The sequence below is a fragment of the Panthera pardus genome, unplaced genomic scaffold (genome assembly GCF_024362965.1).
Source record: "Panthera pardus isolate Hobbes unplaced genomic scaffold, ASM2436296v1 HiC_scaffold_13, whole genome shotgun sequence".
In the NCBI taxonomy this organism is placed as follows: Eukaryota; Metazoa; Chordata; class Mammalia; order Carnivora; family Felidae; genus Panthera; species Panthera pardus.
Window position 1 is genome coordinate 35,531,802 of NW_026526688.1, and position 117,051 is coordinate 35,648,852.

Genomic DNA, 117,051 nt, shown 5'->3' on the forward strand with positions numbered 1-117,051 from the left:
AGCCCACAGCAGGCACCATGAAATGCAAGCTGAGAGGCTCACGCTGCGGGTGGAACTAAAGCATTGGCCATGGGAGCTCCCTGTGGGTCTGAGGCTCGGGCTTTCTTCCTCCTGGCCCTTGGATAGCCTTCCTGCACACCCTCCTTTGTCCTTGCTTTCCTCGACATCTGGGCTGTCTGATCCCTGAAGGACTTCCGTGCCAAGTCAGGATCTGCCCTCTGCTCTCACTCACCCTGCCAGGTGCTGCCACCTGCTGGTCCTCAGCTTGCCAAGCTGGAGGAAGCATATAAAAGCGCCCAGGATGAGGCCGAGCACCAGTCCCTTGTTAGGTGCCTGGTCTCCTGCGAGCCTGCCCTCCAGCCCCAACCCCACCATTCCATTTGTGTTTCTCCTATCTGCAGGCGTCTGCTGCTCCCTCCCACTTGGCCTTGACAGAACTATAGGTTGTCAGAAGTGGTAGGAACTTGAGGAATCACCAGTGACAGGTGATGTACCACCGCGGGGAAGAACATAAGGCTCAGGGCCAGGTTGCTCGGGTCAGAATTCCATTTCCCTACTTACCAGCTGTGCTCTGTGTTGATCACAGTAATAGTACCTACTTCATAGGGTTGTTGTAAACAACTAAAACAGAACCACTCACTCACATCGTGAGAGCTCAATTATTAGCTCATAATAAAAACAATAACAACAACAACAAAATAATAAAGTAGAATGCACCTCCTTAGTCACCCAAAGCAGACATTGCTAATCAATCACAGAACTTCCCCGCCAATGGCAGACTCCCCAGAAGCCTCAGTATGGCACTCCAGGCAGCCAGTAACCAGCAATTGGAGCTGGCAAGTGGGATGGCACCCATTTGCCATCCCAGATCTAACCTGGACTCTTTATATTACAGTCAAGAAAGATGAGACGCCCCCCAAGGGGGGAAGAGACTCCCTCAAGCTACGTGGAGACAGAGCCAGGGTCAAGACAGTTATTCCTGGTCCTGACTGCTTAGCTAGTGCAGCCTCTGACTTGACACTTTACCATGACCTTTGAGCCATTGAGGTGTGCTTCCCACCACTGGAAACTCTTACCCTCATAGCTTCCATCTTCCTCCACCCTTGCTCCTCTCCCATGTCCTTGGCCCATGGCTGCCCAAGGAACTCTCGTTCTGAGGCATCTCGCTGAGCAGATACAGAGCCAAGTGGGTAGTGAAAACATATAGAAACCTGAGGGTCTCAGTCATTAATTTATGCTGCAGGAGACTCCTGGGCACCAAAGACTTTGGGGCTGCAAGGGGGCTCAGCCCACCAATTTAGCCCCTTACCAGTCAGCCCCTTGAGTCTCAGCCCTTATGTTGTGATGAAACCCCTAACGGCCCGGCTCCAGTTCTGGAATCCTTGCTCTTAGCTAATTAGAGGCTGGCGTGGTGAGATAATCAGAGAGTCAGGCCTAGACCTCTGTGTGCGGAGGGCATATACGACAAGCCCAGAGAGGAGGGTCAGTGGGGGCGGGGGGGGGGCTGCTTACCAATTTCTGAGTGAAATGCTCCAAGAAGTAAGGGGTGTGGTGGCACAGCTGGTTCTCTGGCTGCTTTCCCTCTGGTGCACAACTTTGTCTGCCCAGGCAGATCTTTGCCACCTGAATACTCTTTGAACTTCAGGCTCAGACTCTGGGGGAGGAAGCCGTGTTCACCAGGCTTGCAGCCAGAAGCATCCACTTCTACCCAAGATCCTCCACTCTCAGCTTCCACATAGACACTGAATTTGCTCCTTTTCCACCCCTCCCCTGAAGGGGCAGGATCAGCCTGCGTGGTGCCGCTCTTTGGTTCTGAAGAAGGACATAGCTCCCACCCTTGGGTCTGGAGACCCTGCAGCTGAGTTTTCTAGGGCAGTGGGAGGTGTTTGTGCTTCCTGCTGTTCAGCTGCCCAGGGATCAATGCCACATGGCAAGTCATGCTCATGGAGGGAAGCTTGTGGGTCCACAGGGCAGCAGGGGACCTGGCCATCCATCCTCAGCGTGGCACACCTCATTCAGGCTGAGCAAATGAGCCACAGATGAGAAGTCAGAGCAGGGGCACTTTCCAGACAGACTCCTAGGAGGCCAGCATCCTTTCCAGTACCCTCCGAGGTCCTGCAGGCCACATTAAATAGCAGGGATTGGAGGTAAGCAACCCTAGCTTGGCCACAAGCTGAATCCTTCCCTTCCAGAAGATTCATGTTTGGCTTCCTCCCAAGATGTCACAGATTCCTCAGAGCTGCTCACTTCTCTCAGCTTGCTTCTCTGTGCAGGCCCCACCCCACAGGCTTTCCCCATTTTCCTATTTCCTGAGGGCTTCTTCAGTCAACAAGACAGTCAATTTAAAACCTCAGAGTGTTGGCAACTTAGGTGATATCCAACCACTCATCTTCTAGACAAGGGGGTCAAGGCCCAGAGAGAGGATGTGATTTCCTGAGGTCAGTCCTAGTGTCAAAGACGGAACTAGAACCCAGGGCTCCTTCAGACTCTTAATCCAGAACTCATCATTCTTGTCCCATAGGATGTGTCTCCTACCCACAGCCTTGAAACAGACTTCCCTTGGGACATGGTGGTTGCCTAGGCTAATACTTTTAGAAATTATTTAACACTCTGGGACAATAACTAAGGGATACAGAGTGTGGGAAAAGGAAGAAGCAGGTGGGAGAGCCATCTGCAGGTGTTAGAATGTCAGATGGTTCCTAAACCACAGCATCCACCACACCTTGTACACAGCAGCAGGGACTGTCCCTCCCTTTGCCCACTCTGTGCCCTGGCTGCCTTTTGGTGACTTCCCCTCATCTTTATTCTTCAAGCCTTCTCTAGTGCTCATTTTGGCCTGTTTCCTGAGGAAGAACATGGTGATGAAGCCGATCTGTGTAACACACTTGGCTGGAAAACCTCTGTTGAGTCAAACTCTAGACCCTCAAAGATGGAAACAGGAAACACAAATGAGAGACTGTCTCTTGTGGACGATCCTCTGAGCCCCCTACTCCTCCTGACCTGGGAAGTCAGGACAAGTAACACATGTCTTCTGTTCAATGACTTAGCTGCTCTCCAAATGACCCTAAAACACTTAAGATCCATTTGAAGGAAGAGAATTCTCAGAGAGAAGGCCCTTGTGGGCCCAGCAGTTAACCTGTACAGGCCTCACTGCCTGCTCCTCTCTTCTAACGCAGAGAGGTTCTTAGGGGTGAGGAGGCCAACATGGCCCTGGACCCCAGGCAGCTTCTGAGGCACTAAGGACCTGAATTCTGACTTTGGGAGACCCAAAGTGAGCCGTTTACCTGGAACTCAGTCCCCTTCTCAGCTAAGACGGGTTTGCTCTGCCTGGACCCTCTCCAGCCCTCATCTAGGATTAACCTACCTAGCCTGATTAGCCTTCAGGACTTGAATTACACATTGGTGTCTCCTAGAAGCCTTCACTAAAACCCATGGGCAGCTTGCAGGAGCCCCTTATAGGCAGCCACAGTGCCCTGTCCTTTTCCAACCTATGTTATTACTTAGTTGCCAGTTACTTCTCTCTCTAGGTAAGTAGCTCTGGGAGAGAATAAGGGCAGGATCCTTACTTCTTTTTCATGGTTGTATCTTTTAGGTTAACACAGTGCCTGGCACATTGCAGGAGCTCAGTGAATATTTGTTAAATGACCAAGTAAAAAGAATGGGACCATTCACATCATCTGGGTTCTGTAGAGGGGAGAAGAGGGAAAGACTGGGAGACATGGAGCAATCCTTACTCTTTTTTTCTCTTTTGTTGGTTAAAGCTACAGAACATTTCCAACCTGAAAAGCACCTGTTTATATTCAGAGCCCTATGCCATCTCACAGAAGGGAATAGATCCATTTGTTTCTTTGTTTGTAACAGGTAAGGCATGTGCAGGGTACAAAATTTCAAAGATATTAAAGACCATACAGTGAATGTAAGTCTCCCCAGACTTCAGATGACCCCATGGCTCCTTCTCCCATCAACAAATACTGCTACTGTCTCTGGATTAGAAATCTCTTTACAGACAGAAAAACTGAGGCAATAACAAGGTTAAGAGGCACGTGTAGTAAGCGAATGAGAATTTTACAAGCCAGTGTCTCAGGCAGAAAACGCACCCGGGGGTTCCCACGCCGCCGGCACAGGCTGAACCCCAAGCCCCGTGAGGCAATACCCCAGGTCGCGGGCTGGGGCAAGTGCGCGGGACGCCCGCCGCCGCGGAAGGGTTAACTCCCCGAGCCCCGCCCACCCCCGCCTCTTCCGGGCACAGTGGGCGGGGTTCACGTCACTTCCTGGAGACTGGCTGAATCCGGAAGTGATCCCTGAGGACCCTGTAGCGGCCGAGGACCCCGGCAGCAGGGCCAGGTTCAGGACCATGAGCTGGTGAGTGAGGCCGGGACAGCACAGCCGCTGGAGCCCCAGGCCCGCCGTGCGCCTTGCCCGCGCCCACCTGAGTCCCTTCGCCCCCGCTGCCTGCCTTGCCCACACGGACCCTCCACCCAGGGTCGTTCGAGGGCCCTTCCTCCGGTGCTTTCCCGGAGGCTCCGTCTGTCGGCAGGACTCACCGGGATATGGGGCGGGGAATCTCCTTGGCCTGGAATCCTGCGTCTGTTTCCTGACTCTTTCTCTTCCAAGCTCGTCCCGTCTTTTCCCAGCTGCTTGAAGTGAGGAACTTTCCTGTCTCCTCCTCTTGTAAATATCCGCTGAGGTGGAGTAAATGCCTTCTTTCTCCCTGTGGGCATCTTTTCACCGCTCCCGCGGCCCCAGAGCTGTAGCCCTCACTGGCAGTCTGGGCCCAATTCACTGATCAAAAAGCCACTCGCTTTCAGATGACTAGCCTTTGCACCACTTGACAGTCTTCAAAGGACAAAACTTGCTTCTCTTTTGGAAAGGTCCAGAATTGAACACCCACACCCACACTCCCAGTGTGGGATTGGACTAGTTTTAATCATTTCCAGGGCCATTACCCACTCACTGCTTTCTCTTGAAAATAGCGGTTGGTAAGCTTAAACATTATGGGGACTAGCAGGCCATGAGAAAAGACGCTAGGAGTCTCAGAGATGTAGAGTCACGACTCCAGAGTTGGAAGGTACGTTGCTATATGTGCTAGGTTCATGGTAGATACTTCATAATATTTAATGGTTGATTTATTTTGTAAGACTCAGTTTGCCCAAAGGGCCTTACCTTCAGGCCCAAGGACCTGCATATCCATAATGCGAAACCTCAGAGGATCCAGCCGTAGTTTGCTTGTCTGAATACATTGACCCCACCCCCCCGGGGATGTACAAGATGAATCAAACCTTTTGGAATCCAAGATCCATTAGCATCGGGAACATGTTTGCCACTCTGTCCTCATAGTCTAGCTGTTTCTTTTCACAAAGTAAATGTGTGATAACTAGTCATGAATGAATGAAGATAGTAGAGTATCCTTCAGGAAGGCTCTTAACGGGCTCACATTTGACCATTAGTGGAGACTAAGCTCTGGCGACAAGCAGCTAATGTCAGTCAGTGTTCAGGACAATTCTGCAATACAAAATTTAAACCATTTCTGTCCCCTCCTCCCTCCTGTTTCTTAGACAAAGATTGATGGACAAACGTTAGACAGTTGGTGCCTGCACACGAGGGCAGCCTGGAGCAGTGCCCTAATAAGCCCCGGTAGGAACTGCTCCTTTTCCCTCCACCTTAGCTCCAGGAGGCCGATACGGGGCTAGAGCCTTGAAAGTTAGCTAACTTTCCCATCTTGTTATAACCTAGTTAACAATGGGCAAAGTAGCAATCCTTCAGTTCCCTTTCCTAGAGGAATTACTTCCTTAAAATGTCAGCCTGGGTCTCCCAGCCTTGTGATACAGATGTCCTCTTGCCTGCTGCACCTTGAATCGTTGGAGTTCTCTTGCTTAATTTTTCAAGGTAAGAAAGCAGGAAGTTCAGATGTTTTATATTGCTTACATTGGCATTTACAAATTTGAAAATAAGTTGACCTTTTCTTCACAAATCGGGAGGAGAACAGAGCCCAGACCAGAGTAGAATATTCTCTTGGTGATCTGAGGCATGCTGTTCCCACCCATCTTGAAGAAGCTTTTTTCTGAAAAAGTAGTAGCCTATTTCCTGAGGTCTGTCAGGCTGCAGAGAATTGAAATTGACAACTAACTGTTCAGCAAAAGCTGCGATTTTTATCCTGTAGAATTAACTTATTAGTACATGTGCAGCTTGGCACCTCTTTGGACTGAGGGTCAGAACCAAAAGGGCGGCTTTGTCCCTCAAAGCTGAGATTCCTTTTTCTTCTTCTTTAGAGGGCGACTACGTCATCTCTTACGTGGACCCTGACCCTATCTCCCTGAGAGGGGAACAGCACCGGCGCCTGGGCACACAATCATACTCAGTTCCTGGCTCAATGGCTGGCAAAGGGACCAGGGCTGGGTCCTTCTGATTCACTCCTGGAGTGGTTTTCCTGCTCCCAGAATGAATCCATCCATTCATCCAAGACTGGAATTCTCAGTGGGGGAAGAGACCAGAGTGACGTAGAGCCATCATGGGAGGCTGATGCCCAAGGTCGAGTTCACCAAGCACATGGGGTATGCCAAGCCATCATTGAATAAGGCCTAGGGGCACTCAGCCCCTGGTCCCCAGAGGGTAACCATTGTTCTGGGCTAGGCCAGGCTTTCAAAATGTCACAGTGAGAAATGTCCAATATTGATGCCCTTTGCACACTGTGGATTTTGCATCAAGAGTAAGAGGTCTTTGTTCCCCGCTTCCTCTGTGCATGCAGCCCGCCCACCCCGTTTGTTTTGTGGGTACCTGCTGCCTTCCTGTTCATCTACCCATGCATTCACCCACTGACCACCCACGTGTCTTTAAGCCAGGCTGTCCAGTGGTGTGCCCTGCGAGGAAGGAGGCATTTTATGTTCATATGTCAGATCACTGATTCACCATTTGGGCTTAAGTCAGGTGCTTCCCTCTCCTCTCCTTCTGCTGGTCTCCTCTCTCTTCTTATGTGTATGTGTCTTTATTATTGTATGGAGGGAGAATTCAACAGAATTAAGAAGAATCTGGCTTATTTACCTGGCTTCGCTGTCATCAGGGGTTATAGCCTTCCCTGGAACCACATGCCTTGATGCTTTTTGGGTTCAAGGTCAAGGAAAAAAGTAGTCCTGGAGGAAATCTTCCTATACTAGGGATCCAGAGGTTTGACTCAGAATGAAGGAAATTAGAGTCAGTGCAGATATAGAGGGCTGAGTTCAGGTTCTGGTTCCCTCCTTCACAGTGTGGCCTGGTCAGGCATTTAACCTTCCTCGGTCTTGTTTTCTCCACCTCTGACATGGAATGGATAATCCAAGCTGACGCTGCCACCCAAGCCTGTTGTGAAAAAAATGGAGACTATGCAAATATGATTGTTTTCTGACTCTTCTGGGCTCTTCTACCTCTGTCTGCCCCTTAAATATTGGTATTCCTTGGGACCTGTCCCCCCCATGTTCTCACCCTATATGCCCTCCCCATCATCTTCAGGATAAAGGCCTGACTCTGGGCCGTAACTTATAAGGCCTTTCTGGATCTGGCTGTCCACATTACTCCTGTGTCTCAGCTTTCCCCGGCCTCTCGTGCCTCTGCCCCTCTATATGCATTGTTCCTCTGCTGCAATGCCCTTTGCTCCCACCCCTCGCCGCCTCATCCACCAGGCCAAGGTGCACTCATTCTTCCAGAATAACGGCAGGCTTTGCCTCTTCTGAGGGTCTCCCCTGAACAGCCCCCCACACCCCACTAAACTGAGCCGGGTCCCCTTGCTCTGACCCTCATTAGCATCTGGACTTGAATCGTTGGTTTACTTGTCAGTGACCCCCTAGTCTGCAAGTTACTGAGAAAGGGACTGTGGCTTGGTCATCACTATATCCCTAGTAGTATTCCCAGCAATCAGTGCATGTTTACTGAATGTATGAATGAGCACTTTTTTTTCCATTATCTGGCTTGCCTCAGCTCAGGAAAAGTTTTCAGATAAAAATGTGCAGAACCTATAAGCCACTTCCTCAAATGAAGAGCCTCTAAGCGTGCTGTTGTTAAATCAAAGAGGGAAGAAGTGGCCTCAGCGCCTCCCTGAGGCTGTCTCTGATTGTTCTCTCCTCTCTCCTCTCCACCCCCTCCCCAAACTATCCTCTTCCGAACTTGCATAGAACTCCTGTAGCACTTCCACATCCTTCCAGGGACCAAAAACGTGTTCCTCTCCCACACAGACTCCATGGCGGCAGGATCTACAAGTTCTTCACGTTTGTGTATGCGCACTGTTTGCACATAGTAAGTACCTAGTCAGTAATTGTTAAATGAAGTTAATGGACTACAAAGGAAAGAAGGTAAACTGCTGGGTTAGTCTGAACCATCCATTCTGTTTCAAACATGTTCTCAGTGGAATCTCTTTTCCCTCTAGTATTACTCTTGCTATCATGCATTCGTATAGTGCTTTCACCTTTTCAAGTTACCTTCCCATCCATTATCTGATTTCGTCCCCACATCTACCCTTGGCAGTATGTAGTTCGGGTCTTATTATCTCCCTTTGACAAGTTATTAGAATTCACTCACGGAGTACCTGGGAGAGCTAGAACTAAAATCTGAGTATTCTCTGTGCTTGAAAAGTGGAAGACCATTCCCAAGCTGATTGGGTCCCAAAGGACGCTATTTTACTTTGCTGGTCTGTATGAACACTACCAGGTTGGTAGTGAATTACAGGAAGTTGTCAGTTTTCACATGTAAAGTGAAGAGGAAGTCCTGTGTCCTGCAGACCTCCAGGTGTTCTGGACCATGTCAGCTTTGTGGTACTCTGAGGCCTCCCCGCCTTGGGTGGCCCTCCCACTCACTTCGGACAGGCCAGACTCCCCCCAGGCTTTTTCTTCTATACAGAGCATGGTCATGCCCAGAAGGCAGGGACCCCCTGGAAGAGCCTGTGAGACCCTGTATTTGACGTTGCTTTGGGCACAAATGTAAAACATCTCACTCTTGTTCCAGCTGTTTGTAATGAGAGGGGAAGGGGCTCTTTCCAGATTTGGGAGTAGTTGGAAAGAGGCAAGTATGTTGAATCCCACAGCTTCTTCATCAAGGATGTTTTCTTCTGTGTTACACTCTTGACGTACATGTGTTGAAGTGGCTTTGGAGTTGGCAGTTAAGCTGTTGCTTCCCCAAACCCACTATTTTGGTAGTTAGTCCATTAAACAGGACCCAGTATAACATGTTGCACACAGATAATGCTCAATAAAATTTTTGTTGATTTAATGCTCATTGAACATTTATAATGTACTAGGGCCTGTGCTGATACTTAATACTGGTGGACAGTCAGAAGGCTGTAAGAATCGATACTTATCTTCAGCCAGTGTCTGGAAAGTGCCCGGGATTCATAGGAATGACAGCCAATAAATGTTGGTGTGGCATCGTCAAGAAAGATTTCAGAGGATGTGATTTGTTACAGTGGGGGGCGAGGGGTCCACATTAGAAGAATAGTGTGGAAAAGGTGTGTGGAGACGGAATGCATCAAGAGTATTTGGGGTGGATGGTCAGGAGACCAGCTTGGGTTTAGCAAGTAGTGATTTGGGTAGAGGCTTCGTTGATGGCGGTTGGGGCCCCACTGTCAGTACTCTGAGTGCCATGCTGAGGGACTGACATTGAGCTTAAGCTTTTGAAATTTGAAGGTTTTGAGCAAGGAAGTGGCATGGGGAAATCAGTGAGTTAATCAGATTAATTTGGCAACAGTCTGTACTTCAGGCCAGAGGAAGAATGGAGCCAGGGGGCTAACTTGGACAGTGGCTTCCAAAACTTTTTGACCACAACTTGCAGTTAGAAATACCTTTGAGGGGCTCCTGGGTGGCTCAGTCAGTTAAGCGTCAACTCTTGCTCAGGTCTTGATCTCAAGGTCGTGAATTCAAGCCCCATGTTAGGCTCTGCGCTGGGCATGAAGCCTAAAAAAAAAAAAAAAAAGGAGAAGAAAGGAAAGAAAAAAACCTTCATTATTGCAGCACACAAAAACATTTATACTTCAAATAAAAGTTTCACATGGTATATGTGTGATGCATTCCTATATTTTCTATTATGTTCTATTTCATTTTTAAAGAATGATGCATTTCAATTGATCCCATGTCTAATTTGGACCCGGTGTGTTGTGGGCAAACACACTGGAATAACGTATAGCAGTTTACATGATTGATGAGTGATCCCATTTAGAAACACACTGATCTAGGTGTTTATTACAAATATTCAGGCTATAAGCTAATAGCTATGACTCCGTGTTGTTGGTTTACTTAGTTGTTTTTCGTGGGTTATAATAAGAAATACGGAAGGGGCAACTATGAAGAGCACCAGCAATGTACTTTATAAGAACTTAATCCATAGATGTGAAAAACGTCATCACTTTATAGAAAAGAAAACCCAAATGGACAAAAGCCTATACCAAGATGTTGGTTTCTTAGTAATCAGGGAAAAGCAGATTAAAGTAACAATGAGATGCCATTTCACAGCCATCTGGCTGGCAAAAATTTTAAAGTCTGGCAATGCCAAGTATCTAAGGATGAGAATCAGGGGGAGCTCCCATCCACTGGCATCGGGTGCAGGGTGGCGTAGAGCGTGGAGGTAAAAATTGACACAATACAATCACTTTGGAGATTTCTACAGTCACCCAGAGAAACCTGAGCTCTCCTGCAGCAGGTGAGTGCAGGGGAGTATTAGTTGCTTCATTGTTCATAGATGTCCAGCCTATGTGTGCTGTCTTTACATAATGAAACACGTAGTCAAAATGAATGAAGTGCAGCTATATCTATCAACACGGACAAATCTCAGAAATAGAATGCTGGTCATAAAAAGTTAGTTTCAAAGTAATACATTCAATATTGTGCTATTTTTATAAAGTTCAGACCTATAAAACCATACTGTATTGTGCTCACGGATTTAAACAAATGTAGTGAAAGGGTGAGAATAATACATACTAAATTCAGGGTCGTGGTGACCGCTAAGGTCATGAGGAGAGACAAGGAAATGGAATCAGACTGTAACACTCAGGGAGCATCAACAGTATCTGAGCTGTTACGTTGCTTAAAGAATAAGATTTGAGGGGCGCCTGGGTGGCGCAGTCGGTTAAGCGTCCGACTTCAGCCAGGTCACGATCTCGCGGTCCGTGAGTTCAAGCCCCGCGTCAGGCTCTGGGCTGATGGCTCGGAGCCTGGAGCCTGTTTCCGATTCTGTGTCTCCCTCTCTCTCTGCCCCTCCCCCGTTCATGCTCTGTCTCTCTCTGTCCCAAAAATAAATAAAAAATGTTGAAAAAGAAAAAAAAAAAAAAAAGAATAAGATTTGAAGCAAGTGTGGCTCAGTATTGTAAATGCGGTAACAGTAGGTGAATACAGGAGTATTTATTATGTATTCTAACTTTCTGAGTGTTGGCAATATTTTATAATACTCTCTGTTAACTTTTGTCATGCCTAGCCTGACTGCCATCACGACTAGAGCTGACCTCACCGCTCATAGCAAGGGAATTATTGCCTCCTACGGCCGGTAGGTGAGGATGTCCCAAGACAGTGGGCCTAGGAGCGAGTTTCCGAGTTTCCATCTCAGCCCTCCTCCTCCTCCTCCTCCTCCTCCTCCTCCTCCTCCTCCTCCTCTTCCTCCTCTTCCTCCTCCTCCTCTTCCTCCTCCTCTTCCTCCTCTTCCTCCTCCTCTTCCTCCTCTTCCTCCTCCTCTTCCTCCGTTCTGCTTCCAAACCTTCAGCAGATAAGAGAAAAGGTAGACTGAAAGCTCTTTGTACAATCCTTCGTTGGTAAGAGACAGAAGTGAACATGAGATTAGAGCTCGTGCCTCAGAAGCTAAACAACTGGCCTGGCACTTCGCAGTCTGTGGGCATCTGAGCCACCGTGGCCCCATCAGCATGGAAAGCAGGCCCCTGAGGCTTGTCTCCGGCTTGTGGATTAACCAGGAGAAGACTTTCACCTCGCAATGCCTTCTGTTTCCCTTTTATAACATGGAGAACCCATTTTCTAAAGAGCTACAAAATAAACAAACAACCTCCCTCCCTGAATTGCCTTCTTTCCTCCCTTTTCTTGACCTTTAGATGCTCCATCAGCCTCCAGACTTCAGTCACAGATCCTTTTACTACTTGGGAGGAAGTCCCCATTCATTGTTGGCAAATGGATTCACTTGGGGGGCCTGGCAGTGGCTGATTGCCCCCCAAACAGAAAAGAATTGTTTCAGGTTTCCTAACCATACTTACCTCTGTGTAACTGAGTGTGAGCCACTCCCTCAGGCCTCAGTTTGATCTTCATCATCAAAATATCACCACCACTGCCTTTACTGCCAGTATTTACAGGCTGCTGACCTACGACAGGATCTGTTTTGAGCACTAAACTCATTTGGCCTTCACGGCGACCCCACATGATAGCTATGTTATTGTCCCAGTCTATAGACAGGGAAACTGAGAGACAGAAAGGTTAGGTAACTTGTCCGAAGCCTCACAGCTGGCGGCTGGCAGAGCAAGGACTTAAAGCCAAGCAGTGTGGCTCCAGAGCACGCCCCCCTATCCAGCGCACTGTCTCTTGTGAGGAGTACAGGAGTGGACCGCTTTAGATGAGCGGATGTTTCTGAAGTACCCAGCCCAAACCAGCAATAGTAGATGCTCCATAAATGGTCACTTTAATTGGATGATTTCTGTGATCTCACGTTCTGTGAGATCACACTGACCATTCTGTGATTCATTCTGTCTAAACTTCTCAGAGGTCAGCGTGGGGAACAGTGGAGAAGAAGGGATCACAGCTGAGCTGGGGGACTGTTCTAGTCCAAGTGACAAGTCAGCCAAGTCACAGAGTCATGCCTTTTATTTTTAAACACACACATACCTCCTCGGACTGGTGGCGAATAGGGTAGTGTGTGTTGCTCTGGTTTTAGATGTGGCTAATTTCGAGGAAGGACTGCGGTGGGGGGTGAGAGGGGGCGCTGTGGTCAGAGGTGCTGGAAATGGGTATTTTGCAGCTCAGTTCATTTCCCCTTGTGATGGGGTCTCTCACGTCCTTGCTCAGGCTGAACTTCGTGTGGCCGGTTGGCATCATGGCCAGCTGGCCCTGCAGAGGGGATGACACCCAGCAAGCAGCTGTTCTGCCGGAGCCGGCTGCCTCTCCAGAAGCCCTGTCCGGCACCCAGCTCTCTGTTCTCTCTCCCAGTGTCAAGGTGGTGATAGCCTTGGTGGGGCCTCAGACCAGGGAAGGCAGTGACCCAAGGACAGGGTAACAGAAGGGCCGGGACGGGGGAGGGGCTTGTCCTTCCAGCCTTCAGAAGCTGCTGCCTCTCGCCCACCTTCCTGCTCTTGCCGAGACAGTGACTCAGGCCCAGACCACTCCCCGGGGAGCCAGGATTTCAGCCACTATCAGCTGCCGCCTACTCTTTGCTCAGCCCTCCCTCCGTTCTCACCTCCCTCACCTCCTCCCTGCCCCCAAAACTGTGATCCATCAGAAAGTGTGGGGTGGCATAGACTGAATCATTTCAGGGTTCTTGCCACCCCCAAGCCAGGCCGAGGCTTATTCACATTCAGCAGAAATGAATTCCAGAGGCCAAGGTGAAGACCAGGGAAGAATGTGTAGGTTTCAGCTTCTTTCCACTCATCTTTGTAATGGAAGCAGAGGACTCTCCAAAGAAGGCGGGGCTAAGGGATCTGCTGGGGTGACCAGGGGATCCCCACCCAACTGCCATCTGGGCCTGCCTCTTGTCTCAGCCTCTGCAGCAGAGGGGGTGGGGAAGCAAAAGATTGAGAAACCTAGCAAATTGAAAATGCAAAAGAGCTGTTTTTGTAAATAGACATTACACAAGAGCAGGAGCTTTTTTGGAAAGGTTTTACTGAGACAGACAGAATTAGCCAACTGGCATCGTGCTGCTAATAGAGATATTTACTGTTTGAAAAAGTGTATTTGTAGCTTTGGAGAACATCCTGTTGACTTTTCTTTATTGTGAAAGTAAATCTTTCCCCCTTTCCCTCTGTATACATAGAACTTTTTTTCTGTTTTGAGGTGGGGCATGTTGGAGGTTGGAGGAGAGTACGCTTGAGAGAACTGCTCTCTGCATTTTGTTGCTCAGACCAAAATATCCCTGCTCCTGCCCTCCGGTGCTCATATTTACGGAATGGCAAGTAGAACCAAGTAAGGAATCCTACTCCAGAGGCTGGGAGCTCAGAGCCCTCTTGATTTCTTCCAGGGCAGAGACATCCTGTGGGGAGCAGGCCCTGTCTTCTCTCCGGACCTCTGCTTACCCACCCCATGCCAAGGGGAGAGCCTAAGGAAAGCTGTGAGGAGGAGGGGAACTGAGGTCCCGAGGCCCAGTGAGCCTTCCCGGGTCCTGGAGGACTGTCAGCCTCGATCCACCACCCCAGTTGGGCCGAGGAGCCACTGCGATGCTGTTGCTCTTGCCACACGCCTTCCAGAGCAGCTGTCTGTCCCGAAGAAGTCCCTAGAGCCACAGGGGGAGATCAGGGAGGCAGTGGCAAGAAGAGGCAGAAGAGCTGCTTGAAGGGTGGCTGTTTTGCTCTTTCTACTCGCTTTCCCGTCGCCACCTTTGACTGCTTCAGTGGTGGTGGGGCACCTGCCCCAGTTTTCTGGCCCTTCCTCCGACAGAGGGGAGCATATCGACCATTTGGCAGCCTTGGAATAAGCCCAGGAGACTCTTCTCCCTTCATATTTCCTCTTAAGCTCTTTGAAATGTTGGTTTTCCCTAAACCCACACTCTGATAACATCACCTGGCTTTACTGTGGACGCCAAAGGCCACCTCCGTTTCCTCGGTCTCCATGAGTACACTTTCCCCTTTCTAGCTTTTGTTTGAGTTGGATAAGGACTGGGAGACCCAAAGACAGTGATATTACCTTTATTTGTTCTTTCTAAAGCCTTATCTGAGAGTAACTTTTTTCAGGAAACTTAAATTAGAGTATGGTATTATATAGGGCCCTTGGGGCCATGTACTTGTTTATTTGTTGAATCATTTATCCAGTGTTTACTGTGTGCGCAAAACTAGACCATGAGCTCCATGAGATCATAGAATGAGTTCGTCTTGTTCATCCTGATATTGCTAGAACCTAGCAGAGTTCTAGGCATAAAGGAGGCCCTCGATAAATATTTACCGAACATCCATTCAACGAAAGGTTGAAAATAACACTGTACCTTGTACGGTACTTACGGGAGTTGCAAAGAACCGTAACATTCAGTCCCTGCACTTGAGGGGCTTATGTGGCATAATCAGAAAGCAAGATGCATACACAGCAAAGCTAGTTAACCTGACCCTTTACCAAGCAGAGTTTTCTTCAGTAAGGAAGCAGTGGCTCGGTCTTAGGAAATACATTCACACAGTTCATCACAGTACTGGGTCAAAGAGAGCAAACTGGTCATCTAAATGTATGCTGAAAAAGGCACTGTGATATAATTTAAAAATCCAATCTTTGTGTCTTTTAGGAAACTAGGAACAAAAAGATATTTCCTTGCTATTAGAAGACTTTCTGAATGGAACCAGTAGCCTTCTTCCTATTTAATAGTGAAAGATCAGATTCGAACCATTCTTACTAAAGTCAGAAACATTTTTCTCCAATTTCTGGCCAATGCTATAACACACAAGACAAGAAGTGGGTATGAAACATTGAGAAAGAAAAGGGAAATTTTATCATTATTTTCAAGTGATATGACTTGGCTATTTAGAAAATCTAATTCTGGGGGTTTTTTCCTACCTGAGTTTCTCAGGCTGTATAGCTTAAGTATATAGGTGTGATGAATGGTTTCAGGGTAAATATTTAATACCCAATGGCTTTCCTGTGTACCAGGACAATAAAATGAGAAAGAGAATTCCATTTGCAGTACAACCAAAAATTAAAAATCTCGTGGAATGTACCTAAGACCTGTGTAGGGCTAAAAATTTCACATGTAAGTGTTACTTTGGGATCTTGGTATTAAACAAAATAAAAGTAGAGGACCTATATGGAAAAACTCTTAAGACTAAAAGACCTAATAAAAAGACTTGAATAAATGGAAAGAAATGTTATGGCCCTGAATGAGCAAATGTAGTATTTGTAAAAATGTAAGATCTTCAGAAGTTAATCTATAAATATAATGCATTTTCAGTAATAAGTATCTTGATTTTGGAGGGGGGTGCACCACCTATGATTTTGAGGTTCATCTTAAAAAGTAACACAGGGGAGGGGCGCCTGGATGGCTCTGTCGGTTGAGCTTCTGACTTCGGCTCAGGTCACGATCTCATGGTTTGTAAGTTTGAGCCCCGCGTCGGGCTCTGTGACAGCTCAGAGCCTGGAGCCTGCTTCGGATTCTGTGTCCCACTCTCTCTGCCCCCTCCCCCACTTGTGTTCTGTTTCTGTCTCTCAAAAATAAATAAATAAATGTAAAAAAAAGTTAAAAAAAAAAAAAGTAACACAGGGGCACCTGGGTGGCTCAGGAGGTTGAGCATCCAACTCTTGATTTTGGCTTAGGTCATGATCTTGCAGTTTATGAGATTGAACCCCATGTCGGGCTCTGCACAGAGCCCTCTTGGGATTCTGTGTCTCCCTCTCTCTCCACCCCTCCCCCCCAAATAAATAAACTTATAAATAAATATTAAGACAAATTAAAATAGCCAGTAAATTACCTGAAAATGAAATGTAATGAGAAGAGATCTGTTTGTCTAGAAATTAAGAGCTGTTATAACCCTAAATAATTAAATCTGTGTTACTGGCCAAAGAGTAGACAGGTCTGTGGTATGGAATAGAAGTATTTAACCCTAATAAAATGATTTTTCAAAGATAGTTTATTTTTTAGATTATGTTAAAATAACTAAACAACTGACTGGCCAACATTCAAACTCTAAATGGAGTGATGATTTAAATATAAAAAATAAACCACTAAAATTCATATGAAAATGCAAGGGACACAGAGTAGCCAAAACAGTCTTGACCAAGTTGGAAAGCTCAATACTTCTCAATCTTGAAACTTACAACAAAAGTCCAATAATTAGGACATTGTGGTACTAGCATAGACACGTAGATCAATGGCATAGAATTAAGAGTCCAGAAATAAACCTTTACATTTATGGTCAGTTGATTTTTTTTTTACAAAGATGCCAGGACAGTTCAATGGGGAAGGGATAGTCCTTTCGACGGCGTCAGGACAGCTGGATATCCACATGCGAAAGAATAAATTAGGACCCTTACTTCACACCATATACAAAAATTAACTCAAAATTGATCAAAGACCCAAATGTAAAAGCTAAAACTATGAAATCATAAAAGGAAAACATAGGGATAAGTCTTCATGACCTTGAATTTGGCAGAGAATTCTTAGATGTAATACCAAAAGCACAAACAACAAAAAAATGGATTAGACTTCTTCAAAACCTAAAATGTTTGTGCTTCAAAGCATACCATTAAAAGAGTGAAAAAAAAACCCTCAAAAGTGAGAGAAAATATTTGCAAATCATATATCAGATTAGGCACTTGTACCCTAAATAAAGAACTCTTACAGCTCAACAATAAAAGAAGATGGGGCGCCTGGGTGGATTAGTCAGTTAAGTGTCCGACTTCGGCCCAGGTCAGGATCTAATGGTTCATGGGTTCAAGCCCCACATCAGGCTCTCTGCTGACAGCTCAGAGCCTGGAGCCTGCTTCAGATTCTTCCTCTCTCTCTCTGCCCCTCTCCCGCTCATGGTCTGTCTCTCAAAAATAAGCAAACATTAAAAAAATAATAATAATAAATTTTTAAAAAGACAACCCATTTTTAAAATAGGCAAAGGGTTTGAATAGATGTTTCTCCAAAGAAGACCTACAAATGACTGCTAAGCATATGAAAAGATGTTCAACATCATTAGTCATTACAGAAATGCCAATCACACCACAGTGAAATAGCCCCCAGAGTGGCTAAGATAAAAAAGACAATGACAAGTGTTGGTGAGGATGTGGAGGAATTGGAAACTCCATACACTACTGTGGAAATGTAAAATGCGCAGCCACTTTGGAAAAGTCTGGCAGCTCCTCAGAAGGGTAAACGGGTAAACGTGGACTTACCATATGGCCCAGCAGTTTCACTCCGAGGTATATACCCAAGAACAATGAAAACATATGTCCACACAAAAATATGTACACAAATGTTCATAGGAGCAGCATTCATAATGGCCAAAAAGTAGAAACAACCCAAGTGACCACCGCTCAGTGAACGGATAAATGGATAAGTGGATGTGTGGCTAAATGTCGTGTATCCCTGCAATGGACTATTATTCTGTGATAAAAGAGGGATGAAGGACTGATACATGCCCAAACATGGATCATCCTGGAAAACATTTTGCTGATTGAAAGAAGCCAACACAAAAAGCTACTTATTGTATAATTCCATTGATATGAAATGTCCAGAATAGGCAAATCCGTAGAGATAGTACATTACTGGTTTGCCTGTGGGCTGGAAGGAGAGGAGAAAACGGGGCATGATGCTAATAGATACAGGGTTTCTTTAGGGGTGATGAAAATGTCTTTGAAATTAGATCATGGTGATTGTTGCACAACTCTCTGAATATACCAAAAACAGCCAAATTGTACACTTGATGAACGTTATGGTGTGTGGATTATACCTCAATAAAGCTCTTATTTAAAAATTAATAAACCAGCTTCGAAGCAAAGATGACAGATTGAATACGTACATGTAATTTATCTCCCTCACAAATCCCACAAAAACACAATAAAGTGATTTTTTTTTTTTTTAAGGCATAGATCTACAAATTCAGGGAGGATAGAGACATCAACAACATTTGGGAATTGGAATGCAGTTGCATGCAGTAACTGACTTAGTTCCAGGAAAGCCAGATCCCAAACTGGCATTTAGGAAAACCACAAGCCATCATGACTTACATCACAGAATCCTCAAAGGGTCAGTAATCGGTGGCACTGGGTACTTCCAGAAGTGGGGTGAAGCCGAGCGCTCGGATCAGAAGAACTGGTTGAAAGCTGTTTCTGAGTAAGTTTAGAGCCCTGCCATCTCCTCTCCAACTTCGGTGTCCCTGGGAGACTGTCCCTGCCTCACCCTAGCAAAAGAATGAAGGGGCCCCACCCCTTGGAGAGTATGAGACAGGGAGTTCCTATACTAGGCACACAAAGGTGGATTTACTATGTAAAAACTATTTAATAAAATTTAAGCTTCAGGGCCCCTTGCTGGCATGGACCTTGTCCAAGACCCAGAAGGAACCTTAGCTGTGTGTTCACATGATCCTCTGTTTTTGCAAACATCAACAATGTGTTTATACTGCATTCAGTTAAGAAAACGTCTGCCTTCACTTCCTCCTTTTGCTACTTGATACTACCCCTCATGTCAGGCAGCTTTGGAGTAGCCTAGGCCTTTTGGGATGCGACTGGAGGGTTGAATTGGAAATATGCTGTTTTAGCTGCAGTTTGTAGACATTTTTTGAAAACTTTGATAAAACCGTGAGAAATTTCAGGTTCCTGAATTGGAAATATACAGAGGGCACCTCTTTTGGTGATCTTTAAATGTATTTAAAAACTAAGGGAAAGGGGTGCCTGGCTGGTTCAGTCAGTAGAACATGCGACTTGATCTCGGGGTTATGAATTCAAATCCCACATTGGATGTAGAGCTTAATTAAAAAAAAAAAAAGTTGTAGGTCTTTCACAGTGTTATATAGATCCATTGTATCTCAATAAAGCTGGGGAAAAATTTTTAAAGAAGAAAAAAACTAAGGGAAAAGTTGGGTAAAAAATAACACAAAACAAAAGTGACACAGGTGAGCAGTTAAATCAAGAGATATTCTGAAATCAAAGTGCAACAAAACATTTTCAAATTGTACTCAAACCTAGTCATTCATTAAGAGAATGAGATCAGGGGTTTGCCTGGGTGGCTCAGTCGGTTAAGCATCCGACTTCAGCTCAGGTCATGATCTCGCAGTCCGTGAATTCAAGCGCCGCATCAGGTTCTGTGCTAACAGCTCAGAGCCTGGAGCCTGCTTCGGATTCTGTGTCTCCCTCTCTCTCTGCCCCTCCCCTGCTTGCACTCTCTCTCTCTCTTTCTCAAAAATAAATAAACGTTTAAAAAAATTTTTTTAAGAATATTTCTTAAAAAAGAATGAGATCAGTTTTAAAGAGGAGCGATGGTTTGATAATCTAGTTAATAAAGAGGCGCAAATCATTAGAACACATTGATAAAACAATTTAAAGTTCTTAACACGAAAGATAACGAAGATGACAAAACTCATGATGGGCCCTCCGCCAGCGACATCAGGAACAGAGAAGCTGGTTACCCCCATTAATTCAGAGAGTGGTTAAGAGTAGTCATTATACAAGAAACCTTGAAATGTGTCCTGAAATCTTACAGTTTATTTATGAAGGAAACGAGATTTTCCTAAGTTTTACAGCAAAATTTTTATTATATTTATATATTACTGGTAAGCTGGAAAAAAAAGCTTTTCTGAACTGTCAATGATAGAAAACAAGTTTCAGTCAACCATACTAGAGGAAAGGCTGAATTACCTTTCTTTTCTCTACGAAAATGATGTTACCCACTCGGTGTCACATGAAGAGGCAATCATAGACTACGCAGCCAAAAAATGCAGGGAAATGAATACAGAGGTGTGTCAGGCAGACGATTAATAAAAATTTTAGGTTATTCTTGATTTTTTGATTTCATGTTATTTGTCAGCTTTTATAACTTGTAATTTATTATGTTCTTTTCTCTGTCTAAATAAACACTTTCATGCCAATTTTAATATTTTTTAATGTTTTTAAAAGATTTTATTTTTAAGTAATCTCTACATACAGCCTGGGGCCCAAACTCACGACCCTGAGATCAGGAGTCCCACGCTCCACAAACTGAGCCATCTAGGGGCCCCATCCAATTTTGATATTTGTAAATTCATTTTCTTTTTCTTTAAAAGGCATACAAAATCATATAAGCTTCGGGCCCACAAAACACAGATCCACTGTAAGCCCAGCTGAGGGCAGGACTGCCATCCTGAAGGCAGGAGGGTGAAGTGAAGAAATGCGTGGGGAGTGCCAAGACAACCCTTCCCCTCCCCCATGGCACCTGCACGCATGGCATGTGCTCGAGTGACCTCTTCTACTCACTGAGCTCTCGGAACAACTCTGCTGGGCCTTTACTCCCATGGCGAGAGACTGAAAAATTCTCTAGGAAATCTTACCTGCCCGGGAGTACAGATACTGACATCAGGGGCTCCCCACAACACTGCTCAGCCAGGTCACTGCACACAGTACGCAGACAATATCTGAGCGCTCACAGCTTCTGATCAGCTGTCTTGTCTCCAGTCCCGTATGTGAGCAGACACCCAAGATTACCACACTCCCAAGGGGAGTGTTTAGTGTGAAAAATGGAGGCAAAAGCAGAAAACAACTTGAGGGGAAACTGAGACTGAAGGAAGGCAGAAGAAACTTTTTGTAAATCTGTCTATTAAGATCATCAGAGAGAGATGGGGCGCCTGGGTGGCTCAGTCGGTTGAGCGTCCGACTTTGGCTCAGGTCATGATCTCGCGGTCTGTGAGTTCGAACCCCCCGTCAGGCTCTGTGCTGACAGCTCAGAGCCTGGAGCCTGCTTTGGATTCTGTGTCTCCCTCGCTCTCTGCCCCTCCCCCGCTCATGCCCTGTCTCTCTCTGTCTCTCAAAAATAAAGAAACATTAAAAAAGAATTTTTTTAAAGATCATCAGAGAGAGAAGCCATCCATGAAATAAAACAAGATACCATAAAAAAAAAGGACATCCTGAAAAGTAAAAAGACCTCTCAGAAATTAAAAATATGATAGCAGAAATGAAAAACTTTACAAGTATTAGAAGATACGAAATGTTGAAAAATAAAGAAACTGGAGAAGCAACCAAGGTGGGTCAGCACTGGAATTACAAGAATTTCAGAAATAAATGGGGCACCTGGGTGGCTCAGTTGGTTAAGCATCCAAGTTCGGCTCAGATCATGATCTCATTGTTCATGGGTTCCAGCCCCGCACTGGGCTCTGTGCTGACAGCTCGGAGCCTGGAGCCTGCTTCAGATTCTGTTCCTCTCTCTCTCTCTCTGTTCCTCCCATGCTTGCTCTCTCGCTCTCTCCTTCAAAATAAATAAAATTTAAAAATTTTTTAAAAATGAATTTCAGAAATGAGAAACAGAGAAAATGGGGGAAGACACGAGCCACAACAAAGTTTTTTTAAGCCCAGAACGAAAGATTACAAATTGCCAAATTGAAAGAATTTGGTGCGTATCCCAGCACAGTGAGTGCAATTAGACCCACGAGGTACATCACTGTGAAAGTTTATACCACCAGGGACAAACATGATTCAAGAAGCTTGCATGAAGAATGGGTAGGTTGCCTACAAAGGATAGAAATCGGAGTGCTTTAGACTTCACCACAATAGCACTGGGAAATGAGAAGCCAGGGAAGCAAAGTCTGTGAGATTCTGAAAGAAATGAAGTCCAACCTACATTCTATACCCAGTCAGACTAACTGGTGTGAGTCAGAGCAAAGAGGTTTTGGTTATGCAAAGTCTCAAAAGGTGATCTCACACACACTTTTACTCTGCCCAAACGAGGAGTAAACCAGCAAAGAGGAAGACCCGGATTCCAGGTGTCAGAATTCCTATAGGAGGCAGGAGAAGGGCGAGCCTGGGCCTCCAGCTCTACACCAGGGGCCGAGGCGACCCGTCCTGACCGGAGCAGCTTGGAGGCTGCCTCGAACACCGCTTCAAGAAGTGAATACCTGACACGAGTGAATGTATTAAGAGTAAATTTAGACAGTAAATACATAGAAAATTCAGCACGTGAAAGAAAAAATGACAATTTTAGGAGCAAAAGCATGCAGTGTTATTAGTTACGTATTGCTGTGTAACAAATTCCCCCACAACTTAGCGTCTCCAAACAACAGTACCAGTTTCTACAGGTCAGGAATTTGGGAGTGGCCTAGCTGCAAGGCTTGGCTCGGAACTCTGCAGCTTCTGAAGGTTTGGCTGAGGCTGAAAAATCTGCTGGCTGCCACATGCAGGAAGGACAAGAAATCACATTATTCTCCCAACAGTTTACTTATTGATCTGACCAAATCACGTAACTGCATCGAGAAGAAGAGGAGATTCGGATGTGCCTTTGTGTAACGGGTAGAAGCCTGCAAGAGCTTGGTCAGTTGGTTGGTTTCGTTAAATCTTCCCCTTGCAAAAGAAAAAGTCAGCAGCTAGTGCCTAAAACCTAACCAGAGATAGAAATAGACGCATTTTTATTTAGAGATGCCAAAAAACGTGCCAAAAAACCCAGCAGAGTCGAAAAGTGCTTGTCTTGGGCAAGTGAGATTAGGGCAGGGGGAGGGAGGGTAGGACCTCATGTTTCACTTAACAAACCTTGTTGTCCTATTAAACCATGCACACGTGTAACTTTGATAAAAGCAAACTCAGATTAATTGCACAAAAGGGAAAGGCAAACGCTAAGCCAGAAAAAAAATCCTGATAAACAGGCCAAAGGGCTAGTGGTAAAATGTAAACCATTTCAATCTTTTAAAAAATGTAAACTGTCTCAATCTGCCTCCAGGGCAATTTGGCAAATGTATCAAAGCCTTAGACATGTATATATCCTTTGACCCAGCAATTCCAATTCTAAGAACTTATCCTATGTGACTAATCCTTGATGTACACAAAGATTTAGCTATTAGTGTTTTTAATAATAGAAGAAAATTGGAAACAGTTGAAATGATCATTAGTAAGTGATGTGGATCACAAAAATAAAATAGGGATATATAATGAAATACTAGGTAGCTCTTAACAGGGCAGGCTGATGACAACCACATCTTGGCATATAGAAGCCTTTATGATATGTTTAGGTTTTTTAAGTTATATAAATATGCATATGTACACATGTCCATGTATCTACACACAGATTCAGGGTGTTACTGTTTGTGTGTGTGTGTGTGTGTGTTTCCATGTTTTCCAAGTGTTTGACACTGATCAGGTGCTATTTTTGTAGTCAAGGAAAAAAACAAGGGATTTTTTTTTTAGTTTATTTGAAAAATATGGAAAGTGCAAAGAAGAAAACAGTAATCACACTCTTACCACCCAGAATTAACCACTATTAACATTTGGCATATTTGCTTCAGATTTTTTTCTTTCTGCAAACTTTTAAAATATAATTAACACCAAAACATTAGCCTTGGTTATCTTTAGATATGAGACCGTGTGCTGTTTTGGTTTTTTCCTTCTTTTCCTTCCCTTTCTCCCTCTCTCTTTCTCTCTCTCTCTGTCTCTGACTTTGCTGTATTTCCCAAGTTTTCTCTGATGAGTATGTTTTACTTTTTAAATGGGTAAACTTCAATTAATATAAAAGGTAGGCTATTTTTCAATGCCAAATGAAGTCTTAGACATTTAGAAGAAGGTAAGCAAGGTTTTGGACTTGAGAACAGCTTTGATCAAGCTGGGAGAAGGGAAGGCATTCCATGTGGGTGTAATGGCCATGTGTCCCAGTTGCCCTGGACAGTCCAGGTTCTTTACCTGTTGTCTCAAAGACATTATCAGTGACGTTTTTGCACTCAGCCAACATGATACCTGGAACCTATCATTTGTTCAGACGGAGCCGGGTCAGCACAAGCCTCCTTCCTCCCGATAATGCTGCCCTCCTCATTCCTTGCATTTCCAGTCTTTTCAAGAATAGTGAGCCCCTTTGAAATTCCACAGTATTTTAAGGTTAGGTATTTTGATCAGATGATTTTCCTTAGTTCCTTCAAATAAACATAACAAATTCATGGCAAAGAATAGCAGAGAGAAAAGTGGATTGTTTACTCCTGGTTCAGTCGTGAACCAGCAGGATGACCCTGGGCTAGTCACTGGACCTTTCCAGATTGGTTTTCTCATCTACAAAATGAGAGGGTTGAACTGGAACAATTTCTATGGTAACTTGCAATTCTAAAAATACTGTGATTCCAAATTAAGATTTAGAGAGGCTGTGGCACCACAAATAATGGCATCTAAGTTCTTCATTTCTTTATAGCTAGTCTGTAGTACTAGACTCCAAGTTAGAATCATTGTGAAGACCACTCTGAGAATTCTGTAGAATTTCACCCTGCCCCGTGTTCCTGGAACAGAGATTCAGTTTAGAATTCAAGTTTCCATCTCCTCTGTTTTAGAGTTTAAGAAATAGCTCCAGGGGCGCCTGGGCGGCTTGGTCAGTTAAGTGCTGACTTTGGCTCAGGTCACGATCTCACAGTTCATGAGTTCAAGTCCCACGTCAGGCTCTGTGCTGACAGCTCAGAGCCTGGAGCCTGCTCGGGATTCTGTGTCTCCCTCTCTCTCTCTGCCCCTCCCTGCTCACGTTCGTCTCTCTCTCTCCCTCCCTCTCTCTCTCTCTCTCTCAAAAATAAACATTAAAAGAATTTAAAAAAGAAAGAAAGAAAAGAAAGAAAGAAAGAAAGAAAGAAAGAAAGAAAGAAAGAAAGAAAGAAAGAAAAAGCTCCAGAGAGACCGTGATTTGTTCGCATCACAAAACTAGTCAAAGGCAGAGATCAGTTTTCTGATTCCTGGTCCAAAGCTTATTATCCCACAACATGCTTCGTGCAGGCTCAATCTTCTCTCAATGCCACCAGGACCTCATTTGCACTGTCACCAAAATAGTCCTTGAGGGCAGTTGTTCACTGTTCAAAACCATTGTGTCAGTCAACTCCAATCCCTGATTTGGGGAAAAGTAACTGGGGACACGAGGAGGGGACTATGGAGCTCAGCTCCCTTAACCTCTGTTCTTTAGATTTGAGGAGGGGAAAGAGCAATTTCTCCCTTTCTCTTCTTTTCAGTTTCAGAGCTTACCTTTCCCCTGGTAATTATATAGCCACTGATTATTTGTTTACAGAAGCCACGTGAATCAGCCAGCCCCCAAAGGGTTAATGCTCCCAAATTACCGGGCTGGGTTAACAATAAACAGGATGTCCTCCAGAAATTAAATTTAAACCACTGTGACTCAGGCTGGCCCATCCTCTCGACCGGATCGTTGTCTGGGGTTATTATCGGTGGTTAATTATACCATTGGGTTTAGCAACAGTGTTGGTCAGTTTGGGCCAAGAGAAAGCAGGCTTGGGCAGAAGGGGGTGCGGAGGGAAGGGGCGGGTGCAGCGGTGGAAGCTGGAAGCGGGAGGTTTGAAAGGGAGGGACTGCAGCGTCCTGAGCACTGAGAGAAGAGTGGGAGTGGAGTCGTGCCCTGGGGACTCTCCTGCTGACTCCCTGTGCCCTGAGCTGATCCCAGGGGTGCTTCACTCACTGCTACCTTGGGGGCTCTGGGGAGCCTCTTTTTCTCCAGCAGTTGGAATGCACTGTGTTTGCTCCTAGCGGGACCACGCTTCTCAGAATTGTAGAATCAGAATTTTTCATGCCTCAAGGAAGCTTCTGAATTATCCAGTCTAACCCTGTCCTTTCACAGAGTGGGCAATGAATCCCAGGGCAGTCGTTACCTGCCAGGGGGCAGCCCGCTCCTCAGAGCGGGAGACGGTGGGGGGCAGTGGAGGGGGGCCTAGATTTAGAGGCTAGATTCTTGACCCTCCTTCTGTTATGCCAAACTGCCTTCCATTTCCAAGTGGAGAACCTGAGGTGCAGAGGGCAGACCTGGGCTAGATTCAGGTCCCTCTTTGAGTTAGCCACGTTTCACGTTGTCAGTTCTCACCAGAAATAACCCAGCCTGGCTGGGCCTTAATGCCCTGTAGTGTATCCTCTGTCTCCAGCCACGTAACAAGTCCTCTATAGAGAAGTAGCGAAGCACCTAATACAGACGATAAGTGGTTCTCATGGTGTTTTTAAACGCTTGTTTTCAAGGATGATAGCTGCCCCAGCGAGCCTGTAATTCTGACTTTGCAGCTCCTCAGGGCACAGATTTACAATGACTGTCTGTCGTGTGGTATCTCCCCTTCCCTGCCCTCACCTTTGCAACGTGTTTCAACACCTGGCTACTAGTAGGAAAGATGCTCTGGGGCAGAAGGTGGTGCCCAGGACCTCCATCCGACACTGTTCATGGGAAGATCACCCTCCAGAGCCCAGCCTGGCTGCCGACGGCCCTAGATCCACAGGGCATGTGGTTCGAGTGCCAGGAGCAGACCACTGGCTCTCATTACCCTTGAAGTCAAGTGGCCTTGACTTCATCAGTTCTTTTCAGCTACGTCCTTCCCCGTTTCTCCTAAAATCCCTCTTTGTCTCTTTCTCTCCTAGGATTCCTTTCAAGATTGGGCAGCCTAAGAAACAGATTGTCCCTAAAACAGTGAGTAACCCGATTCTTTCATTCTGAGACTCCGTCTGTCTCACATGGTCTTTGCAGAGAACCAGAGGTTTGATTCAGCACATCGTGGGGCTGGGGAAGGCAGAACCCGGGCTGCCTCATTCCCAGCCGTGTCGCTCTGGAACCTCACTTAGACTGGGGCTTGCGGAGGCCTCCTGGCCTGGGACATCTTCCTTCTGCAAATCAGGCTGGCTCGTCCCCATCCTGGGGCAGGTGGAGGAGGTGGGTGACAGGTGGGTGACAGCCCATCTCTGCAGTCTGGCGTGGCACTCTGCACTCTCCTGAGTGGGCTCCTGAAACCTAGGCCCCTGCCAAGGACATGTCCCAGGCCTTTATCTCCAGCCACCTCAGGCTGTGTGAAGACCAGGAAGCTTCTCCAGGAGGCTCCAGGTCCCTTTCTCTCCACTGCCAAAGGAATTCTTAGCCAGGACCCAGAGTCAGGAGGGCATGATTGAATCCTACCTCCTTGAGAACCCACGATTTTTATCTCTATTTTATCTCCAGAATGGGAGAGGAATCACAGATTTTTAGAAAGTTTAGAGCTGGAAGCCCTTACAGATCATCTAGTCCAACCTGATTTTCCTTACGAGAAAACCAAGGCCCACGAAGCCACCATGACTTTCTAAGGTTGTAAAAAACCTAACACTAGGGCAGCTGGGTGGCTCAATCAGTTAAGCATCCAACTCTCAAGCAGAGCTGCTTGAGCTGCTCTCTCCCTCTTCCCCTCCCCCACTCATGAGTGCTCTTAAAACAAAACAAAAAAAAAATTTTTTTTTTTTTAAACCCTAATACCGACAGAGCCAAAATTGGAACCCAAGTCGGAGTCTCTGTTCAATGCACATTCCACTGCTCTATGCTGCCTCACTCAGGCTGTGAAGGTCTGCTGAGGTTTGGGAATTCTAGTAAAGAATGGCCTCTTGAACTCCCTCACCCCCAAATCTAATCAGGCTGTTGGTTTCACCGTGGGAACCCATAACTGTACAGTATCTCTCATTGTGACAGTTCCAGCAACTGTCAGCCTGCTGGAGCCCCTGACGGTTCTCCTTGTCTTAATAACCTCGGCCCTCCTTGGCTCAGAACTCAGGACTACAGGAAAGCTCCTGCTTCATTTTGGCAGGAAGGGAAGTTCAGCACACATCTGACCAATGGCTCAGTCTTTGGAAAATCCAAAGGCAGGCCACTTAAAAGGAAATGGGCTGCGTTTCTCTTTCAAGTGAAGGCAGGCCAAGGACAGACTGAGAGTTTACCTCCCATGCAGAGGCTGACCATCTGTGGAGGCTCTCAGCTGAAGCGCAAAGAATCTGGGCGTGCAAATGTTGGGCTCTAGCCGGCTACAGGAAGTGGGAAGGTGTGGCTTTGTGTCTCCAGAGTTTAATCCAGGGCAGATCTGAAAGGGAAGTGGTTTTGAGAAGGGTCTTTTATTCCCAGCGCTCACTACCAAAAAACAAACAGGCAAACAGAAAACCCTCCCAACACCCTTACCTCTATAGAGATAGCCGTTGTTCTCTACAGAAAAGTATAGGTTAGAATTCAGTTTCTAGCTTCTTTGCCAGTTTGTTGACGGAAAGATCTCTGGGTCTTTTAATCTGAGGAGTGGCAAGGACTCCCCAGAGGAGGGACAAATGGACAATCCCAGCACCTATGGATGGCCCTACAGACAAGCCCACAGATGGGCCCGTGGCTTCCCTCTTCCCCTCCTCACGTCAGTCTTGTTTGGGATGGAACTGCGGTCCTCTGACTTCTGGAATCTGCTCCCCCAGTCAGACTGGGCACCAAGTAGTGATTAAGAAGCCAGATGTGGTAGGTTTCCTGCCTGGATTCCCACTGGCTCCGCCACATGCTGTATGTGACCTTGAGCAAGGCCCTTTACTGTCTCTGAGCGTTGGTTTCCTCCTTCATAAGTGAGGATCTTAGTACCTATGCCACTGATATAGTATGAGTCTTGTGTACATGAGGTCATGTGTATGAACCACTTAACACAGTGTCTAGCACATGATGAGCCCTCAATAAATATTAACTACCTTGTGGGAAGATAGTTGATTTGACTCTTTAGAAACCACCAAGGACTCAGCCTGTTCCAAGCAGCCGGATCCCCTACTACAAGGAAATGGTAGGCCGGGCCTTTGATCTCTCACAAGGAATCAAAGCCGACTTAGGCTTTGGAAGAGAGTTACTTGCTCCCTCAACTCCCCAGAGGCACCGAAGTATAGGGAGCGAGAGCCTGCCTCTTCAATCTCGTTCTCTGCCGCACAAGCCCCTCCAGGCCCCCATCATAGGCCGAGCCCGGGCAGCCGTCTCAGCGCCTCCGGCAGCTGCCCCCAGACAGTGGTGACGCGCTACCGTTCTTGCCCAGGCACCGTCAGAGGCGCAGATGTGGCTGCCTGCTGCCTGGAAGTCATGGCGCCCCCGTCATGGGAAGAAACGCTCACGTTATCTTCAGGGAGTTTCAGGAGGTTTTTGGCTCAAGGTACCCAACTGTCAGACACAAAGAAAGCATTATGTGTTTGCTCTCACTGTTCTTCTGCACCCAGGTTATTAACACGAGTTCCATTGTTGTCAAGGCTCTGGCGAGGGAATGGCATGTTCTCTGCAGGGGCTGGCCACTGGATGGAGGTGGAGGGACAAAAGCTTGCCCACCTCCCAGTCCGAACTCTCCGCACCCTCTGCTTACACCCCTCCTGCCCCACCACTCCCATAAGGAAGCCGGAGCATCTTGGCATGGCAAAAAGCAGCCGCTTCCCCGTCCATAACCTTCGAGGAGGGAAGAGCTCTTGGAACCCTGGGTCTCGCACACGAAGGAAAGCACACTCTTAGACTCCGAGCTAGGCAGGCATGCCACAGCGTCAGGGCAGGGGAGCATCCTGCCACACGGAGCCCCCACTTGAGGACAATCTCCACTTGCAAAGTGGAGAGCCTCTCAGCCTCACTTGATCATGTGGTAACACATGATCCACCAAAGGGAGGCTGCTTTCCGCCCCTAGCACCCCTCCAAGAGGGGGCTTCCGAGATCACCCAGTGTGCCCTCTGCCTCAGCCAGCTCTGATCCGACACGGCTTAGCTCCGGGGCTAGAGCCGGAGCCCTGCCTGCCGGTCTCCTTCACTTCACCCCGAGTGTCCGTTTGGGTGAGACCTCAGCCCACTCATTCATTTAACGAATACGGACTCCTGCTCCATGCCAGCCTGACCCTAGGCACGGGGGGTAGAGCGCTGAGCAGCACAGTCTCACCCCTCCACCTTGAGCCTTTGCAAATGCCCAGAGCAGCGGGCCGTCTGGTGCTCATTCCCCCTTCGCTAACCTCGCCGCCCGGCCTGGCCCGCCCTGACCCGCTGACAGCCGTGCACATGTGTTTGCACTTGCATTGTTGACTGGGGGCTAATCGCCTTTTTGGCAAAAGCATCAAGCATTCAGAGATGTTCAGATCTTCCGTGTTTGGCTGTTTCCCTCAAAATGGAGATACCTTGCACTAGGACTCCAGTGTGTCTCCTTATTCCCTTATCCATTATCCGAGGGGCCAGAATCCTGGTGGTGTTGCCTCGGATCTTTCCCCAAGGGAGGAGAGCGATCTTGAGAGCAACCCACACCTAGCTGCCAGAGACAGAAGGGGGACACGTTCATGAACATCTCAGGCTCTCACGTGGCCGTGAGCAGCAGCAGAAGGATCGAGCTCCACCCCGACATACTTCTCAGCTGCAGGGGTAAGACCTCAAGCGGCTCCCCAACCAGAATGTTCCAGCCCAATTGGAAACCCGCAGTCGCTCGCTCTCTGTGCAAGTCCAAGCATTCCCAGCCAGGGGGACCAGGTGCTCTCTGACATCCCACACACGCACCGGCACACTTGGGGATTGCAAAAGAGAGCGCCAGGAGCCAAGGCTGGAGCTCTCTGCGCCCGCCTCCCTCTGGGAGCACCCACTGCATGTTCTTCATCTTTAGAAAAGCTGGACTCTGACCAGGACATCCTTGACTTCGTCTTTTTGGAAAAGAATACTTTTAATATGTAAAGACTCTGCTCAGCCGTCACATCCTACAAAATAAGAGGGGTGATATGTCCAGTTAAGGGAGGCCCAGGTGTAACCCCCAGGCACAGGATTCTGGCTTAGCCCAATCAGCGTTCATCCCAGCTATCAACTGACCCCGTGCCTTGCCAAAGGGCCACAGACCAGCCTGCACCCCCAGACTTCTCTGGGCACCCCCAGCACCCCAGTGCATGGGAGAAGAACAAGGAAACCCTATCCACAGGCCAGGCACCGAGCTCTGTGCTCTACACAGACTGTTCGGTGATCCTCTAAACAAGCCAACAAGACGGACACTGCTACCCCATTTCCTTGGCAGCCATTGAAAATCTTCCCAGGGGAAGGCCGAATGGAGTTATCCCATTCCTCTAGAAAAGTACGTGAGACTCAAAATGTTAGGTAGTATTTTTAATACTGCACAGCTGGTATCAGAGTCCATCTGTCATCCGTCTCTGCTCATTCCTGTCTACCACCTTCCTCGATGGTGTTGGTGGAGAAAGGGCTGGACCGTCCCAGCGCGGGCTTGCTGGGCCCGGGCGAGGCCTCGCTACCCCAGAACAAATCTCCCGCCTGCATCGCACCAGACACTCTTCCGGCCTTTGGCTGAGACTTTGGTTCCTGCCCAGCTACACATCCCCTGGGACAGGTAGCACTTTAAGCTTTTTTCAGGAACATACGCTTTAGTGGGAGCGAAGTTTGAGCTTCCTCTTAAGAGCAGCTTTTGATGGATCATAGGAAGGTGATGATGAAAACATTGCATTCCTGGATGGAAAAACAGGGGGTCTGTTGAAAAGAGGGCAAAGACTGTAGGGTGGGGGAAACCGATGGTGAATTTTACTTCACGACTTTGTGTCAGACCCCAGGTGCTGGGGTCAGAAAGTAAAAGGAAAGACCCTGTGTTCCTGCTTCTAAATTTTACATTTCAGTTGAGGAACGTGAGGTGTGTCCATGCAAGGGCGACATGTGGTTGTGCCCCGGGACCTTAGCTAAGTAGGTTCTCCATGCCATTCTCTAGCCCCCGTCCTCCACGGGGCTGTCCATGGTTTAGGTTAGAGGTGTATTTGTTTTATCTCCCCTGCCAGGACCCACATCTGTTTATTCACCAGAGCATCTCTCTCACCTGACAGATTGCGTTGCACTTAATAGGTGCTCAATAAATGTTTGTGAGGTTATTAAATGTCATTTTAAAAAGGGGGCCGGTGCTGAACTAGGAGTCTGAATTCTAGCCTTGGTTTGCCTCTGACTAGCCCTGCGTCCTTATTAAATCACTCCCCGTCTCTGGGCTTCGTCCTCTGTGTTTATAACATGAAATAGTCGGCCTGAATAATGTTTTGCTGTTCTGTGACTGTGTTGAGTTTACCTAAATGCACATGAGTGTGGGGTCCGTGGGCTTTCAGAATGCTCCTTCATGGGGCACTGTGACGGAAGGGTGCGCTGGCAAAGAACAATGGGGCCTTGACACTTTCCACAGCTTTGGGCTCTGTGACCTTCAGCCTGCTGTGAGAGTGAGGACCAGGGTTTAGGGCTCTCACTGGAAGGCATCTCGGGGAGCAGCCAACAAGGCACCTTTCTTGGGTCGTGGCTTTAATTCATCAGCAAATACCTTTTCCCCTTTTTGGTAGAATGCTTGTTAAGAGCACAGGCCTTGGAGCCAGGCTGCCTATGTCCAGATCCTAGCCCTGCCACTCACTAGTCGTGTGAGCTAGTGCAGCATACGTCCCCTCTGTCCTAGGGAGCTCCTTGGTGCAGTGAGGGCCACAAGTACACCTGCCTCTGCAGTTGTGGGGGAGAAGCCGTTCACAGAAGCATGCGGCGAGCACCCCGTGAATGTTAGCTGCTCTTAATTGAGCGCCTCAGCCCAGAGGCTCAGCACGCCGGCCAGGGAGCTCTTGCTGCCTCTGCAGAAGGGAACCAGGACAGGCCTCGGTCCCCTCCTCTTGGCTCTCAGGTGTCATATCCCTCACAGGCCACTCTCCTGAGAGGCCATTGCCAGGGCCCTGTTTGACGGATGGAGAAATTCAGGCACTGGACGTGCAAGTGACTTTCTTGACTTCACCTGACATGCAGGTGGCAGAATTGGGATCAGGACTTACACCCATCTGATGTCAGTCTTGCTGGCATCGGGGAAATCTGGTTACTTATCAAGAATTTTAAGAGAGCCTTGCCGGTCAGTAGCAATAGTATTTGTGCTCGGTACATTCCAGCACACAGAATGCGCAGACAGGACATTTCTTGGTCCACCCTGAACCTCACAGTTGGTAAGCCCTGTGAGGAAACCAGGGCCAGGAGTAGGAGGGGACCCGCCTGCTTCCCCCCCTGCGAGTCTCAGTCACATTCACATTCCAAGCACCTCACCTGCCTCGCGATGGGAGGGTGAGGAGAGAGGGAACGCAGCCCAGCGCCTGGCTCCCTGTGGTAGAGGAACAGAGCCACAATCCGCTGCTACTTGCCTGGCTGGCCCATCTGGGAGGGGAGTCTTGTGCCCTAAATCAAACACTTAATTAATTTGGGAACACAGGGATACTGTGTCGTTAACGATCTGCTGGAGCTTGTATGAACTGGACCGTGTTGTTTTCTGCAGCTGGGGGGAGGGTGGAGAGGGAGTTTCAGTAGGCTGGCAGATTTTTTCCAGCGTGTTGTCATTTCTCCGATGATTGAGTTGTCTCTTTGGTTACAGGTGGAGAGAGATTTTGAAAGGGAGTATGGAAAACTCCAGCAGTGAGTGTCAAAGCCCAGAAGGATGGAGGCTGGGGGGAGTGGGGGGGGGCGAGGGGGGGAAGGGCAGGAGCCTTCCACCAGGTCTCAGTTCTCGCACTGCCCCTTCCGGCACCTCCATCAGTGGGCCGCTCAGCTGTCCGGGGGAGCAGAGGGCAGCTCAGTTCACAGCCTGCCAGAAATTCTCCCCCAGCTGATGGCTATGTGACAGTCGTTAACTCATAGCCTTTGGGTGCTTGGCCTCATGCAGAGCCAGTAGCAGCCCTTCAGTTGGTGGGAAAACTCCCCATGGAGCAGGGGCCCCCTCTCCTGGCAGGCCTTCCAGGGCATCAGGCTGGGCTTCACTCAGGTAGATGGGAAGGAAGGGGGCTGAAGCAAGCTGACGATGCCAGGTGCCTAAGCCTGTGCCCCTGCCTTGCAGGCTGGAGGAGCAGACCAGGAGGCTGCAGAAGGACATGAAGAAGGGCACCGATGCTGATCTGGGTAGGTGGCATAGCCCAGAGCTGGGCCGGGCCTGGCCGGGTCACGGGTGGACCTCTGCCCCTCCGTCACGTCAGGGCTGGCTCCTGTGGTCTGTGCACAGATGCTCATGTCACCGCTCATCCAGAGGACATGGATGGGTCTGAACACGACTGTCCCTGGCATCTCCAGACTACGTGTGCAGCGAGCCAAGGGTCTGATTACGGAGCCCATCTGTTATTTGTTTTGTGGATAGTTCCAGGTTCCCTGGGTGGCATCTTTATCGTTCGCCACTGCCTTTCCAGTACAGGAGAAGCTGTGACCTATTGCTTCCTTTCTTTGGTACTTCTCCAGATAGACTGCACTGTCAGAGCACAGATGAAGGGAAGGTTGCGTTTTCAGAGTGGGCAGCTTTGGAAGCTGTGGAACGTCAGGGATCCATGAAGTGGAGAGCATGGTTTTCCCCACAAGAAATCAAAATAAATGGGCGACCCCTGGGGCCCAGGGTTCCTGGCCTCTTCCGCCCCCAGTCAGAACTAGAATCTGGGCAGAGAAAGCCCTCCTGAAGCAGTCACAGTCAGTGCATCAGGGTCACCGGAAGGCCCGCCACGAGGCAGATTGTCCAGCCCACCCCCAGGCAGTGCTGAGGCAGCTGGCCCGGGGACCTCATTTTGAGAACCACTGCCCCAGACAATTGAGGGAAATCAACTGCCTGGACAAGATCTAAAATCCCATTCTGTGTTCCCAAACAAGATCATCTGTGCACCGCCAGTCCCTGTTAGGTCTTTGTCAACCCTTATATTTTGAGGTGGCATCAGGGTTCCAGAGACCCACGTGGAGTTGGAGACCCACATTCTCTTTAAGGTTCAAAGACCACCAGCCTCCCAATTGGTGCTGGGCTGGCCACACCCTCCCAGTCCCTGAGAATGGAGGCTCTATGGCCCTGCCCTGCGGCACTCACTCACTCACATAGGCCAGTGAGGACTCCCAGTGGGATTCCACACTGTTAATTGACTTCAGATGGTTCTAACAAAGACAGAGGCAGAGGCCTGAAGTGTGAGGCTTTAGGAAAGAAAAGGAAAATTGGGAAGGAAGTCTCCCCTGCCCTACCTTTTCAGGATTTTTGTCCTCAAATATTAAAAAGTAGTGGAAGAAATTTTTCAAAAACGTTTCCAGTTTTGTCCCAAGTTTCTATCCTTTAATTATACTGTGTGTGACCATTTCATGATCCAGTCCAGTTACACATGATGTTTGCTCCTAAGCCTACAAAGTCACTGCACAGATTTGAAAGAGGGTTCTTAGCTCCACTGCCTCAACATTTCTGGGAAGTATATATTTCCAGGCTTCTCCCATACGGTGCCTGTTTGCTGGGTGACTGCAGCAGGCTACCAGATTAGAGGGAGGCCCAGGACAGGGCGCTGTGTGAGCCAGTCATCCACTGTGGGCTTCTCTGCTGGCATGTGGAGGAACCTGAGTGGAGAGGGACCTGCTAGGTTTCCGTTTCTCCCACCGGAAACAGAGAAGTAGGCCCTTGGGGCCAAGGAGTAGGCGCGTGGGGCCAACGCGCTCCTCACATGGCAAGGCAGGGGCACATCTCTGGTTAACTGGAGTGGACCTCATTTCATTGATTCAAAGACATTGTTTCGCTTTTAACATCTCAGAAATCAACACACCGTAACATAATTTGCAGCATAGTTTTTCTTTCTCAATGGCTATACATTAATGGTGTGTTACCATCTTAAATTCAGTGGCATAAAGTAGTGAGGAATACATTCAAAAACGTTTCTCCTGAAACCCTTAAACTGGTACAGACACTATGGAGCAAGCATGCCCCTTCTCCAGTCTCTCTGCCTGCCCCTCTAGAATTTTTTTGTTGGTTTGTTTGCAAATAATGGAGACCCGAAAACTTGTATGGGACTGAGAACCCCAAAGCTGCCAATAGATCTCCATCCTGCCTTGGAGCTGCCCTCTGATTTCCAGGCTCCCCATATCCCCATATCCTCTGTCAAACATGGTGTAGAAACTTGTGAACAAGACTACAGCAGGGCAGTGGCCTCCATCTGTGGGGAAATGGTACCACAGAAGACCTTTAACAACATAAGCAGATACCCCAGCAGAGCCTTGTGGGGCCTGCCCACAGCTGTCTCCAGACGGATCACCAGGAGAGGAGTGGGCGGCGAGGCGGGTGCCCAGGGTCTAGTCCTGGCTCAGCACTTACAGCTGTTTGACCTTGAGGGAGTTATAACCTCTTTGGAGCCTCACCCTCCTCATCTGTAAAACGGGGCCAAAATACACTACCTGAAATGTCTCCTGCGTTGTATGAGCCCTGGATAAAACAGTGGGGGCACGGGAACCCTGCAGAGGCAGGATGGAAACCTGTCAGCAGCTTTGGAGTTTTTGGTCTAAAGTACAAGTCTCTCAGTCTCCACTACGTGCAAACAAAAGTCTACAGGGGCAGGAAGAGACTGGGAAGGGGCCGTGCTTGCTCGGTAGGGTCTGTACCAGCTCCAGAGGCTCAGGGGAAAACAAGTTTCTGAGTGTATGTCATTGAAACCAAGGGTTGCCTGGCCACACCAAATCTGGCCTCATTTTGTCAATAAAGGGGCATTGGAACAAAGCCACACCCATTCTTTAGGTACTGTCTGTGGCAGAGTTGAGTAGTTGCAGCAGAAACCATGCAGCCCACACAGCCTGCCATCTTGATTTCTAGCCTTTATGGTATGTTTGCCAGCCCTGGTGGGGCACACTCTTACTCTCGTCCGTGAGAGGTTCCCAAACCAAGCTTCATGCCCAAACCACCTGGAGAGTTTTTTAAGATACATGTTTCTGGATTACAGACTTACTGAGATAGACTCTTTAGAGCTAGAAAATAGGTATTTTTTACAGCTTCCCGCCCAAAGGATCCTGTTAAAACCCAGAGTTTGGGAAATGAAGTCATTGCCAAAGGTAAAGGTGCTCCGAAGAACTACCCAGAGCAGCCTCAGATGGTCAGGAGCAAACACCATCCAGTAAGGACCGCTGACTTTCGGCTTGTGGTACTCTGTAGCTTTTCTGGCCTATGGCCGGGATGGCGGTCAGGGTATGGCCGCTGGACTGAGGAAGGACAGGGTCCTAAGGACAAGACCTTGAAGCCTGTCCCTTCATAGGTTCACCGAGCTTTGACTTCTTACAGCCTTATCCAAATCTGCTGTGAAGATATCCTTGGACTTGCTCTCCAATCCCCTCTGCGAGCAAGACCAGGACTTCCTGAACATGGTGACAGCCCTGGACACAGCCATGAAGCGAATGGACGCCTTCAACCAGGAGAAGGTAGCTGGGGTCTTGCTCTCCCCCTTCCCGTGGCTTCTGCCTGGGTGGAGCGCCTGTGCAGAGTCCTCCCAGGGCTCGGTCTTCCGACGCCCTCAGTGCTCTGACGCCCGTGTGTCACGAGCCCCGTGAGCTCGTTCCTGGACCTGCTTCGGCACCCTGTGCTGCCCGTGACTCCCACGGAGCTCGTATCGCTCACTGTGAGACCCCGAGGGAGGCAGGGCAGCTCTGCTCACCCGGAGCCCCTCACACATTCTGTAGCTGCCCACCCAGCCTGCCCCCTGAGCACGGCTGTCAGCAGCCTGCAGACGGTGCTGGCGGGAGGAGAACAGACCTGGAACAAGAACAGTACTCCCTGGTGCCCTCGACGTCCTGGCCATCATCGTCCTCTCTGCCTCGCTCCAGCTGCGGAGTCAGGGGTGCCCCCCACCCCATCTCGTCCCCACCCAGGGCTCTCAGGACAGCCCTGACTGTCCCCTTTCTCAGGAACGTAGATCCTCCCCTTTTAGGAAGAGTCCGGCTTCCCCTTGGTCTTGATTCATTGGGTCTTTCTTTCAACAGGTGAACCAGATCCAAAAGACCGTGATTGAACCCTTAAAAAAGTGAGTAGTGGTCATCTGGGGACCACAGGCCTGAGGGAACTAGGCTGGGGGCGCTTATTGGAAAGGCAGGTCAACTGGCCGACTGGGGACCGAATATCATTTCCAGCAGCCTAGAACCCCAGACTCCCAGGGAGCTGACCAGAAACTCAACAGGGACGCTGGCGATGTGATCTGTGGCCCCAGAGCACCCGCCCTGCCCAGTGCACTCAGTGACTTGTGGTCTGCCCCAGCAGACAGCCTCTAGTCAGTGGTCACTTTGCCATCTTTCCCGTTGTTCCCGACTGAGAGCCAGAGGTCTCAGAGCTTGCTGAATGAAGCGAGCAGAGCGCTTGGCCAGCCCTCAGCGGGGATGAGCAAGGCCTTTCATCTCCCCGCCGCACCGGGAGAGCAGCTGCCTGCGGCGCCCGGCTTCGGAGATGTGGGGGTGGCTGCACATGGGGAAGGGCGCAGCAGCAGGGTCCTGCCTGGGAAGGTCCCCAAACTCGTGACCCGACAGGGTCAGAAATTCTTCTGCGAGGCTCATCTTCTCTCAGGCAGGCTCTGGGCAGCGATCAGACAGGCCTATCCCCCGGTCCCCTGAGGTGGTGGGCTGGTGGGGGGGGGGGGGGGGGCGGGGGGGGCGGGGACAGGCAGGAGCATTGCCTTGAAGCTCCAGATCACTTCTTCTGCCCCCCTAGCCTCTCCCAAACTGACTCTGACCTAGAAAGGCTCCCGCTCCAGCCCGGCAGCTGCACTTTATTACCTCTTCTGTGGTGGTCCCTGGCAGCTGCCTCACCAGGCCTGGGTAATGAGGCTCTGCTAATTACCATTAGGCCTGGATCGGGGCCCGGAGGGAGATGAAGAGAGCAGGTTTTGGTCCTCTAGCCCCTGGCTTTGAGGTTACTGAGCTCTTCACTCCCTGTTCAGGTCCAAGGGGTGGGGTTAGGGAAAGCTCTTTCTGAGCCAGGCTGTCTGGAGGCTTGGCCCACCCTCCTTCCCTGGGCCCCTTCCCCTACCCCCTGCTCGGGCCCAGGTTGCAGGGCCACACGAGGAACTGGGTGCCGAGGAGGCTGGTGGCTCAGGAGGGAGGTGGCAGCAGGGGCTCCGTGGCTGGTGGCTTTCTGACCGGGTCCCCAGGACCGAGCGTTCGCAGTTGGGTGGGAAGGACCACGGGCAGAGCAGACCCTGCCCCTGGCGTTCCAGGAGCTGCCACAGAGACACCCATGGCTGGCAGAGCTAGGCAGGGGACACCAGCTCAGAGAGCTAGGGGACTGACTCCAACCTCGATTTCACAACCAAGGAGGCGGCCTTGAAATCTGATGCCTGGCTTCTAGAGCCAAATGGAGAGAAATCCCGGCTGCTTCCCACCGCCCCAGCAGCCCACCACCTGCCAGGAAGGTGGGTGAGTGGCACAGGAGGCGGGCACCATCTCCGCAGCAGATCCGCTGACCTCTGCCTGAGCCCCCCGGGCCTGCCTGCCTACCCGGCCGGCTTCTCCATCCCGTAACCGACATGCGATCTCCCCCAACCACATAAAACCGGCACTGCCTGTTGCCGCCTCTTGCCAGGAGAGAAGCTCCCAGGGACCCCAGTACCGGAAACAGGAAACTGCAGCTTTCCTGTCCTCTGATGAAGAACATCACCACATGGCCACCCTGCCGCCCCCAGCCTCCCCCCAGGGGGCTCGGCCTCTAATCCCCCAGTCTCTGGGCTGTGTTCACATGGTCGGATGGGGATGCTTTCAATTTCCCTTTCCTGGTGGGTGGAAGATCCCGGCTGTGTGGGCACAGATTGAGGAATGGCAGGCATTCCCCACCAGGGCCGGCTGCTCCCAGCCTACCTCCCAGCCGGCCTCTTTCTCCCTCCCCCTTTCCCTCCTCCCTCTCACTGCCTCCTCACCCCACTGCTTACCCAGGGGAGGCAGTTTGGTTGAACCTTAGGACAGTCACCTGGGCAGAGCTTCAGCGAGGGTGTGGTGTAGGCCCAGCCCTGTTCTGCTTTCTCTGGAGGGCGGACACAACACAGATTTTAGGAGCTTGTGACCCAGTGTTGAAGCCATGATGGCGCTCTCAGGAAGAAAGACCAGGATGGTCCATAAATGCCGAGGGGGCGCTTTGCAGCGGAGTGGGGAAAGTGCTGGGCGGGCAGTCCCAGCTGGCCCCCAGCCAGCCCATGACCCTGGCCAGCGCCCTGCTCCTCCAAATCTGTTTCCCCATCTGTGGAAGGGGAGGCCTGAACCCAACCCCTGCAATGGCATTTAGTTGTCGTTTCTGTGCCTTTGATCCCAGCCCTGGGAATCAACCCCAGCTGACAACTGAGGGCGAGCAAAGAGACGAGTGCTCTGGGGTCAGAGGGCATCCGGAACTGCTCAGCCACCAGCATGGTGGTCGTCCCGCCTGGCACCCACAGAATGCATCCCTGGTGCTGCCCTCTTTCCTAATAGGAGGAAACCCTCCACCTGTTGCTTCCTGCCCCATTCTTGTCCGTGCCCACTCCTCCCAGGCCGCCAGCAGCATGGACAGCAGAGGCCCAGGCACTGGGGCCACCTAAGCAGGCCACTTCTAATGAGAGAATGAGGGTGGCCACTTGTGGCCTCTAGTCTGGTTGGGATCAAGAGGGTGGTGGTGGTGGTGGTGGTTTCTCAGGCCCCGTTGCACCTGCTTCCTTGAGTCACAGGCCTCTCAGCTGCTGGTCACACTCCTCCCAGGAGGGGAGAGGGGCTTGCCTAGCAACTGAGACCCCCTCAGAGCTGCCGCCTGAGGCACAAACAGTGAGGCTGGTCCCTGCCCATGGTCTTATCTGTTCAGACCTACCCGGGATAGGGGGCCTTTGTCCTGAAGGTACTACTCCCCACACCCAGTTCACACAGCAGCAAGGAGGCTCCTCTGCTGGCAGATCAGTCATTCAAGTATCGATTTGATGACTGATTTGTCTAAGGGCATGTCTTACCCACTTCTAGCCTTTCCAGTTAGGTAGTGAGCCCATTAGGTCACCCAGTCAGTTAGAAGGACTCATTTTAGTGTCCTTTCTTAGGGATAAGGCTTTTGTTTGACCAGAACCTACTGCCTGTATCTATAGCCTTGGCTGGGGAATTCAGTGCTTTGGTCAAATTTATGCTCTCTGTTCTCTGGCAGAAATCTTCATTACTCTTATGTCACGGGCACTCGTGATTTGTTGGGGCTTTTAAAAACCAAATTCATGATCATGCTTCTTTGAGAGGCAGACTTGGAAAATTGTTCTTCCTGTGGCATGTGAACTGCCTGAAGATGGCCCGGGAGCTGACGGGCACCTCCGGCCCCAGCACTGTGGAAGGGGAGGTCCCCACAGCATGTTGTCCCGGCCGCTCCTAGAGAAACCCAGTCTTCTGGCCCCGAGTGCCCCCTCTGTGCCTCTCAACCCCGAATAACCACTGTGCCACCATTTTCCTCAGTTGCGGGGCCCGACCTGCAGGGTAGATGCCTCCTGCCGCCTCCTGCCCTGCAGGCTTTGCTCGCCCCATCTCTTCCCGTCCAGTTCCAGAAAACCTGCTTGCAGGCTTGCCTTGCCTTCTCCAACACTCTAATCAAGGGAAATACAGCGTCCCTGCCTGGGATGCAGTCCTGCCCGGTGTCTGTCTCAAGACCTCATTGCTCTTCCCAGTCAAAGATGATAGTCATCACAAAGATGATGCCCACAGGGGCCAAAAGTGTCCGCTCCCACTCTTTGTGAGTGGCCCACTCCTCAGCATTTCCCTGTGGTCCTTTTTAGTCCCGGTGGGGCAACAACATGTCCTTAAGTCATTTTCCACAAACATCTGGTTCAACGGTTCAGCCATTTCAGTGGCAGAACCAGAGGGTTCCTGCTTTTCTCACGGTCAGCTGATAGAAATAGGCCAAGGCTAGGTTTCGACTGCAGTTGTCACTGCTAGTGCCACCATGAGGTGGCAGGGAGGTGCCAGAGAACTGGGATGCTTGAGCTCTCTGCTGGACAGTCACTATCCTGGTTGTGACCCTGGACAGGTCATGTCATCTCTCTGGCCTCAATTTCATTGATTGTGTTAAAGGAAGATGTTGGACAGATTATTCCCAAGAGTTTTCAGCTCTCCCATGCTCTGTGACAGGTCTCTGTCATGTGCGGGGTCATATGAGATGGGTGGGGAAGGGGCAGTGGCCATGCCAGTGGCTTCCTTGCATTCCTGCCCCTGTGGCTCACTCTGATCAGTAGAGTGACCCTTAGTCCTACTTCCTTCCTGTGGCCTTACCCCGGACGGCATTCTCAGCAGTGGGTGCTCCCCAGGGGCCACGGCCTCATCTGTCTTACCCACGTGAAATCCCCAAGACCTAGAACAGGGTCTGGCACTTAGTAGGCACTCAGTATGTATTTTTGAATGGACGCCGAGCTGCTGGGCTGCGGCTCCAAGAACAGCCTGTATCCGACTGTGCGGCAGGTTTAGCAGTGTCTTCCCGAGCCTCAACATGGCGGTGAAGCGGCGGGAGCAGGCCTTGCAGGACTACAGAAGATTGCAGGCCAAGGTGGAGAAGTACGAGGAGAAGGAGAAGACGGGGCCAGTGCTGGCCAAACTCCACCAGGTACTAAGAAGGGAGAGGGGGGTGTGGACAACGGGGCCCGTGGGTGACGTGTGGCAAGTTCCTCCTTCACCTGGGGACCAGCTTTGGGGGCTAGGAGACCAAGACACCAGATGTGATCCCCACCCCACCCCCGCCCCCAACGTACACATCGTGCCCCCAGCACACACTCTGGATAAGCTGCCAAGAGCTGTGACACCCAGTGTCTTGTCCCTCAGGCCCGAGAAGAGCTTCGGCCTGTGCGGGACGACTTTGAGGCCAAGAACAAGCAGCTCCTGGATGAGATGCCGCGGTTCTACAACAGCCGCCTGGACTACTTCCAGCCCAGCTTCGAGTCCCTGATCCGAGCACAGGTGAGGCGGCTCCCCACCCTGCCCCAAAGGACGGCAAATGCTTGCTCCCCTGGGAGATGGTCCTGGGCTCTGTAGACACCCTCGCGCCCGTCCCCGCTTCCCAACTGGGAGGGTGGCTTAGCCGTTCTCCGCCAAGTCAGCAGTGCTGCCACCCTGCCCCCGGCACTGCGTCTGCGTCTGACTCTGAGCATCTGCTGGACTTACCGCCTGGGCTCCTCCGTTGCTCTTTGGTGAATCACAGTCCCAGGATGAGACCCCTTTTTGTCGAATGGCTTTTCCCTCAAGTTCTCTCTCTCCTCTCATTGTACCACCAGTGGCAAGAAGAGAGCCACCCTCTCAACACCTCACTTTGACGGGCAGGTTCTTCTTGCCTGGTGTGCTCAGGTCCAGCACAGAGGCCTGCAGGGCAAAGGCCCACACCCCTGCTTCCCGCTCTAGTTGCTCCTCCTCGCTAGGCAGGAGACCACAGGCTCTCTTGACTTCTAGCAACCCTTGGAGGGTTCCCTACATCCTGGGGAGGGCCATGCTCAAGGCCTCTGCCTGGGTGCCAGGCCACAGGGCACCTTCCAGTGGAAAGGCAGGCCGGCCTCTGGCCAGGTGTGCATGGAGGTGCCCGGGGTAGCACCGGTGCCGGGCAACTGGAGGGTGGGAAGCAGGCTAAGGCCTCCCACCACTCGAGGGTTTGAGGACACAATGTCCAGCTGTGTGTAGCTCCTGCATAGCAACCCCCCCGCCCCCCAGCCCCGGCCATTCTTTAAACTGTTAGCAGGGATTGTTCTCCCCATTGTAAAAGAGAGGAGGTTAAGGTGCCAAACCAAGAGGTCTCTGCCATGTGGGGCCCCCGCATCAGCCTCCTGCAGGCACTCAGCATCCTGCCACCTTTCCCACCGTTCCCCAGCCGGTGACAAAGCTAAAGGCTCGGCCCCCTCCTGCCCACTTCGGTGCTTGGCCTGTGTGTCTGGCGCCCTCTAGTGGACACACTCATTCCTTGCAGTCAACAAGGTGACGAAGCTGAAAGGCCTCAGGGCACCCAAGGAAAAGCCCGATCCTTACCTGCCCAGCCTATCAGCCTTTGGAGAACACCAAAACCCATGAGGCTGCATGCCTGTGCTCAGAACCCCGAGCAGGGTTGATGTTGGAGCTGGAACTTAGTGACCATGTTTTTGGCCGCTAGGGAGAAATGAGGCAGAGCACCAACATGCACAAGTGAAGGGGGGCAGGGAGGGGGGGTTCCACACCTGCCTCCAGAGCATTCTCCTGGAGACGAGGACTTCCTTCCAGAGGCTCAGCCTAGTCTGTGGAGGAATGTGTTTAAGGAGACCCGTGCTTTCCCTCCCTGTGCCACCACCACCCCTGCTCCCGGCCCCCTGCATGCTACCCTGCCCCCTCCATTCTGTCGCTCACGGGAGGAAGCTCCAGGGTGCCCAGACCTGAGGTTAGGGGCTAGGGATGCCCCGTAGCCGGGCAGCGGGGTGGATAGGGACTGTTTACTGCCTCCTCAGCACCAGCCTCCCCCTCCTGAGGCTGTCGCTGCCATTAGTCACTGGAGAAGTGAGCATTCCTAGTGACTCAGCCTGCGCAGTGCGGCTCTGGGGCGGGGAGTGGGGGTAGGGCAGGCCATCCCCTGCCCTCTCCCGGCCCTGGTCTACGCCCCGTCCCCTCAGGGGACAGCAGCATTTGGAGACCCTCATTTAGCTCCCCTCAGCCCAGTGGAAATCTAGCTGTGGGGGTATGACAGACCCCTCCTCAGAAGCAGCTGAGCCATGGCCCTGCCACCAAACCTGCCACTCGGCCTGGCCTTCCCAGTGACAGCACTCCACTGTCTAGAGTGGAAGCAGTGTCTGAATAGAGTTTTGAGTAGTGTGGATCACTTTCACGGAAGTGTTTGCCTTTGGTCATGGAGGTGGAGACAAGGCAGTGGCCCCTGGTCTGAGCAGCCCTCAGCCATCGGAGAGTTGCTGAGGGGTCTCCCCTGTCCTCAGCACACCCCCACCCCACTGCCACAGGCCTCTCCCATCAGCCCCGGTGCCTACACACATAGGGACACGGAAACGAGCTGGTCTGCGAGCCCTGCTTTCCAGCCAAACAGCCGCAGCATGCTTAATGGTGGGACAGGTTGGGAAGGAACACGCGGCTGGGGGGCGGGGGGGGTCACCTTTCTCACCTTTACCTCTAAGACTCTCAGGGTTCTGGGGGCCAGCCACGCCCCTTCCCCATGGACAAAGGTCTAGCTTCTTGAATCACCTCGGGTCAGTGCCTGACTCCCTGGCTTCCCTTAGGACTCGAGGAGGGTCCTGCCAGTGCCCTCAGCCAGCCTCAGGCTGCACTGTCCTGTATCTCCCGGCACAGGCCCCAACGCCCCTCAGCTGCCTGGAGGGCTCCAAAGTCAGAACCCCCGCCTCCATCCATCTCACCAAGGCCCCCTTGCCCCCCCTCCTCTGCCATCCTGGCAGCAGCAGTGGACGTTCCTGAAGGGCTGGGGTCTGTGGCTTCAGTTTCCCTACTTGCCCTGCAGTTTCAGGAGATGGGCTGAGAGGAAGGGCAGTGATGGAGGGAAGAGTGGAAGCCAGCCCCCTCCACCCAGCCTGAGCGCTCTGCTTAAGAGAACAAGCAGCATGTGGGCCTCTGGGACGCGCCCAGGGGGTGCAATGCTGAGGGGGCTTTGTACCCCAGGAGCCCAGCACCTGCCAATCTCCTTCTCCATCCCTGCCTCCAGGTTGGGTACTACTCTGAAATGCAGAAGATCTTCGGAGACCTGACCCAGCAGCTTGACCAGCCTGGCCACACTGATGAGCAGCGGGAGAGGGAGAATGAGGCCAGACTGAGTGAGCTCAGAGCCCTCTCCATTGTGGCTGATGACTGAGTCCCCGCCACCGTTTCAGACTCCTGGGATACAAGTCAACCTTTCTGGTCTTAGCCCTTGTTAAGCTTAGGCTCAGGCGACAGCCAGCAAAAGGCTCTCCCCCGAGAGAAGTATGGGGACAGCAGTGGCCCCTGTTCTACCTCACCAGACCTCTGCAGTGAGCCTGGCACCAGGAGCCCCAAGCAGGCTGCTGCCTCCCCACCCATAGCAAGAACTCAGACAGGTAAGCAGCACAGAAAAACTCCAAGGGCTTTGTTTCCAAAAGAACCGTCCAAAGGGCAGCCTGGCCTAGGACCTGAGCAAGCTTCCAGCCTTCAAAGGCACAGGCTCTGTCCGCTCACCTGAGGTCTTAGCCTTGCCTGCACGGTTGTGATCTCACCTACCTCCAAAGAAAGACCCATCCTTGGGAGTCCACCCACCCTCGTTGCCTTTCCCCTTCAGACTCTTCTTTTCTGGGAGAGGCCCAAGACACTGCCTCTCCTCTAGCCCAGACTCCCAGCATGATAAAAACTGGTTTCACCCACTTCTATCCCTTAGGTCAAGTGCAGAGAAGAACCCCAAGCCTTGTAGGTTCCCTAGGAAACCAGACTCAGCTCATGTAAATAGGCTGTCAACCAACAAAATGTCACAGCCTGATTCACAGGCCTCAAAGCAAGAACAGTGGGTTTGTCTCACCTGAATATTTGCAAATTTTATTTTTTCAAGTAAAGTTTTCAATAAAATTGCCAGCTGTTACTGTGCTGTAACTGAGGAGAGAAGAGAGCCACCCCAGGTTTGTGTCAGGGTGGTGCTGCCCTCTGCTGAGCTGACAGCACCCCTGTGGCATAGTGTCTCTTGACCAGCAGGGGGCAGGACCCAGAGCACCCTGGGGCTCGTCTTCCTGCCACCCCCTGCCACCCGGCCCCACCTTCTGGAGATGCTGCACCCCCCATCCAGCAGAGGCTAGGCTGAGGACTAGGAGGAAGGGGGCAGCACAGGGAGACCTAGAAGAGGAAGAAGGTAAGAGCTATGGAGGACACTTAGCTTGTTTTTGACTTTGGTTTATTTAAAAAACAAAAAGCCAAAAAAAAAAAAAAAAAACCAACTTTATATACAAAGTCAAACTGAAACCACGGATTATGGAAAGAGGCGAGACTTCTGGGGAACAGGGAAAAAGGCTGGGCCAGAGCCAATACCACATTCTGAACACGGGGAGGTGCTGGTTTCTTCTGGCAAGTCCAGGGTGGCTGGAGCACAGTGCTCTCTGGCAGACACAGCCCAACACCAAGAGTTCGCCAGCACAGACTCCCATTTCTGCGATGGCCAAGGAAGACCCTTCCCCTAGGAACCTGCTCCTGTACCTGGCAGGACTTGTGCCATCCAGAGGAAGGGCTCTTACCCCCTGCCAGAGTCCACGTCTGTTTCCTCAGTTTATTGGCATCAGACCTTATGACATACTCGAAAGCCTTTTCCTCCCCTGTCTTATTCTAAACTGGAAGAGGACAGGAGAAAAGTCAGCACAAGACTAAAGGGCCCCAGGAAAAATCCCAAGGTGGAGGGCAAAATGACATTCGAGGGGTGCAGAAGGTGTTGGATTTAGTTGTTAAGTGGAACCAGGGTTCCTCACGCATCCGTCCCACATAGCACAGACCCCACCCTGATGGCCTGAGCTCCTCTACGGAGGCTGAGCATAGGGGTCAGCCACCCCTGCCTGTGGCTCCCAGGTCCTGCTCCAGCTTCTTTCTGGAACCAAAAGGGCTCGAACGTCAGCAGGCTCCATCGCTGACCTCACAGGAGGACAGCTCCTGCACCAGGCCCCTCAGTTGTTAGGTGCTGGCTCCTCCTTCTCTACCCAGCTGTCCGCCTAGAACGAGAATCAGGACTCAGGACTCGAGAGGAAGGGCCAAGATGGGAGGACAGCAGCACTTCCTCCCGGGAGACCAGGCTGCAGCTGCTACCAACCGATTCCCCAAGAAACCAGTAGGTGGAGAAGGCAAGGCGAGGCAAAGCCCGGCAAGGGCAGGAGGACCAATGTGCGTGCTGGCTGGCTGTCACCTGTCACCCCAACCAAGCCTCCCGAATGACGAATGACCGTCAGCCGGCTCTGCCCTTAGAGGCTCACCTTTTCCACCATCCGCTGCATCTCCAGCTGCAGGGGGGTCAGGCGCCTCCGGAACTCCTGGAGCAGTCGCTGCAGCTGGTTCTTCTGCCGCTCGGCTGTCCGCGCCGTCTCCTCGGCCTCGGCCAGCCGGCTCCGCAGCTCCTGCATTTCCGCCGCCAGTGTCTTGTTGGTTACTTCGGTGGCTGAGAAGCGGTTATGGCTCTCCTCTGGGGGGGAAACGGCAGAAAGACCGCTGCTAAGCTAAGCGCTGCCGCACAGGGCAACAGGCCCGAAGCGTAAGGAGGGACCCCTCTTAATCTCCACACCCACGGCTGCATGTCCTATGCGTGCCGGGTCCCTGCGACTTCGGGCCACTCACCCAGCTTCAGTTCCAGTGTGTGAATCTTGTTCTCCAGGTAGAGCCGTCCACTGTCCTGCTGCTCTGCGCGCTGCAACAGGTTCCCCACATTGATCAGGCTGCCGTTGTGGGACACCAGGCCTTTGTGTTCTGTGGGGGCGGCGCCCGGCTTTGCGCTTTTCCCAGAAGGAGGTAGCAGATCCAGGTTTCCTAGAAGGGGCCGAGAAAGAGATAGAAGGAAGAGTTCTCAGGAGAAAGCAGCGTGCCCCACCCATCCTCCACAGAAGGCTACAGGCACCAGGACGCACCAAAGAGCACCTCCTCAGGAAGCCCACCGTCTGTGCCCTCCTGGCGGCTGTACTGAAGGCTCCGGTACTGGCAAATGTTCTGGGTCACCACCCTGCTGACCAGCTGTTTGGCCTGCAGAAAACATACGCCCCAGACACCCACTGATGAGAAGACGCGAGCACTTGCCCCCGTTGTATGCAAGCGCCTAGAACTAGAGCTCTCTGAGCCACCCACAGGAGTCCAGTGTCTGCATGTAACGTTAGGGGAGGCCGTCTTGGAAAGGGCGGAGAGGATGTGAGAGAAGGCACCTGCTCTGCACTGAGCCGGAGCCCAAGGGTAAGCAGGATCCTCTCCAAGTCTCGCCGGTGCAAGTAGCCACACCAGTTGGCGTCAAAGAAGACAAAAGCAAGGAGACAGTCCAAAGGGAGCACGGCAGAGGGGTCCAGCTCCTTGGGCTGCAAGAGAAACGAGGATGGACAAGATTTACAAAGAGTTCTTTCAGTGGCTAAAGCACCTAGGACGTAGCTGACCTAATGACACCGGGGCACCCTTCCGCCTGGAGACAGGCCCCCAGGCTACTTTTACACACAGAGGAAGTGAGTGCGCTCCTAGATCAGATACCTCACTCAGATTCACCCAGAGGGAGATACTGAAGTGCCCTCGATCCTATGAACACCCCACTCCATGAGCCAAGAACCACATTCTGGTTTTTGTCAACCGGAATCAAATGGTAAAAGTTTCCCTCTCCCAGGAGTGAGTCAGAGACCTCGCTAATAGGCCTCACGGACTCTTGGGGGATGGAAGAGAGGCCTCACCATGTCCTGAAGAGAAGAGAACTCCATCTCCGATTGGTTTGAGGCAACCGACCGGACCTCAGAATCCTCCAGCTTGGCTCCTGCTGCAGAAAGCCTGAGATAAGCTTGGAGCAGGGACCACACGGGCCCAAATCCCACAGCCGTAACAGGAAAGCAGTCCAGCCACAGAGCCAGGAGGCCGCTGTGTGGTGCCCGCACGTACCAAACTCCTCCTCTCCATCGTCCCTCAGGAGCAGTAGTTCCGGATCAAGCGCCATCTCACAGAGGTCCTCGGATGCCTCACCCCGGGGTTTCTCTTCTTCCTCTCCCCCAGAAGATGGAGGTTTGGGCAAAAGCCCATCTTCCTTCTAGAAACAGACCCGGACGAGAACAGTCATCTCTAACTGCTAACAATTAGAACAGCCAACATTTGAGCATCAACCATGTTCAGGCACTGTGGTAAGGGGTTTGTACACACGCTCCCATTTACTGCACTTCATTACGTGGGGTTCAGAGCACACCAGGGCGGCTCCAGGGCACCCGGAGTTTTCTTTGGGAGTCAGTCACGGTCTCGTAAGAAATTATATGTGTACTTGATGGCATCAGGCAAGAAACAGACCTATGTACTTTAGAAAGGGCTAAGAAGATGCGGCGCTCTAGTTAACCATCAAGCAGCCCAAACACCTGTCCTCCCCACAGCATTAGTAACTGAGGCTTCTGTGCCACCCTGGCAGGTCAACCATGCCGCCAGGCCCGCCTCCCCTCTCCTCAGCACACCACCTCCTAGCTGCACAGCCAGGTGGGAGAGCGAGGTGCCCTGCTCCCGAGGACGTGCCAGGTGGCAAGGCACACACGGGCAGTGAGAGGAGCCCCGTGAGGCCCCCCAGCAGCGCCTGGTATGGCGCAGCACTACTGTGTGCAGCCCCAGTGCCCGTGCAGGGCAGCAGAGGTACTCACCGGTGGGGCGTCTGACTCGGCAGCTGTGCCCTCACTCTGTACCTCATCCTTGGACTCCTTGGCAGCCTCTTCCTTGACTGCTTCTTCTTCCTTAGCTGCCTCCTCTTTCTCAGGTTCAGGTGGGGCCACAACCTTTTCAGGAAGGCTCAGCAGCATCTTATAAATCCTATAGCCAAAATCCCTCTGCAGCATCTCCAGAAACAGTTCAGCCAACACCATCACCTGGTAGGAGAGTCAGCAGAGGTCCACGAGCATCAGGAAAAGGGGAATGTTCAAGCCCTGCCGTCCCAGATACCCTACTGCACGGCCCCCCCAGACTCCTACACTTACTTCAAAAGAGATCCTTTCTTTTGGCCTCCGGTCTTCCACAATACTGTGGAGGGACAGGTTTACACAGCCAGGGCGTGCCATGACAGCAGGTTCTAGAGGGGGTGGAGGGGCCTCTGGGAGATCGGTGTCCACTTCCTGCTGTGCGGTGGCCTCTGGGTTCTCTGCATTCTGTTTAGAGGCGTCTGCTGCTTGCTCTGATACATCAGCTGCCTGTTCCGTTGGCTCTGCTTCCTGTGACAAAAGCCAAGAGCAGTGACCACCTGAGCCCAGGGCTGGGCATCTACCCTGCCCCCTTATTTGTAAGGCTCACTCTTACCACGGACACCTCTTGGGGTGGGGGAGCTGCCTCTGCAGCTTTCTGCTGGCACAGGGCCTCCCACTCTTCCAAAGTAGGCATGATGGTCCAGACGTCTGGCAGGTACACCACCACAGTCTGGAGCCGCCTCGGTGGGCCCGGCTGCAGGTACTGAAACTCAGCAAAGCGCCACCTGCTCACAGCAAAAGGAAGAAGGAAGAACTGACCCATGACCTTCACAAGCAAGTGCTTCAGTCAACACTTAATGAGCACATACTGCATACGAAGCTTTGAAAATACAAAAACAAAAGAGACCAAGTCCTCAAGAAATGGTTCATCAATGGAGAGACACAAATAAGGAGACAATTACTATCCAAGGTGCTACAAGCAACAAGGACCGCTAATATGGCAGAGGGATCACATCTGATGAGCCTTGGAGGGTCAGCTGGCCCTCAACACACATACACATTCCTAGTCATGCTCATGACCAAGGTGACCGTCACTGAGGGCCAGAGGGAGGAATGAGGTAGCACTAGGACACAGAAGAGAGCTAACAAGTCAGAAAGGCACAGGAACTTGACCTCCTGAACAGTCTCCCCAATACAGAGGGCCAGCCACAGACAAGCCTGGGGCAGCCACTCACCACTTTGTGCAGGTGCTCAAGTCAATGCCGGTCTGGGCTTGCGCACAGCGGATAGCGGTGCGGACTAGCACCTGCGGGTCGCCCTTGGGGTCGAGGCCATCCAGAGAGGGAGACCATTCACCCCCAACCAGCACCGCCTCTTCTTCTTTCCGGCCCAGCAAAAACTGCAAAAATGGATCCGAGATTAAAAACACAAAACAAAAACAAAAACCCAATTACCTGGATCTCCCGTGAGGCAGCCTACACCCCTGAGAGTGAAAGCAGCAGGATGTGGTGAAGAATCCCCCACACAGGGTGGGAAGCAGGGAGGGGTGGATCTCTCTACCCATGAACGTGAACCAGCCATGTAACTTTTTCTGACAAGAAGATCCTGAGCCATACGGTCCTGGTGAAGTGAGTGGTAGTGGTATTTCAGTTCTGAGACTGCTGGTTTCTACAAGTTCACGAATAGGAGCCAAGCTGCCGAAAACCTGACAGGGCCTGGACATTATCAATGACTGCATCCTGCCTCACGGACACCAGCTCTTACCTTAATCTGCTTCAAAGGATGTTCTGGTGTCTCCCTTGGCTCAGCCATGTCATCCACAAAGAGCATGCAACAACGATACAATTCCTCCAGTCCCGGGGAAGAGAGCAGCAGTACCTGTGCAGGGGCGGCGTGAAGGACACACTCGAGAGCTTTCTCAGCCTCCGACAACGGGACAAAGCGGCAGGACCTCAGCCCACTTACCTTGGAACTATAAGCGGGATCGCTGTCTGCAGGGATGGGCTCAGCACCAGTGTCTGGAGCTGGCTCCTTCTCAGAAGATACCTGGATACGGCTTGGATGATGGAGGGAAAAGGGCTGGCTCAGAGGAAAGGCTGACAGCCAGCTCAGACACACAGCCAGAAAATCTGAGGGAACCAGGAGGCTGCGGTAGCGGCGCTGGAGTTCTAAGAAGTCACAGGTGGGGCTGCAGGAAGAAAGCAAAGATCCAGACTGGGCAAGGCTAAATTATTTTTAAAAATGGAACCATATCATGAGTTTAGGCCCCACGTCAGGCTCCATGCTGACAGTGTGGAGCCTGCTTAGGATTCTCTCTCTCCCTCTCTCTGCACCTCTCCTGCTCTCTTTCAGAATAAATAAATAAACCAAAAAAATAAAAAATAAAAAATGGAACTATAAAAGACTTGGAGGGGAAAGGGCAAAATATTTTCTAACCTGGGAAAGAAGACGTCTCTGAAAAGAAAAAGATGGAGATTTGACCACTAAAATGCTTCAACCTCTAATTGCAAAATAAAGTCGAACTGGAGAAGAAAAAACAGAAAAACATTTACAATCCATGACAGCTAAGGCTCAACTGTCTTGATATGAGGAGCCCACAAATGACTAACAGAAAGTTGACAAGTCTGAGAAAACTGACATCAACAGATACTTAACAAAAAAGAAAAGAGACTTAACAGCCTGTGAAAACATGCTCTATCTCACTTAAAATTAAAGAAATGCAAATCAGAGGATCACTTTTCACCTATGAGACTGACAAAGATCCAAACGTTTGACAAGGTACACCGGCTGCAGCAGGAGGAAACAAGTACCTCATGCCCCGCTGGCGAGAACGTAGATCGACACAGCCTCTTGGACAGAACTGGCAATATACGTCCAGTTTAAAATCAGACCTTTGAGCCAGCTACTCCAGTTCTAGGAACTGATCTCAACAGAATACTTGTGCCTGTTCACACAGATGTTTGTAGAAGAATGTTTACTACAACAATTAAAAAGTGAAAATGGAGAACTGGCTAAAAAAAGTGTCTGTCCATTCAGTGGAGTATTGTGTAGTTGCTGAAAAGAATGCAACCCCAACCTAATAAATGTTAACATGGAAGAAATTCCAAGATGTATTAAGTGAAAAAGCAAAATACCAAACAGTACATACAAGAAGCTTCTATATACATTCAAAAAGACACATTGTGTGTGGCAAATTGTTCGCAGTCACATTTGGACTGATGTGAGGAGGCTCTACATGCAGCCCTGATGCAGGGCTGATGCAGGGACCACACTGTCTTGTGAGGCAGGTGGCTCAGCATGGAGCACAGGAGAGGTCCTGCCTGGCCCCGTGGACAGGAAGCGGTGATGCCAGGTAGAGCGGGAACAGCCCTCTTTCCCTTCCACCTTGAGCAGTAGCCAGGAGGCCACCACCCCACCTCAGCTTGGGCTTAAGTGAACTTTGCTACTGGGGCAGTGGCTGGAGCCCTGCCTCTCCACCGCTGGATGGAATCTGGAATCGCTCATCTACCTGTCAGTGAGTTGCTAAGTGAGATAGGTAGGCTTGCAGGCCAGAGTCCTCATACACCGTACAGCACTTGAAAAAGGATTGAGAGGTTCCCTGGAAAACGAGTCCCAGGGCTCTTACGATCTGTAGTTTCTACTTGAATTAGAACTAGTATTGGGTACCCGAATTTGAATTGGTAAGCCTTAACGATAACCTAGCAGAAGTATTTCTGGTGATCAAATCACAGAAGTTCTATCAGGGAACCCATGTAAGTGGTGCTACGCTGGTCCAAATTTGAGACTTAGAAATTAAAAAACTGTCACATTAAAAAAACAAACAAAAAGGTCCCAAGCACATGACCCCATATACACACAGTCTCTTGCATAGACTGTATTTCATTTACACAAGAAACTGTTACCAGCTGTGAGCCTCAGCCCCCACCCCAGCCTTGCCACTCACCTGTCCACAGTATAGGGAGTGAGATGGACCCGGTAAGGAGGCAGGTCATGCCGTGGTTTCTTAGCACCCCAAGGCTCTCCACCAGCCCGCTGTTTGCGTTTCTTGGAGTCATAGTCATCGCTGGAAGTTGGCCCGTCACCGGAAGGAAGAAACCACACTGTTACATTAAGATTCAATACACACTGGCCTGACAAGGAAACAGTCTGAATCCCCAACATCAAGGAAATGGGTAAAGAAGCCATGCCAACAGCCCTATGACACATAGCTATAAAGTTATTAAAATGAGTATTTAAATATTTCTAATAGCAGAAAACCACCCATGATAAGCAAAGACTAGTACACAGTAATATGTATACAGTAGTGCCTCAACTGTGCAAAATAACCTTTTAAAAACTGAAAAGAAATAAAGTATTGGGGCACCTGGCTGGCTCAGTCCATGGAGCATATGACTCTTGATCTCAGTGTTGTAAGTTTGAGCCCCACATTGAATATAGAGATTACTTAAAAAAAAAAAATCTTAAAAAAAAAAAGTATTAACGATAAATGCCTCTGGTAAAACTTGTAATTTTATTTTTTATATTTTCTGAACTTTAAAAATTACAGTGAACATATAATTTTTTGAAATGAGCAAAGATTTTAACTGATTTCTAACATGAGACACATATATGCTACCATGCAAAGGGTTCTATAAAGCAAGTTTTATTAAGAGACCATTCTTGTAACAAACCCTTAACAATACACGTTAAAGTCAGAAAAACACTCAAACCCTTTGGTCCAGTAATTCCACTCTTGAAAATTTATCCCAAGGAAGTTAATTCAAAAGAAAAAGAGGTTATAAACAGTGGAAAAAATTCAAACCAAGAGTAAGAAAACCATATTCACATCCAGCAACACCTGAACTTTTATAGTAAACAAATACAATAATCATACAGCGGTTAAAACAATCGTGAGGATTAAAATGCAATATGGAAAAAATGTTTAATCACCTTAATCATAATGTATAAAAATAATTTGGACTCTAGGGCACCTGGGTGGCTCAGTTGGTTAAGCATCTGACTCTTGATTTTGGCTCAGGTCATATCATGGTTGCAAGACCAAGACCTGAATGGGGCTCTGCACTGACAGCATGGAGCCTGCTTGGGATTCTCTCTCTCTCTCTCTCTGTCTGCCCTGCCCCCACACTCACGCATGTGCATGTGCGCTTACTCGCGCTCTCAAAAAAAATACATAAAAGATAGTAATGTGGGCTCTAAAATTAAGACTTTTTAATTTTTTAATTAGAGTCATAAAAAGTATGTTTCCCTATAAAGACCAGAAAAGGACATAGGGAAAAAAGCAGCCGTAAATAATTTCTCTTTTCAAAATTATTTTCTAAAGGTGTTTAAGAATGATTATTACCTTTAAAGGGAAAGAGGAAATGACTCATTTTTATACTATTTTGGCTTTATACAATAGCATGTACTACTTTATACACTTCTATGATATAATACTTATTATAGTATCACTATGTTATGGATTCAATAAATAAAAATAGAAGAGGGGTGCCTGGATGGTTCAATTGGTTAAGCATCTGACTCTTGATTTTGGCTCAGGTAGTGATCTCATGGTTGTGAGATCTGGCTCCTGCTTAAGACTCTCTTTCCTCTGCCCCTCCCCACCTCTAAAAAAAAAATAGAAGAGAAAAACCTTTAGACCATTAAAAAAAATGCCAGTTTGATGAGGGGAAAACAAACTCCTGTGTCTCTAGAGAAGTAAAATCAACTCTCAGGTCTTCCTGCCCAGGTAACTGGGCTGCCTGCAGTCTATTTGCCAGAAGGCCTCTGCTCTTCCCCTCAGACCTGCCTGCATTGTTTCCCTTGTCATTATGGCCCTGAGCATCGAAGTTCATTACATTTAACACAGAGGGTTTTTTTCTTTTCTCTATCTGCCTGGCTCATTTCCCTGCTCATTAGCATCTCCATCCAAAAGCTGCCTTCTAATCTCGCCTTTACAGAATGTCAGCTTCCACATTTCTAACACAGTAATTCTGACAGCTCTCTCCAGCTCACCCACGACTGGAGTGAACTCTTTGGGAAATGCTGTCCACCCCTAGTGAAACCGGACATCCCACTGAATCCTGGAATCAATGGCCAGTTTTCTCTCCTTACTGTGAATCGTCAGGAACACATTGGAAAGCAGTACCAGTGAGAGACATCTCTGTAACCTCAGCAGGATACTGAGATGGCATATCCCGCTGGACACACCTGTCCAAAAAACCTCAGTAGTTCAGTACTGGCAGTCCAACGGAGACACTGTTACCTCCATCCCAGAACCTGAAATTTAAAATAAAACTTGGCTTCCAGCCAAAATGCTAACACAGCCTGACTCCTTTGTAAACTGCTGTTGTCCCAGAGTGACCGAACTCCTACTGCCCCCTTTCCTACTTTGCAAATTCTCTGCACTGACTAATGGTGTTATCTCCCTGCCAGTGGTAATGTCTCCTTTCTCTAGAAACCATAACACAGAAGCATTATGGCGAAAGTAATACCAACAGGCCTTACACAGGGCTTAGCATGTCCAGGACAATCAAATGCATATGACTGTACAGAAAGACTGAATTTGAACCTAAAGCAAAAAGTCAATAGCAGCCATTGATTTCCACCCAAGCTACATTATCCCTGAGGGCACTTGCTGGGATTTGGTAATAAAGCCTTTAATAAACTCACAGAATGTGACAGGTAGAAACTCCTTGGAAACTGAAGACCAGGAAAATGCACAGGGACAAGGAAGGGGTGCAGGTGTATGCAAAATATATACCAGTCACTTGAGAACAGGACAAAGTGTTTCATGTAGTGGGGACATGGTGGAGAACCATCCTCCTAGTTACAAATCATAATGACCTAGCCCAAGGGAACCACCACTAGCTTCAGCAGACTATGCCCTCTGCCTAAACTTTTTCCCTGAGTTATTCCATGCTCCTTTTAAGAGTTCACATTGGAGTTCATTCTCAGCCCTCATCACGTAATAACCTACTGGCATCTGGAGATCTTCCTTATCAGTAGAGTTCTCATTTCAAAAAAGAACCTGAATATGAGAGACCTTTCTGGAGTGACGGAAATGTTTTATATCTTAACTGGGGTGAGGGTTACATGGGATTTCCCATTTGTCAAAACTGGTTGAGATTTGTGCATTTCAACCTATATAAAATTTGCCATAAAACATTTTTTTAATTAAAAAAGGTATAAGGCAGGGAATAGATGGACATACAGATGAAAAAGAATGGAAAATATTGATACTTGTTGAGGCTGGATGGTGGGTATATGAGGGTTCATCATCTTTTTGTTTGTTTTACCTATATTTACAATTTTCCATAATAAAAAATTAAAATGAGGACCAACAGGAGAACTAAAACCAGTCTTAAGCAAACCAGTCCAGAGCTTAAGGATAAAAGCGAAACCTTTTAGAGAGAGAGTAAGGCGGAATAAGGACACAGGAGCTAGAGGGAATAGGCAGCATGCTCTCGCAGTCCCTGTAGCTCACGGATGACAGAAGATGGCCTAGGACACCTCCAAAGTCCCAGAGTCACTATGCCGGCTGCAGAGGGGCCATGAATCTATCTGCATGTTCAAGGCACAGGCCTGGGCTTCAGGGCAGAGTGCAACATACACATTCTAACACTACACTGATGCGTAGCGTATATAAACAAACACGTTTTATATCAGCAAATAAAACCTACGCTACGATGTTATGTTTTTTGGACAATTACCATTTTCTTGATAGTTTTGATTTTTTGACACCTCAATCTTAAGGACTAAAAATAAAAGAAAATTATGTATTTTAAAAATTCAATATGGTATTTTGAAAGCTGAACTACATCAAATCCCTGCTTGCTGAACCAGTTTATATAGTTCTAATATTTGCAGATACATCTCAATGCATCAGCCTGCTTCAGGGTAAAGGGCCTAGCTAGAAAGAGACATCTAGCTGCAGAAAGAAAACGTTAGCGTCAACAGGTGGCAAAGAAAGAGACACTGTTACTAGGGGCAAATAAAATATCTTCCCTGCTTAATCATTCTCTTACCTTCGGCCCTGATCCAATCGTCCATGAGGGCCCCGAGCAGGAAATCTGTTCAGGTGGCTCAGATGAAGTGTGTGGGATGTTTGGAAGAGACTCAGAGCTGCAGAGAAGAAATGGTTGGTGACTCAAAAACCCTAAATATCTGCCCAGCTTCCCTGTCCCTTTCTTCCAGTGACAGAAGTACCCACTTCCATGCTGAGAGCAAACCTGAGAGTTACAGGCCCATTCAACCAGAGTACCCTATAAAGCCAAATCCCAACATCCACGCCACTGGTACGCACGCTTCTGAGGAAAGAGCGGGGGAATCCGGTGAGGCTGGAAGATCAGCTGGGGCTGAGCTCCCAGAATCCCTTGCTTCTGGCCCAGGGCTGCCACATGTAGAAGGGGAGGTGCTGGGGATTTCAGCAGGGGCTGCAGAACAATAACCAGGAAAGTCAGGGCATCCCATGGTTGATCTGCTCACCACCTTGGAAAGATGCAGCCCCACCTCTTGACAAAAGTAAGGTTCTCGCCCAGCTTTCAGGGCACAGGGGCTTCCCTCCCTCCCCTTTCCAACGCACATGCCGAGGAAAGATGGATACCTGGTTGGAGAGCGTTTGCACCTTGACAGCATTCCAGGGCACTGCCTGGCCTGGGTTGTATGCAGCCTTCACCAGCACCTTCTCACCCAGCTGGGGCAGCCGGCCCTTCACCACACTGCCAGCACACAAGCCAGGAGACCCAGTCAGGAGAGAGACCCTGGCCAAGCCACCTTGACTGCCCCTATGAGGCCCTTCCCATCAAGATTTCTCACACCTTGCATAAAAACAGCAAAGCAATGGCTTCAGAGGGGTCCCACCAGCATGGTGACAGAACTGAACTGAATAAGCATTTCCAGAAGGGGACTAACCTCAAGCCTACCTTAGCTGAAAAAAGACCTCTTCATCCACCACCCCAAAGTAGTCATGCAAGCTGGTAACAATGCCAGTGAAGACCCGCTGCTTCTCCCCACCCTGTAAGAGAATAGTGCAGTTTGAAAGTCATAGAGAGCATCTGTCCACACTCTGCCATTAGCATCTCCTCTCCAGCCAAACCGCACCAGGCTCAGCAGAGTATTGCATCAAGGTTCACATGAAGGAGGCACGCGTGTGCAATAGTTATAATCTACTGTGGAGGAATGGGGGGAGATCACGCTGATTCTAAGGTCACCAGCTGCTTCTAGGATTTCCAGTTTTCTAATTCCCAGAAGCAGCCTAAAGATTTCCCTAGAGCCAGGACTTAGGACTCCCCAGTCAGAGGTGTCTAGTCACCTCCATCCTGGCTCAGGCCGGGAGTGTCAGGAAGGATGAACATAGCAATGCAAGAATGAAAGCACCAGGCACCCATGCATGCTGTGGTAGTCTTGAATGTTGAAACTCACTAGAAAAAATGCCCAACCTACCTGAAGGTGCCTGGCATTTTGGGACAGGTCTGTGGCCACAGGAGGAGTGAGCAAACCAGGAGGAGGACCCAGAAGAGATGTTGAAGCTGCGCCTATGTGGACAGAGAAGCAACCTCCAGGAAGTGCGCCTACCATTTTGAGCACTGGAGTCAGCTCAAAGATACGGGAGGCCCAAAGAGCAAAGTGGCTCTAACCAACTCCTCCACAGGGTTTCACTGGCCACCACTGAGCTCATCTCCTAGTTTCCTATGAAACGCTGGCAACCAATCACACTCCATCAAGGAAACCCCAAAAGCCACATTTTAAAAGACTATCTCCAAAGCACGAACTACTACCCAGTTTGAAGCCCAGCAGGAATAAAGGTGATCACCTGAGAAGTTGCGTCCCCCTGGAAGCGGGTTGATCCGCTGGCGCTTAAACTGGGACATTGGGAATGCTGTCCTCTTTCAGAGTCTTAGAAAAAACCTTTAATTGAAAAAGCAGTGTTAACAGCTTAGAGGGAAATTTTCCACCGACCCCTCCTCCCGCCCCCCACAAAAGTAACTGAGATCTTAATAAAGGTGAGGTGGGTACTGAAAATGAATGGAGATGGAGAGAACATAGAGGGGCAGGAAATGAAAAAATTACATTGTTCCAGTTTGCCTTCACAATAACTTAGTGGTGGGTGATACTGTCAAGCTATCTGAAAGAAAAGGAAACTGAAGCTCAAAGAGATTAAGAGACTTGCCCAGGGCCACACAGAACCAGTTGGTGACAAAACTGAGACTCGCACCCAGGTCTCCAACAACTTAACGCTCCTCTCACTATGCCACACCACCCGCAGATGCTTGGGGAGAGTGGGGGGATTGGAAAGAGCCCCAGTGGCATTCATTCATTCAAATACATCCGCCAAAACGCTCCACGCAAGGCCCGGAAAAATGGAGGAGGCTGGTGCTGGAGAGAAGGTGTGGGCCCTCTCCCCGGAAGCCCGGCCCGTTGTTCCCCGGACGGGCTGGTAGGAAGGTAGCCCTGTGGCTCGGCCGAACGCGAATCCGGCAGCGCGCCCGCCCGCGCTCCTGCTCCCGTGCTCCCTGGGCCTCCGCTCCCGCCTCAGCAGCCGCCGGCACCGGGCCTCCCGGGCCGGGCCGCGGCGGGGCCACCGTGGGAGGACGAAGGCGCGCGGTTTCTCCTCCTCCCGCCCGCCCCCAGGGCCGAGGCCGTTGCCAGGGAGACGGGACTTGCAGTCCGAAGGGGGGCTCGGCCCCTTCCGCGCCCCGTGCATCTTTGCTGCCCGGCCCTCGCAGCCCCTCGGCCGGGGGAGGGGCGAAGGGGCAGAGGGGCGGCGGGGGGCCCCCCAACCCACCTGCGGGCCAGGGCCGCGACACCGGGGGGACAAAGACACCCGGAACCACCACAGCCGCTGCTGCCGCCACCACCGGAAGCGCCTCTCCGGAAGCGCGACCACTGGTCGGAAGCTACCACTCTCCCGGATATGGTCCCTCCCTCCTCTCCACCGACTTCTCCCTTCCCCCACGCCGGTCTGCCATCCCGCTCCAACTGTGGAACGGAACTGCACCTTCCCCGATCGGATGCGCGTGAGGAAGCTGGGCCTCCGCGGTGTCCTCGCTTAAGTGTCCCATTAGAAAAACAGGCTTTAGAGCATTGGTTCCTTGTCCAAAGACAGCAGGAGCTGGACCCCCAAGTGGAAGAGAGCACCTATCACCCCACATCTGGCCTCATTCTGGCAGACCCCAGGGCTGCAGCCGCAAGAGAACCAACCCCTCCTGAGTAAAGGAGGAGACGCCAGGTTTAAGCCAGTGACCTTATCCCTAGCCCTGTCCTTCCACTGATAACACACACACACACACACACACACACACACACACACACACACACACACACCCCTCCTCTCCTGCCCTCTGAATATCTACAGGAGACTAAACTTTTGCTCTTTCTCAATTAGCAAACATATAGGAACCTGCCAGACTGTAGTAAAGAAACCACCACAACATTTTGGTAGACATTTATAATGTTCTCAGAAAGAGTTCCTTTAGGAGTGCCTGAGTGTCTCAGTCAGTTAAGCATCCGACTCTTGATCAGGTCATGGTTTCATGGTTTGTGGGCTGGAGCCCCACGTCAGGCTCTGCTTGGGATTCTCTCTCTCCTCTCTCTCTTTCTCTGCCCCTCACCCTGCGTGCACGTGCACTCTTGCACTCTCTGTTTCTTAAAAAAAAAAAAAAAAAAAAAAGGAAATATTTCCTTTAGTCCTCCCAGGGCTGGAAGATTAGGTCAGGAATTAGTGCCCTAATTCCCAGGAAACCTGAGACTTCAGTAAAGTGACCTGCTATAAGTCTTGCTGCTAATCACTGGCCATTTTAGTCTCCATTAGCAACCCCAGTCCTCCCTTATCCTCTGGCCTTCCCATCATCCCTCCAGCTTGGCCTCCTTCCAACACCCATACCCTCCCCCTTCCTGTTCACAAAGCACTCTGAGACAGTTTCATCTCGTTTTATCTTCATTAATAAGACTGTGAGGTAGGTAGGGCAGGTATAATTAGACCATTTGGGAGATTAAGTAGGAAGCTATGAGTGTAGAGTCAAAAGCTAGAATGAGTCTCTGGTTTCAACTCTGATGTGTTAAGGTTATTAGGGACCAAAGCAGCTAAAGGCAGACCTTGAAGCTTACTCTGCTATTTTCCATGTTGTCCCTGACCTTTCTATTCCAGGTTCAGTCTTCAGGGGCTCTGCTCCACAGGCAAGACTCAATGCAGAGGAACCCAAGATAGCACCCTTCTCTGTCTTAGGGCTGCCCACGAGGGTGTGAGGAGAAAAGCAAGATTCCAAATCAGTAACTCTCCACTGAGGAATGAAGGTGGCCATCCTTTACCTCACCCAGACCAACCCTTTGAATGCATGATTCAGAAGACATGGTTGGATCCAGCCAGTTCACAACAGTGACAGACTTGCAGAGATACACGTATCACTTTGCATAAATACACATCTGTGACATGCTAGGCCCCAATAGATCACCAGGCCAAACATGCTCCATGGACTCCTGATAAATAAGTTAGTTCACATTGTCTAGGCCCAGGGATTTCTGGCAACCAGCAAGGCGCCCAGGGGCTGCCACACCCTGGGGCCACTCAGGGAACCAGGGCTCCTCTGCCAGGCTGCCCAGAGGAGAAAGGTCCAGCCTTCTCCTCAGAGAGAAGGGTGAGCATCAGCAGCTTTTCCTGGCAGTGCCCAGAAACAGTAACAGGGCAAAGGGCGAGGAAGATGACTGCACTGCACACCCCTCCACCCAAGGTCATGTCCCTGCGCCAGGAATTCTCAGCATACAGAAAGGTTTTTGGCTCGTTGCTTCTTAACCACAAATGATGGCATAAAGGTCTTCCGGAGGGGCTGGAATGGAGGTCTTTCAGGGACACCCCTTGACTCAATCCTGTGAAAAAGGAAAGGAAGCATTAGGCTAGGAGGAGGAAACAAGGTAACAATGGCCCCAGAGTTGATGGAGCATTGCTCATCTGCCGTGGGGAGCCTGGGGATGTTGACATAGAGCTTCTTATCGCCACAGAATTATTCAGCATTATCCCCCATCATCTCCTGTGGGATCCTCTGTGTCCCAACCTTGCTCTCCCAGCAAATCCAGGAGGTGGCCTAAGGTTCAGCTGTGAGGGGTGAAGGCTTTTGCTGGGCTTGCGTGAGGGAGACTCCCCATATGCTGGTCCTGGCTCTGTCACTGACTTGCATGCATGTAGATTCAGAAAGCGACTTCCTTCCCCAGCCCAGTCCCCATCCTCCTCATCTGTAAATGGAACACTTTAACTACTTTCTGTTTCTTCCACCACCCTCACCAAGACTATCTACACCTCTCAGATTTCAAAGGGACAAAAAAAAAAAAAAAACAAACCCACAATTGGCACTACAGTCTCAGCTTCTGGCTTCATCAGGCTCCTTCCTTTGCCCTAACCTGGGCTGGGCCGCAGGACTCACCTTGGGGCAGGGCCATCAGGAGGGGCAGGGGACTCAGAGTGTTTCGAGCTTCTCCAACGGATCCGGTTGAGCAGGACCTTGACCTTGTTCCAGTGGGAGAGATCCCGCTGAGCAGAGCGTGAGGGGATCACCACAGAGTTCCTCCCCACAACATACCCCTGCCTGAGCTCCCAGAGATAGCAGTCGCCACAGCCAGGACTGCTCCAATCAGGAATTCTGTCATTTTCCCAGAGTTTCTGGCTTTCAGGGTATCTACAAACCCAAACACCCCCTACCCCCGACTCCATCCTGTATCACCTGCCTCCACACATACCCATCACCTACCTTGTGTCCCTGGGAGGATGGAAAGATATGAGCTGGCTCTGCTGAAGCCTCTAAAAGCCTGGGAGGGTTGGCACCAGGAACCCCTACCTTTAGGGGTGAAGCTGTGTTGGCCCCTTCAGAAAGAAAATCCCATTACCCAGGGCCAGAAACAGGAAGCCACCCATCAAAACCAGGACTGAGGAGGTCCGCCCGGGGTGGGGGGCCCTGGGTTGGCAAGACACACAGGGAAACACAATGGCACCTCACCTGTCTCCTGGGTCTGGCTGAGCAGTTCCTGTACCTCACTGCCTGGGGCACAAGAAGGTGGAGGCAAAGGGTCCCGGGCTGGTGGCGGTGGCCGCTGCTGCTGCTCCCCCCACTCCCCCTCCACCGCTTCAGGATCCTGTGCACAGGAGAGACGGGTACTCAAGACCTGACTAGATGGCTGAGCCTGTTCTGAAGGCAGCCCTGCTTGCAGGGCTCCCAGCCCTCCTCTGCTTCCCCCACTCACCTGCCCGACCTGCAGCTCACTCGCCCCTGGGGGCCTCTGGGTCTGCAGCTGCAAGTAGAGCTGCTGGAGCCTTGCCATTTGCTCCAGCACTAGGCACAGGTGTTCCAGATAGCGGAGACCCTGCCCTGGGAGACAGGCCCAGGCCTTAGGCCCCAGGCCCCCCACCTGTGGGACAGAGTGAGGCAAGGAAGACTTCTGAACTCAACCAGACTCCCATCCTAGGCAGCCAGCAGATGGGAACAGAGGGGCCAGGGAGAGGAGGCACACACCCCTAGCTGGCTTCCCAGTGCCCGGCCAGGCAGGCTGCCAGGCCGTCCCCCATACTGCTCACCTCCACACAGCTGGGAGTGGGCTGAGGCAACAAGCCGAGACACAAGCCATCAATTAGAGGCAAGGAATGTCCCACCCCAAAAGAGCTCCAAGGAGAAGAAGTCAGGGAGGACCCACCAGCCACCAACCCACCCCTCCATGTAAAAAGACCGTTTCCACCACACTCTTCACCCAGCCTGAGAGTTGACACTCACCACCTCTGCTCCTTCCAGACCTGCCTCTAGGTCAGTTTCTGCCTCAGCGGCCTCCTGTTCCCCTGCTCCAAAAGGGGGCATTTCACATTCAGGCTTGATAGGTGGCTTCAGGGAGTAGTGGTGTTGTGACATGCCGACAGGGGAAGTCGGGAGCTGGCGGGACCGCTCCAGCACCTGCTCCAGCTTACGGTTGGCCAGGAGCCGGCTCAGGTGGGCAGGAGGCTCCATGGCAGCAAGGGCCCGGGGATCAGGGCTCCCTGCGGGCTCAAAGTCCAGAGAGTCCTGAGGAAGACCTGGTGAGGTGGCCAGGGGGCTGTCCCCAACCACCATCTCCACTCCAGAGTCCCGAGAAGCCAGTTTGAGAAGTGGCTCCTGCCTCCTGACACCTCTCAGCTGGCCATCCCCTTTCCAGGAGTCCAGGGAGCAACCTTGAACAGCGTCCGGGATCCTTCGGTAGGTGCTGCTGACTCCAGGTACTACACAGCTGCGTGCCAGGTCCTCGCCAACCCCATCTGCAAGGACAGTCAGTATCAGGCTGGGCAGGCTGCCCTGAACACCCCCAGCATTCCTGGAAGCTGGCAAAATTCCCAGGGGAGGAGTGTCCTGGGCCAGAGGTGAAGGGAGGGGCCGGGACTGGACAGCCACGGCCCCGCCCAGATATCTCCCCATCCCTGGCTGGGAGAAGGTAGGACAAGATCCCTTCACAAATAGTCTTTGTTAAGGATCACAGACCCAGGATATGGGCAAAGCCTTGCAGGTCCTATTTATCAGCTCCTTATATGGCTACCCTCCTTTGAGGGAGTAGCTGCTTTCTTCTGGGGAGCCCTTGTGCTCTGGAGCCTAGGGTCAGCCTAAGACCTCCAGGTCATGAATGGGGAACCCCAGTCTCTTCAACTGCTCCCCACCAGGCAGCATGGCTACGACCTCCACCCCCACCCTCCAGCTTTCAGAGAGACGGGAAAGGGCACAAAGCAGGAAGCCTGGGGTCCAAACTAGCATCAGGATGCAAGATGAAGTCTCTCCTGGAGCTCCTGGGGGAGAGTAATAAAATAACAACAGCTACAACCATTGCGGCTTCTGTTCTTTTAAATGGGAAATAGTGAAGATTTTGCGGAGAGTTGGGGAGGGGGGGGAAACACACCCAACTGGAATTAGGAGGGGGTAGGAGGAGAAGCAGCGGCAGGGGTTACCCACGCGCTGGGTCCCCAACTGTAATAATGATGCACAAACTACGGCTGGAGAGGATGGAGGGCCGCCCACGTCTCACCGCCGGCCACGCAGGAGACCTGGGTGCCAGGCCAGGCCCCTTTGGCCAAGGAGGTCAGCCAGGAAGTCTACCTCGGGGACGGGTCCGCCGCCGCCGCTGGGGGGGGGCTTTCGGACCTGCCGGCCGGGGCAAGGGCTGGGCGGAGAATGATCCCGATGGGGAATTATAGAGGGAAGTGGAGCCCGAAGGGAGTGAGATGGAAGGTGGTGGCTGATTTAACGCCCAAACCCAGAGAGTCTCCAGAGTGCGAGGCGCCATCACTCAGCCCGTCCGAAGGGAGGCGGCGAGGACGGGCGCCTCCGGCGGGGTGTGCGGGCTGGGGCAGGGGACACAGACCGGGGCCCGGGCGCGGGAGTCGGCTCCAGGGCAGGAGGCCCGGGCCGGCCTGGGGGTGGGCGACTCACCCCGGCCGCCGAGCGGCTCCACGGCGAAGACGCGCCGCCGGCCCAGCATGGCCCAGTTCCCGGCCCCGACGCGGCGCCCCGGCCGCGGCCGCTGCAGCCGCCCCGCGATCCCGGCCCACGTCACCCAGCCGCTGTCGGGCGGGCGGCTTCGCACGCGCGTCCGGCCCCGGCTGGGCGCGGCCCCCGGACACTCCCCGCGGGGGCGAGGGGAAGGGGCGGGCAGTGGGGAGGGGCGCGCAGGTGTGCGGGCGGCTGGGGGTGGGCGCGCCGAGTGGGGCCGTGGGGGGCAGGGGGCGGGGGCTGGGAGCCGGGTAGCGCGGAGCGCGGGGGGGGGGGGGGGGGGGGGAGCCGGGAAAAGGCCTGGGTCCCCGGTCCTTCGGGCCCCGGGCAGTCCCACGCTCCCGCCCCCGGCCGGGGAACGGAGGCCCCCGCCTGGGGACGCTGTCTGGCTCGAGGTGCGGGTTTACCGGGCACCCCCCACCCGCGGTTCACATGCTGGTCTGTCTTCCTGCCGCCGAAACGAAGCTGGGAATGGGGGTGGAGGGTCGGTAGGGACTGGACAGCCGCGCGGAAGGAAATGGAGTCCCACGTGCTGGCTGCACGCTTGTCCCTGCACTCCCTGCTGTGTGCCTGGGGCACGTCACTCGGCCACTCGGAAACCTGACGCGATAGAAGGGGGAAATGATTCCTGTCCACGTGGAAATCCTTTCCAACAACTGCAGAGCGCCTTGTTACTAGATCTGATCCCCTCCTCTTCCCGTACCTCTCCCGCACCCGAGCACCCTAAAGCTGGGGCCTGGTACGGGGGGGGGGGGGGGGGGGGGGGGGGGAGCTTCACGATCTAGGGAAGTGAGCCAGGCGAACAGGGAAGCAGCCTGGAGGCGGTGGAAGTGTGAATACTTCCCTGTCCCCCAACCCCAACCCTCTTTTGGCCCTTGGGATTCCACCAGCCCCCACCCTTAAAGGCTCCCAGCCTGCTTTCAAGCTGGTAGCCTAGGGAGCTGCCGAAGGTGACACAGCCTGGTGACCAGAGGGCTGCTGGCCTCTAAGAAAACGTCATCCTCCTGAGGAAGGGGACAGGGCTGGAAAAATCTCAGCAGGACCCAAATCCCCTGGAGGCAGATAAAGAGACTGGTGGACGTGCAAACTTGCACCTGAGCCTCTGGGGGAGGGGCTGGAACCAGAGCCCTTGGGAGGAAGCAGCTGTTAACTGGGAGGGAGAAAACAGTCTGCCCACCCCTTCTGCTCCATGCTCCTTCATACCCTTCCTCAAATACCTTACACAGGAACCTTCGCCAGAGAGCCACAAACTGTAAGGTTCCGACTGTAGAAGATGGGGAAACTGAGGCCTATATAACCAGGTCTGAGAAAGAATGAGAGCCAAGTGCCTGAATTACCTGACATCTCTTAACACCTTGATTTTCAGGCCAAGCCCTTCTCTGCTAGCCACAGGTCGTCTGGGTGGCCTCCTCCTAACCCTGTCCTCCTAGACAGCACCCCCACCCCATTCTCTTTCCCAGATACAGACAGGGAAATGAACGCAGGGCCTGGCAGGAACTGCTTCATGCAGGTCCCACAGGATGTGTGGCACCAAACCCGGCAGGCAGTGTCATACCCCACCCCAGCCCTCCCTGGGTCGGGGAGTTGGAGGGCTGGCCTATCAGGTGGCTTCCTTCCTCCAAAGTGAGAGGGTAGGGAGGGAAAGGGAGGGAACCTTTGTCGGATCTCGCCCTGAATTTGGAGAATGTGGGGCCAGATTCCAAGCGGTCTCCCTGGTGACTCTGGGGCAAGAATGCATCTGGAACAGGAAGCCCAGCCAGCAGGAATGTGGTGTCTCAGCACAAGGCTTTGTGTGGGCTCAAAAGAACCCCCACCCCCACAACACACACCCAAGCACACTCCCTTCCGGGTGGTGGGCTCCTGCACTGCCTGACCCCCATGTAGATGTGCCTGAGCCCTCATGTGATGGGGATCCCTCGCTGGGGGCCACACCCTTCCCTCCCATCTGCCTTCTGCGGCCCTGACTGGAGCAGCCGTGTGCCCAGAGCACAGCCACACCCTCGCTGCCCACCTGATGGGTGAGCAGCTGCCCTGAGTTCCTGAGATGCATGGTGGCTGAGCAGAGTCATTCCCTAGGCTGAGGCCAGGGATGCCCAGCTGCCCCTCCACCTCCATGGGGAAGTCCCAGCTTCAGGAAGCACATTTCCTGCAAGCTCAGCACTGAGCTATGCCCTGTGGGAGGAAGGGCAAAGCCAAGAAGGCAGAGGGCAGCTCCTGCCAGAGCAGAGATGGCTGGGAGCCATGGTGACCTCCCTGTGGCCTGGAAGGCAGCTTCTGGTGATGGAGGGGCAAGAGCCCCCACCCCACACCAGAAATTCAGAATTCAGACCCCAGGTTCCTTCCCCAGCATGCACACCCCCTTACCAAGTAGGAGTCCTCGGACCAGTCACTTTCCTCCCTGTCCGCAGTTTCTTCATTTACAGAACAAGGAATACCTACCTCTGTAGGTGGGTGATTAAAGCACTCAAAAAGTTCGTGCTGTTAGAATTATCTACCTTTGTGGGGCGCCTGGGTGTCTCAGTCAGTTAAGCATCCAACTTCAGCTCAGGTCATGATCTCACAGCTCATGAGTTCGAGCCCTGAGTCGGGCTCTGTGCTGACAGCTGGGAGCCTGGAGCCTGCTTCGGATTCTGTGTCTCCCTCTCTCTCTGCCCCCTCCCACTCACGCTCTCTCTCTCTCTCTCTTTCAAAAATAAATAAACATGAAAAAATTATTTTAAAAAAAGAATTATCTACCTTTGTAACTTAGGAACTGTCACCTTCCCATCTCTAACTGAAGGTGGCTATCTTAGATGCTCTCCCTGGGAAACTCTAACTTGAATCTGTCATCATTTCTGAGGTTATTCCCCAAAATGCCAAAAAAAGTAGAGGGTACAGTACTGGATAAATTGCAGTCATATAATTAGGTGGTCTCTCAGGGAGCCCAGGGGGTTCAGTCAGTTGAGCATCCGACTTTAGTTCAGGTCATGATCTCACGGTTTGTAAGTTCCAGCCCTGCATCAGGCTCGCTGCTGTCAAGACAGAACCCACTCTGTCCCCCTCTCTCTGCCCCTCCCCCACCTGCACTCTCTCTCTTTCTCTCTCAACAATAAAGGTTAAAAAAATTAGGTGATCTCTCCCCCCGCCCTCACTGGGACACAGGGGGTGGGTGCTCACAGCTGGCTTGGGGTGGGGTTGAGGGCAGGGGTAAAAGATCAAAGACAGACCCCAACCTTCTTTGACAAATGGGTTTGACTAATAACTTCCATCTCCCAAAGAAGTTTGCCCCCAAGCTCGAGCTGGCTGTGTAGCCGCAAAGCACTCTGAAACCCTCCGACCCCTGGGAGGAGAGCTGCCTGCCACAACTAAAGAGGTGGATTTCAGCCTGAACCTGTCCAGCCTTCGAAAGGCATTCAACAACTCCCAGGCATACCCATTTCACAAGGGTCTTCATTCCCTACTTCTTCTCCTCTACTCCTCAGAACACCGCTGGCCCACCATGTTCATATTCCAGCCCACCCTTTCCAACCTGTCACTTCCCTGCTTAAAATTTTCAAAATGTTCCCTGAGCCTCAAGGTGAAGTCAAACCATTTCTTCTGGCATTCAAGGCTCCCATCTCCCTTTCCAGTCTTCTCTTGGTACCTCCTTCAGCCGCTGCCCTAAACTGAGCATTCCACCTGCACTCACCCCTGGCAGTGGATGTTTGTCTCCTCCACCTGCCCAAGTCCTGTTTGTCCTTACACACAGATGGTCTCTGCTCTGTACTCACAGGGCATAGGGCATGCCTGAATGTGCCACATCCGCTCTTAGCACTCATTGCCATGTAGCATTATTTAATTCATGCCAGCTCAGTGGCTGCCACTTGACTATTACCTTCAGGAGTAGATTTCTGTATTCTCACTGTGCCAGGACCCAACTGTTTACAGAGGGGTGAATTCCCCTTTTGCAGGCATTCTCCCCGGCCATGGGCTACATCTGACACTAGGTGGCATCAAGGAGACTATCCCATTGCGGACCAAAGTTCTGGCCCCACCCACTCCTGAACCACAGAAAGCCTTGATCTTTTCTATGAAAATAAAGGCAGCCATCCAGGCAAAAGGTGAGACAGTTAAATCAAGGTGTAAATTATATCAACAGGTGCCTGAGGAGCCAACACCAACAGTCCACCAAGATTCCTTCCCAAAAGAACCAGACAGCACAAACACCCTCTGGAGCCCAGCTTTGATCTTTTCTGTGAAAATAAAGCTGAGGCTGTGGCCCATTCCTCAGGCTAACTGGGGAACAGGGTGGGTCTGGAGCACCCATGCACCTTTCTGAAATGTCTCTGAGATGGGGGTGGTGGGTGAATAAAGCCTAAAATCTGGTAGGGGACCACTGCCCCCTGTGTCAACTCAAACATACCTGAGGGCAGGCACACCTAACACTAGTCACCCATTATTTTTGTTTCTGGGTTTTTTGTTTGTTTGTTTGTTTGTTTTTCAAATCAACTACCACTGAAGCCAGCAGGGTCTCCCAGGGAAGGGACACACAGAGCAAGCCTGGCTTGGATGTGAGGACCTTTGGGGGGTAGGTCCTTCAGGGTGGGGCTCCTCTGGTGTATGCTTCCCAGGCAAGACTAACCTGCAGCCCAGTTCAAGGTTATTGCTGGTGATTATCTTTCTCAAGTGCATGCAGACAGCCTTGGGGGAGTGCAAAAGATACTCTACATGTTGCCCCCTCTCCTCCCCACCCGGCTCATCTGGGTAGGTCAGCTGGGCTGGCAGCATTCACCCCAAGTAGAGTGAGGGGCACCGAGTGCCAGCCCAGCCAGTGCTGGTGGAGCATGAGACTGTCACTGAGCCAGGCCTGGATAGCATGGACATCCGGGCCTGCCTCCTGTTTGCTGCCCGCCCTCCGGCATTCCTCCTCTTCTCCAGGCTCCGGATGAGAAACTCATTCCTCTAAAGTACCAGAGATTATCCCAGTAAAACTGGCATCTTAATAAAAGAGTCCAGGAGGGGCACCTGGTGAGCTCAGTTGATGGAGCACGCAACTCTTAATTGTGGGGTTGTAAGTTCAAGCCCCACACAGGGTGCAGAGATTACTTAAAAATAAAATCTTTAGGGGCGCCTGGGTGGCTCAGTCGGTTAAGCGTCCAGCTTCGGCTCAGGTCATGATCTCATGGTCCGTGGGTTCGAGCCCTGCGTCGGGCTCTGTGTTGACAGCTCAGAGCCTGGAGCCTGTTTCAGATTCTGTGTCTCCCTCTTTCTCTGACCCTCCCCTGTTCATGCTCTCTCTCTGTCTCAAAAATAAATAAATGTTAAAAAAATTTTTTTAAATAAAAAAAATAAATAAAATCTTTAGAGGCACCTGGGTGGCTCAGTTCGTTAAGCATCTGACTCTTGGTTTCGGCTCAGGTCATGATCTCACAGTTGGTGGGATCGAGTCCTGCGTCGGGCTCTGCCAGTGCAGACCCTACTTGGGGATTCTCTGTCTCCCTCTCTCTGTCTCTCTGCGCCCTTTCCACTCATGCTGTCTCTGTCTCTGTCTCTTTTAAAATAAATAAACTTAAATAAATAAATAAATAAATAAATAAATAAATAAGTAAATAATGCAAGCCTCTTCATTAGAGGGTGTCATGTGGTGAAGCACCTGGTAAGGTTTGGTAAGGTTTGGGGATGTGGGGAATAAAGGGGAAAAATTGTGTCAATAAAAACTCTTTACCCAGTGGTAGACAGAGTTCATCCCCAGGGGCAGAGGCAGAGAAGAAGAGGAAAGAGCTACTTTGTTTCATCCATATATGTATATTTATAGAGTTCATATGCCAAAAAAGTTTACAGAGTGAATACCTTTAACCTCTGACCTATCCCTCTCTTTCTACATATTTATCTCTGTATCCCAACCTGCTTAATCCCTGTTGCACAAAGATATCCAATGCAGTGCCCACCTCACACTTTGGTGCACAGCCTGTTCTACAGGAGGAAGTGAGTATCTAGCAGAGGCCTGGGATGGTGAAGCTGTCCTCATCCACAGCCCATCACAGATCCCAGGCTCTAGCCTCACCCAGCCTGGAGGCAGGAGCCCCACCACCAACCACCACCCTTCCATGCCAACTTGCTATTGGCATGGTCCTGGTGCACAGGTGCCTACGCGGTCTAGGGCAGGTTGAGAACCTAGCCGGGTACTCAGGCGTGGGAGCTGAGGGCGGGGGGCGAGGAGTAGCGCTGACGGGCATGCTTCTCGCAGTACAGCTCGTCTCCGACCCAAAAGTGCCCACGCATCTTCAGGTTCAGCCCACAGTCCGCACAGGTGTAGCAACCTGGGTGGCGGTACCGCCCCTCCTGGATGCGCACAGCCTGGTTCCTGCAGGGGCAATGCAGAAGGGAGAACCATTAGCCTGGGGGAGAGGGGGGGTGGGGGAAGGCAGGGTGATAGCATGATGCTGCCATTCTCATTCCCAGGGAGCCTAGTTCCTGGCCAGTTCCAGGCCCACAGTCAGGACCTGGAAAGATCCCCAAATCTCAGACACTGGACTCCCCAAGTCTTCCTTCAGGAATCTCACTTCAATAACCCCCAACCACCACCTCCGGGACTTCTAATTTTTAAAAAAAGGGGGGCACCTGGGTGGCTCAGTTGGTTGGGCATCCCACTTTGGCTCAGGTCATGATCTTGTGGTTCATGAGTTTGAGCCCCATGTTGGGCTCTCTGCTGACAGCTCAGAGCCTGGAGCCTGCTTCAGATTCTGTGTCTCCCTCTCTCTCTGCCCCTCCCCCTCTAACGCTCTCTCTTTCTCTTCCTCTCTCTCTCAAAAATAAATAAACATTAAAAAAATATTTTTTTAAAGCTGTTTCTCCTTTACACATAGGCAAATAAACTCGTCCTGAATTTTCTGGGTTGTTAATGGAGCAGTGGTCCTCTGGGTGTGGTCCCAGGTACCGGGACCATAGCACTACATCACCTGAGGACAAGTTGGAAATGCAAATGCTGGGGCCAGAGACCTCCTGAAGAGGAAACTCTGGGGTACAGGCCAGCAGTCCCTCTAACAAGTCCTCAGGGACTGTGCAGCTGCTCTTTGAGAACCACCACATACAACACTTCCCTTGTGTCTGCACGGCAGGCATGCATAGTATCCCATTCTGGAGCTGAGACAGTAAAGCCTGCAGAGGCTAAGGGATTTACCTAAGGTGAGTCATCTGACCGTCATCATGGCATGTAAGAAATTTATGGCGGAGCGGGTGGACTTTCAGCACTTTTCCAGAGAATGTGGCTGCATTACAATGCCACCCTGTGAGGAAAAATGAACCTACCTCCGGAAAAGTCATCCTTTTTCAAAGGGGGTGAGGAAGGGGCAAGAACAAAATTTTCCAGGAGGAGGCACTGCATCTAGAGGCAGATCTCCAGAGGCCTTGAGATTGTTGCAGAGAAATCAGAAGCGTCATTTCTTACTCCTCCCAGGAGGGAGGAAGAAATCAGGGAGAAGGGGATGCGGCAGGAAGAAGCCAGCAAGACATTTTAAGAAGGCTTAAAATAACCAACATAGCCCATCACAGGTCTGCTGTGGAAACACCCCTCCAGGGTCCCTGACTGGTGTTGACTCCTCCGGGGGGCATCCCGTGCCCTGCCCCGCCCCACACCTCCCTGTCAGGGTGTGCCTGCCTCCCAGGCCGTAGACACTCACACAATGCTGGTGCTGCACTTCTCACACGTGTGGAGCTTGGGCGGGGTGGCCAGGGCCCTGGAGGTGGGCAGGGAGGACTGGGGGCTCAGCGAGCTGGGCAGGAAGGCAGGTGTGCCACCTGGGAGGGGTGGGGGCAGACACATCAGAGCTCATCCACCGGTCGCGGCACCCGGGCTGTGTTTTCCCACTCACACTCCGCTACCACGGTTCCCAGGAGACTCCTAAAAGGTGCGCTTCTATGCAGACCCCTGAAGTAACACTGGGTGTGAAGGTGAGTGGGTAATGGAGGAAGGGAGTGATCATGGCAGTTCCCTGGCTGAGGCTGAGTTGGCCCAAAAGCTAGGGCAACCTGAGGAGTGTCTGCGCGGTGCCTCCCACGTCCCGCCAAGCAGGCATGGTGATATTGATTAAAAGATGCTGATGATAGATAGTAACAGCGCCACAACACCGTTATAAAGTTTTCAAAGGGTTCTTATGGGCACAGTTGCATGTGAGCCTTGGAACAACACGAAGACGAAGCACAGATGTTACTGGGCGGGTACGTTCCCTGTTTGCAGCCAAGGGCTCCGGGACTCCAGCGGTGAAGCCACTGACCGTCTGCACTCCCCTCACCCCGGGGCCTCTCCCGGGGCCTGCCAAGGCCTCCGGGTCATGATGCACAAGGTCTGCTCCAAACCGTTTCACCCTGACCCCAGTGAACACCCCCGGAGCTAAGTGTCAGAGTTGGAGCCAGCCACCAGATACTGTGCTGGTGAGGCTGCTGATCCCGTAGTCCTGAATGTCCCATCCTCTGCCTCCCAGAAGCCACTGCCCAGGCCAGGCTTTCTCATCTCTCCCCTGGACTAGGCCGGTGCCCCCCCAACACACACAGTACAACTGCAGCACTGACCACACCTCAGGCGCTGGGTGGGCCTGCCTGTCTGCCCTCAGCCTCCACACTCTGCACATCACTGGCCCATCAGACAGGCACAGTGGATGTCTGTCGAGCAAACAACTGAATGGCTGGCAAGAGCCCATATCTCTTATGCACTTCAGCATCTGATGCACTGCCTGGCATCATTTAACCAGTCCTTCTAGGTGAGGGCACTCCTCAGCCTGGCACGTGAGGCCAGGACTTAACCTCTGAGACCACCCTCCATGCTGCCAGGCCCCCCTGTTCTCTCTCGCTCCCACACCAAAGCCCTCCAGCTGCCAACCACTGCATGCCACGGCGCTCTCTGCCACCATCTTAAGGCCCTTTGTTAAAATCTTGATCTTTCTTCAAGGATCAAGTCAAATCCATCTTCCTCTACGAAGCCCACCCTGGAGACCCAGCCCCCACAGAGCCCACCACCCACCTTTCTCATTCCCCTTTGGCACTTTCCTGACCCCAGCCAGCACCTCTGGGTCCACCCCTACAACCCCCACCAGACTGAAAGCTGCTTTAGTGCAGGGACTCCCTTGGAGCCTATTCCTATGATGAGCACTTAGGAAATATTTGTTCTGTATCATGTCCAGTCAGGGTCCAGGGGTATCCTGCAGGAATCTCCTTCCTGCACCCAAGCCCCCAAGGGGCTCACCTCTCTCTTCAGCCTCCAGAGCCTCCTGCAAGAGCCGAAAGGAGCTGGACTGTCGGGGGGCCACCCGCCCCTCACGATTTTCCTGCAGCATCTTGTAGACTTCTGAATCCTCCTCCAGAAGGCGGCTTCCCCCCTCTGAGTCCACACTGCAGGGACAGGAGCAGCCAGGAGTGAGGGTTCCTTCCCGGGTATGAGGACCAGCAAGAAGGCAGGGAAAGAGTGTCCGGGGGAAGGCATTCTGAGGGAATTCAGAGGATTCAGAGGAAAGCCAAATGGGCTTAAAGTGGCCGGGGACCTCCCCCTGCCCAAATCCCTCTCTGGAAAGCCAATCTGTCTCCTGCCCCTCCCAGGCCCTCCAGGATTCCACCCCACCCTCCGGAATCCACCGGGTACCTGAGTCTGGGACTGGAGGAGTGGGGACCCGGGGAAGGCGGCAGCACCAGCACAGCCGAGTCACCAGCCGTGGCGCGGGTGAGGCTGGCCTGTGGGACAGAGAGGCACCAGGGGAGGAGTCAGTGGCTGGAGCCTTTGGCCCGCACACCCGTCTGGGCTGCCGAGCCAAGCCCGGCTGTTCCCCAGGCCCGACACCAGAGGGCCCCCAGCTCTTGCTGACCAACAGGCCCTCAGGCGGCAAGGGCCCAATACACCAAATCCTACCCTCGGGGCACTAGGGAGTGTTCTGCTCATTCCCAGAAGGGGAGAGAGGCCAGCACCCAACTATGGAGGTGTGAAGTTTCTGCAAGCAGATTGGGCAAGGGGCAGAACAAGCAGAGAGGAAGAAAGCAGATGCTTTTGCAGTGAGAAGAAAACACAAAGGGATGGAGTGAAGGGCCCAAGGACCCGTCTTGGAGTCAGGGATGGGGCAGCACAAGGGACTTCTCTCCTACACACACTTCCTCTCCTAAGAGGGCCCCAGGGTCTGGGCTGACCAACCTCTTCTGGCTGCCCTGGGAGGTCTAATTTGCCCCGTGGAGCCTTAGGGGCCAGGCCCATTCTGGATCCACACCCCAGCAGCAGCTCCCCCTCCCCAGGTGTGTGCTATCCATCTTGGGCTCTTTTCACTTGCCATCTACCTGGAAATCTTGCCTTCAACCTCATTGTTGCTCTGCTTTCTGGCATGTACCTCTGCACCCTCCCCTACTACCCTGCCCCCTCTCCACGGCCATCCCCCACGGAAAGGGGAACCCCAGAGACAAAAAGACAGGCCACCGTGCACTAGCTGAGGGCACATTTCCCTGGAAAGCCAACTTTCTTCCATTTTAAAATTCAAAATCAAGGACAAGTTATGGGGTCAAATGACAAAACTGCATGGATTTTAAAGCTAAAAACAGAAACTGCAGAGTTTTGAGAAGAAAGCCCCAGACCCTCACTCCCCCAGCCGTCTTCCCCCAGTCTACATTCCTCCTACACTTGGTGGCCTGCGGTCAACTGACAGACGGTAAGATAATTTCCTCAGGAAGGACAGTCAGCACCAGTTACTTAAGAACGACATCCCATCTCGCTGTCCTGAGCCAGCATGTGCCCTGCACAGGGGCAGCAGCTCGCAGGGAGAAATCCGCCCAGGCTCCCTTTGTAAGCCCAGTTCTCATGCCAGCCAGAGGGGTGCTGTCTTCACATCTGCTCAGCAAGGCGTGTACCTACCCAGAGGTGGCAACTTCCAGTTTCCAGAAGGGTACTATGGAGGCTGGTGGTGTCCTGTGCCTTGGACTGAGCGCAGCCTCAGCCAACTCGAAAGCCAGCAGCAAAATCATGGCCACAGCAGACACCTCATCTATAGTCACCTCTAACCCCCTTCTTCCTTCCAGACCACTGTGCCCTGAGAGAGAGGAGCCCAACTCCCTTACTGGAGAAAGTTCTTCCCTCCCTCCCTCCTAGTCAGCCAGGGATACCTGCCTTCACAAAAGGAACCTTTCATCTCCAAGTCCAGAAAAGCTGTCCACCTGCCCAACAAGAGCTCATCTGTGGCCAACACCCCTCAACACGTGTTCTGGGGAACACAGGGATGTTAATAAGTGAGTGGCAGGTTGGGGCGGGGGGATTCCAGGAGAAATTCTATAGTTAAACAAGTTTAGACAACTAATAAAATTAAATCTATTTATCACGGGACTTCTTAGAATCTTTAAAGGTGCTAAAAGTACACAGTGACTCCCAAGAGGGAAGTGTGGGACCCCGACACTCCCACACCATCTGACCACAGCCTCACTGACAGACCAGAATGCAAACTTCATTGGATTAGGAATATCTGTTTATCCACCAACGCATCCCCAGAGCCTGGGAAGGGTGCCTGACACAAAGCAACTGCTCAATAAAAATTTGTTGAAGGAATGATCACGGTCCTTGGGGCCAAAGAAGGGAACCTGGTGCATGGGGACTGCTTATCCAAGGTTAGTTAGATGGTAGAGGTGGGACTAACCCAAGTCTCCCTGCCACCCGGCCCAGGGCTCCTGTTTACACCACATGGGTGGTCCTCAAATCTTTGGATGCATCAGATCCCTGAAGGCTCCTTAAAACACAGACTGGTCCCCCTGTCCACACTCTCACCCCTGCATCTGATTCAGTAAGTCCAGGCTGAGGCCTGGAAATTTGCATTTCTAACAGGTTCCAAGGTGTTGCTGCTGCTTTGGGACACACTCCCTGTACCACCAGCATCTCCCCTTTGCCCAAGTTTGGGACACCACAAGGAAGAAGGCCAAGATGGATGGGCCCTCTCCAGCCACGCCCTGGGCCAAGCACATTCCCAACTGGTCTCAGCCCAAAGATCTCCCAGAGAAGCCCCCCCTCACCGGGCCCAAACACGCCAGGTCTTGCTTACAAACTGCTTTCCCGTCTCCCTGGCTTATCATCCTCTAATCTAAACCCTACCCGGTCCTACCTCTGACGTCCAGCAAAATTCCTGACAAAGCCTTCTCAGGCCACCCAGCCCACATTCATCTCTCCCCTCCCAGAATGCCTCCTGCTTTTATAATTAAGACCACACTGTTTAGTACTTAATTGTTCCAAAACTGCTTTACATGTTTGTCTTATCTCCCCAACTACATTTTAAATTCTTTAAAGACAGGGATCTTATTGAATGCATTTCTATGCCCACATTGCCTGGCAGGCCACCTGGTGGGCCCATAGCAGGCCACTGGAGAGCCCCTACTGTGCAGCCCCCAGTGAAGCCCACTCCTTCCTTCTCCAGAGCCCCCAGTTTCTAATTCCCTCCCCCAGCCATCTCCAAAGACTCTGCTTTCTGGAATGCAGAATCAACTGGAGGTAGGATTCCAGCAGCTGGGCCTCATCCCTTTCACCCCAAAGGCTGGACATGCCCCCCACCAACTCTGCCCCCAGCAGCTGTGGCCCAGGACTGTTGGCCGACTCAGTCCCTCACTTCCTCACCACCCCTGCCCTTAGAGAGGAGAAATGCTAAGGGAGGTGGGGGGGTGGGGAAGGCTGTCACTAGTGCACAGTGGGATCTGGCAGGGGGGCATCCAGGGTAGAAGAGCAGGGAGAGGGGCAGACAGAGAGTAAGCCAAGTGCTACATGAGGCAGAACCACAGTCCCATTGGTGGTTCTCTGGGCTGAGTCAGACAAGGAGGAAGGGGGATGGGGTGATGGGAGTTGGGGGCAGGCATGGGGCTTGGAATGGGGAGGAATGTGTTCAAGAGATGCAGCCAGAGCCAGAGGGAACCATCCCAACAACAGCAGCAAAACTATTTCAGCCCTGGCCCAAGAGAAACACTCAGGAAGGGAGGAAGCTAGCAGAAGGGGGGAGGCGGCAAATGGGAGTACAAGAGGTAGAAGGCCACCTGGGACTGGCAGGACAGGGCCCCAGGCACAGGAAGTGTGGCCTACCACCAGACACAGTGGCCTTCTGGCTCAGGAGAGGGGCATGCTTGTTGCTAAGAGATGAGGCGCTGGTTGCCCAGGTGGGACCTGCCATCTGCAGCCCAATGTGTGCCACTGGCAACCAGCCAGGACGGGAGGATCTATCCTCCCCACCAGGTATTCTTACCGGTCGACTTCTGGGGCGGCCCCCGTAGGAAAAGCGGTCAGCAGCAGCCAATCCCGGGGAATGTGCCAGGCTCTGGAAACTGAAATGGGGGAAATGGATGGTGTGCGCGCCGGGCATCCCATCCAGCCTGCCTCAGGGAAGAGGAGGGTGCCCTCAAACTCCCCTAAACCCAGTTACTCAGCCTGAGAGGCCTGGTCCAGACCCTGTGGCCACGGTGCTCACCCCCTGGGCTCACCTGCGGCTGACAACAGTCTCTCCAGGGAGGGCCTGCGGGCTGGTGGGGGGCAAGGCAGAGAACGGGCTGCCGGGCTGGGGGCTGGAAAAGACTGGGCTGGAGCAGGAAGACCTCAGGGAGGACTGGCTGTCAGTGTGCGTCCTCACGGAGCCCTGTGGAAAGAAGGACTGAGAAGGGGGTACCCGTCCCCTACCAGCCCTGCCCCTCAGGTCTCCCCTCATTTTGGGGTGCTGGAGTTCCCCGCAGAAGGCACCATCCTACCTGGAAGCGAGTCGCCAGCCCTTCCACAGAGCTTTCCCCATTGGTCTGCTGGGGGGAAGCAGCCCGAGACCTGAGGAGAGGGTAGGGGGGGAGGCAAGTCACAGGGGTCCTAGCCCCCCACTAACGGGATAAGGGCCACAGATTGCAGCTGTTCCCACAAGATTCTCAAGACTAGTACAAGGTTCAAAACATTTGGACATCAGGCTGTCAAATTTCAACTTTGCCAAATTGAAAACAAACAACTATTGTTAACAACTACCATCATTTCTCAAAGGAATGGAAGGTTTAGCATCAGTATGTAGAATTTCAGCGAAAAGTTGAATAAATTCAATTTTAGTAAAAACTCCTCCTATTATCTCTTGTCTTTTTTTTCTTTTCTGTTTTTTAAAGTTTACTTATTTATTTATTTTGAGAGGAAGGGTGCAGGCAGGGGAGGGGCAGAGAGAGGCGGGAGAGTCCCAAGCAGGATCCATAGGCACTATCAGCTTGGAGCCTGAAGTGAGGCCCCATTCTGGGCCTTCACACGGGGCTCAGACTCATGAACTGTGAGATCCTGACCTGAGCCAAAATCAAGAATCAGACACTTAACTGACTGAGCCACCCCGGTGCCCCCTTTTTTTTTTTTTTTTTTTTTTTGAAGTAATCTCTGTGCCCAATGTGGGGTGGGGCTCAAACTTACAACCCTGAGATGAAAAGTCACATGCTCCACTGACTGAGCCAGCCCAGAGGCCTTTTTCTTTTCCTTCCTTCCTTCCTTCCTTCTTTCCTTCCTTCCTTCCTTTCTTTCTTTCTTTCTTTCTTCCTTTCTTTCTTTCCTTTTTTTTTTTTTAATTTCATACAGACTTTGTCACTGGTCAGCATCAGCTTGTAGATCAACTTTGGGGAAGATTGCTGATTTCACATAAATAATTCTTTATCTTTCACCCATAGAAAAACTGAAGCCTAGAGAAGGAAAGTGAGTTTCCTAAAGCCCAACAATGGCTGGGCCAGCTGCTCACTCTCCTCTACCCAGCCAGAGGCTATTCCCCACCAGCTTTGCTGCTGATGGCTGGAATATCTTGGGGAGGATCATTCCTGGTCCCTTCTTCTTCTTCTTTTTTTTTTTTTTTAATTAATTTATTCTTGAGTGAGAGAGAGAGAGAGAGAGAGAAGAGAGAGAGAGAGGGAGGGAGCATGTGTGCTGCATGAGGGAGGTCAAAGAGAGAGGAAGAGAGAGAGAATCCCAAGCAGGCTCCACACTGTCAGTGGAGAGCCTGATGTAGGGCTTGAACTCACCAACTGTGACATCATGATCTGAACCAAAATCAAGAGTCAGATGCTTAACCAACTGAGGCACCCAGGTGCTCCATGGTCCCTTCTAAACATTTCTCCGTGAAACAAAGGGTGGAGCCAGCCCCCCTTCCTGCAGGACCTGGAGAGCCAGGGCAACAAGTAGGCCCAGCTTTCCACCAATCACCAAGGCAGCCAGCAAGAGAAGAACCCCAGGAGACCCCCTCCAAAGCCCTTCCCACTGGAGCCTTGAACAGGAGGACATTGGAGGGCTGGTACCAGCTGAGGGTGGAGAAAGAGCCTGCCATGTCCCAATCCCACTATACCGTTCCTGGTTGTCTGGCCACTTCTAGAGAGGTCAACAAGAACCTCAGTCACCACACACACCAGCCTCAGCCTCCCCAGGGAGGGGTGTGGGATCAGAGTGAAGGGAGCTTGGGCCTTGGCTCCAGTCCAGAGCACTGCTTCCTGCCACAGAGCTCTGGGTGCTCAAGAGGCTTCCTGAGGTGGGGAAGACTAGGAGGGTTTAGGAGCAGGCCGGGCAAGGGAAAGAAGAGGCAGAGAGTCTTGACCTGCCCAACATGGAGCTGGAGGCTTGGAGGGACTCGGCCAGGCCCACTCCCTGATGGGACTGGATCCCTCTAAGAGGGACCTGAGAGGAAATGGTGGTGTCAGCAGCTCCCTGTCCCTCCCCCACCCGACTCTGCAGTCTCTTGTAGATTTTGGTCCCCTTCCCAGCTGCCATGAGGTACTACTCTCCACCCTCCTCGTCTGGGTCCCACTCCTGCAAACACTCATGAGTCTGAGTGGCATGAGGGAGTCACTAAAGGGGCCGGGACATCATGGGAGCCAGCTTCTACAGCACTGTGGGATGGTAGAGGTGAAGAGAGGGCATGGAGCCAGGGCCCAGAGAGAGCCCAGTGGGGAAGGAGGGGGGGGGCAGAGAGGCAGGAGGTATCTGACTCAAGTTCAAGGCCCGCCCAGAGGGTTCTTCTGGCTGGGGGATCTTCCAGCATTCCTTCCCTGTGACTCACTATGATGCCCCACCCCAGGGAGCCACCTGTTCCCCTCCCCAACCCAGGCTTCTGGACTGAAAACCCAAGCCCAGGAATCTGCCTTCACCAACACAGCCTGGAGAGGCAAAGGGGAAGGACAGAGGGGTTCTTTGGGGAATGAGCCTCCAAACTCCTCAACCTACTCCCCAGGACATGAACAAAGGCCATCCCCTCTTGGAGGCAGGGGCCCAGGAGACCCAGCCTAAGGCACACCTTTCCCCTCTTCAACCCACTTCATGCCCACACCCTGTGCCCTGCACACTTGGGAACCAGTCAAACCCGGGCATCCAGGTGGCTGATGCCAGCCTGCCCTGCCCATGGCTACATGCCCAGCTAGGTACAGGGACACCCCTCAGCCCACTCTGCTGCAGGTCCAGAGCCCAGACCGTCTAAAGATGAGCCAAAAGGGCCCAGGACGCCGGGCTGGGGCTAAGAACAGGGGGTGAGGGCAGCCACTGTGCAGCGGGCTGGCCGAGGGGAGGAGAATGCTGGCAGGCCCAGCAGAGGTGGAGGGCCTACCGGTCTAGCTGCAGCCTCAGGGGTGAGGGGCTCTGGCGGATCTTGCTCTGGGCCTCAGCATGAAGCATACCCTCAGCACTCTCCCCGTTGATGGCCACAATAATGTCTCCAGGCCGGAGGTCAGCAGCCTCAGCCTTGCTCCTCTCAGTTACCTGGAGGGGATGAGAAGCAAGTGGTCTGAGGCACCCCTGCTCAGACAGTGATGACATTATGTAGGGATGGAGGAGAGGGGATTTCTCTCTGTCCTGCCCAAGAAACACAGAACCTGGTTTGAACCAGACTGGCCTGTGTCCCCCTTTGTCTCTCTGCACAGCAGTGTCTGCCCAGCTTATCAGCTAATCCCCTCCAAAAGCTGGAGTGGAACCCCACCCCCCACCCCAGCACTGACACTCTAACAGGGGCCTCCAGAAGAAATGGCAGAGTTTCAGGGACTGTGCTTGGAAATACTTTTGGATAGAGAGCCCTGCCCGTGCAAATCACACCATGCAGGTGGCTGCCTGCTCACAGGCCTTCTGCATGAATGCTCCCTGGCCTGGGCCTGGGTCAAGAGGAAACTGCCAAGAACTTGGGGCTCCTGTTCTCATAACCTCCCAAAATGGCTGCCAGCAGGTATGGGGTTGGTGAGCAAGGAGAAAAGAGCAGGCCCTGTACTTGGACCAGCTCCCTTTCACTCCCTAGTAGTCTGCTCCTGAAGTGGTCACCACATCCCCACGGCAACAGAGCCCAGGAGCCTGGTCCTCCCCAGGCTAACACTCCCAGAAGCAGGCCTTCTGGCTCCAGAATTAAAAAAGAAAGGTGCCTGTGGGGACCAGGTAGACAGGGTAGACCCTAACTTTGGGGGTACCACCTTAGCTCCTGGAATTAGCCCTTACCTTGGTCACCATGATAGGCGTGTGGAAATCCCTGCCCCCAGTGATCCGGAAGCCCCAGGGCCCTGGCCCCACCACATCCACTGTTAGGGCCATATCTGAGGAAGAAGGGATGGAGACACTGTAAGGTGATGGAAGAGGTAAAAGAGAGGGGATGACAGGTCCAGGGAGCAGCCAGTCAGGGGCTGGGCGGGTGAAGGGGAGGGTAGAGGAAGTGACTAACTCCCTCCCTCCCCCCCCCCCCCCAGTTTCACTTCCCCCGCCCTGGGAAGCCGTGACTCTGAGTTCCCCCTTCACCGCCACCATCTTCAGCAAAGCAACTCCCCAAAGGCAGGCTGTTAGGGTGCCTCACAGGGGCTTTTGCCAGAGAACAGGCGGCAGGGGCTAGCAGGTGGTAGGAGATGTCATGGTTTCCTGCCTCTCCCTCTCCCCCTCCCCCACCACAAGGTTAAGTCCCACCAGTGCTGGCTTCCGGTCCCCAAAACTGACTGCACAAGGTACTTCCTCCCCACTCTGGGGGAGGGCAGCACTCTGGGAACAGGAGTGATAGCAAACAAGGGGGTGATGCCACCACAGACTCTTCAAGTAGTTGGCTGGATGGGGACTGGCCCAAGGTCTTCAGGGGGGCCTCCTGGCTGCCTGCCTGGCCCCTGGCGATGTGGTCCAGATAGGCAAGACTGGGCTTCCCACCTCCTCCAGGGGCCTGCTGCCCTCTGAACAGCCCTGGCCAGGAGGACGGGCTCATCTGCCAAGTTGGGCACACCCACCCTCTGGCAATGGCCAGCAGGTTGAGCTGATTGATGCTGCCTGCTAGCTGGGGCCACAGGCCTCCCATCCACTGCCCCCTCCGCTGGGCAAGGGAGTGTCCTTGCACACCAAGCCCTTGTAGGATTTCCTGAGCCTCTAGTTATGGAGCTGGGAGCCAACCCAGGCAGGAAGCTGCAATGCCAGCCTGGGCCACCACCCTGCCCAGCACCCACCCTGGGGCTGCCCCTGGGGAGGCCCAGTGACTGCAAGTGCTGCCAATCAACATCAAAGACACTAGGGCCACTTCCCGTGTTTAGGAACCTGGGCAGAGGACGCCCAAGCAAGAGGAGCTGTCTGCCCTCTCCCCGGTCCTTGGCTTCCCCTTTTGCTCCGGACTAGCCCCTGTCCCTGCCTAGGTACCCAGGTTGGCGCTGGCGGTTCATAGACGCTTTGGAGTCTCAGACCTTTGAGCCTGCCTGTGGACTCCGCGCCCGGGGCCCCGGGGAGGTGCCCAGCCCGTCGGCCCGGCTCTCCCAGTTCTGGCACCTTCTGTGCTCCGAGGCCAAAGTACCCACGGGCCGGGGGCTGGAGGAGGAGCGCCCGGGACCAGGAAAGCCCAGCACGCGGGGCGCACCAGCCTCTAGGGAGGCTGCAGGCCGTGGGCGGAGGAAAGAGCCGAGGCGCTGAGAGCTGCGCAGAGGGGACGCGGCGCGCAGAGCTGCGAGGTCCCCGGAGCCGGGAAGCTCGTCGGCCGTGCGGACGGTGCGCAGGTGGGCGCGCTCACCTGGCTCCCGCTCACCTGGCTCGCTCTCACTCGTCGGGCTGGGAGGCCAGGCCCGGTAGGGAAGGGAGGGGAAGGAGGGAAGGTGTGGAGACACCGCCGCTCCCGCTGCCGCCGCTGCCGCCGTCTGCCCGACTCTGGGGAGAGCCCGCCCGGGGCTCCAGGACCTGCCTCCGCCCATGTGATCCCGGAGCCGCCCCTGCCGCCGCCCCTGGCCGGGGAGGACGCCTCCTCCGCGCAGCCCAGCCCCGGCGCTGCCACCTGGCCCGCGCCCCGCGGGGGGTGTGCGCGTGGGGGGAGGGTCTCTCCCTAGAGGCCCCTGAAGGCTGCGGTCGTCGTCCCCGAGGTGCCCTTCTCCTCCCGACTGCCCCCTGAGGGTGCCGCGGAGGCGTTCCGGTGACGGGTCGCGAGCCCCACTTCACAAACAGCTGAGACTGGCGCCCCTCCCGAAACTCCCCCAGGCCGGTCGCGCCCACCCGCCTTCTAAGGGCCCCTCGAGCACCCCCACACCCGGGGCGGGGGCGGGGCTGGGCCGGCTGGGTCTGTCTGCGGTCCGTCTGGCATCGCCGCCCACTCCGGGCTCTGACACAGGCGCGGGTGCAGCCCCGACACCCACAGATCCCCAGCCGCGGCCGCCCCTCCGACCTCTTCAACTCCGTTCCCCAACGGCCGGCGCCCCGGCTAGTCGGTGGCGCAGACTGCTGGGGTTTTCGGGCTGCTCGGAGCTTCCCTGTATGAGATGCTTCTCAAGCCTGCTCCGCTCAGGGAGACCTTCCAGGCCCAAGAGATGGAGAGACTGCTGGCTGGAGGGCGCTGGGCACTCTCCCGGGCTGATGCTCTTTCCGTTCCTAGCTGCCCTCCCCTCACGCTCTCTGCTGCCCCGCCTGGGGTGGGCCAGCCCCAACAGTCACCACTGGCCCTCGCTGCCCATGTGGCCAGCCCTCTGCCAACCACCTGGAACCCAGGCTCTAGGGCTCTGGAGAGGACAGCCGAAGAAAGGCCCCAGGCACCAGCTCAGTACCATCTGGCAAATGGTTCCCCAGAGCCATACCTGGCAACCCTCACCCTGGAGACCTCGGGGCCCACCAGAGCTGGCTCTGGCATCTCCCACCGGCCTCCGGTCTGCACTGTTTCTGCCAGGCTGGTTTGTTTTCAGGGAAGCACACCTGTGGGCACAGCTGTAACTTGCCTGCTTCAGGTATGAGTCATTCCCTCCAGGTTCCCTCTGCAAGGAGTGCCCTCACCATCCTTCTCGCCAACCTATGCCCTGTGTCTCGTCCTCCTTGCACTCACAAACCCGGAGACTCTGGGTCTCCCTCCCACAGCCTCTGTCCTCTGTGTGCTTAAGCCACTCTCCCACCAACCAGTCCTGGGCCTCCTGGAATGGCCACTTTGCCTGGTACATCCGCTCTACCTCCCCGACTAGGCTGGAAGCCCTTGAGGGAGCAGGAAACTGCAGGACAGGCAAGCATAGCCTTGGGGTCACACAGACCTAGCCTCAAATGCATGATCTGCTTCTTATTGTGGGACTTTGGGTAATTTCCTCAGTTTCCCCACAGGTAAAGTGAGCATAATGCATACTTTAGCCTCCTGTTGCGTAGACTGTCCTCTCATATAAAGCTGCTGGCGTGCAGATTCCTCTTAGGGCAGGGTGGGGGGATTGGTTCACTGCTCCATTCCCAGAGCCTAGTACAGTGCCTGGCACACAGTAGGCACTCAATAAATGTTGAATGAATATTGTTTGAAATGATTGAATGGATTAATTTCCCTTCCTTCACCCCCAATTTGTGGCAGGGCCTCTGTTTTACACTTCTTTGTGCTCCTGACTTTGTACTGGTCTCTAGAAACATCTACAGGTTAATCTACAGGATTTCTGCTCTGTGGGCCATGCAGTCACAAAACTCATGACAAAGACAAAGTCGTCCGACCCAGGGACAAGATCCTGTGGAACAGAAGGGAGTACTGTCCTGCTCTAAGCAACTCTGTGGCCCTGGGCAAATCTATCAGCTCACCTCTCTAATGGCATGAGCATCCCCAGTGGCCTACAGCCCTTTCTGACTCTGACCCCACAGGTCCCCCTCACCCCTCAGGCCTGTGATCCTCCGGTGACCTCCTGCCTCACACCAGGTCAAGGCACAGAAGTAGTCATTGTACAGGCAGGTCTGTCGTGGCAGGCAGCCCAGGGGCGTAGGGTTGGCTTGCTGGGGAGGTTTCAGGGATCTATCAAAGAGGGTGTGGATTTGGTTTCTGCCCCAGGGAAAGGAAGTCACAACCCTGCTATCTTTGATGAGTGCATCAGGGAATGTGGAGAAGCTGGGACAGGGGATGAGGAACAGGCCAGTGGGTTCCTGGAGAATAATCATTTGCACAAGATGGGCTGGACCTACCAACTTAGAAGCAGATCACGGTGAGGACCAGGGTGGACAGAACAGATGGTGTGCACGTAGGTCTTGTTCTTCCAGCTGCTGTTTAACCAGTATTGGGGCCCAGGCCACACCCAGGCTATGGCCCTGTCATTCACAGGTCTCCCCCACCCCCATCCCGGCAGAGCAAGGCACCAGCACCTCTTCCCACCCACAGGCCTGGAAGACAGGATTGCCAGGAAGTATATAAAGGAGGCCCAACCTGGGGCGGCCCCAGGGAAGTCCTTGGCCTCCTGCATGACCTTTCTTCTCTGGGACAAGGACTGCCTGGGCATTTGATACACTTTGTGCAGACAGGTGGCAAGAGTCATTGGACCTGACTTCACATTCATGTGGCCCAGACAACTTAACTTCTCAGCCTCGCTCTCTTGTCCTATAAAACAGAATCATATACCTATCATTGAGACGCTTACGTCAGAGAACACACGTGTAGCACCTCATGCCCTGCTCAACTCCCAGCAGCTGCCAAGGACTGGAGTTTTCTTTCTTGGCAGAGCACCCGGCCCAGACGGTGCCACTGCTGTCGCCTAGCAGGATCCACCAGGCCCCAGGACTCTGAAACCTTGGGCGAGAAGAGTTGCTTCGGGTAAGCTGTGCCCCACCACTCCCAGCTTCCCGCAATTGATTGCTCAAAAACCCGAGCTCAAAGAAGAAAGTAAACAAACACACGAGAGCTTTGGTGTGGAACTGGAGCACACAGAAGGAAAACATTAGGAGCAGAAGAGCTAGAAATGTCATCTAGTCCAGCAACCCCATGGCCACTCCGGAATCAAAACAGCCTGCACACAAGGCCACATTCAGCTCCCATCTCTGGTTTCTCCCCACAATCAGGCCTTGCCCTGGGCCCTGTGACGTGAGTTCTCTCTCAGCATTGCTTGTCAGACTGCTGTCTGGTCCTGGGGGCTGCCCCATTCTGCCTGAGACCCCGGGGGCTGAGATCTTTAGAGACAATGATGGTGCTTTTCCAGCCTCCCCTTTCACACACACACTCAACATCCCACCTGGTTCCCAGCACAGCTGACAGCAGAGAGAATTCCCACAACACTAAGCGGGAGGAGCCCTCTCCTGCCCAGAAGGAAAAGGACTGGCAAGGTCCCTGGTATCCAGATTTATTTGACATTCTCTTTCAGAGGGGACTTGGGGGTTGGAGGAGCTGGGGAGGCTGGAGGGCAGCACACATCAGTCTTCTGGGAAAACACCTGGAATAGGCCAGTCCTCTGAGGCCCACCCCTTCCTGGGCACTACAGCAGCAGGATGGCCCACACAGCCCAAGCCCAGGGCTGGCAGCCTTTGGGAAGAGGGTGCCTTCAGGCAAGACCTCTTACCAGGCCTTGGGCACTAAGGAGGTGCTGTGTCCCTCTCCCACCTCACTCCCAATCCCAGCTGGAGGCAGGAAGGCAAAGGGGCCAGCAGGTAAGCTGGACTGAAAGAGGAGGAATCTCCTCCAGGCAGAGGTGGCCTTTGGTCTCTGTTAGGTTAGGAAGCTGGTCCTTGTTAGAAGAACCCCATGGGGGTGAAGCTGGGAGCTGGTCCCTGTTAGAGGAAATGCCATAGCAGGGCGGGGTGGGGGGCTCCAGGGTCTGGTCTCAATAAGGCCTGGAAACAGTCTCCACTTCAAAGCAGACCTCTATATTTGGGGAGTGTGGTAGGGGAGGAAATAAAAAGGCTGTTGGAGGAATGTTTGTGAGTTGTGGGTGGGAAGCAGTCCAGGGGGCTTCGAGGGGGCTCCAAAGAATGGCTGCTGGAGTTGTCTGCAGATGCCAGCAGCTCAGGTCTTGGGGAAGGGAGGGAGGGGGGATCTTCTCTCCCTCCTGTAAGTGCTACCGCTCCCCACCCCATCCTGGCTTGGCTCTGAGTTGCCACGGAGACCACCACTCAAACCGGAGCTACATAATTTCCAGGGAATGTCCCAAATTTCTGGGTCCTCCGGGAGACACCTGAAAGAGAAAAAGAGAAAAGGCATTCCCTAAACTTCTTTATTTAGTAGGAATGTGGGGGTGTGGGACCTTCTCCCTACTGGCAGCCCGCGGAACTGCATGTGGAGTCCCTGTCCCAGGGACGAAGGATTTGCTTTCCTCATTTCTGCCCCCTAGCAGGCAGCTGGGCAAAGCTACACTTCCTAAATTCAATGACTCGGAGTTTGAGTACTCTACAGTGTATAACTTTGCACACAGCACTGAATTACCCAGCCTTCCTCAGGAAAGTAAGCAGGCGGATGAATTCAGACCTTAAATCTGAGATTTAGCAGACCTTAAATATGGAGGAAACTCACTGTTCTCACCTTTATTTTTAAAAACAATTTTAAAAAATTTTTTAATGTTTATTTTTTGAGAGAGAGAGAGAGAGAGAGAGAGTGCAAGCGGGGTAAGGACAGTGAGAGAGCGAGACACAGAATCGAAACCAGGCTCCAGGCTCTGAGCTGTCAACACAGAGCCTGATGCGGGGCTCGAACTCAAAGACCACGAGATCATGACCTGAGCCGAAGTCAGACGCTTAACCGATTGAGCCACCCAGGTGCCCCTAAAAACAAACTTTTTAATGTTTATTTATTTTTGAGAGAGAGAGAGAGAGAGAGTGACAGAGAGACAGAGTGTGAGTGGGGAGGGGCAGAGAAAGAGGGAGACACAGAATCAGAGGCAGGCTCCAGGCTCCGAGCTGTCAGCACAGAGCCCGATGTGGGGCTGGAACCCACAAACCGCGAGATCATGACCTGAGCCTAAGCTGGATGCTTAACCAACCAAGCCATTCAGATGCCCCACCTTCAATTTATTTTTTTAAATGTTTATTTATTTATTTTGGGAGAGACAGAACCCCAAGCAGCCTCCACACCCAGTGCAGAGCTGGACGCGGGCCTCCATGTCACCACCATCAATGACCTGAGCCAGAATTGAGTCAGACACTTAACCCATTGAGCCACCTAGGCGTCCTTCACCTTCACCTTACAGATGGGACAGACAGGCAAGGCCTAAAGAGAAGGCCGAGTGAATTCCCCAAAAGCACTTAGGGGTAGAGGTGGGAGTAAAATCCAGGCCTTGGGTCTGCTACAACCCCAAAGAAACCCATGTTCTGGGGGTGGAGAAGGGGGAATGCTAGAAGACACAGGAATATAAAATGAAAATAAAGTCCTGAACCTTCCCCTGCTAGCAGGCTGGCATCCTGACTTCCTTATGAGCAGCCTATGCTCACCCTGTCCCCAGGCCTTGCCGATACTGTTCCCCTACCTGGGATGTCTCCCCTAATCCTTCCCCTGCCCTTCAAGGCCTAGCTCCCCAACTTCCTCCAGGAAGCCTTCCCTGTCCAAAATGATAACCACTAGCCACATGTAGCTACCGAGCTCTTGGACTGTACTAGCGTGACTAAGATACTGAACTTTCCAAGTCTTTCCTCTAAAAGCACTGTGGCTTATACCACAAAAGTGGTGCTTTTTCTTCTTGTCTACATTTGCAAAGCTTTATTAGTAGTAAAGAAAAAAAATTCAAAAGCAGGGGCGCCTAGGGGGCTCAGTCGGTTAAGCATCCAACTCTTGATTTCAGCTCAGGTCATGATCTCACAGTTCGTGAGTTCAAGCCCCGCATCGGGCTCTGTGCTGTCAGTGTGGAGCCTGCTTGGGATTCTCTCTCTCCCACTCTCTCTGCCCCTCCCCTGCGCTCTCTGACTGTCTCAAAATAAATAAATAAACTAAGTTAGTAAATCCAGCAAAAGCAGAAGTGTACAGAGGAAAATGAGGATGTGCCCCCCAAGCCCACCCCTCTGAGGCAAGCACTGTTAACACGTTAGTGCTCCGTGATCGCTGGTGTGTCAGAAACTTGGTCAGCAATGAGGTGCTAGGATTCAGATGAGAAACGGTGGGTTGCCAGGTCAAGAGACTGCCCCTGGGGCCACCAAGCAGTCTTGCCACCCTTTAGGCTCGGCAGCCTGCTGTGGGAGGGGGCTCTGGCTGCTCGCTACTCTCTGAAAACGGCCCCTTCCTCTGAAGCTGAGGCCTGTATGGCCCTGCCCACTTGGAGGAAACAGGCTGTGTGAAGCCTGCTGGGTTGGTCACCTTGAACCAGGCCAAGGCCCACTTGAGGCTTCCTGCTTTAGTCCTTTGCCTGAGCTGCCCTAGGACCAGCCCTAAGGGCCGGGATCTTTCTCTACTCCCTCTTGTGGGCAGGGGAGCCAGCTGCTAACTGGGTGTGGGGGTGGGTATATTTGGATGTGAGACTTGGTCCTTTCCATCAGAGACAGGTGTGTGGTGGGAAGGACCAGGGCTGTGAGGGTCAGGAACGCTGCTGTCTTGAGTCCATGCTGACTTCATCAGTGACCCTAGGCTTGTCGGTCAGACTGCAAATCTTTGCTGAATCGACACTGGCAGGCCAACAGCCCACTAAATCTTCCCAGGGACCCCAAGATACCCACTCTGACCTGTCCCTTGGGTCATCCCCCAGGACCCTGAGATATTCCCCAGCTATCCTGCCCAGAACTCACAGATATCCCCTTCTGGTCTGGCCCTTAGCCCATCTCCCTGGGACCTTGAAATACCCCTTCCAACCTGCCACCCCCCAGCCCACCTGCCAGGCCCACATACCCACAAACCAGCCATCATCACACTGCTGCATGACGTCCACCCGATCCCCCTCCCGCAGCTCCAGCTCATCCTCATTCTGGGGCCGGTACTGGTACATCGCCCGATACCTGTGGGAGACAGCATCATGGCAACAACTAGAGTCTGGCCCCTGCCTCAGATCAGGCCCAGAGAGTCTAACTCAAGTGTTGCCATGTCCTCTGAGTTTTCCAGATAATCCCATTGGCCTCTGGCCCAGCTTCTAGAATGGCAACTCTGTCTGGCTTCAGTGCATCCTTTCCCAGGCCTGCACCCTGTGCTCCAAGCCCTAACTACCCCAACCCCTCCTCCTCCGAGCTCCCAGTGCCTTCAGGTCTGTTCTACCAGTTCCCACACTTCACACATACACGCACTGACCTCAGGGCTGGAAACACAGTGAGGAGACTGAGGCCAAGGGGCAGAGTGTGGGAAACTTGCTTTAAGGACAAAGGGCTAGCAGAGACAGGTCAGGACCACCACAGACAAGTGGCCCCCCAGCAAATCATCCATCGGTGCCGAAGGCAGGAGTTTACAAAATCTATCTTAGTGGGAAAAGGGCAAGCTATGGGGGGGGGGGGGGGCGTCACTGTGCTCAGCACTGCCTGCAAGCAACACTCCACCCCTGACCAAGCACCCCCAGATGGTACTCACGGGGTCCAGTGTATTTGAGTGGTGTTGGGGGAGGTCCCCAGGTCCACGGGACGGCTGGAGCCTCCAGGATGGGACAGAGCTGACCCAGGGGTGCCTAAACCCTGGGGATCCACAGGAGGAAAGGCAGGCACATGCAGGCATGAGGGAGGGGAAGTGCAGCGGGCCCTCCCACTTTACCTCCTGCCCCCATCTCATCCTCTGAACCCCCACAGCAGAGAGGTCTGTCTGAGCATTGCACTTCACAGGGGCTGGGAAGCTGAGGTCCAGCTAGGGTAGGTGGCCGATTCTAAACACCAGCACAAAGCCAGGCATGGGACGTGCCTCATGCTCACATAGGTTTCCTGAGTGAATGGATGAGCACAGGAGTGAGCGTACCTGTTTGTGGACTATGTCAGCGTAAGAACCAATGATAACTTTTCCCCATCAGCTACTATAAGCTTTTAGTTCAAACCGACCCGAGTACCCTCTCCAGTGGGAATTATTATCCCCATTCCACAGCGGAGAAAACCTAAATCCAGAGACTGTATGTCATCTGCCTAAGGTCAGACGCAAGGGAATGGCAGACCTCTGACTCCCACATGACCCTGTCCTAGAAACTGATACAGGCCAATCACAAGAGTGGAGTCTATATGGTCAGGAGGTCGGGGCTGGCTTTGGGGTCACACCTAAAACTAGCTGGCTGCCCCATGCCTTCCTGGGCTGCAGCCCAAGAGCCAGAACCAACTTGAGAGGTCTGTGGTCCACAAGGCCAGGGTGGCTCTGCCGTGCAAGGTTCTGCCCAGCTATTCCACTGATCTGTCCTGGGGCAGACTAGGAAGGAATCCAAAGGATTCTGTCAAAGGAATGGAGGAAATAGTGTGGGAAGCAGGGATCAGCTCTCTAAGCTGAGGCAGGTCACCTTACCTGGCCCTGGACTCTGGGCTCCTGGGTGGGGAAGGAGAAGCCAGTACGGCGGGGGGAGGTCTGGCTCCCCCAGTCAGGATCGACTGGGCTGTGTGGTGCTAATGGGGAGCTGGAGTGCCGGGCCAGACGGGCGGTGGTCAGACGGGGAGATGCAGGGAGCTGGGGGCCATCGTCACAGATCCGGACCCGGGGATCACGGCACACCTGCACGTAGCTGGCAGGGAAGATGCCCTGGCGCGCTGTGCCGGAGATGCGCCCCTCGTACCAGTTCTCATTCACCTTGCGGATCAGGCAGATGCGCTCCCCCTGGGGGTGCAGAAAAGCATCAGCATCTGCAAGGCCCTCCTGGGCACCATGCCCCTGCGGGTGCCCACGGGGGCTGTCTCATTTAAACCTAATGCCTTGCACAGAGCAAGTTCAGAGCAGGTCAGCAGGTTGTGCAGTCACGTCACTAGAAGGTGGTGGAATCAGGAGCCAAGCCCCGGCTGCCTGGGCTCTTCCCACAACATGCCGCACTGGGCACGGATCAAGTCCTGCCTCTTTGGGAAGCCTATGTGACATGTACCCCTGTGACTCCAAAGCACCCTCTCCCCGGAATTCCAGTCACAGGGGAACCTGGTGGCTCTGCCAATTTCAAGTTGTGTGGCCTCGGACAAGTTACTGTGCCTCTCTGAGCCTAGTTTCCTCACATGTTAAGTGGGGATAGCAATCGTGTTGCTGTGAGGAGCAAGAGAGATCAGTGGCCGACTGGTAAGAAGCACTGGACAGCCATTAGTCGCCACTGCCGTGACACGGTCCTGTCCCTGCCTCTTCACTGGGTGATCTATCACCAGTGCATCAAAAAACAAACTCCCAGGGACAGCCAGTGTGTCCTCAAGCCCACATGCTGACTAACATTAGGCAGGGCTGCCCTGGGGAGGATGGTCTCCAGCCCTCTCCCGCCCCCCACCTCTCATTACCCAGCCAGCTCCTTCCCTCTCTCTCCCTGGGGCTAGCTCTTCTGGAGGACCTTCACTAGGGGCATTCACGGTCTCTGCCCCCAAAATCAACCAAAACGAGACCAGCTCCCCGCTTTCTAGGACTTTTTCAAACTTCCTTATGATCTATAGTAAAAATTAACATTTTAATAACAACCCAGTACACACACACCCACATAAGTACATATGTAAGTGCCTAAAACTTTGATAAAATACCCTTTCTACATGCAAGGCATTATAAGATTTCCATTCTGTTCTTATAAAAATGCTGATTATGATCCTCACAGCCTACCAACCTGCAACTGAAAAAAGCACAACTACTCTAGAAGTTTCAAACTTTTAAAAAATGGGCTAAATTAGGGGGAAAATATGCAAAGAGATTAGGAAAATTTTTAAATACTGGGAGAAGATGGGTACATTTGACTCCTTAAAAAAATGTTTTAACTACACATATTTACCCATGTCCTCACCGGCCCCTGACCGCCGCCCCCCCCCCCCCCACTTCCTGCCTGGCCGCACCTTGCGGAAGGACAGCTCCACCTCCAGATCCCCCTTGAAAGTGTACTGGGCCACTGCTTCTCCATACTCCAGCACCTGGTAGGTTGGAGGCTTGATGGGCTTAGGGATCTCATCTGCAGGCAGCACCTAGAGGAAGAAAGGTTAAGCCTGGGCATCAACTGGGCAGATCTGAGGCTCCCGGGAGGGTGAGGTAACAAAGAGAAGATGGTATCGGTGAGATGTGCCCCAGAAGCCAGCAAGGATACAGACAGCAGACACAAGCTTTGGGGTGGCCAGGGTGAGCACAGCCAAGGGGTGGTTAGTCCCAGAAGGCTACTGGAGGAAGAATTTCCCCTGTGGTATGTGGAGTAGGCAGTGGAAGAACAAAGATGGAAGTAGGTCCTAAGAGACAGTTTAAATTAGAGTACAGAAGTAAATGAAGAGTTCTAAAAAGCCGGGAACATCTTGCGACCTGATCTAAAAGTGAGGATCTAACACAACTGCCGATACCAAGTATCCTTCTTCCCTGTCCCTTCTACCCCACCAGGTGCCTAGAATCCCCACATTCCCTTTGCTTCACCCTATTCATAAAAAAAATCAAGAAGCTAGTAAACTATTTCATACTAATATGTAAATGACTAATAACACGGGATACTGCGTATATTTGGTGGAGTTTCAGAATCACAGAGACTGTTCTGAAAGTAAGGGAGGCCTACTGATTCTTATCAAATCAAGAGCCCAAATTAAACAATAACCCAATCCATGGGTCAAAGAGGAAGTCACAAAGGAAATGAGAAAATACTTTGAGTTGAATTAAAAAAAAGCAAAACATCAAAACCTGTGGAGCATAGTTAAATCAGTGCTTACAGAGAAATTTATATCATTAAATACTCAAGGAAAATAAAGTTTTATTTATTCAAGTAAATTCTACTCCCAATGTGAAGCTCAAACTCACAACCCCAAGATCAAGAGTCGCATGCTCTACCCACTGAGCCAGTCAGGCACCTCTGGATCTTGTACTTAACCACTTGTCTCTGAACCTGACAAGCGCATCTGTAAAGTGGGGATGACTGATCTCTTCTCAGGTTAATGAGAGAACAAGGAAGGTACTACAGATGAAGAAAGTGATGCAGGTATATGTGATGTGATTAGAAAGCTGTCACACACTACATGCCCTTGCCAGTTGCCCTCGGGATCCTTCCCAAAGACAGCTTGAGAGAGCTGCTGAATGGTGAAAGTCTGGGCACAAGAATGGGGTCACTTGGTTCTCCTCCATGGGCTGCGCTCTACCTTTAGTCCTCATTTAAGAAACATGTCCTGAGTACAGGCAAAGTACTGGGTGCAGCCCGGGGGGGGGGCCAAGGGCATGAATGAGGCTGACCAGGCCCCTGCCCCTGGAGTTCACAGTTTTACCTATCAGGAAGCCTGTGAGATGTGTGGGAAGCAGTCAGCTCCAGAGAAGGGCTGTGGAGGGGTCAGTGCGTCTGCACTCTAAGTCTCTGCAACCCATCCGCCCTCCAGGCCGCACTCCTGCTTGCTCTCCTGCTTACGTCCACATAATTGGCAGGGAAGATGCCCAGTCTACCATGGTGCTCCCCTTCCAGCCAGTTCTTGTCCACCTCCTTGTGGATGTAGACAATGTCACCCTTCTTCAGAGTCAGCTCCCTGCAGGCCAGAGTAAGGACATCCAGCAAAGTGAGGCCCTCCCAATCCTCCTTCCCTTCAGACCCTGTCTAATGCACCCAGAGTCTCACCCACCTCTGGGGAGGCCCCGGCAGCCCTGTCCTCCCCTCCTCCCATAGGGTGCAGAGACAGTCCTGGGGGTGGGGAGGAGAGAGAAGGGCACTTACTTGGGGGACTGTGCCTGGAAGTCAAACTTGAGTCTGGCGGCCTTCCTCTGGGCAGGAGGAGAGGACAGAGGGAGTCACCTCAGTCAAGCAGGCGGCGGGTCTGAAACAGCCATCACCGGGACCCACCCCAGACCCCCTCGCACCCTGACCCTAGTGCTTTCACCCCTCCTTACCTTCTTCTCTTCCTTCCTGGCTGGGCTGGCCCCTCGTTCAGAGGCACTAGGGTCTGTGGAGAAGCGCTACCTCAGCTTGGGAACGCCACGTCTGGGGGGGCGGAGTTGGGATGGTGTTCCGCTCCCCCACCCCATGACAGGGACCAGTGGAAGCAGGGGGCTCTATGAACGTCCTGCCTCCCCACCCAACCCCCCCACCCCCCCCCCCCCGCCCCTCACCCCCAGCCCAGGCACCAGCATAACTGGTGCGTGGTGGTGGGCGTCTGGGTGAGAAAAAGAGCTGGTCCTTACCCCGGGCCGAGGTAGGGTAGACAAAGTCCCTGCGACCTAGGAAGGGGCTTGTTCCATCCGCCATTCTGTGGGGGCTCAGGGGCCGGGAGGAACCCTGGTAAAGTGCATTCGGGTAACTGGAGCTCCAGGCGGAAGCCGGGCTGCGCGGGACACAGCGAGTGAGCCACCTGTCCGGGGCCTCACACCCTACGCCGCTCACCCCTGCCCGCCCAAATGTCTCCCCGCATCTCCCGCCGCCTCCTCCCAAGGCGTCTCCCACGTCCCGGGCTCTGAACAGGATGTCCTACTTCCCCAGCGGTCGCGGCCGGGAAAGGGTGCGGCCTGGGGCCGCAGGAGGGCGCGTGGGAAGCGCGAGGCTCCCTCGGCCTCGCTCCGCCGCTGGCCGCGGCCACCCAGTCCTCGGACGGGGACAGGTTTCCCTCCGCGGCCACTGGCCAACCTCCCAGGCCCCTCCTCCCGCGCCCTCCGCGGGGCTCGCCCCCCTTCCCAGCGCGGCCGCCCCCTCCCCGCGCCACGTCCCCGGCGCCCCGCCGGGCCACTCACCGCGCTAGAGGCCGCGGCTCCCGGCACCGTCGGGGCACTTGGGAACTCTGTGCGGGGAGACCGGGTGCGGTCAGGGCCCGGGACGCCGGGGCCCCGCGGCAGCGGAGGCCGCCGCCTCCGGAAAAGTTTGCGGCTCGGAAGGGCGGGAGGGGTGGGAAGGGGCAGGAGGGACGCGGGGTCCTAGAGTCGCCCGCGCAGGCGGGAGGGCCGGGAACCCGGGAGGAGCCGACGAGCCGGGGGAGGAACCGTGGGGTGGCGGAAGAGGGGAGGCCGGCCCAGGAAACTGGGGCCGGGTAAGGGTTGGGGTCCCTGCGGGCCGAGGTCCGGGGGGGGGTGGGGTGCGGGGCGGGGCGAGGCCGGGGCGGGGAGCCCCCGGCACTAGGACGTCAGGCTGACGTGGAGTCGGCCTGGAAGGGTTCTTAGGGGTCATTTGGAAAAGTCAACGCCCTGCATTTTATAAAGGAGAGAGCAGACAGGGATGAAGTCCGTCCAAGGTCGCGCTGGAGGCAACACCTCTGGTCTGCCTGCCCCTCCCACCCACGCTCAGCTGCTGCGGGCTCAGGGTCCCAGGAGGGGACTGGGAGGCCGGTACCTTGGGGGATGGCTGCCGGGTCTCAATTGACCGAAGGTCCTTGTCCAGCTCCGCGCTCAGCTTGGCCAGCTCTCTCTCCAGCAGGACCTGGGGGCGGGTTATGGGGAGAGACTTGGGCAGTAACGGGGGTGGGGAGAGGGAGGAAGGGGCGGGAGCGCGGGGTGGTGGAGGACACAGTGCGGGAGCGCTGATCGAAGGTCAGATGTGAGAAACCCAATGGGCAGCTGGACAAAGCACGCAGTGCTTGGGTAAAGGGCAGGCTCCCTGCCTGTGGGCCTGCCCAGAGCTGTCTCAGGGTATCAGGATGGCCTTTCCACAGCTTCTCACTGGCCCCTCCCATCTGACCGGGCTCGCCCATCCCTACTCCCATGATAGTACCTTAGTACTTCCTGATAGTGTCTGTTGTCTTGTTACTTCCCTGCTCCAGAGCCTATAAGGCTCCCTGTTTCCTCTCTGATCAAGTCTTCTGTGCTTTCCACAGCCTATACTCCACCTGCTCTCCCTCCTGCTGCCCCTCCAGCCTTTGCCTCTGTGTCTCCCCACACTGAGTGCTCTCTCTCTGGCTCAACAAGCTCTCCCAAATCTTGAGAGCCCAGCTCCACCTCCAAGAACACTTCCTGACAAGTCCACACTGACCACTCCCTTCTCTGGTCCTGCTTTGGTCAATAGACATTTATTCAACACATATTTGAGTGTATACTGTATGCCAGGTACTGTCCCAGGTGCTGGGCGTACAGAGGTCAACTCTATGGGACTGGAGAGGGTCAGAGCTTTGGGTCTCTGGCCTTTGCCCACGGTCACTGGGGTCAATACCACCCAGGAGTCTCCCTCATTTGTCCCCCAACATAGCTGTCTCTCTCCTTCACCAACCTATCCTGCAGCACTCACCTCAATGGGCTGGGAGGGCTTCTCAACAGGGTCATCCACTAGCGGTTTCTTGGGCTAAGGGTGGGAAAGGTAAGTCAGAGGGGGTGAATCCCCTTTCCAAAATGCACTAGCTAAGGAGTATGACCACTCTCAGAGGGCCAGGAGGACACTCACCTTCTGCCCACTCTCTAGTTCTTGCAGAAATTGGTTCCAAGAATCTTCCGTCCAGACATTTTCCACTTTCTCTTGGCGTCTGAGCACCTGCATGGAAGTTGGTGGGCATCAGCTTGAGTAGAGGGGTGCCAGGAGACTGTCCAGGCTCAAAAAGTAGGCTTGTAGGCCACTGCCTCACCCCTGTGCCTGCCAGTGCCCTCCTAAGGATTCTGGGCTTTCATGGCTGCACAGGACAGGCCCCAAACTGAAAGGGCATTATCTATACTCTTTCGGCAGAGGGGACTGGCCAAAGGGCACAGCATTGGGGGTAGTGTGGGGAGGATGCTGGGAAGGCTACCTGATGTGGGGTCTGGTGTAGGGAGGATGCTCCAGGATTACAGTTGAAGGTGCTTCTAGAAGACTCTTCAGAGGGGTCCCAACTTCTTCTAAAGACAGGGGAGGACATCTCTTCAGTCTCCTTTTAGGGAGACTGAGGCATACGTGAAAACACAGCCCTGCACATACACACATCACCCCTCACTACTGGCTCCAGCCTGCGAAAGCAGTGTTACATAGTGGAAAGTTACGAGCTCTGAGTTCAAATGCCAGCTCTACCACTTAGCTGTGACCTTTTGGCGAGTTACAGGGCTCTCAGAGCCTCAGATGCGATACCTATGAGTAGGATTCCCACCTTCATGAGGGTGTGGTGAAGCTATGGCTAGACCTTTCCTACTGGCCTTGGTGAAATACTCTACATTCGTGTTCAGTCTGGCCCCATGGCTGTGGCTATGTATGTCTGTGCAGCTTTGATGAAGCTGGTCTTTCTGGCTGTCACAGCTGAGCGGTCTTACACACATGCCTGAGTGTGGGACCACATCCTAGTCCAAGAAGAACCCAGGGCAGGGGAAAGAGCCTGTGGCCCTGACTCAGGAGCCTGGGTAAGCTATTTCTGTTCCCTCAGCCTCAGTCCCTTAAGGGTTCTGGATTCAGTGATGTCATCTGTGAAAACACTCCAGCCACCAAAGCTCCACACGGTCACATTTGCCCTAGTTCCCCTCCAGGGCTCCTTTCTTGGCTGGTTTAAATGTTCCAGCCTCTGTTGAGTTTGAATGTTTCCACCAAGTGGATTCACTGTACCAAGCTTATCAAATGATGGAATGTCTGACCGGAAGGTGAGGATTTATTGGCTGTATGACTCTATTCTCTATTTTAGAAATAATGATATTAGTAATAACAGTGGTAATGAGAATAGAACACACCATTCCTAATTTAAGGGAGCTCTAGTCATATTTAATCCTGTATATTAGTGATATTTGTGGAGACTTGCTATGTGCCTTTATACTCACAACCACCTTGTGGTCCCCACTCAACAGATGGCTGAGATTGGTTAAGGTGCCCAAGGTCACATGGCTAGTGGCAGCACAGCAGCTTGAATCCAAACTCTGGGTTCAAATCTTGAGCTCTTAGCCTCTATCTTACTGATGACACCAAGAGCCACAGGCCAGTTATGGCCACGCTAATGAGGGTAATCCCTTCCTATAAAGGAATAAGAAACCCATTGATTTCACTGTGAGCAGAGCTCCTGATTCTCAAGGTCTGGCTGAGCCCCTCCAGGACCCTGGCAGCCTGGGCTGGGCTTGTGTGGTTTGTGCAGAACAAAGGAACTACATCCTTCACTTATGTGGAAGGGTACCTCTCTCATCCTCATCTCCCCCGACTTGGGAGGAAACTTGGGATCCTCTGCACCCCTTGTTTTCTCTAAGGCTGTGGAGTGAATGGCCACAGGTCCACGCCCAGCCTGTGGGCCACTCCACTCTCCACCCCATATGACCTGTGGATCTTTGGTGTGATGAGTTCCTGCTACCAACCACAAAAGAATCACAGGCATTCCTGACCAGGAATGGGTGCGGAGTCCACCCCTGCCCGCCATTCCCCTTTGGCCCTGGCTGCGAGGAGGGTATCTGGAGTGGTAGGGACCCTAAGGAAGAGCAGAGCTGTGGGGTAGGGCGGAGGGAGGGGGGCACAGAGAGGCTGCACTGGCTATGGCCACCAGGGGGTGCCAGTCCCCACAAGGAAGCTAGCACCCCTCTGAAGCACTTGGGCCCCTCTCCTAGGATGGCTCACCCACTCAGAGAAGAGGCCTGGCCTGGCCTGGCAGCCGGTCTTTGCTGGGGCGCTGGATGCCTTGAGTCTGCAGAGGCCGCACAGGAGGAAGCCACTGAGGGTGGGAGAAGACAGGCCAGGGGAAGTGAGAGCTGAGCTTGAGGATACCTGGGTGACCATTGAAGGCTCTGGCACCCACGCTCACACATGCTGGTGGGTGGCTTGTGGGAACAGGGTTGGGGTTTGCACCAAGGGCTTCACACTCTTTACTAAATCTCCACAACTCTGGGGTAGGTAGTGTCCCCATTTTACAGATGATGAGAGAGAAGCCCAGAGAAACCAGAGCCAGGGCTAAGATGTCGACTGGACAGCGAAGCTGAGGTTTTTCATCGCCACCTACCAGGGGATTTGAAGCTCACTGAAAAAGGGCTATAGGAACTTCTCAAGTTGAAAGAAGCCAACGGGGGAGCCTCAAAGCCAGGCACGGCTTACGAGATGGGCAAATGCAGGCACTGAGTTGGGGCGGGCCACCCGCATCCCCTCACCTTTGGGTGATTCCTCAAAGGTCCAGTCCAGCTGCAGGTCTGCAGGAGCAGAAAGGACCAGATCAGGGATGGGGCCGCAAATGAGGACACCGAGCCCTGTGAGGCTCCCTCAGCTGCTCCCAGCCATCCTCCTGCTAGAGCAGGGGACAAGGGGCTGAGTCAGGGCCTGAAGAATGTCCCGAGGGAGGGAAGGAATTAGGAGGGCAGTTCTCTGGAGGGCTTGAAATGCCTCTGGCAGACGTTGGGCCTGAGTGAGCCAACCCAGGCAGCGGACTTGCCCAAACCCTCCTGTTCCTCCCTCCCCACGTTCCCACACACACCCTTTCCCTGACCTTTGTAAACCTGCCCTCACCATGTCAGGTTGGGGAAATTCCACCTCCCCTTCTCCCTCTTTCCCTTTCTGCACCCCCTTTGGATGCCTGTCCTTCCCCCTTTGCCCAGACCCACTCCTCATGGAGCTCATGACTTTCCGGGGCCTCCTAGGAAAAGCTGCTGACCAGCCAACCCACTTGATCCCCTTGGCATGTAGACGTGCCACAACAGCACTTGTCTTAAATGCAAACCAAAGTGCCTCTCCCCAGATCCCATACGTCCTCCAGCTCCTAGACTGTTTGGCTTTCCTTTGCAAGAAACGGCTGTGCCATCACTAACTCACTGCCTCCAATGCCCCTTTTTGGTAAGCAGATTTCAGCTCCAACAGATTGCCCCCAACTGCTCTTATGAAAGACCCCAGTGACCTCCATGTTAACCAAATCAAAATGGTCAGTGTGCCTGGGTGGCTCAGTCAGTTAAGCCTCCAACTCTTGTTTTCTTTCAGCTCAGGTCACGATCTCACAGTTGGTGAGTTCCAGCCCGCATCAGGCTCCACTCTGACAGCGTGGAGCCTGCTTGGGATTCTTTCTCTCCCTCTCTGTCTCTGCCCCTCCCCTGCTCGCTCTCTCTCTCTCAAAAACAAACAAACTTTAAAAATATTTTTTAAAATGGTCAATCTGTCACAGTGGATCATTCCTCCTGGAAAGTTCTTTTTCACTTGGGCTTCCCTGCTGTACCTTCTTTGTCTGCTTGTCTGATTCCCGCTCATCTCTCAAATCTCTGAACATCCAAGTGCCTGGGGACTCAGTCCTTGGGCCTCTGTCTATCTCCCCAGGTGATCCTGTCTAGTCTTCTGGCTTAAAAAAAAAAAAAAAATACTGTCTACTGCAGGAATTCACATTGGAATTAGTTGGGGGGCTTTAAATCAAAATATCTTTGAGTGAATCCCAGGTATTTCCATCTGTAGCTTAGGCCTCACCCCTGAACTGCCGACTTGCATATTAACTGCCTGCTTGACACCCCCAAGCAGATGGACCTCATCTAAAACTGAACACCCCTTATACTGTACCTGTCTCACTTCCCTGTACTTATAAGAGGGGCGCTCTTTGACTTGCTCAGGTTTCAAGTCATCCGTGACGTCTCTCCTTCATGCCACATCCAATCCATCAGCAAATCCCCATGACTCTGTCTCCACAATCCCACAAGTTCCACTGCTACTGCCCTGGTCTGAGACACTGTCCGTCTCTAACCTGGATTAAAGCCAGGCCCCCTAAGTGGTTCACCGCATCCTGCATCCTCGTCTCCTCCCCACCTGGCAGCCGGGCCTCCAGAGTCTCCTCCGCACCCGGCAGCCGGGGCCAGCCTCCAGAGCAGGTCACTCTTCTGCTCAGAACCTCCCAGTGGCTCCTCAGCTCTTACGGAGTAAAAGCCAAAGTCTGATAATGGCCCTAAAGGCCCACTGTGACCAGATCCCATCACTCTGCCTCTGTCTCCCACCAGTGCCCCTCTCACCCCAGCCCAGCCTCTCCTTGCTGCTCCAGAAAGGCCTGCTTCTGCCTCTGGGTCTCTGCCACTCCCCCTGCTGCCAGGCTCCTCTCCTGGATCTGCAGGGCTGACTCCTTCCCTCCCTCAGCTCTGCTCAGATGCCACCACCTATCAGGGCCTTCCCTGACCAGCCCGCACTGGGCACTGACCTCTTTTTTTCTCCCTTGCCCTTACCACAATCTGCCATATTAAATATTTATCTGTTCATTCTGTGTCTCCCTCTGTCTTCAGCTTCACTGCAGCAGCGACATTCTTTTTTATTCCCTGTTTTATCTTCAGCACCCAGAATAGTGCTCAGCACAGAGTAAGTGCTCAATAGGTGACCGGGGGGCTGATGTGACAAATGAGTGACTGCATGGCTTCCTAGAACTCTCAGAGGATACCAGGGACAGTGTCTGGTCATCGTCCCCCCTCCCCGCCCAAGGACAGAGAAGACTTTGGAGGCTCCAAACCCTTTGGCCTGTTTTAGGGACGCTCACCACAGAGCCTGGGGTGGTGGAGACCTCCCTGAGGAGGTACGTTCCCTCTTCTGCCCATCCCTCCCCCTGCCTCAGGGGTGGAGCCCAATCAGGCAGAGAGAGGGCCCTAGAAGCGTGTCTCACCTGGCATTTTCCGGTGAATCTGCTGGAACATTCTTCGGTACCAGTCCCTGGGGCTGTCAACACTCTGGGGTCAGAAAAGACAAAGTCAGACCACCCTCTTGATATGAAGCCACAGGAGTTTTTCCACACTGGTCATTTCTCTGGCCACCCTTGAAGCCCCAGTGGGGGGGCTGTTGTGATATGTCTAATAACAGTAACTTCATGTAGCACATTACATATGAACAAGGTATAGGGAAGGATCTCCCTCAGTGATGGTCCCGAGGCTGTGAGATTTGGGGTGGTTTCTGTTTTCCCTCTTTGCTTTTCTATATTTCTGGTATTTCTACAACAAACATATATTTGCACACAATGAAAAATAAATGCAATAACACAGGGGTGGATTGTCATTTCATGGCCCCTGCCTCACCGGAGGCTGAAAACAGCTGTGGGAGGCCTGTTACCAACTTCAGTTCCGGGTGGAGAACTGAAGGCAGGTGGCCGGCTCAAGACAGGCATGCAGTGGAAGAAAGGCAGGCTCCTCAGAGCCTGGGCCCTGGATCCTTCCATGCCTGCCACCGTGTGAGGCCTTCTCACTCAGAGGACTCTCGCTAGCTCATTCAGCCCAGTCCTTCACTCCTTGGCTGTGCTAGGCCCCGTGGCTATGAACAGAGGGGATCCCTGCCTCGCTCAGCCCTTACAGCAGGAACTCTGCTCCTCTGAGAACCTGGGGGCATTCTAGATCCCATTTCCCCCCACAGACCACTTGTGCAACTCAGACACACAAGAGCACCTGTAATTTTATGTGGCTTATGACCCCCCAAAACCCATCATGGTTGAGCCCTGCTTTAGTCTGAAATGGTTTGGGTGCATTCTTTGTTGCTCCCACTTTAATTCACAGAAGTGGAGATCAGCGCGGGTCCCTAGGCCCCATCTGTCAGTGGCCTCCAGCCCTGGACTCACAGATCGGGGGGCAATAGGCATGCCGCTCTCATCCACAGGCCCGATTCCTTCATACTTGATCCAGCTCTTGTCCCGACGCTTGTTGTCCTTGGTCCATGTGGCTGACCAGTTGTGGGGGTGCAGGGAGGCAGGGGTCTTCTGGCTCCCAGGGGGCTGGCTCCCAGGACCTGGCCAGGTCTGATACCAGGCAGGGTCTGTGGGAGTGTGCAGTAGAGCATTAGCAAAGGGCAGGGGCCCCACCTGGACTTGTTTGTCCCTTTGCTCTTCAGAACACTGATCCTGTGGGTGCAAAAAATTTAAACATCTCCTTGTTTGTTTGGACTGATGGCTTGGACCCTACAAACTTCCCCATCCCCAGCAAGACCACAGGCCTTTGTTTATTTTTTAAGTTCGAGTGAATGAAAGTGGATTTTTCCCGAGAAATCTGTGCCCAAGTCCACCCTATCCTTTCCTCGGGCTGCCCTAAAAGTCTTCAGAATGAGGGCTGCGAACCATTACTGGCAGAGAATGCTGGGGACAGTCCCAGCTGGGAAGGCAGCAGGGTGCGGCAGAAAAGGGGTGGAGGGGACAAAGAATTCAGATGCCAGCTTGCCACCTACTGGCTGTGTGACCTGGGGCACAGCAAGCAACCTCTCAGTGACTCAGTTTCCACTTCTGTAAAACAAGGGTAATCATGGCAAAAATCCAGGGAGATCCAGTGTGTGTGACCGTGCCGAGCACAGTGCCTGACACACACTCACAAGCCTCTTTTTTTCTTTTAATGTTTGTTTTTATTTTCGAGAGAGACACAGAATGCGAGTGGGGCAGGGGCAGAGAGAGAGGGAGACACAGAATCCGAAGCGGGCTCCAGGCTCCAAGCTGTCAGCACAAAGCCCGACGCGGGGCTCGAACTCATGAGCTGCGAGATCATGACCTGAGCCAAAATCGGACGCCTAACCGACTGAGCCATCCAGGCGCCCCTCAAGGCTCTTGATAAGGGACAGAAACTCATTCGCCAGATGTGGCTACGTCTCAACAGTGGCTACCATCCTCAACTTCCCCAGAACCTTCAGCCCCCAAGTCACCAGTGTGGCAGCAGAAGGTCTTCAGGCCTGAAAGGACCAGGGTTTGAATCTCGGTTCAGCCTCTGCAACTGAACATCCCTGAGACTCAGGTTCTTATTAGGAAGATGCCGATAATTGTAGCTTACCTTCCCAGGACTTCAAGGGATTAAATGAAATAAGGCTTGTGAATGTGTCTTTTCAGTGTCCTATAAGCTCTAAGTGTTCAACAATTATTTGTCAAATGAATAAACTACTTAACACAGAGCCTGCCTCAAGAGGATGCTCAATGAAGGAGGTCTCCCTCCTCAGGAGAGGGGCCTTCAGGGTAGACCTGCACCCAGAAGGTCCCAGGATCTTCTGGACCCCATGGCCCAGACTCTGGTGACTGGTAGGAGCCTAGGAGCTGACGGGCTCTCAGAGCTGCCTCTCCAAACTTCTGTTTGGCTGGTGAGTACAGACTGGAGCAGCCCCTAGGCCCTGCTGTGGGGTTTGGCCCCCACACCTTCGGCAGACAACATATGCTCACGTTCCTCCACACTTCCATCCCAAATCCAAGCTATTCCATTGTCTGCTAGAGGTCCCCCAGCCTCCCAAGACTGTGTCCCCTGCATACTTCCTTCCCCTGGCACTGGGGTACAGGATGAGGGGAAGAGATGCGTCGGTCTGCTCTCCCACAGCACATTTTACACTCACAGGACACCAGTGCTCACACAGAGAAGGGCAGCTAGCTGAGCTTGGAGGCCCAGGACCTTGAGAGTCCTGCCATTGCCCTCCTGGCCCTCCTGCCCATCACAGGGTGGTACCGGGTCAAAGGCCCGCGAAGCTCTGATCCCCCCACCCCCAACATGGGGATCTTGGAGCAGACCCACCTGGGTGCCGGGAAGCATCTCTCCTGGAGGGTGAGTACCCATTGCACACGGTCCTGGGCGCAGGGTCATGAAACTGGAAATTAAGGGTGTTGGAGCCACCATTCCGGATCACAGGCACCTGTGGGGAGGGGCCAGGAGCAGCAGCTCAGGCCCGAAGTTTCCGCAGAAGGGCGGGAACCATGGACAAGGTTTACCCCATGGTGAGCGCTGGAGGGTCAGCCTAACCCCTTTGTAGGTAGCCAGCAAAGCTCTCTAGAGCTATCTTCTGCCCCTTCCTTCCCTTTAATCCTCCTGCTCCCCCACCTGTCCTTTGAGGTCCCCATCAACTCTGGGCCCACAGTAACCCTCTCTTCACTGTCACTCACCCGTACCCCCTGAGAGGATGACCCTATGTGAGCCCGGAGATTGCCAGGGATGAAGTCGTCCAGGCTGAGCCCAGCGGGGAGGCTGCAGGGTGGAGCCTGCATGCTTGGATCAAGGTTGGAGGGCTCCTGGTGTGCCAGCTGCTCCTCTGTGTGCCCTCTGTGGGGAAGGAAGGAGGAAGGGAAAGCCCTGCTGGGCTTGGGCTGCCCATGCCCTCTGGGCTCAACCTTGGGGTGGGGGGTTGGAGGGGACAGCTGTGGGAGGGGGTCAGGCCAGCTGGGTGGGAGTTGAGGACCCAGGAAACAGGCCTCTGCGGGCGATCGCCTGCAGGCTGCCCGTGCCTGCTCTCAGAGGCACAATGGGCTGCTTGTTAGGCCCGGGGCAGGAGCTCCGGGTGGGAGTGGGGGAGGGGGAAGTCAGGCAGGGAGGAGGGGAGGTTGGCCAGGAGCAGGCCCACTGGACAAAGCCTTGGGCACACGGGCCTGCTGGCCAGCCCCTCTGGGGCTCTCACTGCACAGTGCAGCCCGCTCCCCCAGAGGGAAGGATGAGGGAACTGGGGCAGCTGGCAGAGGAGGGCCTGGGCACTCAGGACTTTGTTTCAGTTCCCTCTGTCTCCTCCAGTCCCTCTGTGAGCATCGGCTTGCCAGCAGGCACAACAGGTTACTTGGGCTGCGGGAGAGGCCCTGAACAACAGCAAGGCCACCGGCCCACTGCCCAACGGGGCCAAGGTTATGGGAGGGGGAGAGTGTGGGGGCCTTTCCAGGCAGCAGGAAGCACTCCTTCTAGGCTCAAAGGACTATCCGCTCCCTTCTTTGGCCTTCTTCCCTGGAACTGAAGCCTCAGAGGGCTCAGGGTGCTGGTGAGGGGTGGGATGGAAAGCAAAGCTGTGGATAAGAACAAAGTGGGGGGTGCTTATGATGGAGAGGTGGTGTTGAGTTCCCCCCACCCCCATACACCATTTTCTTTTACATCTCCAGGCTGCTTTTTTTTTTTTTTAAGATTTTATTTTATTTTTTTAAAGTAATCTCTACATCCAACATGGGGCTTAAAATCACAGCCCCAAGATCAAGAGTCGCATGCTCTACCGACTAAACCAGCCAGGTGCCCCTATCCTCTAGGCTGTTTTGTTTTAACATTTATTCATTTTGAGAGACAGAGCATGAGCAGGGGAGGGGCAGAGAGAGAGGGAGACACGGGATCTGAAGCAGGCTCCAGCTGTCAGCACAGAGCCCAACGCGGGACACGAACTCACGAACCGCGAGATCATGACCTGAGCTGAAGTTGGAGTCTTAACTGATTGAGCCATCCAGGTGCCCCTATGCTGTTTTTTGAACAAGTCAAGGAACCTTGACTGATTCCTCCTTTTCTGTCCACATTTAGGGACACGAATCCCTCCTAGGAAAAGTGGAAGATTAAGTAAGGGTGGGGGGAAGTAGCAAAGTCCAAAGATTTAGCCAAGAAACAGGTACCTGATTTCTCGACTCTTCCCTCCACCCTCAGTTCTGCTTGCTGCTGGCTCAACCCCACAGACAGCTGGCATGCTTTAGGGAGAGGCTGAGGATACAGAGAGCTGGGCACACCTGACTGGCCAGCCTAGTTCTTCTGCCTCATGCAAAGGCTTGGCCAGGAGAAGGGGACTCCAGGCACCCAGGAGATGAAGGTGGTCAGGCTGCCCAACAGGGCTGTCCCTCCTCACGTGTGCTGTTGGACTGGACCAGAGCTGGGCCAACCTCCACTGCCGGGGCTGGACCCATTCTGGCCTGTGTGTTCGAGTTAGGCCTGTGTGTGCCTGTGGAGCTTGGGAGCTCGTGAGAAGGGCCAGGGGGCCTTGTGAGGTGCTGTGTTTGTGTGTGGTGGAATGTAAGTGCAGAGCTGTGATTGTGAAGTGTGGGAGGTACTGTGGGGGTGGGACACATGTGAGCATGGGGGGGGGGGTGGGTACAGAAGGATGTAAGCTGAAGGGTAGCTGTGGGGGGGGTGTGCAGCGGGGGTTCATAGGGGTAGCACAAGGTCTACAGAGACTAGAGGGGATGAAGATACAATAGGGGGCTGTGATTACATCCTGTGCCCTGTTCCTGCTCGGGCCACAGGGGCTGGAGGGTACCGACAAGGCTGGTGGCAGGTCCCTGTCTCTGTTCTGAGTGGGGATTTCTTCTACCATTTGAAAGACCTACTGGGGACAGTGCTCTTCCTTGCCCATCCCTGGCTGTGGGGGGAGTGAGGGCTGAGGCTGGAGGAGGGGCAGCTCCCCAGCTGGATCCAATTAGGACTCCTACCAAAAGCAAAACATGCAGACACACCCCAGCTCCCGATATTCTCCCTCCCCTTGAGGGGGAAATTGAGGCAGGGGGGAGTAGGAGATCCAGAGGCCTGGGGCAGGCTGGGTCCTAGCAGCAGCCCCTCCCTTCCCAGCTGACTGCTTGAAACCAAGATGTGAGGTCAGCATCTGCAGTCCCAGCCATCAGCTGACCCAGGCCTCCTTCCCCCTCCTGCCGTCCCACCCTGCTGTGCCCAAAGAGAACTGCCCTCTGGTAGGATGGGGAGGACAGGAGGTCGCCCCTTCCCTGCACCCAGTTTTTCAGGGGTTGCTGATCCTTGGTGGTGTAGCAAGCCACTTCCCAACACTGTTGCCTGTGGCAGGTATCCTCTAGAGATAGGCAGCTGTGGGTGGGGAAGAGTGGGCTGAGTTTTTTCTCTCAGTGGCTGTGCCAGCAGAAACTAAGAGCGACCTCTCATATGGAGATGGGGGCACGGAGGCACTGGTCCTGCACCTGGCAGAGGACAGAGAGGGTGCCAGGAAACCTCTGGGGTCCTCCCAGAATTCTGGCAGTCCTTCACCCCAAGGGCTGCAAGAGGTGAAGTAGCTCCCTGTTTGTAGTTGACAGACTCCTTTGCACCTCCAAGTACGGACCTGACCTTGGGGGCTTGGCCCTAGGCGTTTTTCCAGGTATTTCCCAGATACAAGTCCACGTGGACAAGGGCAAGTTTTCTCGAATTTCGCCTTTTCTAGATTGAGGAGGGACTTCTTCACCTCTTTCCACCCCAGAGTTGGGGACGAGACTCTAGGGGGAGGGGCACGCTGCCTTGCCTTCGGGTTGGGCACGGGTCCCTCCCCGCCTGCGGGGCCCCCGCCTCCTCGGCGCCCCCTCCCCTTAGCAGCACCTACCTTTCCCAGCAAGCAGGTGGAGCGGACCGAGGACGCCCGGGAGGGCAGGAGCATCTCTGCCCGGCTCCTGCCTGGTGCGGCCGCGGCGGGCTCTCGAGGAGGGAGGGCAGGGAGAAGTCCGGGCTGTGCCACCCGCCCTCGTGACCGGGTCAGGACCGGCTCCGCGAGGCAGGGCGCGGGAGGAGGAAGAGGGGGATCGACCGGGCCGAGGGCACGCGCAGGGAGGGAGGACCGCGACAAGCGCGCGGGCGGGCGGCGCGGTCTGTCTCCCTCCAATCTGGGCCTCTCCAGCCTGCGGGGCGGGGGCTCCGGCCGGCCGGCCGGGGCGTGCGAGTGCCCTCCGTCGGGGCGCGCCGCGGGGAAGCTGTGGCCCCCTGCCGAGGGGGCCGGGCCGGCCGCGGGCGGCGCCGGGAGGGGCCGCCGAGGGTCCCTGGGGAGCCCGCTCTGGTTTCCCAGCTGCCTTCCTCGGCCCCCACCGCAGGGCTGGCATCGGGCCGGGGGGGCGGGGGTGGGTGGGGGTTGGCGAGCGCCACTCAGAGTTTCCAGCGACATTTCCAGCGTGTGGGAAGGCAGCCCTGCACGGCGGAGCCAGGACAGAGGGCAGGAATGATTAAAGGTCCCGGGTCAAGCCAGCAACTGATACCGAGCCAGCAGCCCCGGAGACAGGACCGAGATGCAGACAGGCTGGGGCCGAGATAAGGGCACCCCAACAAGTGGAGTAGCTCAGCGGACCGAGTTACGGTCCCGCAGCCTCCCTCCCTACTTGGGGAGACAGACTTTGTGATTTCGTAAGCGCGTGTCCGGGCGTGTGCAAACAAACACACGCACACAGGCGCGCGTGCACCAGCAAATGGGCGGATGCTCACACACGTGCAAGCACCGCCGAGGGCGGTGGCGGGAGGAAATCGGCCTTAGGGAGCGGCCCCCTGGGCGCGCCGCGCCCCTGAAGAGGATGAGGGCGGGGTCCCTTTGGCGGGGATGGGGTTACCAGGGTCTTGGTGTTCCCATACACCGTATTTGTTTTGATTTTGCTGCTTTTCCGCTGTTCCCGAGGCTCTGACACCAGTCCCAAGAGCCCGCGCCCATTGGCTCCCAACCCCTCTGGCCATCCCTTCTTTCCCCTCTCCCACAAGCCTCTGTGTTCCCACAGAGGGCGTAGATTTTACTGCTAATGGAAAGACTGGAGTACTTCTTAGCCCTTAGCTTGTCTCTAGGACCCCAAGCCCCAAAACAACCAAACAGCAAGTAGTTATTGGGCAATTTCAGATCCATTTTGGGAGTAATCAGTGATAAATTATAAAAATAAGAAAACATTTATGTGTACCTATGGGTGTAAGATTGGTGCCCTGGGGCCACCATGCACTTTAGAGTGTTTTCCAAGCACATCGTTCCACTCCAATTTGAGAAGGGAGAGAGAATGGAGAAAGATGAAAAAAAAAAAAATTTAATCCCACCATTATTGATGCTATTAGCTTTATCTTTTCTCAATTCAGTTTAAAGCGCTATCCCAGTGTGATGAACCAGCTTGAAACAATATTGCATGTGAAAGAGGAAGGAGGGATGTTTAGGTTGTGGAGAAGCTTGAGAGACAGGCATGCTGCTAGTTTCCAGTGTTTGCCGGACTGCTGGGGGGAAACAGACCGGCTGCACTAGCAGAAGTGAGACCCTTGGGTGCATACCTGGGAGCACGCCCAAGGTTTCCAAAGAACTTTTAGAATGATTACAGGGGTTCCAAGCCTACTGATTATGGGGCATCTTTATAAAAGCAATTGCTGCACCCAGCAGGGAGCTGAACGGGGTCACCTTTAAGGCCCCTTCCAACAATCCATGGTTCTCCAGGAAAGCTGAGGGGAGGGAGGGGATGGATAGCCCCGCCCACAGAAGACAGCTGCAGAAAGGAGCATAGGCCTTCTGGGACTTCTTGAGGACAAGCAGCAGGGCATTTTCCTGCCCCTAAAGCCTGGATACTTGCTTACCCACCCTGGGCAGCATCCTCTTGTCTCCCTCAGGGATAAAATATGTGCCCATTTCCCTTGTCACCAGTCTTTTCCCACCTGTCAGAATCCTTGCGACTAAGAAGGGCCACATCTCGTTCATGTTCTTCCTTGTTCTCCAAAGATGGTGAAGCTGAAGATCTTCCAATTCCAGGAATCCTGGCCATACCCTCTCTCACCAGCAGCGAGCGTCTCTTATTCTCTAGGGCTCTGACCTGGACTCCAAGATAAATATTTAATGTAGACGGTGCAGCTGAGCTGACAAAGGTCCTCACTTCCTGTTTCTCACAAAGGGAGGTAGCAGCCAGGGGCAAGGAGCTGGGGACTGGCTACCAGTTTCATCTCTATGGGAATAGGGAGTCCAGTAAACAGCTTTGTAGGAGGAGGCCGGGTAGGTCCCACTGGAGACCTGAGCCTTTCTCCCCAGTTGCTCTGACTTCTACCTGTCTACTTAGGCCCAGACTCTACTGGGCTTATCACCTCTCTCAGATCAGAACCTGCTCTGCCCTTGATCCAGTGGAAATTTCTCTCCTTCTGAGCCTTAGGCCATGTGCCTAGACCAAGGAGGAGCTAGAATAGGATCCCTGCAGGTTCCCTGGTGGCCATCCAGCCTCATGGCAAGGAGGATGAGAGATTGGTGGGGGCATAGAGCATAAGGAACCTTGACTGATTCCTCCTTTCCTGCCCACATTTAGGGACAAGAATCCCTCCTAGAAAAAGTGGAAGAGTAAGCGTTGGGGGGGGGGGGGGAGCAGGAAGTAGCAAAGTCCAAAGATTTAGCCAAGAAACAGGTATCTGATTTCTCGACTCTTCCCTCCACCCTCAGTTCTACTTGCTGCTGGCCCAACCCCACAGACAGCTGGCATGCTTTAGGGAGAGGCTAAGGATAGAGAAGGCTGTCCCAGGTGACAGGCTGTTGTCAACAACAAAAAAATTCTTTTCATCCCAATACACCGTCTCCTCTGGTGACTCCCTTATCTAACAGGGACCTCCCTCCCTGTGACTCTTCCCAGTCTCTGGCACTGCCTTCTGTCAGGGGGCTGCCTCTGCCTTCTCAGAGTCACCTGAGCCATAGTAAACACAGTTACATAACTACTCTGTTTTTCCTAGCTATCTGATCCTGGTCGGGAGTATGCCCCACCCCCACCTGATCCTCGAGCCTGCCACCTTTTGTTCTGTGAATTATCCCATGACACTCATGTCAACAGAGATCTGTCCATGCCCACCACCCTGATTAGCCAAGAGACTCCCAATAGATCTGGCTCTTCACATGCAGCCTCAGGAGAAGAAGGTGGCTCTTCATACAGGAATATGGGTCACTCTGAAAACCAACCTGTGTCACCAAGAGGAAGGATGAGTGGAAAGAGCCCTTAAGTAGCTTTTTATTGTAAGTAAGTGAGCAGAGAGTTCAGTTTTAGTTCTCAAGTGAGGAAAAAGAAGCCAGGGATCCCAGAAGACATACACCTGAAGTCCCGTTTCTTGAGGAGTTTCCTTATCTAGTACTGGGAGTCTGGCATTTGAATGTGGCACTCAGATCCACCCTTGAGCAGCTAAGTGGCTTCCTGGCCCGGTGCCTCAGTCCTTCCACATTAGGCAAAGGAAGGGCATCTGCTATTCCTTCTCTTCTCCTCCACATGGATAAACTCTAGTATATTCTTTGGTTAGGCTTTGAGCAAATTTATTTGTACTCTCAGAAGAGTGTTCTCTTCCTGCCAGGGGAACAAAGCCAGCAGAGCAGAGCGGAGTGAAAAAATACCCACCACAGGTCAAATATGGTCAGTGCTGGGGCCCGGCGGCTGGGGCAAGTGAGTGGACCTTCACGGGGATGGAGGAGGCAGCTTCCAGGCCTGCCTTGCACAGATCTCCCCCTAGCACACACAGGACGGAACAGGCGACACCTATTTAGGGTCCTCTGAGTCAGTCCCATTTCAGCCCGAAGGCTGTGAGAGAACTCAGCCCTTTGTCCAACTGTCTAGTCTATATTCAAGGAAGCCTTTACACTGACATCACATCAGAGACTGTTCTCTCTCCCTCCTTTTATAGATGAATGAACAAGTGTCACGTGCAGATGTGGTGCCTTTGAGAAGAGCTGAGCTGGAGGGACCTCTTTTAGTTCTCAGGAAAGAAAGAGCAAGCAAATGGCTGTCAGCTCTTTAGAAAGCAGGTTTTATAAGGGATGGATAAATAAATGATGACCTCAGAGGGAAAACCCAGCCAAGTTAACTCAGCCACAAAGAAGGGCACACAGACCAGGAGCTGGAAAAGTAGGTCTGCATCAACCTTCTCTCCTAGTGCAGGTAAACTGAGATGAGGAAGACAAGATGGTTGATATGTTGATCAGAGCACAACTTTATGGTGTCCACTGGCCTTCAAAGTAGGACTTTGTCTTCCCACTCCTTGATTCTACGATGAACCTTCCCCTGAACTGCACCAACATTAAAAAGCCCAATTTCCCACTGTTATGAATCTACTAGATCAACATTAGTTTCTTCCTAAAACCTGCAAGTCACAATAGAAAAACCAGAAAGACCATGTAATTACATAAAGCAGGCAGTCAAGTAGGGGTTGAGTCTCCATGTAGTGGGAGGTAAACATGAGTTTGCATTTTAGCTCTTAATTTCCAGTATTTTAAATAATTTTTTTCACAACTCTGGAAATAAGGGCAAACACTGCCTCATTTTACTCAATGTTTAGCTGTGGTATAAGGACATTGCTAAGTCAGGATGCTATTGGGGAATAACGAAGATCCCAAAATGCATACCCAGCTTATTAGAAATCTGGGCTTGTTTTTAGGCCTGTAAACTGCACTGTGGCCCTTGATGTGGCCGTACTTTTGGTAAAACTGCGTTACTTAGGCCTGGCAGGGCCTCGATTTAGACTTTCTGCCTCTACTGCCAGAACTGATAAAACTCCTTCAGATAACGTTTTCCTCTGCAAGGGCCCTGGGTGCTTGCCCTACCCTCAATCCTCCATTTATTTTCCCTTCTGAGTCCATAGCACCTCAGGGTAGTTCTACTTTCAAAGGAATCAAAAGGCTGGTCTTACACTTCCTTTTCTTGTTAGTTCAGCTCCACATTCAACGCCTCTCTGGCTCCTTTGACT

At 52.6% G+C, this 117,051-nt stretch overlaps 5 protein-coding genes and 1 long non-coding RNA gene across 26 annotated transcripts; 1 reads left to right on the forward strand and 5 right to left on the reverse strand.

Annotated features, from left to right (window-relative positions):
- Positions 1 to 4,256: 4,256 nt before the first annotated feature.
- BIN3 (bridging integrator 3) lies at positions 4,257 to 46,804 on the forward strand. Its single transcript, XM_019466966.2, has 9 exons — positions 4,257 to 4,362; positions 27,150 to 27,198; positions 33,905 to 33,945; positions 34,364 to 34,425; positions 37,574 to 37,710; positions 38,269 to 38,309; positions 42,715 to 42,856; positions 43,072 to 43,206; positions 45,923 to 46,804. The coding sequence occupies exons 1-9, from the start codon at positions 4,355 to 4,357 to the stop codon at positions 46,067 to 46,069; spliced, it is 762 nt and encodes a 253-aa protein (XP_019322511.1). The 5' UTR covers positions 4,257 to 4,354; the 3' UTR covers positions 46,070 to 46,804.
- LOC109277344 (uncharacterized) lies at positions 7,208 to 19,079 on the reverse strand. Of its 2 annotated transcripts, XR_008421595.1 has the most exons (3): positions 18,840 to 19,079; positions 9,800 to 9,911; positions 7,208 to 7,332 (listed from the first exon to the last, which is right to left on the reverse strand). It is a non-coding gene; the product is annotated as an uncharacterized LOC109277344 (long non-coding RNA). The 2 variants fall into 2 exon arrangements; XR_002085115.2 differs by lacking the exon at positions 7,208 to 7,332 and having other exon boundaries at positions 9,202 to 9,911.
- On the reverse strand, positions 46,735 to 61,497 carry CCAR2 (cell cycle and apoptosis regulator 2). 4 transcript variants are annotated; one of them, XM_019466959.2, is made up of 21 exons: positions 61,342 to 61,497; positions 60,370 to 60,464; positions 60,000 to 60,091; positions 59,480 to 59,571; positions 59,161 to 59,275; positions 58,861 to 58,990; positions 58,583 to 58,679; positions 54,523 to 54,642; positions 52,545 to 52,767; positions 52,344 to 52,457; positions 51,815 to 51,978; positions 51,193 to 51,364; positions 50,877 to 51,107; positions 50,547 to 50,768; positions 49,813 to 49,957; positions 49,611 to 49,690; positions 49,104 to 49,250; positions 48,816 to 48,927; positions 48,529 to 48,717; positions 48,171 to 48,376; positions 46,735 to 47,912 (listed from the first exon to the last, which is right to left on the reverse strand). In XM_019466959.2, exons 2-21 carry the CDS (start codon positions 60,425 to 60,427, stop codon positions 47,868 to 47,870), a joined length of 2,754 nt encoding a protein of 917 aa, XP_019322504.1. In that variant the 5' UTR covers positions 60,428 to 60,464; positions 61,342 to 61,497; the 3' UTR covers positions 46,735 to 47,867. The 4 variants fall into 4 exon arrangements, with proteins under 4 accessions (XP_019322504.1, XP_019322501.1, XP_019322503.1 ...); XM_019466956.2 differs by having other exon boundaries at positions 49,611 to 49,693; positions 61,342 to 61,496; XM_019466958.2 differs by lacking the exon at positions 61,342 to 61,497 and adding an exon at positions 60,772 to 60,851 and having other exon boundaries at positions 49,611 to 49,693.
- Positions 61,498 to 62,475: 978 nt separating this feature from the next.
- On the reverse strand, positions 62,476 to 67,226 carry CUNH8orf58 (chromosome unknown C8orf58 homolog). 6 transcript variants are annotated; one of them, XM_019466962.2, is made up of 7 exons: positions 66,980 to 67,226; positions 65,309 to 65,820; positions 64,785 to 64,949; positions 64,541 to 64,676; positions 64,295 to 64,407; positions 63,971 to 64,077; positions 62,476 to 63,419 (listed from the first exon to the last, which is right to left on the reverse strand). In XM_019466962.2, the coding sequence occupies exons 1-7, from the start codon at positions 67,026 to 67,028 to the stop codon at positions 63,308 to 63,310; spliced, it is 1,194 nt and encodes a 397-aa protein (XP_019322507.1). In that variant the 5' UTR covers positions 67,029 to 67,226; the 3' UTR covers positions 62,476 to 63,307. The 6 variants fall into 6 exon arrangements, with proteins under 6 accessions (XP_019322507.1, XP_019322510.1, XP_019322509.1 ...); XM_019466965.2 differs by having other exon boundaries at positions 63,971 to 64,053; positions 66,980 to 67,225; XM_019466964.2 differs by lacking the exon at positions 66,980 to 67,226 and adding an exon at positions 66,569 to 66,935.
- A 5,556-nt stretch (positions 67,227 to 72,782) lies between these two features.
- PDLIM2 (PDZ and LIM domain 2) lies at positions 72,783 to 86,118 on the reverse strand. 3 transcript variants are annotated; one of them, XM_019466979.2, is made up of 10 exons: positions 85,969 to 86,117; positions 84,441 to 84,535; positions 83,569 to 83,720; positions 80,726 to 80,795; positions 80,465 to 80,616; positions 80,230 to 80,308; positions 76,629 to 76,717; positions 76,236 to 76,381; positions 74,677 to 74,794; positions 72,783 to 73,361 (listed from the first exon to the last, which is right to left on the reverse strand). In XM_019466979.2, the coding sequence occupies exons 2-10, from the start codon at positions 84,531 to 84,533 to the stop codon at positions 73,184 to 73,186; spliced, it is 1,077 nt and encodes a 358-aa protein (XP_019322524.2). In that variant the 5' UTR covers positions 84,534 to 84,535; positions 85,969 to 86,117; the 3' UTR covers positions 72,783 to 73,183. The 3 variants fall into 3 exon arrangements, 2 of the variants coding, with proteins under 2 accessions (XP_019322524.2, XP_019322525.2); XM_019466980.2 differs by having other exon boundaries at positions 85,984 to 86,116; XR_002085116.2 differs by having other exon boundaries at positions 73,247 to 73,361; positions 76,236 to 76,473; positions 85,969 to 86,118.
- A 3,363-nt stretch (positions 86,119 to 89,481) lies between these two features.
- On the reverse strand, positions 89,482 to 114,138 carry SORBS3 (sorbin and SH3 domain containing 3). Of its 10 annotated transcripts, none has more exons than XM_019466971.2 (21): positions 114,010 to 114,138; positions 108,792 to 108,948; positions 108,427 to 108,499; positions 106,515 to 106,708; positions 105,576 to 105,639; positions 103,117 to 103,155; positions 102,593 to 102,686; positions 100,827 to 100,914; positions 100,490 to 100,576; positions 100,337 to 100,390; positions 99,449 to 99,535; positions 98,857 to 98,903; positions 98,314 to 98,453; positions 98,023 to 98,075; positions 97,850 to 97,896; positions 97,550 to 97,664; positions 96,021 to 96,146; positions 94,525 to 94,830; positions 93,622 to 93,722; positions 92,956 to 93,062; positions 89,482 to 90,325 (listed from the first exon to the last, which is right to left on the reverse strand). In XM_019466971.2, exons 1-21 carry the CDS (start codon positions 114,114 to 114,116, stop codon positions 90,264 to 90,266), a joined length of 2,148 nt encoding a protein of 715 aa, XP_019322516.2. In that variant the 5' UTR covers positions 114,117 to 114,138; the 3' UTR covers positions 89,482 to 90,263. The 10 variants fall into 10 exon arrangements, with proteins under 10 accessions (XP_019322516.2, XP_053756933.1, XP_019322519.2 ...); XM_053900958.1 differs by having other exon boundaries at positions 108,427 to 108,544; XM_019466974.2 differs by lacking the exon at positions 114,010 to 114,138 and adding an exon at positions 111,956 to 112,061 and having other exon boundaries at positions 108,427 to 108,544.
- Positions 114,139 to 117,051: the final 2,913 nt, after the last annotated feature.

What these genes read in the sequence shown, in the direction of transcription:
- BIN3 (XM_019466966.2), top strand. An exon ending in GTGATTGAACCCTTAAAAAA is followed by an intron (nt 38,310 to 42,714) that starts GTGAGTAGTGGT and finishes ACTGTGCGGCAG; the next exon opens with GTTTAGCAGTGTCTTCCCGA. An exon ending in AGTCCCTGATCCGAGCACAG is followed by an intron (nt 43,207 to 45,922) that starts GTGAGGCGGCTC and finishes CCCTGCCTCCAG; the next exon opens with GTTGGGTACTACTCTGAAAT.
- CCAR2 (XM_019466956.2), bottom strand. Translation starts at nt 60,427, where the DNA reads ATGTCCCAGTTTAAGCGCCAGCGGATCAACCCGCTTCCAGGGGGACGC. An exon ending in ACTCCCTATACTGTGGACAG is followed by an intron (nt 52,768 to 54,522) that starts GTGAGTGGCAAG and finishes TTCTTCCTGCAG; the next exon opens with CCCCACCTGTGACTTCTTAG. An exon ending in TTGAGCACCTGCACAAAGTG is followed by an intron (nt 51,365 to 51,814) that starts GTGAGTGGCTGC and finishes TGCTGTGAGCAG; the next exon opens with GTGGCGCTTTGCTGAGTTTC.
- CUNH8orf58 (XM_019466960.2), bottom strand. Translation starts at nt 65,977, where the DNA reads ATGGGGAGATATCTGGGCGGGGCCGTGGCTGTCCAGTCCCGGCCCCTC. An exon ending in CAGCCAGACCCAGGAGACAG is followed by an intron (nt 64,408 to 64,540) that starts GTGAGGTGCCAT and finishes TTCTTTCTGAAG; the next exon opens with GGGCCAACACAGCTTCACCC. An exon ending in CATCCTCCCAGGGACACAAG is followed by an intron (nt 64,078 to 64,294) that starts GTAGGTGATGGG and finishes CGCTCTGCTCAG; the next exon opens with CGGGATCTCTCCCACTGGAA.
- PDLIM2 (XM_019466979.2), bottom strand. Translation starts at nt 84,533, where the DNA reads ATGGCCCTAACAGTGGATGTGGTGGGGCCAGGGCCCTGGGGCTTCCGG. An exon ending in CGCCTATCATGGTGACCAAG is followed by an intron (nt 83,721 to 84,440) that starts GTAAGGGCTAAT and finishes CATCCCCTCCAG; the next exon opens with GTAACTGAGAGGAGCAAGGC. An exon ending in CTGAGGCTGCAGCTAGACCG is followed by an intron (nt 80,796 to 83,568) that starts GTAGGCCCTCCA and finishes CCCTCTCCTCAG; the next exon opens with GTCTCGGGCTGCTTCCCCCC.
- SORBS3 (XM_019466970.2), bottom strand. Translation starts at nt 112,445, where the DNA reads ATGCCAGCCCTGCGGTGGGGGCCGAGGAAGGCAGCTGGGAAACCAGAG. An exon ending in TACACCAGACCCCACATCAG is followed by an intron (nt 100,577 to 100,826) that starts GTAGCCTTCCCA and finishes ACTTCCATGCAG; the next exon opens with GTGCTCAGACGCCAAGAGAA. An exon ending in TTCCAGGCACAGTCCCCCAA is followed by an intron (nt 97,665 to 97,849) that starts GTAAGTGCCCTT and finishes TCTGGCCTGCAG; the next exon opens with GGAGCTGACTCTGAAGAAGG.